The sequence below is a fragment of the Eupeodes corollae genome, chromosome 2 (genome assembly GCF_945859685.1).
Source record: "Eupeodes corollae chromosome 2, idEupCoro1.1, whole genome shotgun sequence".
Lineage (NCBI taxonomy): Eukaryota > Metazoa > Arthropoda > Insecta > Diptera > Syrphidae > Eupeodes > Eupeodes corollae.
Window position 1 is genome coordinate 98,682,218 of NC_079148.1, and position 135,163 is coordinate 98,817,380.

At 33.9% G+C, this 135,163-nt stretch overlaps 10 protein-coding genes across 15 annotated transcripts in view; 4 read left to right on the forward strand and 6 right to left on the reverse strand.

Moving 5' to 3' along the window:
• Positions 1-369: 369 nt before the first annotated feature.
• Positions 370-39,189, reverse strand: LOC129944688 (homeobox protein 2). The gene is made up of 3 exons (XM_056054295.1): positions 38,959-39,189; positions 23,081-23,369; positions 370-4,008 (listed from the first exon to the last, which is right to left on the reverse strand). The coding sequence occupies exons 2-3, from the start codon at positions 23,221-23,223 to the stop codon at positions 618-620; spliced, it is 3,534 nt and encodes a 1,177-aa protein (XP_055910270.1). The 5' UTR covers positions 23,224-23,369; positions 38,959-39,189; the 3' UTR covers positions 370-617.
• Positions 31,055-32,481, forward strand: LOC129944689 (uncharacterized). The gene has a single exon (XM_056054296.1). It carries the CDS (start codon positions 31,128-31,130, stop codon positions 32,268-32,270), a length of 1,143 nt encoding a protein of 380 aa, XP_055910271.1. The 5' UTR covers positions 31,055-31,127; the 3' UTR covers positions 32,271-32,481.
• A 7,788-nt stretch (positions 39,190-46,977) lies between the features above and the next one.
• LOC129945142 (uncharacterized) lies at positions 46,978-47,670 on the forward strand. The gene has a single exon (XM_056054801.1). The coding sequence runs from the start codon at positions 46,978-46,980 to the stop codon at positions 47,668-47,670; it is 693 nt and encodes a 230-aa protein (XP_055910776.1).
• Positions 47,671-47,783: 113 nt separating this feature from the next.
• LOC129945889 (eukaryotic translation initiation factor 2 subunit 2) lies at positions 47,784-56,313 on the reverse strand. 2 transcript variants are annotated; one of them, XM_056055846.1, is made up of 4 exons: positions 56,153-56,313; positions 55,641-56,014; positions 55,494-55,528; positions 47,784-48,508 (listed from the first exon to the last, which is right to left on the reverse strand). In XM_056055846.1, exons 1-4 carry the CDS (start codon positions 56,168-56,170, stop codon positions 47,985-47,987), a joined length of 951 nt encoding a protein of 316 aa, XP_055911821.1. In that variant the 5' UTR covers positions 56,171-56,313; the 3' UTR covers positions 47,784-47,984. The 2 variants fall into 2 exon arrangements, with proteins under 2 accessions (XP_055911821.1, XP_055911822.1); XM_056055847.1 differs by lacking the exon at positions 55,494-55,528 and having other exon boundaries at positions 55,642-56,014.
• Positions 56,314-62,430: 6,117 nt separating this feature from the next.
• Positions 62,431-64,489, reverse strand: LOC129944710 (regulator of chromosome condensation). The gene is made up of 2 exons (XM_056054346.1): positions 64,299-64,489; positions 62,431-64,223 (listed from the first exon to the last, which is right to left on the reverse strand). Exon 2 carries the CDS (start codon positions 64,214-64,216, stop codon positions 62,717-62,719), a length of 1,500 nt encoding a protein of 499 aa, XP_055910321.1. The 5' UTR covers positions 64,217-64,223; positions 64,299-64,489; the 3' UTR covers positions 62,431-62,716.
• A 3,506-nt stretch (positions 64,490-67,995) lies between these two features.
• Positions 67,996-72,920, forward strand: LOC129944709 (transcriptional repressor CTCFL). Of its 4 annotated transcripts, none has more exons than XM_056054342.1 (4): positions 67,996-68,378; positions 70,372-72,427; positions 72,494-72,573; positions 72,639-72,920. In XM_056054342.1, the coding sequence occupies exons 2-4, from the start codon at positions 70,381-70,383 to the stop codon at positions 72,732-72,734; spliced, it is 2,223 nt and encodes a 740-aa protein (XP_055910317.1). In that variant the 5' UTR covers positions 67,996-68,378; positions 70,372-70,380; the 3' UTR covers positions 72,735-72,920. The 4 variants fall into 4 exon arrangements, with proteins under 4 accessions (XP_055910317.1, XP_055910319.1, XP_055910318.1 ...); XM_056054344.1 differs by lacking the exon at positions 67,996-68,378 and adding an exon at positions 68,531-68,713; XM_056054343.1 differs by lacking the exon at positions 67,996-68,378 and adding an exon at positions 68,749-69,010.
• A 5,916-nt stretch (positions 72,921-78,836) lies between these two features.
• On the forward strand, positions 78,837-89,954 carry LOC129946381 (peptidoglycan-recognition protein SC2). The gene is made up of 5 exons (XM_056056538.1): positions 78,837-79,293; positions 84,221-84,475; positions 84,549-84,730; positions 89,216-89,360; positions 89,613-89,954. Exons 1-5 carry the CDS (start codon positions 79,287-79,289, stop codon positions 89,816-89,818), a joined length of 795 nt encoding a protein of 264 aa, XP_055912513.1. The 5' UTR covers positions 78,837-79,286; the 3' UTR covers positions 89,819-89,954.
• LOC129946380 (alpha-tocopherol transfer protein-like) lies at positions 89,855-105,756 on the reverse strand. Of its 2 annotated transcripts, none has more exons than XM_056056536.1 (2): positions 105,491-105,756; positions 89,855-91,090 (listed from the first exon to the last, which is right to left on the reverse strand). In XM_056056536.1, the coding sequence occupies exon 2, from the start codon at positions 91,079-91,081 to the stop codon at positions 90,056-90,058; it is 1,026 nt and encodes a 341-aa protein (XP_055912511.1). In that variant the 5' UTR covers positions 91,082-91,090; positions 105,491-105,756; the 3' UTR covers positions 89,855-90,055. The 2 variants fall into 2 exon arrangements, with proteins under 2 accessions (XP_055912511.1, XP_055912512.1); XM_056056537.1 differs by lacking the exon at positions 105,491-105,756 and adding an exon at positions 91,246-91,441.
• A 15,546-nt stretch (positions 105,757-121,302) lies between these two features.
• LOC129947808 (transmembrane protein 11 homolog, mitochondrial) lies at positions 121,303-123,116 on the reverse strand. Its single transcript, XM_056058509.1, has 3 exons — positions 122,966-123,116; positions 122,062-122,401; positions 121,303-121,957 (listed from the first exon to the last, which is right to left on the reverse strand). The coding sequence occupies exons 1-3, from the start codon at positions 122,986-122,988 to the stop codon at positions 121,793-121,795; spliced, it is 528 nt and encodes a 175-aa protein (XP_055914484.1). The 5' UTR covers positions 122,989-123,116; the 3' UTR covers positions 121,303-121,792.
• Positions 123,117-128,039: 4,923 nt separating this feature from the next.
• Positions 128,040-135,163, reverse strand: part of LOC129946959 (rab5 GDP/GTP exchange factor) — a 9,088-nt gene continuing 1,964 nt past the window's right edge. Inside the window, exons 5-7 of the mRNA XM_056057343.1 lie at positions 131,492-131,748; positions 131,152-131,394; positions 128,040-129,157 (exon numbers count right to left, since the gene is read on the reverse strand). Coding sequence (XP_055913318.1) covers positions 128,207-129,157; positions 131,152-131,394; positions 131,492-131,748 — 1,451 coding nt within the window. The 3' untranslated portion in view covers positions 128,040-128,206. The remainder of the gene's footprint in view (positions 129,158-131,151; positions 131,395-131,491; positions 131,749-135,163) is intronic.

The window sequence follows — 135,163 nt, forward strand, 5'->3', positions numbered from 1 at the left end:
TGCTTACTTTTCATTTTTCTTCTCATTATTTCCAAATAAATCAACGGCGTCAACAACTAATGACTTTCCGGCGTGATGTTTTAGTTTTTGCGCATCAGTTTCTGTATCGTTAAAATTGTGAAAAGTTGACGTAAAAAGTGATGCCAAATTTCCTTTTAATTTTGAACGTTTTGTCATCGTTGCTGCAGTGATGCTTTTATGAATTTACACGCATGAGTAAATTAAGAATTTTTGATGCGTTTTCCTCGAGAATGGACTTTATTCCGTAATTAGAACATCAACACTCTTTATACTTACGCGCAGCATTCTCAACTCAGTCAACCAACTACCAATTAAAGTAAATCAAAAAAAGTAACAACTACTTACGTATTTGGTTTATTATTTTTATTATTTATTCTTCAAATTTTATGATAGTTATATTTTTTTTATTCACAAACTATCTTACCAGACCCGAAGTGCAATTGTGACTATATTCAACTACCTACATCATTAGGTACGTGTAATGTACTTCCAGCCTAACTCAATAATATTATTGTAATATTTTATTTAAAATAAACTTATAAACTAGAATATATTTACAAACTCTCAAGAGGGAGTTCCCGATCTATGTACTAGGTCTATAAAACATTCAGGAAAATCGTTCGGTTTAATATGGTCTTTTGTCGCTTGGTTTCGAAAGCAGATTTAGCTTCTTCCGCGGAGTTAAATGCGACCCGAGCATCGCCGGTTGGTGATCCATCGTCATTGTAACGGCGAATAATGTCTTCAACTTTCACATTGTAACCATCGAAGAAATCAATAATGTCATTTAAACCAACCCTGTAAGGTACATTTTCCATTTCTACAACACATCCTGGCCGACTGAATTTTTCTGGAATGCCATCATTCCCTCCGCCACCGCCACCACTACCGCCGACGCCAACGCCACCACTAGCACCAGCGTTATCGTTTATGTCGTCGTTAACATCATCTGTGCCAGTCGAGTCACAGTCGAGGTCAACAATTTCATTGTTTGGGGGATTTGTGTCATCGTACATATTGGCATTGGAAAAAGGGTTGATCCTAGCGTTTGACATACCCATAGGGCCCTGGAATCCACGAGGCCCCATTCCGTTGTTGTTGTTGTTGTTGCCTCCTCGGAACTGATTTTGATTAAAATTTTGATTGTTGTCAGGTGTGTACATGTTATTTCTGTCGTTTGGATATCCATGGCCGTTACGATTATTATTGTAGTTACCGCCGCCCATATTATTGAAGTTTTGTCTGGGACCTTGGTTCTGCATCATCATCATCATGTTGTTGTTGGGCTGCTGTTGATTGCCTCCTGGGAAGAAATTCATAAAAGGCTTGTTCAGTCTATCGGCAATTTGTTGAGGGGTTATCAGGGATACTCTAATAGGACGGCTATTAAGGCGATTATTATTCAGACAAAGCGCTTGTTCGGCGTCTTGGCCGGACCGAAGTTCAATAATAAATTCGCCGCAGGGCTGGTTGCGATGATTTCGGAGCATTTCTACATGATTTGGCATAAAGTTATGTGCCACGAAGTATTCGCCAACAGTTTGAATGGAAGTTTTGTACTCGCAGTTCTTTATTAAGATAAAATTAGTGTTCCTAGGACTTATTTGTTCATTGGTGTTCGGATTATCGAAACGAGAGGGTCGACCTTGACGGAGTCGTGGGTCAGAATTTTTCTCAGGCTCTTTGTTTTTGTTTTTTGAAGGACCTGGTATATCTAGCAAACTCGGAATGCCACTAAAGGGATTCAGAGGATTGACTGGGCCTTGTTGTTGTGAGCCATTAGAATAATTGTCTCCGTCGTTATTGAAGTCCTCGCCATTCTCATCACGTTGATTGAAATCGGCATTTTCATCGCCGTCATCGTCGTCGATAGTGTAGTGTGGCGAATCTTCATTTTCATCGTTTCCGCTGCGTTCTTGGTTTTGGTTCTCCTCTTCACCATCACCACGATCGTCTTGGTCCTGTTCGCTCTTTTTGGATGTTTCAGCCTTTTCTTTCTCTTCGGCCTCGGCTCTTTTTCTGTTTTCTATTTCCTCTTGTTCCTTTTGTTCTTTGAGTTGTCTCTCAGTATCTATACGCTCCCTTTCCTTTGCGTCTTCATATTCTTCTTCAGTAGCTATGTGTACCCGTACCGGTCTCTGGTTTATTCTGTGGATTACTTTCTCTTCAAATGCTGCTTGCGCATCTTCGGTCCTGTGGAATTTGACGTATGCAACAATATCCCTGCGGTTTTCCGGTTTATGGGTCAGGAGAATATCAAAAATTGTGTATGAGGAAAACATCTTCATGACGTCTTGCTGAGTCGAATAAGGCGGGATGTCTTTCACGTATAGTATGGAAAATGGTTTATCATGAGCTCTACCACGATATTTGTCATCTCTAAACGAGGAATTATCTCTATCGTCTTTGTTGATTTCATTGTACCTCGGAGGATCGTAGTTAGGTCTACCGTTGTTGTCATTGGGACCGAAACGATTATTTCGTGAAGGTTTAAAGGAATCAACAGCTTCGGCGAAATCGGCATCGTTCACAGCTTCCAAGGAGATTTTTTTATTCTTGAACATTGTACCGTCACGAACTAGAGCCTTTGGAACATTAAGGGCGCGTACAAATCTTATGTATGCTGTTCCCACACGCAGACCATGTTGATCGTTGATCATCTTAATGCCATTATTGGGAATATAAAGCCCCGAGAAAAATCTCCGAATATCGCTGTAGCTTGTACTTTGACACATGTTGGATATTTTAACGCAGCTATTTTCTTCCTCCGCATCTTTCTTGTCATTTTTTCTTTGGAACTCGAATCGTTTATTACCAACTTCTCCTTTTGGAATGTTTCTTCCAAAAGCGTCTGGCCAAGTTTCTTGGTTATTAGAACCACCGTCTTTGTTATATTGATTTGACTGTTGGAACCTATAGTTATTTTGGTCCTTCATAGTTGATCCTTGCGATGAGTCATTTTTCATATTAGATGAAGCCTGGGTGTAAGGGTTTTGAAAAGCAAACGTGGGCCTGTTCTCAAGTTGGCTGACCTTCAAAAATGATAGAGCCGATACATCTTGAACTGGTTTAACTCCTGAGGCCTTGTTTGCATTGTCTTTCGCAGAATGAAAGCCTACATTACCAGTATTCAGAGACGGACTGGATATTAAATGAGAACTCATATCGGAATCTATAACACCAGCGGCAGCGGCACTTTGCAATGCCTGAGCAGCATAATTCGAGACAAAGTTTGTAGTTGTATAGGCGTTGGTCGGCATAACATTCCACACATTCATAGGTAGTTGAACCTTTGGCTGATCGTTTTCAAATGGTTTTTCCGGAGATTTTTTCCTATCAACGTTGCGATCTTGACTATTGAATCCACTATCAAAATCTCTGCTATTCTTGCGCGATCCCCTATTACCATTACGATCTCTATTTGATCTATCCCGGCTTCTGTCGCGACTCCTTTCGTGACTTCTGTCACGACTCCTTGAGCGCCTCGATCCTCTGCGAAGCTTTCGATCACGACTGCGAGTTCGGCTTCGATCACGTCGACGACGATTGCTTCCGCGATCGTTGGAACGAGATCGTCTCCTTTCCTTCGAATCAGAACGACGCCGGTCACGCGATGTTTCACGACTTGTCCTATTAACATCAACATTTCCAGCATAACCAACTTTTTGCTGTTGCTGAGAAACAGAAGTGTATGCTTGGATAGGATTGAAGCTGTTGACTTGAAGGGACTGGTTTGAGAGGATCGTATGAAGTGAGTTCGAAGTTATTACTGGGGGCTGGGGAGTAGGCATCGCTTGAATATTATTTTGCGGGATAACAGGCTTAGCTGCTGAAGCGGTTAACTTCAATTGCATTGCCAAAGATTGTTGTCGTGCTGTTTCGATGACCTTCTGCATTTCCGCCCGGGATGATAAAAGCAATCTTATTTGAACTTCGTTTATTTTCCCACGATCGTGCATCATTGCTTGTCGAGCGTCTTCATCAGTGCTAAATTACGAAAACGAACAGAAATAGGTGTTTTTGTTAAGATTTTATTAATAAGATATAAATGTTTGAGACCATGATTCTAACTACATTAGTATAATGCCCTTAGTGAAAAGACTCCAAATAAATACTTGAAGTCTCAAATAAATGCAAATAATTAATTACAATCAAATAAATGTAATCTTTAAATGAAAGTCATGCAAGATTGCATTCACTAAAGATTGCGTTCTCTTACAAGCCTGCTCTCAAGTACCCTTCTATGGGGAATAAGAAAATGAAAGTAAGTTTTAAAGTAGTTAAGTAAGGGGGAACATGAGTGTTACAAGTGTGCTCTGCAAAATAGTCATTTATACATATTTAGCAATCTATTCTTTGACTTATTTTATGAATGAATAAGATACAAATATACACAAATCTGAATGAAGTAAACTTGACACAGAAATCCACACCCAAATCGTTTCTTCGGTTGGCAACCCTAAAGAAACACAGTTGGGATTGGTAAAAATGTTGCCTTGTCACATTGAGTGAAATTTTTACGGAAGTAAATCGGAAACGAAGAAAGATGCCGTCCTAAGCAATTAGCAAAAGTTCCTTAAAATGTCTCTATTGGTGTTTTGTAGAACAACTTTTTAAGGGGGGTTGATAGGGGGAATTGTAGATAAAACAAACTAAAACATGCACTTCAAGACACCCTGCGATCCTATCTTTCCAAAACTGTGTATGTTAGTTTCTTTTCTTTAAAATGAAACATATAACACTGTAATGCTAGAGTTCAGGGTTCAAATCTCTGTGCCTGTTCCACATAAAAGTTTTCTTTTGTCCGGTTAACCCTCTAGTTAAGAATTGACAGTTCCTCTAGGAGTTATTCTTGACATAAAAAATCATTATCAAATGATCTGTTTTGGTCCATTCTGTTCCTGTTATTCATCCTGTTATTGATCTGTGGCACCACTAAATGTAAATATTTACTAAAAGGAAACACCATTTTGATTTTATTAGACGGAGACCCGAAAAAAATGTTAGTATTATCAATTTGCACCTTTAAGCAGGAAAATTCCGGGGATTATGGACACGCGGTAGAGATTTAAACGCAGAGTCAATTACAATCATAATACTGAATCTGGCGCCAGTTATAGCTATTATTGAAATCCACCCGGACAAATTTTTGAATCGAAATTTGACGGTGTTTCTTTTTGATTAGAAATGAAAATAATATACCGATCGATTGGAAATTACACAAAGATTTTTTTTTTGAGAAAAAAAAGGTAAGTTGCACATTTACTTTTCTCTAAAATTGTATTTTTCTATTTCCCGGACGGAAATTCATTTTTCTGAACACCTGATACATTTATGTTCAAAAGTGAAATGAATCGTTCCACTGATTTGTGTTCCATTTTCACACAAATTCCAATGAAAGATTTCTGTCAGTACGAATTTTTAATGATAGCTAAAAACGACTTGTCAAAAAAATTCCAATGTTTGTTTTCAATAATGAAAACCAATAATAGCTATAACTGGCGCCTTAATGTCTAAATTGAACCTTAGACCCTATTTCTCTGAGCCTATATGGAATGTTTTAATTCTACAAAGTTTCGACCTCTGGAATGGATGACTTGGTAAAGTTTTTAAGAGATTTCAGGAAGATATGGGTACAAATTGAGTTCTTTGTTATTTTCCTACAAAACTATTAAAAAAGATTGTATTCGTCATTTCTAGCAAATCACCTAAGCCGATATATGATTGAACAGGTTTAAAACACATAAAAGATTTGAAGGCAAGAAAAGTTTCTAGGATCTGATTTTCTAGCTGAAAAAAATTATCTTCCTTTTAACTAAGTGGAAAGTTGGCTAGAAAGTTAATGAAGAACAATCACCCTAACTATAAAGTCAAGTCTACGTATATCAATTTGACAGCTGATCATGTTTCTTCATATAAGTGTAAAGAGATTTGGTTGTTAAAAAAAAACAAATAAGTAATATTTACAATACAAAATACAACTCATTTGGTACTTTTTGCAACTGAAGGTGTGTTATTACACTTAGACTTTCTGTATGCTGCGTGTTTCGCATATTTTCTTTTGAACACTCATCCCGTCAATCACGCATTATTAAGGCCCAACTATAATAGGCATAAGCTAGCATATGCGCGCATAAGTAAACGTGGGAATACAAAGAATCTCAATACGAGTGAATATAATGGAGTCTAGCTGCGTTTCGTTCAATTCTTCTCAGTTTCGTTAACTTAAGACAACTAAAGCAAGAGTGACCCCAGTCGCTCGCCGCATAAGTAAAATCTGACATGTAGATACGTGAGCAAAATTGCATTATGGCTATGCTATCCGCGTAATTTCACAAACTGAAGTGAATTTTCGTTGGGTTTTTGACATAAGCTTATGTTTGCTTATGCCTATTATAGTTAGTTTGATGATTTTCGATTGCGCGTTTTTGACACTTCACTTCGATTTGTTGTTTTCATCTCATCCGATGAAGAAATGTTGTTAGACCTTTATAAGGATGCTTTAAAAATATCCAAGCAAAAGAAAAAAAAGGAATTAAATTAAAATCTGGAGAGAAAATGGATCTGACTTCGGATCCTTCACTTTTTTGACAAAAGAACTAAAATCGAATGATAAACCATTTGTTTTTAAATTATATAAGGATGAATGAAAAAAAACTTTTAACCTGCTTTTGTCGTTCATTGAAAACGACATAAAAAAAAATAAAGGTTTGAGAGACGCAATATCGCCAGGTAATAAGTTTCAACGGGTGAACGGGTAGTTTGGAATGCAAAGGTTAAACTATCGAGCTAGACTCTCTCAACCATTCCTTTATTTTAATTAATTCGCTTATAAGGTCTTTCTTCGGGAAAGAAAGAAAAACTAGAAAGAATAATAAAGCAACACCAAAAAACAAAGAAAGGCAAGAAAAACAAACGTCAAAAACCATCCAAGACTTTTTAAAGTATTTCTATTTTACCTACTTTCTCTTTCGCACTTATTTGCGTCTTTCTAAAAACGTCTGAGTGTAATAAAACACTAAAGGTCAGTAAAGGTTGCTTTGGACTAAGTTTGCGTCCAAAGGCTGCAGTTGGCTGCAGTTGAAGTCTTTCATATTGTCTAAGCCTGACATTGTTCAATGTTATTTGACTATGACCCAATTCAATTCGAATTGAACAATTTTCAATAATTTTTCTTATTTTCAAAAAAATGGTTGCCAAGGTAAAATTGTCAAATTGATAACAAAAGATAACCGAGAAAATATTTCAAACCGTTTTTGTAAAAGCTCCTGGTCTTATCCCATTCCATTTGTAGAATATAATCCTACATGTATATAGCCTTAGCATCTTTATTAAAAAAAATGAGGTCCCTGCTGTTGTTTACAAATATAAAAAATTAAGTTTTGTATTGTTAAATTTCAAAAACTTGCTGGTTAAATTCTTAGTAAAGATTACATCTGTTTTGAATGTTTAGAAGTGTCCGTTATTTCTTCAATAAACTACTTTTTGAGAGCAGGAGAACCCTAGATGCAAAATATATTGACCAAACGAAAGTTGTCTAAGGTAATCAACTTGTGCCCTTGAAAACATGTTTTGTCTACAATATTTTGAGGAAAACCCAACACCCTGATGTTTGCCACAAAAAAAGAAAAAACTTGTTTTAAACTCACTGGTGGAATCGGCTTTGATAATATTTGATAAACGACAATTAAAATAAACACGTTTCATTTATGCAAGGTCAAAGTCAAAATAATAGCTACAAATCTTTCACAACAAAAACGCGTAAATCATTTTCCCACACATATATCGTTTCTGAATAGAGTTACCAGACGTTTACAAAAACGACTGGAATATTTTCTCAGTTACCTTTTTGTTTAAAAAAAAAAAACACTCTTGTGGCGGACAAATAATACGACATTTGAAAATATAAAATGCACATCTGGGTCGCACGAAAAATATTTTCCGTATTTAAAGATTTACAAATTTACCTGCAAAATAAGTTTTTCTTCAAAAATTTAAATGCTATTTAAATAAACAAAAAATCCTTGATTTATTAATTTTTTTTCTAAAAAAATAAATTAATTGTGTATATGTATATAAAATGATTGAAATCGGTTTATTACTCCTTTAGAAAACTTAAATAAAAGGTTCTATGTGGAATAACCTTTTGTTTTTTTTCGTGTTGAAAGAATCCAAGTCAAGGCAAACATTAAAAAAAATGAATACAAATCTATAGGTTCGTCTCAAAAAAGTAAAAAAAATACTAACGCGAATCAGCAAACATTATAAGGGGATTTCCGGGAGATTTTAAATGCAAGCATTCTATGTTCAGGCTTCAGTGAATATAATTGAAAATGTCTCGAAGTCGAATTTCTCTTAAGAAAAAGTTGTTGATAATTAATAAAGTTGAAGAAAGATTGACTAAAAAAAACAGATATTGCTATTGACGTGCTTCGAACCTTTCTGGATATGAAGAGTAAAGTACCGACTTATTTATTTGAATCCCTTTATTTATTAGACGATTTTGTTGAAAAATGGAATAATGTTATCCAAACTAAAATCACTGACTTCTTTAAATAAGTGTAAAAAAAAGCCTGTATAACCAATTTTCTTGAAGTTTAAATGTATGTATAGTTACTATGTGTCGCAAGCAAAACCAAGAAAAGGAAGAATGTTATTAAAACACAGCCATTTCGATGATTTCATTTAGATATTTTATAGGAGTAGTACCCGTGGCATGATGGTTAGTGCGTTGGACTGTCATGCAGGAGGTCTTGGGTTCAATCCCTGCCTGTGCCATCTTAATTTAAAAAGAAATTAATTTTCGCGGGTAATGCCTCTTGCGAGGAATTGACAAATTCTCCAAAAGTAATTCTTGTCATGAAAAGTGCTTTCTCAAATTTGCCGTTCGGATTCGGCTTAAAACTGTAGGTCCCTTCCATCCCTGACAACAGTACTCGCACATAGGAATGGTTGAGGTTGGTTCACAACGGACTGTTGCGCCACCCATTTTTTTTTTATTTGACAATTCTAATCTGAAATTGAATTGATTTCAATGCAATTGATTTATGAGTTAAATTATATTATACAGACGAAAAGCTTGGCGATAGTCAATATGACTATCAAAAATATGATAGTCACTTATCATCTTAGCCATGCGGATGCGGATTTTAGAATTTATTACATAAAAACAATTTTAAGTCCGTAAATAAAGGAAATTCGTATTGATTATCTTTGCGTTGAATAATTAAATTTAAAAATGGGTGAGTTATATTTAATAAAAAGCAAGATTGCAGCCTTCTCAGACTGTAATCTGTTTCTTAGTGGATCGTATATTAATCCAGCTTCGCTAAATAGTTGTTCGATGGGAACACTGGCTGGTGGAAGTGATAAATACCTCAGTGCAACTTTGGAGAGCCTTTTAAAGTCTGTTTGATGGACTTTCCACCAATCAAGTGGATTATTATCCAATTCTAGTCTTTTTTTATTTCGGTAACATGCTTACTCCCTTCGAAGAAGTGCTTCGTGACTAGCGTTATCAGATTCTCCTTCACCTTCGTCTTCAGTTGATGAATCTAGCATCGTTTCCATATCGCTTCTGAAGCAAGCCTTTGTTTTATGTTTATAAAAAAATATCATACCTGCATCTTTTTTCTTTTTAAGATTTCATTGTTGGCGCTCTCAAATAAAACAAACTCTTCTGGGTGCTTTAACTTCAAGTGGTTTTTCAACGCAGAAGTCGTGCGTCCTTTTCGTGAGTATGTTTTACGACATATTTTGGATTCGGACTTTTTTATTTAAATCATTTTTATTTAAATTAAAATAGATCCAGATGCTGTTCTGTATTTGTATTACTTTTTCACTTACTATATAAAAATAAACTGTGTCCTCTGTGTCCTGTCTCTTTATATCCTCAAATCTGTGACCATTGCATATAATTTGTTGTTGCTTTTGTCGTCGCCTACTTGGGTCCGAGATTTTTTATTTAAAAAATTTTACTAAGGATGGAAGGGTCGTTTTTATTGAGCATGCTATAGTATGCCGTGCTGTTGCTATTTTTCGAATTTGAAAAAAGCTTTACAAAACATCCGCATCAACAAACTCCGCATCAGTTTTTGCGGATGCGGATGCTGATGTTGGAATTATTGCGAATAATCCGCAATTGCGGATGCGAGTATTCACAACATACCTAGTCCGTACTACCGCTCTGGTGATAGTACTTTATATAGAATCTATAGAAATTTAAAAATTAAGTAAGTACACCTTTAAGCTTTGTTGATTGAGACCACATAAAAGATCAAGGCTATTCCAAAAGATGGAATTAGTGAAGATATCGAAAAAAAAAGCCCATCGATCATGAAAAATTCATGGCCATGCGGTCATTTGGCTCAATCTTTTTAAATTTTTAATATCATAAATTATTTACAATGAAATAAAACCTAAAAAACAGATTGTTTAAAAAAGTTTTGCACGTAACTGTATGTCTTTTTTAAATTAACCTTCACAAATTGCAATTACCTCATACTTGAACCTACTTAATGTATACGTCATTAGTTTCCTTAAAGTTTTTCATACATGAATGTCATAAATGTTTTTTCGTTGATAAACCAGCTCAAACGCAGACCTTAAGATAATATATATAATGAGCCAACAGAATGGAATTTAACACTTGCCGCATTCAAACCTTCAGTGTAAGTGTTTTTTTGTGTTGTGTCTTCAAGCTGTAAATAATATAATATCCGGAAGATATCTAACTAATTTGACTGTTTTTAAAATTAATTAGTACCGGTCTGAGGGGGCTAGTTAGTCGGCCTTTTTTCTTGCTTTTTTGCTCAGTTAACCAGTTTTCACTTTCCATTTGTATTCGAAATTGAATGAAAAATAAATCCCATCACGAACCTATTTATAGATATTTCTGTTTTTGCAGATCGTTTACAGAATCTATTAAATTTTGATAAGTTTTCCTAGTTAATCTTTTCTTTCAGGCCTTATGGTATTTTTTTGTTGTTGGTAAATCTGAGTTTTAATGGAAAAAAAATGATTCAATTAATGGTGAATAGAACACGAATGTATCCTTCCAGTTTGTGCAAACAAATGTGTGAATATGAAAATAATTTTATTTTTGCAGTTATTAAGTGTCCTGAATGGCAGGCCTTAGCAGAAGCTTTGACGTACATTTAAATATTTTGAATACAGCAAAAGTTGTATTCATAAATTGAACAAATCATAAAACAAATTCATCTAACTCTCAAAAGAAAATTAAAAGTTAACCATGAAAAAATTGTATCCTCAGGTTGAATTTAAAGAAAAAACAAATTTTTTTTCCATATGTTGAATGCAGTAAAGGGGAAAATCGATTAACTAATTGACTAACGGTATGTTAACGTGCCAGCTCGGCCAACAGTGGACAGGTTTAGGCGACAGGCAAGTTTCTAGTATCTGATTGGCCAGCTGCCAAAAAATTGCCTTCCAATTAAGGCATTTTTATTGGAAATTTGACTGGAAAATTAGTCAAGAAAAATTTCCATAACTATCAAGTCAAGTTAAATTATGTCAGAATGACAATCGATCATGTTTTTCTTAATTAACTGCAGGTTGAACTTCCTCTACGATTTATTTATTTTTGGCACATTTTCATTTAATATTTTGTGTAAAAGTGTTTCTCGTCAAATTGGCAAAGAAATAAGTAATATTTCTTTACAATACGAAATGAAAATGGTATGGACTTGTAGTTTGCCTGAGGACTGTTTTGTAGACAATAATGTTTGTGGTAGTTTTTGTACGGTAAACTGAAGGTAGAAGTTAAGGAAGTAGGGAGTTTGAAGTTTATGACACTTGAAAAAGTAACTAGTTGACTTGGTCAAAATGTACGTTCAAGGAATGCAGTTGACTCCAAATGAAGTCCCTTATGTTGTCTGAACCTGCCCAGTCTACACGATTTACTTTTAACTTGTAATATGGGTATTAACATTTTCAAAATCGTCATGGAAAAATTAAAGGTATTTTTATAAGTTTTAAAACAAAAAATCATATATTCTTCTATATGGTGCAAAGGTGTTCGGATCTTAGTTCTTGAAAAAGGTTTGTTTTTGTGCTGACTTTGGATGCAAAAATCTTTTTAAAAAAATCAGTGATTACTTATGATTTTTGCCACCAAAATAAATCTTATTTGAAGGCCTTAAAATTGATACAAATTTCAAGTAAATATCTTGTAATAATCATAGGAAGTTGCAAAGTACACCTAATATTTTAATAGACTTGGGAAGATGTAAATCATAGCGTACAAAAATGTATAAAGTTTTGAATTTAACACACAACAAAATTTGTAACATTGTTTTGACTCTTTGAAGTTGCTGAGCATTATTATATAAATAAATTGTAACAGTGAATGCATGTGCGCCCTCAAAAAGTAAACAAAATAATTAAGACTTCAAATTCAATCGTAAATAATACGATCGAATCATAATAAAGATTGATTGTGCACCCTAAAAAAAAAACAAACAAAATAATTTAGACTTAAAATTCAATCGTAAATAATACGATAAAATTACACACAGAAATTAAAGACAAAGAATTGTAAATCTGCTGTGTAAACATTAAAATATTATAAAGCAGTTTGCTTGACAAAAGAAATATCTGAAGATTTCCCCCCACCAACGGTAAGGGATCTATATTATCTGATGCGTAATAAAGATACATTTTAATAACTAAAAACTGATATTTTATTAAACTCTGTTCGAAAGAAAAGGAAGTGTGTATTTTTTTACGGTTTTGCTTAAACTCAAATATAAATAATACATACATATGTGTACTTTGTAGACAAATATACTAAAAAGCTCAATTCAAATACCTTAGAAGGAACTTAGTAAAACAAAATAAAGAGCCTTACCGCGACAAACATCACAATAGGAATCTTTTAAGAACACAGAAAAAGCTATCACCAAATAAGTTTGTAGCTGAAGATCTCATACAATTTTGGATAAATGGATTTAATGATAGTTTTTTTCGGTATTTTTAAAATTTTCCGTTTACGATGGACAGAATATGTGATAGTGCTGAATAAACCTTAATCTCAAAAATTCGCTATGATAAAAAGTTGTATTATGCGTTACTAGATTTTGTTTGTCACTTTGTATTTAAGTTTTCGTTTTTTTTTCAAGTTACGAATATTCAGGACAATAATTTTTTAATTGTTATAACATTTTTAATAAATGTGAATACTTAACTTTAAAATTAAAATACATACATACATACATACTAATAAATAGTCTTGTTGATAAGATGATGATTTAAAGAATCAAAATGATTAAAGTTAAAAAACTACATTCAAATGATTAACTGACTTTAATAATTCAAAAAACTTCTAATAACTTAGTGATTTTCAAAATTGACTTGTCTTTTAAATGACTCACACTTTAAAAAGTCAAAAAGACTGGAATCCAATTGACTTTAAGTCAATTGGCTTTTTAAATTAACTTCAAGTCATGACTTAAATTTTATGTTAAACGTCAAAATTATTTTGGAAATTAAAAACTTTAAAAAATGTCAGAGTTATGACTTTACTGATACCTCTCTAAAAGAATAAATTTTGAGTATTTCTAAAATAACTAATGTTCAGAGTCCTCAGTTGCAAAATACGGCACTGGTCGGGGATGATTATAAATATAAGACTCATGATTTACTAAAATCAACACGATCCGACCGTTGGAACGTTTTAATTTTTTGGTCCAAGGTGTAAAAAAAAAACAACTTAATATTCTAACTTGAAATACATTTTTAGGCATTTCTTTGAAAAAGGACTATAACTTTTTGGAAGAAGAGCACATCGTAAAGATGGTTGAGTCACATAGTTCATCAAGAAAAGACTTCAAATAATGTGCCTTTTATACCTATCTTAGTTAATTCACAATAAGTACTTCAATTTATAATAAATAGGGCAACCAAAAATATGTTCTAAATTCGCAGAGTATTCGTTCTTTTTTGGAAAAATATACCGAGCAAGAAAATTCCTTCAGGAACGACCCTTCGCTAAAAATATGTACACGATTTGTATGGGTTTCAATGGACGAGACAACAGACGCAGCAAACAGATATGTTGCAAATGTTGTCATTGGAATTTTGGATCCAGATGAGACTTTCGTTAAAGAGACATTTGTATTAAATGTAGCTCAACTGAAAATGACAAATCACACAACCATCATCGCCTGGCTCTTCCCTGATTCGGTTAGAATTTTTGGTGAAGATCTTAGTTTTTTAATCAGTTGCTGCTCCGTATATGGTTAAAGCGAAACAAGCCATTCAAGTTTTCTACCGAAAAATAATGCATGTTACATGCCTCGCACATGGACTTCACCGAGTATGTGAACAAATTAGAAGTGAATATGCTGACATTGCCCGCTTTATAGCAAATGGAAAAAGAGTGTTTTTAAAAGCTTCATCCAGAGTGAAAACCCTAAGAGACATAGAACCTGGACTGAAACTTTCTCCACAACCAATCATAACGCGATGGGGGACATGGCTCGAAGCGGTGAACTACTTCGCCAAGCATTTTTAAAAGATTGTTAAGATTTTGTATGCTTTTTTTTGGCATCAAGCTATGGGTTTCAAGTAACATCAATTTTAAAAATTGAATCAAATTATAAGTGACGCAGTGGCTGCGAAATCAGTGAAGAAAATAATAGAACATGTAATAGACAAAAAATGCTGGCTTCGAAAAACTAAAAATAATTGCAATGGCTTTTTCGGGAGAGAAATCCATAGCAGGTTTAAGATATACAATTGCTGAAGTTTAAGCGTTCAAATACATTCCGATCACTTCTGTTACATTGAACGGAGCTTTTCCATGTACAAAAGTGGTTTTCGATCAAACAGCCAAAGCTTAATTTTTAAAAAATGTTAAGTTATTTACAGCATTCAAAAATGAATTTGCTTTAATTTTTTTTTAAATAATAAATATATGCGTGCGAAGTTAAACTATTCGACATTAAACAAATTTGTTGGATGTTTTATTTATCTTCAAAAAGTTGGATTGAAGAAGAGTTTTGATTTTTCTTTTTTTGATTGGTATTGTTCTTATTAAATAATTTCCTAAAGCAAATAAAGCTTCTTATAAACATCTTCTACATTTATTGAGCATATTTTTGAGGGTATATATTATAAGCGATTAAAACTAGTTTTTTAAGTTGGCCTAATAATAAAATGTTCTCTCTTTCTGTGTTTGTTTTAAGGAATTATTGGTTGTTGTAGACTTGGAGGATGAAAGTATATATTACTTCAGTCGGATAAAATATTATGTCCTTTTGTATTGGACTATTATGTGAATTTTGAAACAAGATATTGTTATTGTTTTAAAAGTGGATTTAAATAACACGTCAATTGGAAGGTCTTGGAAATGAAAAATAGTAGTTATATGCCATCACTGGCATTTTTAAAAGATATTTGCCTACAAAAGGCAGTACAAAAAAATTAATGAGTTTTTAAAGAACTTAAATTGAAATATCTCGAAATCTGTACAATGGAGAACAATAATCAAGCTTAAGTATAATGTAAAGCTTTCAAAAAACATTTCATTAGATTTCAAAATTATTTTCTTACCTTTTTTTATCAAGATATAAACAGCTTCTACTTCGGCAAAAATAAGAAATTCTCTTTTTAATACTCCTTGTTCTTGTTTCAAGTTCAAATCTCTCAGCTTACCATGACCGATTTTGAACATTTTGCTACCATTATTGCAAGCTCTGTACACGAGTAATTGTATTGACGCACTTCTTATTTATAATTTCAATATTATACATTTGATAATTATTTGGCTTAGATCTTTTTTCATTAAATTTCGATTTAGTCATTGTTGTTGTGTTGTTTAAATAATTTACCACTGAATAAAACTAAAATAATTGATTGGTAAATAATTAAGAAGTTTTAAACGAATTTTCTAGAAAGTGCACAAGTCATTTTCAAATTTAAGGTTTACATTATTAAAAATTATATTAAGACGTATTCTCAAAATATTTTTTTCCGTTTCAAATAAAATACCTTCTGTGGAATTATTTGCAATCATTGGACATACATATTTTATCTTTCTTAAAGTTAATATTATCACTTCAAAAAAATCTCACCTGGTATAAATTTCATTTCACAAATTTTCCCCAGCTGAGTTAAATTACGCTTGATGATGTTCATATTGTTCAAATGTTAGCTCTATTGAAGACTAGAATGTTTTCTCACTTGTTTTTTTTTTTGTTATCGATTCCAAATCTTATATCTCATTCGAAGTGCTTGATTTGAGCCTTATAAAGACCCGGTAAGGCATACCTTGTGGGGAGCAGTATTTTCGTGTAATGGAGTATGAACTGGGTAAAAGAGTATCAAGAGATTTAGTTTATACCTTTCTATACGTTAAGTTCAATACTAAACTACTGAGACGTATACTTATTATAACGTGTGCCGTGTCCAGGGCCGGACAAAGCTTCTGTGCAACTGCACAGGGCGCACAATTCTGGGGCCGCATTACCGGAGAAAGAAAATGTAATCTGATCTTGCGAAAACAAATAATATGTACTAATATTTGCCATTTTTTCAACCACAAACATTCTTAAAATAATCTCAAAAAAACATTCATCACAACTCTGCTAAGTTATCTCTTGCGCACAAATTAACATCACTTTCATTGTTGCTTTCAATGAAAGTTTCTTGCTGTGTGCTATGGGTAGAGCGTGCAGTTTTTCTTATTGCACACTGTATCTTTGTAAGAGTTAAGTGCCTGCTTAAAGGAGATGAAATATTTAATAGAATGGAAAAGGAGCAGAGTGTAAAAATTAAAGAGGGATGATTCTATTTGGAGTCGAATCGTTCTCGCGCAGGCAGTTTTTTTTTTTTAAAGTTAATGACTGTTGTAAAGGCTACTTGTAATGTCTGGCGCAGAATGCAGGGGTGGAATGGGCTAAGGTTGATTCTTATAAAATATCTAAATAAAAGTTTCAAATTGGCTGATTTTTCTTACTGTTCTTGCTTTTTTTCCAATGTCGTAAGGTTTGTCGGTCACAGGAATGTGTTTTTTAAAAGAAACAAAGTGAACTAAGAAAATTTTCCAGTCGTTTAAGCGTCTGGTAGCTCTATTCGGAATAAACAAATTTGTTTGAAAACTACTATCACATTTTTTTGTGATACTTTTTAGGTATCATTTTGACTATCACCTTATGTAGATCAAATTCGATCATTTGTCATTTATCACCAATCACCTTAACCGATTCCACCCCAGATTGTTTCAATTGTTTTTTCCCTTTGTTGGTTAAATAAGATTAAATAAATAGCTATCAGTTGTTAATAGAAGTCACGTATTTTGTGACAAGATAAGACCGGAATGTGACTGACTCAATTGATTTTAGACAAGCTTCAATTACATGGAAGTTAATAAGTAACCGTCAAAGCCAGTTATGATAATGGTTCGAATATGAAAGGAAAAGCAGCATTTTTCGTTCCATGTTGCTCGCATTCCTTAAATTTAGTGGTTAATGATGGTGCTCGGTGCTCATTATATGCAGTCAATTTTTTCGATACATTTCAATGTTTATATAACTTTTTTTCAAGTTCCGTAACGAGGTGGGATATTTATATGAACAAAATTCCAAGTCTTACTTTGAAACGCTTTTCTGAGACTAGATGGGAGAGCAGGTTAGAAGTATTAAGGCCTTTCAAAACAAATTTAGAAGAAACACGTGAAGCCCTTATAGAAATAGGAAATCAAGAGACAAAAAATATTGTAGAATCGTTAGGAAATAAAATGTTTGATTTTTCATTTATTTGCTGCCTGAAAATTTGGTTTGATGTTTTAGCAAATATAAATAAAATTAGTAATATTTGCAAAGTCTGTCCGTTAATCTGTCAACAGGCATAAAAGTTTTAGAAAATACAAAAAGAAAAACAGTTTAATTTTAATGCGTTCCGATGAAAAATTTAATGGGTAGGTTTTCGTAGGTTCAATTAACCGAGCGTATTGCTAGTTCCCTAGAAATACTATATATTTTTTCTGAAGCTTCATCATTGCGATTTCAACGGAGGAAAAATGCTGATGAATGTCCTGAAACTATATTAGACCCGAAACAAAGATTTAAAATAGATTTTTTTTAAATTCTTAATGAAGCCATTCAATCAATTATAGAAACGTTTGATAAGCTTGATACATATAACATCAATTTTTATTTTTATGTAACATAAGCGAATGGTTAAAAAATAAAAATGTACGTGCCTTATGCCTTAATTTGCAGAATTAGGTAGTTTTAAAGATTTAGATGGAGAATTGTTTCATGAGTTAACCGTAATATCCCTTGTTGCACCACAAAGCTCAAGTTTAGATTAAATTTTATTTTTAGTTTAAACCTTGAAGATTTTGCTCCGAATTTAGTAATTGCCAAATCCAAATCCCTAAAATAATCTCCGTCACGGTAGCTTCAGGAAAAGGTAGTTTTTCTAAACTTAAAATTATTAAAAATTATCGTAGGACAACCATGACTTAAGAGAGATTGGTAGGCTTATCTATAATGTCCATTGAAAAGGAATTATTAAATTCTTTAGACTTTGATGATCTCGTTTCAGAATTTGCAAAATGTTAGACCAGAAAAGTAAGTTTCCAAGTTTAAACGTTTCCCCTCTGCTCATTTCATCGCTGCGTTTTAGTTTATGGTTTTGAATTACTAAGTCTACCTCCTGGGTGCTTTCTACTAATCTTGCACAGGGCGCAAGATTGCCTGGGGTCGGGGCTGGCCATGTCAGCTTGCATTGTGACATCAGAAACGAATTTAAGACATTTAATAAATAATAGACGTATTTTTATACAATGTATGTTTACCTAACCATTGAACATCTAATGTCCCAAGGTTCTTATTCCTCATACACGTATTGGACGTCAGTTTTGTCGTTTTTTTTTTGTTACAAAATTTCGATATATTTTCAACTTTATGTCTAAAAAAGTTCAAGTTCATTGTATTTGCAGTTGAGTAAATACTGTTCTGGACATATATATATGTACATCACAGAAAGATAAAAATTAAGAAACAGTTCCTAATATAGCAGAATCTGTAAGCCTTGCACAAAAGTATATCTTATAATAAACAATTATTCTTTAGGGGGATCTGTTTCAAACTTTTGTCAAATAACTCATATCACATAAATGAGAACCTCCGAATCTTGTAGAATTATGAAGTTTGCTAGAATAGTATGAGTTGAAGTGTATATTTAAAAATATCCATTAGGGTTTTGTATTGACTTTGAGAAATCAAATGATTGAAGGACTATTTAAGAATTTTTAAAGTTTATTGCTTTTTTGATACAAAATCACTCAGATATTTTTAGCAGATTAACAGTTGAGTTAAAAAAAGGCTTATTTTTTCAGTTATTTAGGAAACAAATGGTGTTTCAAGTTATTTTGAGTTCAAACATTTAGGATAATTTAATGCAGGAAAATGTAACCTAAGCATCTGCTTCTATTTTCAATTAGCAGTGGAATTAAACATAATTATTTAAATACATATATTAGGACATGTTATTTTTCAGTAAACTCATACCTCGTGACTTACCTCTGGTTAAAAGCTGGAAGGAAGAGTAGATCGTTGAAGTAAACTTTGTTAAGAATCACAAATGTTTTATAACTCTCCAAGAACATTGCAAGTCAAAATTATCTTCCATCTTTTAGAAATCCACATCTTTCTTATGTTGCCAACTTCATACTTATTTATTATTAAAACAGACATAAAAATTATGGGCTCGTTTTACTAAGACCTTAACTATCTTTAGCTTCCTGATTTTGTTCAGAAATTAGAACATGTAGCTGTTTGAATATAATCTTGCGCCAAAGTAGTTAATCAAGCAATTATTAAACAATAAAACAAAAACCTCTACGATTTTTACCCTTAGATTTCAATTATTTTCAAACCTCAAGATGTATGTAAAATATCGATTTTCAATAATCAACATTTTACTTGATTATAAAATCTTAGAGGCATCCATAGAGCAACTATTGTTTCACTGAATTTACTTTCATTTCGTTTCATGATATTGAAAAAATATGCTGATTTACAAGTGTGAATGAGTTTCAAAAATAAGGTTCTTGCTTTTTGAACTGTCGAAAATGTTCCTTTTTATTCTATTGCTATTTGAAATACTGCTATAAGTTTTTCAAAATTCCAGAAAACCCCGTAGGTAAGATAAGCATACAACTTTGCAAAACAAAATAGTCTTTATTTTGTTCTTCTGTTTCGTTAAAACTCCATGTTAGAAACTTACCTTTTACTCATTTTACCAAAATCAAAGCCGTCTTCTAATTTTTACATTTATGTATAATTTGAGTTACTCTTTACGTGGAAATGCCTTTAAAATTGAAAAACGTGATCTAAGGGTTATACAAGCATAATTTTTCTAAGAAGTTCCAAAACACATTTTACCAAAACATTCTAATTTTTAAATCCTTAGATTTATGCACCTGCTAAGATTTGATTCTTTAAATAATTCAATACTCACTTATGTTATTAAAAGACAACTAATAGAAAAATATGTTCTTGCTTAAGACTTCAGACCATCAGTTACAAGAACGATGTTGGTTAATTTTGTGTATATCCCTCATTTTAATAGAACAAAAATCAGATATAGGTAGGCTCTGCTTTCAAATATGTACGAGGTAGATGTGTTCAAAAAATACCCGGGATTTTTAAATTTCGCGGGTCTGAATATCAAGAGTGCTTCGAAGATTGGAATAAACGCTGGCATATTGTGTATACATACAGTGTATTATATCTGGGGAGGACTGCTTTGAAGAGGAACACATTGATGTAAACAAATAAATAAATATTTTTTTGAAAAAAACGAAAATTCTGGGTACTTTTTGAACACAGCTCGTATATTTACTTTGTGAGTTACGAATTCAAAATCAAAACGATATAGATATCTAGGAATATGAACGAATAAGGTCTAAAGCTACTATTAGACGGTCAACGGTATGAATCTCTGATTTAAAAATGATTTAAGAATTTGTCCAAAAGTGTCACATCGTGTGATCGTCAACGAAAAACTCTGTCAACGCGACTAGCACATTATCGTTGACCCTATATTGTGAGTCAAGGCTATTGGGACACTCGTTTTTGGGACTGTCATTGGGACTATCGCAATGATGACCTTATGTGGAAATAATATTTTAAATAAAAAAAAAAACATTTTACTGGAAAAGTTAGAAAACACTAAGTCATAGTAATCGGGTTTTCCATGGGTAGATTCAGATTTCTTTCAGATTTTAATTTTTTTTCTTGGTGCATGGAACACAATTAGATTTTTTGTATGTCATTGTACTTCTGTAACCTTGTGTACGTGCTATGGAGTGTGGTAGAGGTGTCAAATTCCAAGCTAAACATTATTTAAAAATTGTATTAGTTGTTTGTGCAAAGATGGATAAATCTGTAGATTTGATCTTAAATCAATTTATTTTGCCCCATAAAATGCAAAAAGAATGAAAGTTTATGTTTTGATAAATCTGTAGATTGTAGACCAAGAATAAATTGATTTATTTTGCACATTGAAACCCCCATGAATTCATATTTTAATATCATGAAGCATACAAATTCAACTTTAAATATTTGACTTATAAAAGGGATTTGATACACACCATACAATTTCAGGCAGATATTCCTAACAAGTAGTTATTTCGGATTAATAAATAATGTTTGCCTAAAAAAATAGTTAAGATTTTTTAGATTAGATAGATTTTTATTGCTCGTCTTAAATAATTGACATTGTTTACCAAAATCAAAAATATATACTCAATACCAAAAAAGAACAGACCTTTGGTGGAAAATGCATGATTCCCCAAAATAGGTAGGTATAACGTAAGTTGTGCTAAAGCCGCTTTTAGTTTAATTGTGTTCACCTCTATCAAGTAAATCTCAAATTTTGTGAAATAGAACTGATTTAACTTCAGTGTTGACTTTTTTGACACCGGAAATTACTTCAATTATTTTATCTATCATACGACCAATTTAATAAATAAGATTATTGATGAATACATTTCGCTGTAAGGATAGGCCAAATATTTTTGTTTATAATAAAAATCAATTTCAAAAATGGTCAGTGTCTTTTTTTGAAGCTGTGCGTTTTATTTTCAATACTTATTACAATCATGATCATCTCGGCCTGATACATCTGTTTCTTTTTTCAAACTGTGCGTTTTATTTTCAAGACATATTAGAATAGTGTTCATAATACGTTACGTTATTCAGCCTTATTAAGCATTTCAACCAGAAGATCGAAAACCAATCATATTATCTTACAGAAGGGGAACTAAAACTAGCGGAAAAGTGAAATTAATTTTTTTCGGGTGAAACTCATAATAGGGCTAATACATGCTATAAGGTTGCTGAAGGGGCTATAAAAGGCGCATTTCATTTGTGACAACAATTACTCAAACTAAAAAAAAAACATGTGGAAAATCTAACCTGCGCTGTTATATAGGTAGTAACTTATAAGTCTTTTCATCAATGGGTCTTAATGGAGTACATTCAAAAGCAAAAGATTAAGACCACACACTGTGCAATTGGTAACAGAGGGATGGAAAAAAATTTAACTACAAAATATTTAAAAAAATGTATAAAATGTACAGCAACTTTGGGCCACTTCAGAAATTCTTCTTAATTTTAATTCATTTCCTAAGCTTCCCTTGAATTAAAAAGAAGAAGATGCAAATGAAGATTAAACTCATAAATTCGTTGAGCTTTTACTTGGAACTTCCGCTAAAATGTGTTTTTGGCAACTGAAATATGATAATTTCATATTCATATGTATATAATTCTTGTCTACAGAATGACTTACCTCCATCGAAATATTACCTTGGTTTTAAACTTTCTCATATTTGTGTACCTAATTTTTGTTTTTTTTTTTTTTTTGTTTCCTTTTACTTAACGTTGATTTACATCAACTCATATGATCGAAATAGGCTTATTACTATAAGTATGCCTATTATTGGACATTAACAGCAATAGAAAACATGATCTCGTCTCAACTTATAAATTAAACAAAATACTTAAACTTAGTGACATATAGATACCTGAAAGCAATAAACGCGTCTCCATTTTCACCACCAACAATATGTACTCCACCGTCTGGTATGGCTAGTCCTCTGAAGAAACCACGAATGTCCAAGGCATTTGCCGACCATGGCAAGTTTTGCAACCGAATAATAACGCTCATTTTGTGTTATTATATTTTTTTATTTGCAAACAACATTAATACGAACGAAGGTGAAGATTTTGGATCCCGTCGTCGTCGTTGATGTGTTGGGTAAGTTGTTGATTAATAATTAAGATCACCTGGGAGAAAGATATGCTTTTTTTCTCCTACAAAATAAAAATGAAAAGAAAAAAATTGACAAAACGACAAAATTTTAAATTATTTTTACTTCAAAGTGCCTACATGAAGAAGAAAAGTGTTTTTGTTATTTTATTTATTTTACATGAACAGAGTTCAATAAAACTTTTTTATAAATTCATAGATTTGGGAGAAGAAATAAAGGTTATTGCGATGCGATATATTATCAAAAACAAGAATTAAGTATGTTTTCTATAGATGAAGGGCTCGACAACAATTTAAGATATGTGTGAGCAGTTTTGGCATAGAGTACAGAAGTGAGATTTAAATACCTAAACTAAATTTTAATATAAGTTTAACTTTTATTTTTATCGCTTCTTGGATTTGATGTAATCCATGAAGCGATATCCAGGCCCTGCCTCTGCTAGTAACGTTTAAAAACATATCATCTATAAAATAAGCATACACTTTCGATGTAAGGGTCTTTAACGTTTTGTTTTTGCTTAATTGATGATAAATTGAACCCTAATACTTTTAAATCAAGACGACATTGTTTTCAAGAATATATAAGGCTATTTTATATTTTTAAAGCCTCTACATATTCCCTTTACAACTATTTTACTTACCAAAAACATGTGTACACCTTAATAAACATGTTCAACAAATCTATAACAAAGCATTTTTTCCAGAAGTATGTAAGTTTTTGAAGGGGGTAACAGTTCTTTTAGAGATTTTAAAATAGTGATTTTTTTTTGAAAAATTACATTGTATAATTGCAAAATTTTCTATGATAAGAGTTAAAAGCTGTTTCAGGAACTCGGAGGTAGAAATCTTGCAGTTCTTTTACTACCTATTTTATAGTTATTTTTTTATTCTAAACACATTTAAATCCCTTTAGCCAAAATAATCAACATAGAAAAAATAATATTATTTATAGAGTCAAAATTAGAATGGAAAAATGAAAACTTGAGTAGTTTATACATAAAGTACTCGATATAGAATGTAAAATTGTATGTTCCTTTTATTCATTTTATCAGGGCAATTATAATAAACTTAAAAATTTCAATGAAAGAAAATAAAAAAAGTAAGGTTTTAATTTGTTTTTAAAATGAGAATAACAACAAGTCTCTTCATTTCATTTGGCAGAAAATCAGAAATTGTGATAAATTCACAAATTCAAGTCGAAAAAACAGGTACACTGTGTTGATGCGTCAATTTAATTCCAAAAAAAAAAAAACAATGATAAGAATATAGGCACTACATAAAATCTGATTAAATTATTTTTATAAGAAAAACACAAACAGTGGTGGACAAGAATTTAGCACATTGAAAAGAGTACAAGTATTTTTCTACTTTCAATTCTTTATTACTTGCAAGTACCGGTTTATTTTTATGTTGCTACTATGACTACCTTATATGGTAATAAAATTGTGTAAATGATTGAAAAGTAAAATACCGATTTGCGAGAAATGAAGATTGTTTGTGATTTGCGTTGATTTTAGCTGGACATAAATTTAGCCCGTTTTGCAATCAAAGAGTATATTTTTAATTTTTGTGCTTTTTTAAAAAGTAAATAATATTTTAGGTAATTAAATATTCCTTTAATGATCTTATTTTTAAAAAAATGTTTAAAATAATTATTCATGGCAAAAGGAAAATGGTGTTCAAAGGAAAACAGAAGCCTGATCTTGAAAATGAAGTGAAAAGGGCGGACGGTAAAAGACATTTCTTAGTTGTTAGATTGCTCCAGGAAGCTGATTTATAATGCCCTTAGTCATTTCAAAAAGTTTGGAGTGGCTGAAAATAGAATTATTTATAGGTTATCGACCAAGGATCCGTTTAAGACCTCCAGTGCCACGAACTATGGAGTTAATGTTTCCTCAAGGACCATAAGGCGCCGATTAAATGAAAACAATCTACGTGGGTGCGTTGCTCAGAGAAAACCGCTCGTATAAAAAAAATCTGAAATCTAGGTTACAGTTTGCCAAAGCTCACCTAGACAAACTAATTTTTTAAAAAAAAAAGGGTTCTGAACCAATGAATCTAAATTCTGCCGGTTCGGATCGAATGGAAAAAAATATGTATGGCGTCCAAAAAACAGCGAATATGATCCAAGGTACACCATTAAGACGGTGAAACATGGTGGAGGCGACGTTATGATCTGGGCTTTTTTATGGCATGGCGTTGGCCCCATCGTAAAAATTGACATCAAAATGGACCAGAAAGTGTACAGAGATATCCTGTTGGATCATAAGATACCCTACGCAGAAGACAATTTGCCGATATTATACACTTAAAAGTTAGTGAAGTGTGCCTTAGAGGTGAATAAAATCGACTTTTTGAAGTGGCCAGCTCAATCACCCGATCTTAACCCGATAGAGAATTTATGGAATGATGTTGAACATCACATTGAGCAAGAAAAACAAACCAATTCAATACAATTGTGGCAGGAGATTCAAAATGCTTGGTATGCAATTCCAAAGTCACGATGTGAGGCTTTGGTTGAAAGTTGGCCAAGAAGAATTGCTTCTGTACTACAAAATGAAGGGTTCCCCATCAAATACTAATAAAAACTTAGAATTGATAACGGTAAGTAAAATTTTAACAATAAACTGTGGGATGTGCTAAATTCGTGTCCAGGCGAAAAATTGATGTTTTACATTCGGTACTTTCTTCTTACAGATGTTTAACATATTTGATGAAGTACTAAGAAAACATATTGCCTATGTATACGTTATGTAAATAAAATATAGCTAATTTCATAATTAGAAAACAAATAGAAAAATAAATGGTTTTTATTTTCTTTAACAAGTGTGCTAATTTCTTGTCCACCACTATGCATACATATTTTTCGAAAACGAGTGTCTGATTACACTGGTGAACAAGGTTTTGTAACTGGTAATATAATATATTTTCCCTTAAGCTTTGGACAAATCAATCTCCCAAGCCAGTTTTTTGTAATATAAAGTTTAAATTCGAAAAAAAACTCATAGCTATTTAAATTCTTCTAGTAGTCGGGACTGTAACGAATACCACTGTGATCGGAGACATTGACGAATTCCGAAAACCGGATCACGAAATCCGTTTGTAATGTAAAATTATTTAAAATCCACTACGAACTTTTTTTGCGTATTCGTAAAAGTTTCCGATTACGAGGGAATTCGTAATAGGTCGGAATATTCTTCTTTAAATAAATTCATAATTATTTTTCAAATACTTTTTATTTAACTTTCAAAGAACACAACTTTTAACATGTCCTACATGAACATTAAAGTAACGCCAATTTTGTTCATCCTAAACCTGGTTTTGTCAAAAAAAAAACGCAAAATTGAATAAAAATAATTCGTCAAATATAATCATCACATAAAGGTTTTCAACAGTACCCGTGGCATGATGGTTAGTGCGTTGGACTGTCATGCAAGGGGTCTTGGGTTCAATCCCTGCCTGTGCCACCTTAATTTAAAAAAAAATTAATTTTCGCGGGTACTACCTCTTGCGAGGAATTGACAAATCCTTCAAGAGTAATTCTTGTCATGAAAAAGTGCTTTCTCAAATTGACCGTTCGGATTCGGCAACCCAATAAATAATATAAAGGTTTTTAACAATGTCGAAAAAATATACATACATACAAATAATAATGCATGTATTTTTAAATTTGAGCATATAATTAGTCGAGGTTCGAATTTAGAACCAGCGACAAAAATTAACTCTTAAACGTATTTCTTTATAATGAAAGCAAAAGGTTGAAGGTTTTTTTTTCAAAACCTCATTTAGTCTAATAACTTATGAACATTTTCGAAAATAAATTAAGATATTTAAATGATATAAATTGAATCTAGAAGATAAGGTTTTGTACTTTGCTAAATTATCATACAATTTTTTGTTAAGAGGATTATGTTCTGCTTGACCTGAGCCTTAAAACCACCGTCTAATTTTTGTTTGCATTTTCAAGGTGTTAATTTTAAAAAAAAAAACCTATCACAAGATTCATATTATTGTTAGATAGAAATAATAAAATGATAGGTACATTTTGCATCGTATTGAGAATAATATCAAAGCAACAACGACATTTTTAAATACTTATGGTTACTTTTAAAAGCTGTAGAGCAAAAAATACTCCTAAATAACGTTTTATATTTATGTTATAATTATACTATCCATTATATGTTCGAAGAAAGTGATTTATATTCAATCTTACAACCTATTAATTACCCTCCCTATGCAGACAATTTGGTGTACATTCATACGTATTTCAAAAACTTACCATAAGACTTGTCTTTCCATTCATATAATACATTTTTATATCCGCTAAGCACACAGGGAAGACGATTCATCGCCACAAATGTCTTTTCGTTAAATTTTTTCAATGTATTCAGCAATGTTCCAATTAATTAATTGCAAATTATTTGGAAAATATTTAATTTTTGAAAATTTTAAGAAAAACTGACATATTCTGAATTTATTTAAAAATTTATATTTTCAAAAGGTAATAAAGTTGATTTGTAACTCATCCCTATTCTTTCGCCATGTGTTGAACGTTTAACTTAATTATTAGAAATTCGAAATACGAGGAAGATATAATGTATAGTAAAAAGTATCTCATCCAAGGCAGGTTTTTAACATTGCTTTAACTGAATCCATCTATGGATATCCATCTTCCGGCCATTTAAATTAAATCATACAAAGTGTAGCATGTTTACATTAATCTTTTAAAGAAAATGCAGGTTATTATGTTACACAATACACCAAAAAATGTCGTTGCAAGTCACATTTAAATTATGTCCACAGCATATTTGCTAACCATATTACAACCAATTAACTCTTATCTTCTTCCACATCTCAGACGAAAAAAAAAACAAATCTCATTAATCCTTATAATTGTGTCAGCTCATTCAAAGCATGAAAGATTTTCTGTTTATGGTAGTAACTTGATACAGAGACAGCAGCACAATCCCCAATGACTATGTCCGGCGCACGTTTATTATAAAAACTTAACATATAATGAGCTAGGCTATCCATCCGAGTTCGTTCAACAAACAAAAAGAAATGGAAATACTTGTTCCTCTTAAGAAAATTTAAATCCAAAGTATTCATTTCTTTTAAGATGTATGTATGTGAGATAGTGATTAGTTTCACAGCCCAAAAAGGGTTCCTTCACACATGATCTTGCTTTTTGCACAGCATAGACATTTTCACGCAAACAAGTATCTTTTCAAAGCGTATCGTCAGATCTTTGACATTCTATAGTGTGGCTATAAGCACCGGCTCGGCTGTACCCCTAACCTCATCATCAACTTCCAAGGCTCGGCTCCTACACTCTGGTCACTTTGACTTTCTTTGATGTTTTTTTTTCTTTCTTTTTTTTTATATTTTGTTTTTCCTTATTTCCTTGTTAAGCAACACAATAGTACCGTTTTGACAAGTTTTCTGATTTAAACAGACAGGTTTCGATTCGCTTTTGCTTACATAAGTCATAGTCTTAATTAGATTGAATATATATAATTGAAGAAAACTCTTTATAAGTGGCTAATAAGATGTCCAAGAGGAGGGAAAGTCTTAAAGTCATATAAAAGACCTTGGCTTGTGTTGCGAAATGCTACTCAGTAATAATTGTTTCGATATTAAGGAGCTGTTCGCGCGGCCTTTTTTATATAAATTATGAATTTGTTAACAGTAAGTGAATTGCAATTCTATAATTAAAAGTAAAACCTAAAAACTATATAAAGTGAAATAAGAGACAATAAAGTGAGATCAATAAACTTTAAAAATTCTTAAAAAAAATAATCGTCTAAGTGTAACCAATTTTTTTCGGATTTTACTTAAAAATAATTGTATCTTCCAATGCCTACATATTGCTATGCCTACCTTGACTCTGTTATCGGTTTTCTGTTACAAAAAAAGAAAATAATCGAAGCCTGCCGAGGGTAAATGTTGCATAGAAGGAATACAAAGTGCTGTAAATTAAATTCAAGGATCAAACGAGAGCTATTTTTAGGGACAAAAATGTTTTGTGATGGAATTTTCAAAAAGACTATTTTGGTCCTATAGAACTTGGGGGATTAAAAAAGTGGTAAAAAGAGCGTTGTTTTGAGTGATAAGTGAATATATGCATGGATAAGTTTAAACAATTTTAAAGAAAACTATCTTTAAATAGTAACGGACCTACTCACCCTAACATCCTTGGACCTACAGACATTGAAGATTTCGTAACTCCCATGATAAAAAATCTTATCACTTTATCATTTCTGTGAATGTGAACTTTTCATGCACCAAAGAATGAAACACTTGGCACATCATCAAGTGGAAGAGAACAATCTGCCCTCGAATACCTCAAGTGTTTTAAACAAATTAACTTACAGGACGAATTTTAAAATTGAGTTCATCCCATTCTAGACAGGGATATAATAGATATATAGGCTGCAGAGCACGTACCCCAAACATTATTCAATCATTCATATTTTTTAATTAAAATATTTTCGAAAGATATTAAATTTGATTCCAGCAACTAAAATCACATTCCTAAATCGTAGTTAATTATGACCGTTTCTATTCGGAACTATAAATCCATACCTTTTGGTGTCAATTCTCAATTTAAGTTCTGCATTATGGGATTTTGTTGTGCACAGCATTAAATACATTCTTTCAAAGATCAAATATTATAAAATAAATATAAAAATGCTCAAAATTTTCTATTCTATTATAATGTTTACTTAGTGCACACAAACCTTATTAGTATTCAAAACAACTTTTTTAAATTTGTATTAGATTTAGAAATGGAATCTATGGAATTGATTGTTGTATGAAGTGTCGGTTTCCACTTTTAGAGCTGAATATGATAAAATTTGATCGTAAGAGGACTGAGGGTCAATACATTCAGCCTTCGATTTTTATTTGAAAAACTGATTGGAAAACCATACTGTGACAACATTTCAAAACAAATTCTAATGTATTTTTATCAATTTATTTTATTTTCCTGAGCTTCAATCAAAGAAAATTTAGAAATATTAGCGTTAGTTATTAGCAACAAACGAAATTATCTTTTAGTTTTCATCTTTCAATTTTGTAGATCCTTAAAATAGGTCAAAAATATATAATTATATCGTATCAGTCCGCTTTGACATATTTGATGGAAACACTTTTCACCCCATTCCCCAGTGTAATCCTATATTCATTTCTCAGGTTACATAAACGGGATTTTTAAAATGAAAGTTCAGCAACACCTTAGAATTCAAATTTCAAATATTTCCGTTGGCAAATTTAATCTTTTGGAACAGAATTTTAACTATTTTATTTGATTGTTCTGCACTGATGCTGTTTTCTGTTCCTATCGCTCTTCAGCAATTTAAATTTAAAAAAATCTTATTTTAATAAGAATGGTTTGTTTAAATTCATTACTCTCCCATGAGTAACCTCATTAGTGGTATCACAATGGACCCTTAAGGTCTACGTGTGTCAATGACATCTGGATCTCCAACCTAACCTAACCTAGAATGCTCGAAACGTAAAAAAGTAGCATTATCACTAATTAAGTAAACTTAAGGTCAGCTTTAAGAAGGCAGATGTAGTTTTAATTCAAAGACTAACAAAGGACGACCATGGTTCCCAGCAGTAAAAAGAGTCATAAAAATATAAAAATAACTTTTAGAAAACTGATCTTCATCTTATTAAAAACAAGAATATTCCTCTCAGAATTATATAACTTTCAAAACCTGTATAAACTTACCTTTTATTAATATTTACATTGTATCTTTATTTAATAACATTTATTTTCTTCACAATAGATTTCCATGGTATTTGGTTATTTATCAATATCCACTTCAATGCCAGCTAATGGCGGTTCAAAAGCAGCAGCAAATCTTGCAGATATTAGTAATCAGTTAAAAAGAGATTTAAGTCTTAGCTATGCAGCAACAGACATCGGTTCCAAGGACGGAACACGAGCAAAAACAATCACAGTTATAAAAAATGTCGCAGGTAAAAAAGATGAGCCAATTAAAGTTGATCCTAAATTGCATAAAAATGAAAACTGGGGATCTGAATTTCGAGATAATTTTGATTCATACGGAGCTATTCCTGATGTCCCTGATATTGATGAGCTATTCGAATTTGTGAACAAAAAAAAGGACGATAAAAAACCAAAAGAAAAGGATAATCCTGCGGGTAAGGAACCTGAAGGAAAGGAAGTGAAACCAAAAAAAGATAAGGAAGAACCTAAAGAAAAAGGCAATGAAGAAACAACACTGGCACCAGCACCCGTTGAAGAGGTTACTGAGGAGACCACTGATGGAAAAGTTGAAAAAATTGCCGGAGATGCAGAACTTATTCAACCTGCAGGCAAACAGGGAAAAGTTAAGTCCCAATCTCTAGATTTGGGTAAATATAGCGTTCGTGAGACGGTAAATGATGACAACAATTATCAAAATCTACAAAATTCAGGTCGTCAACATTTCTCTAATTCCGGTAAAACGAACGATAAGTACATTCAGCAATCGGTAGTTGGATACAACTATCCAGAGCCAAATCTTAAGGGATATCCTTCAGCCAATGGTTATTCTCAGCAAGCAGCCCAAGCCGGTCGGGGTAGTATAACAGTGACAACACCATCCGGAAAGTCATACGATGTTCCATTCGAAAATTCAACCTCGAATCCTCCTTATCTTGCTCCAAATTTCAGACGAAATCAGAACTTACAGCCGCCAACTCAGCAATATCCAACAAGTTCTCAGCGTCCATATGTTGCACCCAACCTGCGAAAACCCTATGAGGTGCAGTTGAATAACACCAGTCCACCTGCCAGAGATTGTGCTCCCAATATTGCAAATAATAATAGACAACCACCTATCTACAATGTGTATAGAAACGTCGCATCTAACATTAGACCAGATGCATTTGGTGGCTATAAGCCCAGGTCCAGAGGTCTGCGATATTAATTATATATTATGTTTACTTATATTTAAGTGTTAAGAACCTATTTTATGCATGTACATAGTTAGTACCATTTTTACAACAAAAAAAAAATAAAATAAAACAATTGATGTTTCTTATAGAAATTATTTGGTCTTAATTTACAATATAAAAATACTATAATTAGTTAGTTTTGATTTGGAATGTTTTCATAAACAAATATAATAATTTTGTACAAACCCGTACTTTAAGTAAGTTCTCAAGGTTTGTGGTCAAATTTTAATTAATAATATGCTATTCTCTTTGAAGTGCCAATTTATTCTTTAAATTTAATGTGACATAGAAAATGCATTAAGTCTAATGAACATTTATTTAAAATGTGTCAGAATAAAGGTGAGTGTAAGAACAATTATTACTTTTTGTAACATTAATATCTTGTTGTTATTGGCATAAGATTGCTGAGTTATTTCTTGAATTTGCCATAGCTTACCTAACAATGCCGATCAAAGACTAAGTTCTTTTATTTATAGTAATATTTCTAAAACAATCTACCATTAAAAACTTCACGCAGATGTTAATTGCTTTTAGTTCAATGGTTAGAAATAAGGAAAGAGAAGTACTTACGAACATAAATTAAATAATAACATACAATGTTCCTTTTTTTTAGTCTAAAAATGTTGTCGATTATTTTCCATAGTTTGAAATCAATACTGAATAGCATTAAAGTTTTATTTGTTCATAGCTAATGAAATAATAACTTTACCAGTATTTCCCTAAAGCTTTTTAAATGACCCAATCTTATTTGGCGGTAACCAATATGAGTCCAGGTGCCTTTGTCGTTGACTATGAGGTTAAGAGTCGTGGAATATATATTTGCAAAAGGTATTTGTTTGATTTACTCGGAAATAAAGCAAATAAAAAAATATGTTAATTATTTAATTTAATATAAAAATATATAAACAAGAGGGTTTAATATTCTATGGTTATTGTCAGTTAATTGTTATGCACTTAAAATTACAAAAAAAGATATACAGGCAGGCCTATTCTGCTATACGATTCGTTCGAATATTTCGATTCACGTGAATGATTCGTTACATTTACTTCAAAATATTTCTTGAAATCGTGCATCCTTTGAATGCAAAACTTTAACAATTTTTATTTTATTTGTTTTCTAAAGGCAATCTAATTGTTTAAATTTTATTATGCTATCAATTTATAAGCATTTTCAAGCAATTTCTTTTATCCTGGCGGATAGCAGAATACAAACATTCACGTGGACGTTTAGCAGAATAGGGCTGATAATGACTCGCAGTAGCCTACCTAAAACGTAAAATGCTCCTTCAAAAACAAACAGCATGTAGAATGTAGCTACTAGATTATTTTACTGTAATAAATCTTCCTAAAAACTTATTCTTTTTCTCGGAGGCATTGATTATAATTCTTGAACAATAAGAATAGAGAACAGCGAAATTACTAGGAAGCAAAGAGATGCAGATATTGATACAAATACAAGCTTGCTTCTTTCTTCTTAATTTGTTGCTTAATTTATTTCTATAAATCAGTTCCAACAATCAGAAATTGAAAAGGAAAAAATGTCTTGTTTATTATAATTTTCTTTTAAATAAAAAGGTATTTGTGAAGAGTGGGAAAATAAAAACTACACAGAGAGATTTTTAACAATTTATTGCTTAAATACAATAATTTTGTTGTTAATATACTATTAAGAAATAATGATAAAAAATAAACTTCTTTTTATTATGTAATAGTCTTTTTAAAGTGGGAAATTAACTTAAGGGCAAAAGTATTTCAAATTCTTTGAGTGGCACTCTTATTATTAATAACTGCCTCCACTGTTCCCCCCATCAAATTCACCAATTCGACACATGCTTCTACGGGTATGGAGTACCATTCCCTTTGAATTTTCGACCACAACTCGTCTTTCTTTTTGTTCACCAATCTCCAATCCTTCGCCGGGGGATTGTGATGGCCATTCCATTTAAAAATTAAATTAAATTGGGTGGCGCAACAGTCCGTTGTGAACCAGGGCCTAGTGACTAACAACTCTCAACCATTCCTGTGTGCGAGTACTGTTGTCAGGAATGGAAGGGACCTACAATTTAAGGCCGAATCCGAACGGCTAATTTAAGAAAGCACTTTTTCATGACAAGATTTACTCTTGGAGGATTTGTCAATTCCTCGCAAGAGGCAGTACCCGCGCAAATTATTTTTTTTTTTAAATTAAGGTGGCACAGGCAGGGATTGAACCCAAGACCCCTTGCATGACAGTCCAACGCATCATGCCACGGGTACTACCATTCCATAACATTGATTTTGTTTTGTTAAGTACTTGTACTTGCCAATTTTAAGGGGTGCTTTGGGTTATTATCCTCCCATTTGATTGGCACCTCCTCTTCAGTTAATGCTAGCATAACTGAATTTAATATGTGGACATAATAAACATCACACATCTTATCTTTGATACAAAATATTGGACCTACACCAGCTGCTGAAAAGTACCCTTAAATCATTATATTCCCACCACCGTGCTTCACTATCTTCTTTGTGTATTTTGAGTTAAACTTCTTGTCTTTTGGCCTTTTCCCATACATTTTTCCATCTGAAGTAATCAAATTGATCTTCGCTTCATTTAACTACAAAACGTTATTTCAATAAGAATGGTGTAAGTGTTTGTTTGCAAAGAAAATTCTTTATATAATGTTTTGCTTGGTTAAAAAATGCAACTTTTCGTGGACTTATACTAGGAAGACTTTCTTCTATAAGTTGGTTTCTTATTGTTCTAGCTGTCACTGAACCGTTTAATTCATTTTTTGAGTTCTCTTAAAGAAAGAAATGGTTTCTTCTTACTCGTACATATTCTTCTCTTCTCATATTCCAATAGTGTATCAAAACGCGAAGAAGTTTGTGTTTTTCTTCATCTTGCTTTTTCTTTAGGCGTGAATGTAAAGTTTTAAATACTTTTTAGTTCGGATAGTTTAAATTTTTTGCAATTTCAACCATCGTTTTTCCAACTTGTCTTAGTTTTTTCATCACTTCGAGTTCAAAGGGAGTATAATGTAATCCACGACTCATACTTATTAATATTATAGATGACTTATAAACAAACTCAAGACGCCTATTTGTATACAAAAAAATATATCCTAACGTTCGAATTAACAGTTAAAGTAGGTTGTTTCTATTTTTTTTGTCAGAGGAAATCGTCATTGGTCTCGAACTTTTTACTGTTAAGTGAAAACAAAAAGTTGTTTTCACAAAAAAATTTAAATATTTAGTTAAATCCTCTACATTCATTTTAAATATTAATTTGCTTCTTAAATTTGAGTAACTCTTACGCCTATATTATTGAGGTTTTTAAAACTATGTACAGTGAGTGCCATTAATATTCTTTTTTTTTGTTTCTTTCCATAAAAGCACTTTACTTTCAAAGAGTTAAAAAGCAGTTTTTCTTTAAAATATTTTGTATATAATAATTTCAAAATATACCTTTATATTTTTTAATTAAAATAGCAAATTAACAAAATAAAATAAATAAAGAATATGATAACTCAAAAAATAACACTTCATTAATATTCGTTTTTTTTACATACTTATATTAACTTTTAATTTAATCTTTCTTACCATTAATTTTAAAATTTTGTTGGATACCCTTGATTGGATAAAACTCCGTCCAGACGCCTGGGCATATTTTTTATAATTTTTTGAAGGTATTTAATGTCTATTTTGCTCCATTCTTCTTGAAGCCGTTGCTTTAGTGCACTTATTGACGAGACAATCCATCCCAAAAATTCTAGATTGGGTTAAGGTCTGGAGATTGTAGAGGTGTTTAGATTACATTTGGACAGTTATACAAAAGCCATTCCCTTACAACATGCTCCTTGTGCATCGGGTCGTTGTCCTGGAAAAATTTGAAATTCCTTAAAATGCCCATTTTCTGAGCACTTTGCTTCAAATTTTCTTTAAGGATTCTCAAATAGTATTCTTTATTCAATATACCGTCGATGAATACTTAATTTCCCAAATGCACCCCCAAACCATGATGTGACCGCTTCCATGCTTCACTGTTTGCTTTGTGTTTCTGCTTATAAGCTCTTCATTTAGCTTGCACCACACCATAACTCTTCCGATCCGAAGAGGTTGTACTTACACTCGTCAGCAAATATTACATCATCCCACCAAGTTGCATCCTTATTTTTGTGTTACCTCGCAATTTGCCTGTTGCGCATATTGATAATCGCTTTTTTTGGGCAAACCGACCATTGTATTTGTGGTTCGCCGTACCGTTGATGCAGATATTTTCTTTTTGCATTCCAATAACACTTCTTGCACAACGAGGATTTCCTTTAATTTTTCTTATTATAAGCCGTTCTTTTTTATTGTTAAGTTTTTTGGTTGACCCATCTGCTTCTTTGGTTCGATCCATCCTTCTCTTTTATACCTCCACATAATATCCCCGACAGTGTTTGGCTTCATGTCTAAAATATCAGCATTTTTTTTGTATGTTTCACCTTTATTTGGTGAAAAATTACAAGGTTTCTTTTTTCAAGGCTTGCATTTTTTCCTTTGATTAACGATCTTACACTAAATCGTCTTAAAAATGTATGCAAACGTCTAGCAAATGTCAAACTCAGCAAAGAAAACGAACCCCGAATATTAATGAAGAGCTTACTTGTGTTCTTTTTTGTTGTTTATCGTATATCTTAATACAGTTAAGTGATTGCAAATTTTTTTAATAAAATGTTAAGGAAATAATATACTAATTTATAAAATAACCAAATAATAAACCTAAATTCAACTTTTACTTCGAAAAAAAACATCAAAAGAATGATTAAGAATAAAAACCGAATATTAATGACACTCACTGTACATAGATAGAACGTAATTTCAAATTTTAAGTTTTTTTTTCCGGAATTTGATTTAAATGTGAATTATTAAATATACACAGTATTTTAATATGATTATCCAAAGTAAGTTTTTAAAAACCTTTAAACTAGAGATGAATTATCAAAAATTGAAAGAAATACGCTTAGTCCAAACAGTCTTCGTACAGAAACCTAAATTTAGTGTTTTTTTTTGTAGAAAAAGGACTAGAAGTAAATGTAGAAACCAAAGTGGTAACAAATTTAAAAAAAATGTAGTTTCCACCTTCACCTTTTTAACAACTTTAAAAAAAATTGTGTTGTGACTTTCAAAATTCCTGTTTTTAATAAATTTTTATACATAGTAAATACTTATCTCAGATAAAACAAAAAGAAAGCTGCTGTACGGATGACTTTTTGGACTATGTGTACATACATATGTATGTACTTTCAAAATGCTTAACTAGACTATGGAGATGCACATCAGGCAGGGCTATGCTTAACCGTCAAATGTTCCCATTGTAAATATAAATCCACAGATAGTTCATCACTAAAACCTAGAGTTTGTATGTTTATGAGTTTCTTATTTTTAATCTTAAAAAACACGCTTGCAATGTTTCGCCATTTTCCCTATAAGAAATAATGTTGAAAAGTTTTTTGGTACTAATTTCTATAAAAGTAACTATTCTACGAATTCAGTAGTCGCCTTGTTATGAAGAATTGATCTAAGAAGACACATTGAATCATTTCTAATATTTTTTTATACCATTCTTTTAATTTGGTTTTCAATTTTAAGTTTTGAGATAAGTATACCCAGGATAGTATTTATATTCAATAGAATCCGCGATGATCACAGGGTTCAATTCATGTATGTTTTCTTGGATACTACCTTTGTCTAATAATATAACTCTTGTGCTTCTCAAGTTAGCTTGTTGCATTAGCCATACAAACTTAGGACACTGTATTCCCCACATTAATCGCTAACAATTATTAACGTTTTTGTTTATTTGTTGTTGCCATGAAAGCACTCTTAGGGAAATTGTTATGCCCTATATAATCATTGTAGCTTCAAAAGCTAGTTCAACTTTCAAACCTAAATACATATTAACTAAAACAATTTAAGTGAAAAGCTTTAGTAAAACACGACAGTAGTCTATGAGTTTTATCGATTATACATAATTTATGTCTTGACAATATTAACAATATCCACGTTTTAACTTTTGCATACATATTAAATAAGATGCATTGAAGTCGGGCACAGGATAATTATATGAGTAGGAACTAAGGGAATGTCTAACCATGGAATATGTAGATACATTTTTTTCAGCGTTGTCATCTTTATTCGCGTTCCCATCCTTAAGACGGCTTTTCATAATCAAAACCAAAGATACTCTATATATATTGAGTGTCTTTGATCAAAACCTTTTATCTTCACTTTCTCCACTGTACTTGCCTTGATTTAATGTTCGAAATTTCATCAACTATTTTCCAGCAAAGAGAAAGAAAATCTGCCCACAAAATACATAAGACTAATCAGGATATCTTGTTGCTTTCTTCCTTTTAAATTTTATTTCCACAATAATTCCTTCAATTCCAAACCAAATTCACATAAAACCGAAAGCAACCACTCGTTATTTCTTTTGTTTATTATTTTTTCAATTCTCACTTATAAAATAATTACGAATCAATCAATAGACGATCTTAGGTATTTATTTTCTTTTTTCTTTAATAAATAAATAAAATAATCAAACGTAACAAAAGCACAAATTTACAATAATTTTCTTTTAACGATGTCGTTTATTTAATTGCAGTGTACACTACCCTCGTTCTCTTAACTTACCAAGGGACAATCAATTAACAAAATTTTCAAAAGTAGTTTTCTTGCTGAATCTAGAGTTATTCACAAATTAAGAAGTTATTTTATTGTTTATTTGCATTAATAGGGCAGGAGGAAATATCAATTTTAGCTAATTTCTTTTTCGCGAATTCATAAAACACTTTTTCTTGCGAACAAAATTTTCTTCAATGGATAATTGATAATCTGGGTTGCTGCTGTAAAAGAAAATGGCGATTTCTGGGTTCAATTTGATACGCGGCTGTCGTTCGGCCAGTTGCTCTCAAACCTTGGGAAATATCAAAAAAGTGATGCCAAGTTACTTTTTTAAAGTCAATTCAACCTTAAGTTATAATTAATTTTTTTTAAGTTAGCTATACCAAAATCCACTAGAGACTAAAAACATGAAAAGAAAACCTATTCTATGTAAATATTATTTGATTTTATGTTTTTTTACTAAATTTGTAATAAATGTACTCATCCAAATGTGTTCCATATTTAAGGAATACAAAAATTAAATTTCACTTCTGCCCATTGCCATAGTGATGATGAAATTTAACGGTTATTTGTGTATTTCAAACATTTTCTTTGAACACTTTTGGAGAGTTGTGTAGTAGTTGACAACAATTCAGTTGTCTAGAACATGCTAGTTAAGAAAAAAAATGGGGAGCTCAATACAAATTTTAATAATTTTAATGAACTTCTGATATTTTGTACAGTAAAAGGATTTTTACACCAAGTCCAAAACCAGGTTTTTGCGAAATTATCGGTTTTCGCCAAGAACCTACATCGAAATTTTATGTTTTCCCATACATTTTTAGTAAGCCATAAGTTTTCGTAAGCCACACGTTTTCGTAAGCCTCAAGTTTAATATAAAACCTCTCGAAAACTAGTAGCAATTCAAAGTTGAACTAAACAAACAAACCTTTCGAAACATTCAGCGATCAAATTAATGTTAACAAAACAGCTGATGGTAATATTATTTACAAAAAATATTTTACAAGAATTATTGCTTTTTATTTTTTATTTACAGAACATGGAAAAGAAAAAAAAAAACAAAAAAAGGAAAGTTAAGCGAGGAACCGGAATTCACTATGGCTACTGGCGTGATGATCCAAAGGACGAGGAAGACTTGCTTATAGTTCGTTATGATGTTTCCAAGGGATGCGTCTTCGAACTCGTAACCACAAATATGTTCGACGCTTTCGCTTACTACCTGGAGAAAAACTTTCTGGTAACTCCGTTCAATCATAAGGGTTTGAAAGATACGAGAAAGGCGATAAGTTAATTTGTGGAGTATGGAAGAAAAGATGGACAGCTATGCCAACATCATCCCAAGATCCTCAGTGCTTTGTCATAAGCTCAGTATTTTGGATTAAATGTGTTGTGAATGAAGAAGAAAATATTTTAAATAAAATGATTTTTTGTTGTAACAGTTTTGTTTGTTGTTGATTGTATGATATATTTTGTAGACAATTAGTGAATTGTTCGCACCGGCTTATAGTTCTTGTTGGTTCATGTCGTGAACCCATTCAACCGACCCCAAAAATTCAGTTCAAACTCTTCTTCGAGATGAGCTAGTATAACGGCTTTGTTTGCGCTGATATGGTGCTCTATCACAGCACAGAAGGGTGTCGACGGCAAAGACAAATCCGTGAAGGCAGGTGGTGATATACTGGGGTTTTTTTGTATGTTAGTATCGAAACGTTTGTTAAACCACTCAATGACGGGATCTTTTGGAGCTCGTATAAATCTTTATCTTCCTGAAAATCAACTTGATAAGTACCTACATAAAGCTTAATTGTGTATCTTGCATTTCCAGATCTTTTAGTACATTGCATTGCATTCTGCGGCTCATTCTGAAATGTTGTTTAAAATACTCATCATCGTTTACTAACATTTTATGTTCCCAAAAAGTGCTGGTACGTGCCTGCATTAAATATAAAAGCTTTTCTTTCAAGGCTCCAGGATTTGCAAAAGAAAACGACGTTTTTTTATGATAGATAATGAGAAAAAGTTTAACAAAATCTTCATATTTTGTTAAACCTTCTTTGTTTAAGATCAATTTGAATTGGTTAGAATTCATTTTATTTTCACAAATAATTTGAAAAAAAGAAAACTGACAAATTTTTTCAATACAAAGTTTGATTGTCAAATGAAAACATGTAAATGTGCGGTGTGAACGATTTTCGGGTTTTCGAAAACATTTTGCCGAAAACTCGGTTTTTGGTTTGGTGTGAAAAGGCAATAAGGTTAATCGCGCACATGCAACTAAATAGTTCCATCGTTAGTTGCCCAATTAGATCCAGTTTTATTTTGAGAAAAAAAACCGACAATTACTATTGGCTACCCATCAAGAGTTGCTGGTTTGTATGCATAATACAATGAATTAAAAAAGTAATGAAGAGGCTTAGCACTACCGCTTTTTACTGATTATGAAGTGCTGCAGAACAAGTTGGACCATTTTGTAGGACCCAAATGTCTTCAATGATTAGCTGATTATTTTTTAAAAACAACATTTCGGTCAGTATGGCTCGATACCACTCGCCATTCAACGCAAAATCCACTCTTTCCTCATTTCGAAAACAGATGATAACACCAATGTGAAGCCGTACCAAACTTCAAGGGATATTCGGAAAATCTGCTTATTGACTAAGTCAATTAACCATAGATGACATTCATAGACTAAACACCGTAAAATGTGTTGTAAATATGTGCGCAGAAAAGATTCTACAAACTTCCAGACTAATCGAATCGAATAAAAACACGTCCGTTTTGGATGATAACAAAATAGAGAGTGATTTATTACGTTACGTTATTTTATTAGTTAACAAAGAGTACTAAGAACATAGGGTGCATGTACATTAAATAGGTATTGTATATTCTATTTCAACACCCCCACTGAATGTACAATCTATTTGAATTTAAGTCCAATAGCTGAAGAGCAAAACAAATGTTTTTGGTGATTAACTGCCTTCGTCAGAAAATCGGCTGACATCTGTGATGTATTGATGTAATTGAGCTTGACTTCACCTTCGTTTATCTTGTCTCGTACAAAGTGGTGCCTGACGTCTATGTGCTTCGTCCGTGGGTGATAAGCAGTAGTCAACGCCAAACAAATAGCACCTTTGTTGTCACAATTAATCGTTGTTGATGTTGAAGTACATGGAACAAGTTCCTTTTCCAAACTCTTGAGCCATATAGCTTCCTGCACGGCTGAGGATACTGCCATATACTCAGCTTCCGTTGATGACAGGGCGACAGTCGGTTGTTTCTTCGTATTCCACGAAACTGCCGCTTTTCCAGAATAGAAAACGTAGCCTGTAGTTGATCGACGGTCATCACTATCGTTCGCCCAATCTGCATCGCAAAATCCAATTACTTCACGATCCTTGGATTTACAGAACTCTAGCTTAGCATCAGCTGTTCCCTTCAAGTAGCGTAGGATTCTTTTGACAGCGGTCCAGTGTGGCTTGCCATAATTGTTGCTGAAACGAGATACATTACTTACAGCAAAACTTACGTCGGGCCTTGACACCTGCGCAGCAAACATGATGCACCCAACCGCCTCTTGGTATGGAATATTGGACAATTCATTTCTTTCTTCTTCAGATTGAGGACACATAAGTTTTGTAAGCTTCTGGTTATGGTCCATCGGCGTGTTCACAGGATTGTAGTCTGACATTTCGAAACGTGCCAATATCTCCCTGATGTAATGTTCTTGGTCAATGCTGATAGATCCCTTCTCACGATTTCGTTTTATTTGAATTCCTAAAACAAAACGGGCCTCTCCCATGTCCTTCATGTGGAAAGAACTGTGAAGATACAATTTTAGTTTTTTCTTTGTTTCAAAATCTTTGGAGAAAATTAAAATGTCATCGACATATACAGCTACAATAATCGGACTTGCATTCTTGTGAGAAAAATATACACACGGGTCAACTTTTGATTTCTCCAATCCAAACTGTAGAAGTGCGGTGTCTAGCTTCTCATTCCAAAGCCTACTAGCCTGCTTTAGACCATATAGAGATTTCTTCAAGCGACATACTTTACCAGTTTTATCAGAAAACCCTTCAGGTTGTAGCATGTAAATCAAGTCCGGTAAATCTCCCTGCAAGAATGCAGTCACTGCATCCATCTGGTCTATATCGAGATCATACTGAGCGGCTAACGAAATCAAAAAACGTATTGTACTGTAGCGCACCACCGGAGAAAAGGTTTCCTCGTAGTCGATGCCTTTTCGTTGTGAACAACCTTTTACTACCAAGCGGGCTTTATAGCGACAAATTGCACCATCGGAATTGCGTTTAGTCTTGAAAACCCATTTACAGTTTATAGGTTTTTTATCAGATGGCAAATCGACAAGCTCCCAAGTATCATTCTTCTTCAATGAATCTAGCTCATCTGCCATTGCTTGTCGCCAACATTCCGAATCTGCTCTACTAAGAGCTTCATTTAAAGTAAAAGGGTCATGCAACTCACCTGTTTTTACTGCATACGATATGTAGTCGTCTCTCTTTATCGGTTTCGGTATTCGATTGCTTCTCCTCATCTGGTCTGGTGCTTCTATCGTGCTCGAAACTGAATGCGGTAGAATGTATTCGATTTCACTATTCTCACTTCTTTCAATGGTTGGCTCATCAATGGTTTCCGGAAATATCTCGTCTATGTTGTTGATCTCACTTGCAGCATCAGAATATTCATCAGAATCACACTCAGAGACCTCGCTGACAACGCCTGGAACTTCACCATCTTTACCTGAAGCTGAACCAATCTCGAAAAAATAGGAACTTAAATCATCATCCACTGGATATAGATGCTCATCTTCGAAAAATATAACGTCACGGCTAATCACTATCCTGTCTTTGTCTTGATTGTAGAGTCTATAATTTTTCGTGCCATCACAGTATCCAAGGAATACACATGCCTCTGACTTCGCATCCAACTTCTTCCTTTTCTGCTTCGGTATGTGCACCATCGCCTTGCAACCAAATGTTCGCAAGAAATTCATATCAGGCGCAACACCAGTCCACGCTTCCTCAGGGACTTTACATGTTGATGAACTACTCGGAGATCTATTGATAAGGAACACTGCTGTAGAGACTGCTTCTGCCCAAAAATGCTTTGGGAGATTAGCATCAAGGAGCATACATCGTGCCTTTTCGATGATAGTTCTATTCATCCTTTCAATTAGACCGTTGTGTTCGGGTGTGTAAGGTGCTGTTGTAAGATGCTGAATTCCTGACTTCCGAAGTAAACTCTGAAATTCTTTTCCACAGTATTCAGATCCATTGTCTGTTCTCAGTGCCTTTATATTCTTGTTGCATTCGTTTTCCACACGGGCCTTAAATTCTCTAAAACGATTCAACGTTTCTGACTTCGCACGCAAAAAATACACAAACGTTTTCCTTGTGAAATCATCCACAAACGTCAAAATATAACGTGCACCACCCATGCTCGCAACATTGATCGGCCCACACAAGTCGGAGTGTATTAACTGCAACACATCACTTGCCCTGGCACCTGGTTTCTTAAATGGCCTACGGCACTGTTTGCCCTTGGCACAGACCTCACAATTTACATTTTCCTGAGTACTTTCTAAATTTGAATAACCAAAACCATTTAGAATGCTTCGAACGCTACTAAAATTTAAATGACCCATTCTTCTATGCCATAAATTTATAGCATGATCTACACGATTTGCTGTAAAAGCAAAATCTTTATCTGTACAATCCAGCTTGAAAAGCTCTCCATCAAGAGAAGCTGAGGCCAATAAATTATTATCTGGATCATAGATTTTACAACCTTTAGAGTCAAAAATCACTTTATTTCTTTTGCGTACGATCTGACTCACAGAAAGAAGGTTAGCACAGAGGTCAGGTATGCATAACACATTTTCCACCTTGACCTTGCAATCATCAATTGGTAAATACACATTTCCAGTACTCTCTACATTCAATCGCATATTGTTAGCCACTACCACCTCGCTGTTCACCTTCACACCTTGATTGACATCCGACAAAAGCCTTGGGTCTGAGCACATATGTGCGGATGCACCGGAATCAACATACCATGCACCTGGTTGCACGGATGAAACAGAAAACGATGTGTATAAAGACGTCGGTTTGACTACCTGTTTGTTGGATTGCTTCGAAGGACAATTTCGTGCAAAATGTCCAAAATTGTTGCACTGGTAACATCTAGGACCACTGCTACCACTAACGCCACCACCGCCGGTACTACTGCCAACAGTAGAGACAACATCACGACCACTTGAACCACCACCAGCACCATTGTATCTCTTCTTCTGAAAGCGACGTTTGCCACCATAAAAAGCAACTGCATCCGACTCATTCAACTTCACATCCTGAAGTATCTTTGTCTTGACTGAATCGCCAGTGATTTTCATGCCGCAGCTCTCAATACCCATAATCATAGGCTTGTAATTGTCACTTAATCCAGCCAATAACAAAGTACCTACCCATTCCTCCGTAACCTTTAGACCGATGCCATTCAGTTTGTGTGCTGTCGAGATAATGTCGTTCACGTACACCTCCACGGATGAACAGTCTTCTAGCTTTGTGCTAATGAGTTTGCGCAACAAACCCACTCTCCGAGACAGCCCGTTGTCTTCAAAAGCAGACTGCAATCTATCCCAACATTCCTTTGCAGTTGTTGTGTCCTGGACATGGACATAGTTGATGGGTTCTAAGAGAAGGATTATTCTCGACCTCGCCATGGTGATTCTCTTGATGTCTTCTTCCTCATCGCTCACAACGCAGGACCACAAATCCTCAAGCTCGAGATATGCCTGAACTGCGAAGCGCCACGTGTCGTAGTTTTCTCGCCCTTTGAGTTTCTGAATAGATGGGAGGCTGTTAGCCATTATTATAAATTTCGTCTGTTATTGAAAATATAATAATATAAATGAATAATATAAATGCTTTATCTATTTAGGAGCTTCTGGGCCCATAACCTGTTGTAAATATGTGCGCAGAAAAGATTCTACAAACTTCCAGACTAATCGAATCGAATAAAAACACGTCCGTTTTGGATGAGAACAAAATAGAGAGTGATTTATTACGTTACGTTATTTTATTAGTTAACAAAGAGTACTAAGAACATAGGGTGCATGTACATTAAATAGGTATTGTATATTCTATTTCAACAAAATGGATGATGTGTTTTAAGATTTACATAAACAGATTTATATTTCAAAGCAAATGTTCACAATTTAAACGCATTTTTACTGACGTTGAACAATTCATGATAAATTGTCTTACCGAACGAAAACGTCAAAAGCGTTTGACATTCACAGCTGTCAAACAAAAGACAACACTGTACAGGATATTTTGTTAGGCTTTTTTGGTCTTTTTGTTTTTGGATTATAATCAAAAAAGTACCCGCGAACATTCTGTGATATAAGTGTCAATTCTGTTTAATTTGATAGTTTTTTTTTGTTTATGTTTATTATTTATTTCATATTCTTTTTGTTACTTAATTTCCGATTTTGTGTCAGTGCCGTCGTTGGAAGGATGCAGTAATGGGACTAAAATTATTAAAATGAATGTGATTTAATACAAATTATTGAATAAAGACACCCCTGAAGAAATAAGCAACACTTACAAAACGTTGGGAAAATAATGAAATAAGTTTTTTATTTGCATCCCAAAAACAAAAAGACCAACAGAGACTAACAAAATATCTTATATATAAATAAAATAATTGGTCAAATACACATAACAAAGACAACACTTATCATGAATCTTAAAAATTAAATGTTCAAACTTTTGTTAGTTGCGATCGTCACATCATATCGCATCAGTTTGTTCAAGCTTTGAAACTGTGTCTCCTTGTGTTTCCCACTTTCACTATTTTGATTCAATTGTAAACGCAGTAAATCGGAATCAGCTGTTTTTCGCGTTGCCAAAAACATCACAAACTGTTGACAATTCGAATTCCAATTCACATTTTATTCAAAAACATGTTCTTTTGCTTATGAATTAAAATAAATCTAAGAACTTTATGGAGAAAAATACAATTGAATTGAATTCCCCTGAAATCCTCGACTTCGAGGAACAACTAGAAAAATTTACGATACGCTCTGGTAAACTGCAAGCAACCACCGACCGACCATCCTCATCAAGAAACTTCAAAGAAGAAACCGATGTCATTCCACTGTTGATAAAAGACATTCATCAGCTTAAACTACCTGATCGCAGCTTTGCTGAAAGTATTTCCGCATATGGCGTTCTCTTCGGATCGGTCTTGATATATGGAAGGATCACATCCACTGGCGCGGGCGCAAACGGAAAGATTCGCTATTGCCTCGACGATGGAACCGGAATTATCCAAGTGAGGCTTATAAAAAACAACGCTCTCAAAGAACTACATCGCCTTGAAATGCAATGCTACCGCACCTTTGGTAACAACAAGGATCTCTACACCTGTGTCCAGAACATCATCAAAACAACCCGCAAACAGTTACTGGACGTTGGCCAACTCAAATACGGAACAAAAGCGTTGCTCATCGGTCGGCCACATCGACTCTTCGACGAGGTTGTCTTCAGCTTGTTTGAAATTATTATCGACACCGAAAAATCCAACGATTTGGAGATTTCCGTGAAGAACTTTATCGTCGATTGGTACACCAAGCGCTATAAATCTCATCGACTTGATGATCGACCCACACCGCAGCCGCCAACCACCGTCTCATGAATAAAACAAAGTGTTTTATTTTCATGCGAGTAATACACTCTATTTATTTATATTTTGCTTCACTGTAAATAATTAATACCAAATAAAAAAAAAAACATTTCATAGACCGTTAGTTGTTTTGTTCATTTATATATATATATAAGTTGCATTTCATTTCTTTTCTAAAATTTGTAAATTTCGTTTCAAAATTTACATACATTTTGTTTAAAGTATATATATATGTATAATGTAGTTGTAGTTATCTGTCAATTGAAACAATTGCTTCATCTCTTCCAACGCACGGTTAAAAAAATGACGATGAAGGAGTTTATTGTTTAAGTGGTTTTCGCTCTGATAGCAGCACGTTTTCCAGTTACAGCCTGGAAACCAGATTTGATGCTAGCCACCGAACACCTTGATCCACAAGATTCGCATTGAAGAAAGAATAAACGTGTATCCTTTTGGAGGATTGTTTCGGCTGAACGACATGTGTGGCACGTAACATATTCTTTGATATATCGACGGAGTACGTTTTCGATTTGTTTAGGTTGGAAACGACCCTTGATGATCAATTGATTGTTACCATCCAATGAACCACTGGTACCCAATTCCGCTAGTAAAAAGTCAAGTAAATGCTTCGGTTGTCTGTGCAGGGTCTTGCTGATGTCCAAAAAGTTTGCAAATGAAGTTTTCTTTGTGCCGACACGAAGAACTTGTGGTGGTCTCATAACAAATTTGGGCTTACGTCCAGCCGCCATATCCGGATTTTTGTCCAAAATAATTTCGAAAACCCTTTTCAGCAATTCATCGTATGTATAATCACGATCGGATCCAGCCCACGATGAGCTATTTTCATCGACTGTAATTTTGTGGAAGAAAAAAAGAAAAAACAGGGTTTATATTAATAAGTAGTTTTTTTGTTTTAAACCCGTTTATGATGTCTTAGAAAAGTTTCGAAAGATTCAATTACAAACTTTTATAAAACAGTTGCAACGGGCATTGTATTATTGTTTAAATTCTAAAAATAATAATTTGTCTAATTAATATTTGCTTCGAGTGGGTTTTCTGTCCTAAACAACTTAAAATGCTACGCATATCAAACTTGCTACTTTTTTATAGTTTACCGAAATTCTTTCTGGAAATGGAATTTACTCAATGGAAATAATGTCATAAATGTTGAAACCAGATCCTATGTCCATGATTTTGAAAGTATGCAGTAGTCGACTGTTCTTGAGTTCTTCTCTCAAAACAAAATGCCTTGAACAGACTAATACTTTGGGCTGCGGTGTGGACTGGGTGTTAACCCACATAAAACCGATTTAGTCTTATTTTCGAGGAGATACAAAATTCCATTTGTCAACCCTCCTTATATTAATGGAATCCAATTAAAATTCTCAGAAGAGGCTACATACCTTGGTGTTATTTTATATAACAATCTAAATTGGAAACGTAATGTACAGGAAAGAGTCAAAAAAGCTACTGTAGCTTTCTTTTCTTGCAAAACAGCCAGAATCACACATTGGCTATACACATCTGTAATTAGACCGATTTTAATGTACGGTGTGGCAGTATGGTGAACTGTTTTAGAGAAAGCTATAAGCTACAGTCCAACGTTCAGCTTGTTTATGTACGAGGGCGGGTGGTCAATAAGTCCGTGACTTTGTGAATTTCTGACCTCTTTACTGAAACAGCAAGGATAGCACTGCTCCTGTCAACAGGCATCTGTCAGTTGACTCCTGTCAAAATTTAAACTTGCTTCGTCAGTTAGTTTGTGTTTGATTTTTATCAGACTACTCACTAATTTGAATTTCGTGTAACAACTTCACAGGAAGGTTTGGCGTTGTTTAATCGCAATATGGAGGAGTTTTTGACGAATGGCGGATCCATCACATCACACCAAAGACCAAACAACAGTCAAAACAGTGGGTTTCTAAGGGTGAATCGGCGCCAAAGAGGGCCAAGGTGGGTTTGTCAGCCAATAAAGTTATGGCGACTGTTTTTTGGGATGCACGAGGGATAATCCACCTTCAAAATGGAAGAACAATCAATGGGGAATATTATGCCAACTTATTGGACCGATTCAATGACGATTTGAAAAAAAAGACCGACCTCATTTGACCAAGAAAAAAGTTCTTTTCCACCAAGACAATGCAAGGGTGCACACATGTGCAGTTGCATTGAATTGAGCTATGCAATGCTCCATCATCCAAACTATTCTCCAGATTTGGCTCCGAGCGACCACTTCTTGTTCCCAAACCTGAAGAAATGGCTTGGTGGAAAAAGATTTGACTCCATGATGAAGTCATCTCGCAAAGAAAGGCCTATTTCGAGGACCCCGACAAATCATTTCTTTGGAAGGGATACAAAAATTGGAGAAGCGGACTTATTGACCTGCCCTCGTATAATCGGATCGCTTGGCCTGACCCATCTGCGCCACTGGACACCTTACTCTACTTAACACTTCTGAAATATTTAGCAAACAAATGACTGCCAGCTCTGCTATTCGCCTCAAAGCTTCGTCGCAGTGGATTAACAACAACATTGGTACTCCGTAATTCTTAGGTATTTAGAATCAGTTCCAAAGCACACAGACTACACCATCCCCCAACTGCAATACGACAGAAACTCCCACATTTCCAGATCTTTCTGGGAGGATAGGGCATTCCTGGAAGACGAGTCAATCCATTTTTATATAGATGGTTCAAAAACAAAAGAAGCGGTGTGTACTCTGAACGAGTGAAATTAAGTCTCTCATTCCGCCTTCCCAATCATTGTAGCGTGTTCCAGGCGGAACTTTTGGCGATAAAAGAAGTCTTGACCTGGCTTAAGGAAAACGTGATATCAATAACTGATATCCGTATTTTCTCAGATAGTCATGCCGCTATCAAATCCCTGGACTCTGTCTCTTCAAACTCTATAACAGTCCATATCTGTCGATCATCTTTAATGGAGATGGCACAACAGTTTAATATTCACCTTTGCTGGGTGCCGGGCCATAGAGACATTCCAGGTAACTGTAAAGGCCCAACTATAATAGGCATAAGCAAACATAAGCTTATGTCAAAAACCCAACGATAATTCACTTAAGTTTGAGAAATTACTGCATAGCCATAATGCAATTTTGCTCACGTATCTAAATGTCATATTTTACTTATGCGGCGAGCGACTGGGATCGCTCTTGCTTAAGTGTGCTTAAGTTAACGAAACTGAGAAAAATTGAACGAAACGGAGCTAGACTCCATTATGTTCACTCGTATTGAGATTGTTTGTATTCGCACGTTTACTTATGCACACATATGCTAGCTTATGCCTATTATAGTTGGGCCTTAAGGTAGATGAACTCGCCAGGAACAGAACATTACAGCCCATTCTACCATGTTTGGCAAATGCTGGCAAACCAACCGCTACTTGTAAACTATTGCTAATGCAAGACTCTATGAAGTAGGCAAACACAAGATGCTTGCTATCTCCAAGCCTATAAGCTCGATAATAGGTGTCATAACCAGGCACTGCCTAATTCTACAGCACGCCACGTATTCTCAAATGAAGCTGTATGGACGAGAAAGAGGAGGAAACAGTTTTTCACCTTCTCTGTACATGCCCTGCTCTAGCTCAAAAACGACAGAATTACCTAGAATTCTTCTTTAACGATCTAAATCATATCAGCATAATCAGCCTCTCATGTTTCGTAAGGGACTCAAACTAGTTCCATTGAGCTTAGGAGGAAGCCTCAAAATTCATGTGGTATCACAATGGGCCATTAAACTGGCCTAAGTGTTTCCGATTCCATCATGGGCAGCCACTTTCAACTAACCTAACCTAGCAGTCGACTTAGGTATCAACACAAGTTATTCGCTCTCTAAACACTTCCAAAACATATGATCATCTATATCTTTGACGATATGGGACATGTGGTCATAGTAAACTTGAGAAATGTAGAACATTTGTCACGCTAGAAGCTGTCAATGATTTTAAAAATCATTTTAAGGGTCTTTCACGTGGGTAACAAAATTATTCGAAAAATTTGTGGAAACGCATGGAAAAATTTTGTTTTTGTTTTGGAGAACAATTAAACTATTTGAAATAGACTTATCGTTGTTAAGTTGGAAATACAGAGTAAAATACTCTGAGGTAAATAAAAAACAATGAATAAGTCACATCAAAAACTGATATCTTTTTACTCCAAAAATAATTTCAAACTGAAATTAAAAAAATATCACATAGTTTCTGTGACTACTATTACGTGTTTGTTGGACGAAACCGAGCTATTTGAATAGCTCCAAATTGTGAGGCTTCCGGCCAAGTCCAATCATATAATAACTTCACGGCTAAATGTATGTTATTTAAAAAAATGATCAAGGATTTTTTCCTAAGGGAAGCAATCACCTAGTGGTTAAATTTAAACCACACGAAAACAATACAAATAAAAGAATATAACGTCTTCTTGGAACATTTCATTTTTGAACCTTCTACTTTTCCACTCTTTAACATTTTAATAAAAGCTAAAGCGGAATTCAATGTGTTTAATGAAGTCAATAAGATTCTTGAAAGAAGACAAATGCCCAAAAGAGAAAGCATCGCAAATGAGGAAGTTACGGCGAGTTAGAACAAAGCAGAAGAGGTTTTCTATTATTCCGGGAGAAGGCTTCATTCAAAATCGAAAATTCCAGACAGCCACTGAACGAGAACAGCTGACGGACAATGAATTTATACATTTTAATGACTGGTGGAAGTTTAACCAATTTGATTTGACCCATCAAATGATATGTGCCGTCACGATTTTTAGCAGTTTCTATTTGCTATAAAGATTGAGGACCTCCAAATATTACCGAACATCAATGCTCTGGAGTCTGAAGCTGTTTTGCACAACTAACAACGTGATCAACGCGTATGCAATACGAGTTTCGCCAAATCAGAGCATCAAACCCAAATCGGTTTTTTTTTAGTTATAGAAATAAGCCATAAGCCGAAAATTTCCTTCGCGCTTCTGTCGCGCTCCCCTGCAAATTACTATTTTCCTGAGTGCTGAGCAAATTTGACCTATATGTTCTGATAAAACGATTAAAGAACTTTCTTAAAAAGTGACTCTTAACAGTCTTTGGAAGATGGAATTCCACAAACATATGCTAACGACTGACACCAAGCCCTGTAAATCACCCCAAAGTAGTAGTAGGAACTAAGAAAGTCAAAAATTGCCAGAACTTAGATGCGACAGAACAGACGAATCACTAATAAAGCTTCGGTTCCCATCGAGCAAAAGTAAAAAGCAAATCAAGCATCAGCAAGCGTGGTTAGTATCTAGATGAAGGACCGTCACGAAACCTACCGCATGCTGTTGTCATGTGTTCTTTCTATCTGTTGTTCTTTCTCTTCTGGCCTTCTGCCTTGTATTGATGTCTTGTGTTGTTATCACCTTACATAGTCTACTCGCTCAAGGTGCTGTGTTCTCTACTCTGTACAATTATGTGCTGAGTAGTGTGAAATGTAATGTAATTCCATCAATGACATCGAGTCAAACGAATTGTATGTAGTTTTACCAAACTTTGACTTTTATGAACTCAAGCATACTTTGAACATAGACACTTTTTGGTGTGATATAAACAATTGATTAAAATAAAAATACTTCGATCTCGTAACGATAAGTTTGTAAATAAATAAATTAGGTGGCGTAACAGTCTGTTGAGAACTAGGGACTAGTGAGACTACTCTCAAACATTCCTGTGTGCATGTAATGTTGTCAGTTTTAAAGCACTTTTCATGACAAGAATTACTCTTTCATCAATTCCTCGCAAGAGGCAGTACACGTAAAACTAAAACTTTAAATGGCACAGGCATGGACCGAACCCAAGACCTCTAGCATAACAGTCCAACGAACTAACCATCATGCCATGGGTACGATAAGATTAGGGTTTTATTAAAACAACAGCATACCATACAGTTTCGGAAGCGATAGTTATTATCCAAATCGATTTTCGCCCTTTTTCCAACTTTTTTTGTATATTATGCTCGCACTTAAGAAGATAGTTTAAGTTAGGTTAAAATGGCTGCGGATTCAGAATCCATACATTTAGGTCAAAAGAATAGGCCCATTGTGTTACCACATGAATCTAGAGAATTACTTCTTACTAGTTGAACCATTTTGAGGTTTTTATAAAGCGAAGAAGATATTTTTGATATCCTTTTTAGCTAGTTCAGTGGGATTATCAAAAGAGTAGTCTCCCAGGTGAAGTTTGCGTCTTAGTGAAAGAGCAGGGCAAGTGCAGAGAAGATGAGAGATTGTTTCATCTTCTTCCTCGTCCATACAGCTCCTGCAGAAGTCATTTGAGGCTACACCAAGTCGTATTACTAGTCTACCTATAAGACAGTGTCCCGTAAGAACACCTATTAGGGAGCTAATATGAAATCTGCTTTGAGATAACAAGTCTTTAGAGTGCTTTAGGTCCAGTGAAGGCCAAATGAGTTTTGTGACTGGGCATGTTGGAAGATAAGAATACCCTTATAATGATTAAAAAGTGCGAGCAATTTGAAAGGGAGGATAGAATTAGAAAGGAGATACCAATGCACATTGGGTTTGAATGTCTGCAAATTGCAATGATTGGGAATTATTGAGTCTGGTAAAGCAGTCCACATTCGACTAAAGAAAGAATCTCTGTACTTTACAGTATGTCCGAAATTGTACTGAAGGGTAAACTGATGAGCATTCCTACATAAAAGGGTATTACTGTTGAATTGTTTGAGGGGGGAGCATTTTTTATGAAAGTAGCGATAAAATAATGACAGGCATGAAACGACGGTGCTTAAGAGATACAAAAGTTTCAGTTAAAAAACGGTCACCAATCATTTTTAGAGCTCTCTTTTGAATTCTATCCAAGATACTCAAGTGGGTTATAGGAGCACATGCCCGGATATGGGAATTGTACTCGTATTTCAGACAAATATAGGCTTTATAGATTATAAACAGAAGGGTTAAAAAACTTCTTGTATCTTCGGAGAAAACCTAAACACTTAGCAGCATTTTTGGCGATGTCAAATATGTGATCACTCCACAACACGTGGTTTGTAATGCACATACATACTTTAGACTGAAAGCTGTTTAGTCTCCTCGATGCAAGTATCACTCATGGATAGTGGTATTGGGGAGAGTTACGCTTTTGTGACAGTAGACAGCATTGACTTTTCTACACGGTTTTGGAACCCCCATTGAACAATACTGTCAAGATCAGATTTCAATGAGCTTTTTATTGCGCCGTTGGTAATCTACATCCGGAGAACAAGGATGAGAATCAAAAAACGAATATGAGAATGTAAGGGAACTTTCATAAGCGAAACAATTTAGCGGGTTAGAAGTTTGGGACAAAAGATCATTTATAAAAATAAGGAAGAGCGTCGGAGACAAAACGGAGCCCTGGACCACACCAGCCTTAATTTTGTGAAATTTAAACCCGTCCAATACTAATTGAATTGAACGGTCCGAAAGGTAATTTCACTATGGTGAAAATCTTTATACTTAAAAGTTAACCTTCGACTCTCCAGAACTTTTAGTTTTGTATTTGTTTGGATACAAATCATAAACAATAGGTAAGAAGAATAGCTAAATCGTTTAAAAGGAATTAACTTGCTGACCACATGGTGTACTTGAATACGTGTGGATAAACGTGCTAAACGCATATTAGAGAAATGGGTGTGAAAAGACAACTTTCTTAAATTTAAAGATACTGAAAAAAAGTTATGATAGAAAATAATGCTCGGCAGTAAGGTGTTTCTAAAGAAGTGTTTAAAATGCAATACCTACAAAATATAATTAAGAAAAAAAAAAACTAAATTTATTTGTGAACATTAAATACCAGATTCACTGAAGCTCAAATCCGCATCGGTAAGGCATGTTGTGATTAAATAAAGAAAAACAAGAAATTGTTTGCTTTATAATTAACAAAAAACACACAAAACCAAAATTCTTGTCATTTAAAAATTTAGAAAAAAAAAAAATCTTACCATTTTCTTTGTCATCGCCCTTTTCTTCATTCTTATTTTCAGCAACCAATTCGTCAAGCTCAACCTTCTTCTTTTTCTTCTTCTTTGTGGTCTTTGAGAAGTCCATATCCAGATCGACAGTTTCTTGCGTTTCTGTTTCGGGCAGGGCCACATCGAGTTCTTCCAAATTGAAGGGCTTCTTCTTCTTTTTCTTTTTTTTGCCAAAAGTATCCAAGTCTAACAAATCTTCGGCGTCATTTGGCAACGCTTCTTCGGCTTCCTCTTCGACAGCACCCTCCGTGGTTTTTTTGTTAGTATCTTCAATACCTAGAGCTGCATCCAAATCGAAACCCTTCTTCTTTTTCTTCTTCTTCAACAAAGTGATATCGAAATTCTGTGGAATTTTCAGAATTTTCTTTTTATTAGTTCCGCGAGTATCATAACCTAATTCTTTTGATTTTTGCTTGGCATCAAATGTGGCTTTTGAATTTTAAATTTTTGGATTTATTTTGGGGATTTGTTTTTAACTTACCGCATCGTCGATATCCATATTGCAATTTATTTTTTATTTCTGATCAATAAATGATTGTGTAAATTAGTTTTTTGAATAATTAACACGGAATAAAATTATTGCATCAGAAAATTGTGTGAGAAAAGAAATTTGTGGTGACAGGGCAGGTCGATGCTAAAAAAAAGTGACATTATTTGAATTGTAGTAGACTAAAATTGTAATAGATTTTTGATCATATTAAACGAAAGAACAGATGGGCGAATTTGGTAAGTATACTAAGGGCGTTATACAACGATTGCACAAATAACAACTTAACGCAGAGTACACACGGGGGAGCAATTGACATTGCAGTGGGTTACTCTACTTTTGATTTTCCGCAGGTCTAAATTGAAAAACAGCAAAATAAGATACTAAAAATTAACTGACCCATAATATGTGAGCACACAGTGGGTTAAGTTTTTAACAATCCTTTTAAATTTTCTACGATATCGATACTGATCAATTGAATGTAGATAATACATTTTAAGGTAATTTCAACACCACCAGCTATTTTTCGTCAAAAATCTTGACAGAAAGTCAGTTTCATACCTCCGTGGAACAAAAATGGGTTGAGCACAAAGCGAAATCGCTGGAAAATGGACCTACAATACTGTTTTTGCAAACATTTCGTGAGTAATAGCCTTTTAACACCAAACCCAACACCGGGTATTCGCCAAAAAGTTTTCAAACCGAACATTTACACGTTTTCATTTGACATTTAAATTTATTTAACTCCGGCTGCCAAATTGTATTAATGAAATAATGTATGAGTAAAAGGTTTTGTTCTTCTCAAATTATTTGGGAAAATAAAATGAATTTTAACCAATTTAAATTGATTTTAACTTAACACTAACTCGTCTCGAAGAAGAGTTTCAACTTAAGTTCTAGGGACGGGTGGAATGGGCTCACGACATGAACCAACAAGAAATACAAGCTCACTTGGCTGCAGCTTTCCTTTTTGTTTATTTCAACTGGTCCGAACAATTCACTAAGAAGACGCTAATTGTCCAGAAAAAATATCATAGAATCGACAACAAACAAAACTTTTATAATCCAAATTAATTTTATTTAAAATATTTTCTTTTCTTTCACAACAAATTCAATTCAAGATACTGAGCTTGTGATTATTGCTTCTGTTGGCCAAATGTCCCTTCAGAATCGCCATATATTGTGGCCGTCCGAGCAACTTATAGGCGGATTTGAGAAGAGCCGAACCAGAAAAGGTCAATTCCTAGTTCCACATTCGTACCAAAATCACACTCATCCAGAGTGATCACTGAAGATGTTATGATGGGCTGCAATTTCTCCATGACTATCTCTTTGGTTTCTTCCTTTAAGAACTCACCTGGATTGTCTAAAGGACTGAGTATCTTCTTGATGTTGGCATTGCTGTCCATCAAGGGGCGGTAGCCCACTGTTGTGTTTTTATTCACGGGAACAACGATTCCCACATTGTGGAATGTTTTGGCGAAAATTTTCTTAGCCCGCTGCGATAAGTCTACACCAGAGATTTTTTTCATACTTTACTTATTCTCCTCCACAAATGAACTTATCGCCTTTATTATATCTTCCACACCCTTATATTTGAACGGAGTTATCGGAAAGTCTTTCTCCAGATAGTAAGCGAAAGCGTCGAACATATTTATGGTGACGATTTCGAAGCCGGGGTTTTATTCCTGACGTTTTTCGTTGCCACGCAGCTCTCCCAAAATTTACTTTTTCTTCCCTTCCATATTCTGTAAATAAAAAAAGCAATAATTCTTATTTTGTAAGGAAAGTGCATAAGTAATATGATTTATCACGACGAAATTTATTTGAAAATGATATATTTGTTTTGACAGCAACCATCAGCTGTTTTGTTTACATTAATTTGAGCGCTGAATGTTTCGAAAGGTTTGTTTGTTTAGTTCAACTTTGAATTGCTACTTGTTTTCGAGAGGTTTTATATACCAAATAATTATGACAAAAACTTGAGTTTGCGATGTAGGTTTTCGGGAAAAACCGGGTTTTGGACTTCGTGTGAAAAGCCTATGAGGCTAATATAACAACATAATTAATTATACCTGAAATTTGTTAACACTAGAGATTTGCAATGAATTTTTCATTAATTTTGACTGAAAGAAATGTGGTATTATAATAGTTTTAAACAAACGATCTTACAATATATACAATATTACAATATATACTCGTAAATCCGTTTTCCTACTCTCTGACGGTTTTTTTCCGTACTTGAAAGAGTGGGTCAGGCCACGTTGTCGAGTCCCAATTAGATCTTTCGTATAAATAAACTAAATTTAAAGTAAGCCTATTATCTTAAACCATGCCAAAATTTTAACATTTCATATTTAAACATAAATTCGCGCAACATTCAAGACTGAATAAACCTACATTTATATTGGGAAGATTCCGAAGGCATAAGAGACTTGAATGTAAGGCAAGCCTCTAGCATCTGATTGGCCAGCTGCCAAAAAAATTACCTTCCAACTAAGGCAACTTTGTTGGAAAGTTGACTGAAAAGATAGTCAAGAAAAATTTCAAGACGAGTCTGCTTATGTCAAAAGGACATTTGATCATGTTTTTTTCATTTAATGGAACGCTGAATTTTATTATTCTATGATTTATTTATTTTCTGCACTTTAAAGTTTCTTGGAAAAGAGTTCCTTGTCAGTTTGAAAAAGAGTGTTTTTAAGCAATACTGTTTTTAGTAGTTTTTGTACTGTGGACTGAAGGCAGAGGTTTGTGAAGTAAGGTCCTGGATTTGAAATTGTGCCTTGGAATCCGGAACTGTCATGTTAATGACAAATACAAATACAGGGTCCGCCAAAAAAAACCTCCCGTATTTCTAGACGTTTATATTTAAAGCTATTTACACATAAAATGGTGATGTTTAAAACCAAGAAATTATTTAATTTTATGTAATGGCATAGTATTTAATTTAAAAAATCAATACAATTTGTCTGTTAAATTGTTTATTTATTTGTCATTGCCTTTTAAAATATGGGACATCTTTTTGACGGACCCATCTTTTTGCCGTACTCTGTATATAAAATAAGAAACATTTGTGTTTCAGAACTTTAAATATTTGTTTTTCTTTTTAAATTCAATAAAACCAAATAGAAGATATAACATGATTAATTTATATATGTATTTAAATACCGAAAGATTCATTTCATTTTGAATTCTTGTGTCGGGGGGGAAATTTCAACTGCTTTTGTTGTTAGATTTAGCCAATCAGAATCCCCTGACTACGTAGCTTCCAGCTTTGAAAATACGACCAATGAAGTTTACTGCAAATAAAGTCCCTTATGGTTTCTTAAACCTGTGCATTCCAAAGATGGCTAAAGTGGTATAAAACGTCAAAATTCACTGTATTCAAAAGGTGAAGTAAGAAACTGTTCGATTTAATGTCGCCTTATAGTCTTGTGATGATAGTAGGTATTTATTTTTTCATTATCAATGAATGTACAAAATCTGTGGAAAGGAAGTATTTATGGGTTCATTTTGTCCATAGTTCGTCATGTTATATCAAAGAAACGTCCCTGTCTCTTAGATTTCTATCAAAAACATAAAAAGTCATAAGGGTTAATAAATCGGTAGATTTTATTTTGGCAATTTCCTTCATAAAAGAACACTGTTTTTTTCAGAAAGTTCTAATCTGTTAATGCGCACCTAAAAGTAAAGGTCAGAAAACCTTCCGACATTTTCAATCCTCTCGGATTAGTTTTGATAATATGGTGACCAAACACACGCTGTAATATTTTAATATCAGTATTATTAACAACGAATTCCCTTTAGGTCTTATGAAATTAACGTGTTGCAAAAAGGACTCTGAAAGACTTTCATATACAAGACTTCAATTGAAAACGCTCTAAATATTTTAAACTAATAGATTTTTAGCTCTTACTTACTTACTTACTTAAGGTGGCGCTACCGTCCTGCGAAAACTAGGGCCTCAACCAACAATCTTCTCCATCTAGCTCGGTCCCTAGATAGTTGTCTCCACTTTCGCGCTCCAAGTTGTGTGAGTCAGTCGATGGATTTTTACCTTTCTGGCTAAGTCTAATCGCTATACAGCCTGTACAGCTCGTCGTTCCATCTTCTCCTCCACTCCCCTTCGATGCATACGGGACCGTAGATCACACGAAGAACTTTTCTCTCGAACCGACCCAAGGTGCTTTCATCCACTTTTGTCATAAACCGTGCTTCTGCACCGTATAGCAGGACGGGGATGATAAGGGTCTTATATAGCAACACTTTGGTCCCTCGAGAGAGGACATTACCACTCAATTGCTTTCTTAGTCCAAAGAAACAGCGGTTAGCAAGAGTTATTCTGCGTTTGATCTCAGCGCTGGTGTTGTTTTCTGCGTTTACAGCGGAGCCTAGGTAGCCGAAGTCCTTGACTACCTCAAAGTTACGTCCGTCGATGGTGACGTTTTGACCAAGACGTCGGTGTTGTATGTCCTTTCTTGACGACAGAATGTTCTTTGTTTTGCCTTCATTAACCGTTAAGCCTCAATACTAGTTCTTCAGATCAATTCAATGTCATCAGCATATGCTAATAATTAAACGGTCCTTCAAAATATAGTACCTGTAGTGATGACGTGGAGCTCTGCACTATTCTACGATGTTAAAAAAATCACATGACAGCGCATCACCTTGTCTAAACCTTTTTTTGACATCGAAAGGTTCTGTTTAGTTGTTTCCAACTTTTATGGAGCAGCGTGAATTCTCCATGGTCATCCATGGACTAAACATGGCTCTATGCAGCTCGTCCCTGTTGATGTTGTCATATGCGGCCTTGAAATCGATGAAAAGATAGTGGGTGTCGATTTGGTGTTATTGGGTTTCTTTCAGGATCTGCCGTAATGTGAATATTTGATCGACTATGGACTTTGCTGGTCTAAAACCACACTAATAAGGACCTATCAGGTTGTTGACGATGGGCTTTAGACGTTCACATATTACGGCAGAGAAGATTTTATAGGGGATGTAAACTTAACTCGGCAAATTAAAGAAAAGCAGTTTGTCTTTATTTAAATTAAGTTTATTTTAGCTCGTTTAAAAATTTGTAATTTACAAGTGTTGCGACCGCTGCCTTCTACATATCTTCCTTTCTCGATCTCGACTCAAATCAATCGCTCATTCCCGTGTCTGTTTCAAGAATTTAAAATAAAAGGTCTCTTGCCATTGGCTAGCCAATGAAATTAAGTCTTTCATTTTAAATTTGACGATTGCCTTTACGCGTTCGGCGACTAGATTGACGACGACAGGCAAGAGACCTTTCACCTCATTTTTTATATTCGTTCGGCGACGAGGTTAGCGACAACAGCCGATGTTAAGTAGACTGATTCCTCTATAGTTGGTGCAGTTTAGAGCGTCTCCTTTTTCAGGATCGGGCAAACAATACTGAGGTTCCATTCATGGGGACTGCTTTCTTCCGATAATATCTTACAGATAAGTTGCTGCATGATCCTAACCAACTTATCTCCAGCTGCTTTTAAGATCTCGGCCTTCAAGACTATGTATGTCCTTTTGGAACTTAAGACGCTAATCAATTGAAGACACTAGAAAACATAATTTCTTATCGTCTGCGAACATTAGACAATTTGAACATTTTAAACAATCTGGAATGTTATTGATTATAAGGTTGAAAGTATTGTCATAAATACACTCTGAAGCTCTTTTTGTGTGAAAGAACTTCATAACCGAATAACGAAGGTTGTCAAGATTAACGGTACTTCATGGGCCTTCCAAAACGGGTTTCAGTTTAAACAAAATATTTGTATCCACTGAATTCTACCTATTCAGTTCAAATTCATAACAAAGTTTTTCTTAAAAGAGAAAAAGGTTTTTAAGGGACCTGCGGCAATAACACGCCTGCCAGGTTTACTACTCTGCCCTGCATTCTCTTGATATTTCTCCTGTACGATTACCGATCAAAAACAAGATAAGTTAATGTTTCAACCTTTAAGTTGACAAATTATGCATATTTTAATCTTTTGCGACTGAAAGCGATATTTTTTCAAAAACAGTAGTCTAGCATCTCAAGATAATTACTTAAAACTCTCCTTGAAAAACATGTAATTTTCGAATAATTTCCAGTCTTATCTTGTAGGAATGACTACGAGGAATTTTTAAATTTTTATTTCCTTAATTTTTTCGAATGAAAAGAAATTTAAGAATAAATAAGGAGCAATGCCCAAACAAAAGATGTAAAATAAAACCCCAGCACCATTCTACCATAAAAGAAAAATATGCCATTAAAACTCATATTAGGAAAAATCTTTTTATTTATTTAAGAAACAATTTGATCCAAGACAACAGTATTTTTCTTTTTTTTAACTACACATTTAATGGTGTAAACAAAATTCTTTAATACATAAACAATATTACTTGGAACATTTTTAACAAGAAAGTTATTTGAGGAAAATAAACTAAAAAAAAAGAAATCAAAGACAAAAAAGTGTGATCTTCAAGTTAAATAAATAGAAAATTAAGTCGAAGTTAAGTCCAGGATAGTTAACAAGATGTTAACCCGAGAGTATTCTACTTTTTCTTTCTACCTTTTTTGGCGGCTGGTGCAGATGCTTCTTCGGGTGCAGCTGTTTCCACAGGTTTTGCTTCTCCGTTTGTTACGATCTTACTTTCATCTTTTTCCTCCACAGTTGTTGCTGCTGCTGCTGGCGCCGCTGCTACCGGCTTTGATTCCTTTTTCTCAGCTGCCTTCGCTACCTGGTTCTTTTTAGGAGCCGGCTCTTTGACCTCTGCGGATGGACTGTCATCGGCTACCAAAAAAATACTATGCTGTCCTCCGCCATACGCTTGGATGATCTTCTTGTCTTTCGTTTGTTTGCTTTCGATAAGCGTTGGCACGAGTGCGTCGTCTTCCTCGCCTGTGCCTAGTTGTAGGCTGGAGCCCATTCCCCAAGCGTACAGTTGTCCGTCTTCTGTGATTGCGAATGATTGGGCCTCTCCGCGCGAAATATTCACGATCTTTTTGTCGCTCAACGCTTTGATGAGTTGTAGCTCTGTGACGTCTTCGGGGGTATTTCCAAGCCCCAAACGTCCGTAGTCCTTGCGTCCGATTGCGTAGCAGGAGCCGTCGTTTTTGAGCAACAAAGTGTGATGTTGACCTCCCGCTATTATTTTTACATCCTCAAAGTGTGTGTTGATGGGATTTATGATGACTGAAACGTCCTTCGGGTAGCCTAGTTGCTTGTAGTTGTTCAATCCGAATGCCCAGATAATGGAAGTTCCGGATTCTCTGAGGAATGTGCAATATGTGGCAGCCCATATGGCGTCTATGGGTTTATTTCTCTTGGTTATGACGAGACCAGGACGAAGAAGTTCTGTCTTTCCACGGCGACTTTCGCCTGAGGCTGAACGAAGAGAAACCCGTCCCAATTGACCCTGTTCTGCACATCCCATCGTGTAGACTTTTCCACTGCATGTGAGGATGACTAGATGGTCTGCGCCCGATGCGATATCGCACGACACAATTCCCGGCAACACTTCGACGGGAAGTCGCTTGTTGCCTTCAAGTGTGAGGCCCATGTTTCCATGTGAATCCCGGAAGGATCCCCACGCGTACACTTTGCCATCGTCCAATAAACAAGCTGAATGCGAGTCTCCCGCCGAGATTTTGAGGCACTTTCCGGGCAAGTCTACCTTCTTGGGAAAGAACTCAGAACCCTCCTCCGAACTGTCTCGACCAAGCGCGCCCTCGTCGTTGCATCCGAACGAGAAGACTTGTCCGTTTTTGTCCAAGCACAAGTTGTGCATTCCACCCGCTCGCACATCCACAATATCTGTGAGATTTGGAACGAGGGCTGGTCTTTTGCGCTCCATGTCTTTGTCATCGTCTCCAAGTCCCAATTGTCCCATATCTCCTTGCCCACACGCAAGTACTTTCCCAGTAATCGTGTTAATTTGTGGGAGAGGCAGAGAAAATAATATTCGTTGGATTTTCTTTGTGGGTCCTTCCTCATTGTTGTTTAAGGGAGCTGCTGCCTTTCGTCTAACTGCAGTTTTAGCTGGTCGCGACATTTTGAGACTGCGCGGGTAAGATTGCAATTTGCGATTAAAATTTTGAAGTGAGGTTATAATTTGTATTTTCCGAAGTACTTACTCGATTGTTCAAATTAAAAGCAGTTTTAAAAATTAATATAAAGCGCTTAATTTGGTTTGCGCTGATGAACTAAACTATTTCAATTTTTCAATGCGATTGCTATTGCTACAATATTTTAAAACGCGGGAAACTTAAGAATTGTAGAATGCAGCAGATGTTTTTGTGCTAAATGTCACGTAAAAATGGAGTTGTCTCTTGTTTGTCAATGCCGATGAAAGCGTTCAAGTAGCATCAGAACAAACAAAAATTCCCACTATTATCAAAACAACAAGCTTAAGGGTAGTATTACATATGGCCGTAACTGATATCGGTGATTTATAATTTGTTAAGAGGATAGTATGACTATCAAAGAATTCGTTTGAAAATATTAAAAAGAAAATATTTTTTTAGATCTAATTAAAGTATGCAAAATTATTTACACTTTATATGTTTTTGAAATGTCTATGCAAAAGTCAATATGGTTGTAAGACATTATACAAACATATGTTTGGATCAACTGGCAACGATTTTTTAAGTTTTGATGTAAAAGAGATGTTGGCAATGTGGCGAGGTGATTCAGTTGATTCTTATTTAAAACTGAAAAGTGTATTACCAAAAAAATATGCTTGAAAGATCTAATTGGATAATGGTCAGATTATGACTCAACCATACGTCATCGGTAACTTTCAGTTGATCAAATTTTGCTACCGACAATATATTTTTCATTGACAAAAAAAAAACGAAAATATAGCCCTTAATAGTGAAACATACTGTTTTATCTATAATATATCTTTACAAAAAGTAGCCTGGTAAGCGATATAAATTAATTCAGTTGTCGATAAAAAAGTTGTCTAATGGCTGCCAGGCCTTGTAGTAATCTAGTGTAAACTCCGTCTTAATACTTAAACAAATTTGAAATGCTTTAAAAATATACAACAGTGATCAATACAAAAATAAAGCTAGAAACAAAATGCTTGTAAAACGTGAAAAGTTTAAATACTTACAATCAAATGTGTTGAACATTGAAATACATACTACATATGGACTGGTACTTGATGCATATTCCCGTAGAAAATCCCCCTAAAAAGTGAATACACCTTTGTATATAAAATCTCTAGTTAAAGTAAGGAACTATGTTTTAACGTTTGCCGTAGCCTCAAGATGGCGTTAGAAATTTTATATAAAAAAGTTAAGAAAAAACTGCAATTGCTTATGACATTAAAGCCACTAGGTTTGGCCCACACCATATAACCCTACGATAAAAGTACTATAGTCCTTATATACAAAGATTCCACCTATCAAGCAACACTTTCCCTCTTGTAGGTTCGATGGCAAAATCAATCATACATTTTGAAACGCGATCTCTTGTTTATAGGCATCAACAAACCTTTTTTCAAAGAAACTAAGGACATTTATCATTAGATATTGACAACATTAAATTAGTCTTCGAATCCGCACCCACAGGACAGTGCAGTAGACGAAGACCGCGGATCAGGTAGCGCGCACAAGTGGAAGGTGACCTCACCCAACTTGGAGCGCGAAACTGGAGACATCTAGCTAGGGACCGAGCTAGATGGAGAAGTTTGTTGGGTGAGGCCCTAGTTCACACAGGACTGTAGCGCCACCTTAAGTAAGTAAGTAAGTAAGTATTGACAACATTAATAAAATACAAAAATTAACTTCCAAAAGATTCTCCATACTTCTAAGGCTATAAATGTTCTTTATCGCCTTTTCGCACCAAACACAAAACCGAGTTTTCGGCAAAAAGTTTTCGAAAACCCGAAAACCGTTCACACCGAACATTTACATGTTTTCATTTGACCTTTAAATTTGTTTAACACCGACTGTCAAATTTTGTATTGAAAAAATGTGTGAAAATACCATACCATACCATATATTAAACATCAATGACAATACATCTATGATGTTTCATATCGCTTAAGTAATAAAAGTACAGTTTTCGGCAAAAAGTTTTCGAAAACCGTTCACACCGAACATTTACATGTTTTCGTTTGACCTTTAAATTTGTTTAACACCGACTGTCAAATTTTGTATTGAAAAAACGTGTGAGTTTTGTTCTTTTTAAAGTATTTGTGAAAATAAATTGAATTCTAACCAATTCAAATTGATTTTAATACGAAAAAAGAAAGTTGAACAAAATATGAAGATTTTGATAAACTTTTTTTCATTATCTTAAGCCTCTATCATCAAAAAATATCTTTTTATTTTGCTAATCCTGGAATTTCGAAAGAAAAGAAAAGCTTTAACTGTCGTAAGGGAAAGCGTCAAATATATTTGTGGTTACGAGTTCAAAGACGCATCCTTTCGAAACGTCATTACGAACTACGAACAAAGAACCGCATTTATTTCGAAATGAAATATTTGTTTTGACAGCAGCCATCAGCTGTTTTGTTTACATTAATTTGAGCGCAGAATGTTTCAAAAGGTTTGTTTGTTTACTTCAAATTTGAATTTCTACTAGTTTTCGAGAGGTTTTACATAAAACTTGTGGTTTACAAAAAATGTATGGGAAAACTTGAATTTTCGATGTAGGTTTTCGACGAAAACCGATAATTTTGCGAAAACCGGGTTTTGAAAAGCCTATACGATTTTCTTAGTCGTGTTTCTAATGTTTTCTTACGATGAAGTTGTTTTTGAAATCCAATAGTGTCTTCAAACTTATAAAAAGTTTTAAGTTTATTTTTCATTTCTTTGATATATATTTATTTTTTATAATTTTTCCAAAAAGTTTTGAAATTACTTAAGCCCATTTTCCATACAAAAATTTCTCCAAAATTTAATCAAGCTAAAATGTAGCCAATGAATCCGTGGCATGATGGTAAGTGCGTTGGACTGTCATGCCAGGGGACTTGAGTTCAATCCCTAATTGTGCCACCTTAATTTAAAAAATTAATTTTCGCGGGTACTGCCTCTTGCGAGGAATTGACAATTCCTTCAAGAGTAATTCTTATCATGAAAAAGTGCTTTCTCAAATTAGTCGTTCGAATTCGGCCTAAAATTGTAGGTCCCTTCAATTCCTGACAACAGTACTCGCACACAGGAATGGTTGCGAGTTGTAAGTCACTAGGCCCTGGTTCACAACGGACTGTTGCGCCACCCAATTTATTTATTTATTTAAAATGTAGCCAAACATTTAATTAGTAAGCAACTCTAGCTAAAATTTCACATTTTTTTTATAGTGTACATGAGCTATCAAAATTAAGCGGGCCGATAAAATGCTCGGTTCATTTATTTAGAGCCTAATTTTTGTTAGATAATAGAAAGTCGCAGCCAAAAAGGGGGAAGGCTGGGGTGAATTTCCTCAGATTTGTTTTAACATATACAAAATGATAATTTGCAATATCAAATGCAAATACATATTTAAAAAAATATATGTTAAATAGTGTTCTTTTACTAAAAATAGTTTTAAAATGGCCCCTTCTTTAAATTGCATATAGCTACGTTCAATTGAATTATTGAACAAACTGTATTTTTATTTCTGAAAGGGTTTTGTCATGAAATAAATTGCATTTTGTGCCATGCTTTAATAAAATGGAAATTTCGGAGTCGAAAGAAAAGAACGCAAAATAATAAAAAACTAATGTTTGTTTTAACGATTCAATATTTAACTTGAAAGATGGTTCCCATGCATTTTCAGTTCAATTTCATTTTCCTCACAAAATTCCTCTGTCAAAATTAAGCTCAGGTTGTACCTGAAGTTTGGAGAAAAAACATGAACTAAATTTTAACTCGAGCTGCGTAATACCCTTTAGCAACCATGCCTAACAGTCAACAGGGGGTGTAAGCATTTATTCAAATTTCAAATTTGACCCAACAGTTTGTCAGTAAAAATCCCAGTATTTCTCCTCCCGTATATGACGCCATCTTTTATTTAAACCACGCAGCTGCCATATGCACTGAAAAAAGCAAAGCACTACACACTCTGTCGGCAATATTCCGTATTATGGCTGGATTTTTTAGAAACGTGATTTTACTATTTTTCTAATTTCTTAAGCAAAACCTACTTAATTTAAATAAACTCCTTTAACCCGAGAAAAATCACAAAATTGTACATATTGCACATCAATACCAAATAATCAAGTAAGTATAGAACAATGGGTTAGCGAGAGAAAAATCAATGATCCGAAAAATTTAATGGCCGCCGCCAAACATCACAGCCAAACTACAGCGCCAATCGGTGATAAATTTGCAAAGTGCTTCTTTTAGTTAATTCAAGAGCCCCCTATCTTTCAATAAATATATAAAAATGTATCATTTGTTTACTTTTTTTTTATTTTCTTATTTATGTTAAAAATTCTAATGAAATATTTGTTTATATGTTTTGTGTTTTATAAAAAATACAAAAGAAAAAAAAAAACTCAAAGCTAAGAAATGGAAATGTGATTACGAAACAAGGCGTCGCGTCATATTTATTTGTAACAAAACCACACACAAGTTTTTCCCTTGCCTTTGCTTTTTTTATTATGAAAGACTTGGAATTTAAGCCTTCAACTTGGATTTTTTTAGTTTAAACCATTTGTTTGACGGGTTAGGCTAAAAAAACCATTTTTAGTGCTTTTGACTTCATAATATTCAAATCGGTCTTCAATAACAACTGAGGTCGCACTGACGTCCTTCAAAAGCCTTTTTATCGGATTCCGAACGCAAGCCGATGTCTTGAAAAAGGCGCCAAAAAAAGACTTTTCGTCCTTGTCTAAGTCATGGTTGTAATGGTATGACCTTGGACCTATTCTGCACTATTATGGTTGAATTTAAATATTTTAAAAAACTGGCAGGTAGTATCCGACCGAAGGTCGATTTTCAGCCGAAGCCGAATTATTAGGCTGAAAGAAAATCTTCGGCCGAAGCCGAAGCCGAAGCCTAAGGTTAAAAAAAGTCAAGAATTTTCCTTTCCAATTGGATACAAATATTATTTTTATTGAAATTTATTTACTACTGGCAGGAATAAAAGACTATCTTGAGCTGCTCGTATTTCTTCTTTCAGTGAAATTTGTATGGCGCAAGAATTGTAATAGCTATCACATTTACACTGGACAGATGTGACTCCTAGATTATTTTTTACCATGAAGAAGTAGTAATTGTTTCAAAATTGTTTGCATTTTTAAAAGCCATTAGGTACTATGCCTATTACATGGTGGAATGGTGTTTTTCTCATAGGTACCTATTTTCGGGATCATAAAACGAATAAATTGTGTGGTAGGTACATGTTAATTCTAGTGTACAGAAGAACAGGCTTTAATATCAAGAGAACCGTCTTATCAAGGTTGATGTCGTTGCCAGAGTTGATGGTTTTAAAATCTTAAGAATTAGTTTAGGTAAACCGTTGGCGTTTTGAAATATCTTTTCTAAAGCGATTGATAACAACACGCCAACTTGTCTAAGACCTCTTTCTTCATCGAAGCGAAATGTGAGTTCTTTTTTATTCTAAATAAACTGTCGTTTTCCAAGGATTGTAAAAAAGTAACCTTAGTTCAAATAACTCACAAAACCGTCACTTTCAGTACTTTAAAAAAGCCCTATAAGTTACAGTACAAAATTACAGACATGTGCCATGAAACTAAAATAAGCTTCGGTAGCTTAGAAAATACCATACCATATATTAAACATCAATGACAATACATCTAAGATGTTTCATATCGCTTAAGTAATAAAAGTACATTTAAATAACTGTAAGAAAATAAAAGGAAATTTACTTAAGTCTCTTGGACAGCAATCAAAGAAGAGCGTTCAAAACCATTTACGACAATAACGTCTGTGATTTGTTTACTTCGCTTGAACACCGTCCATCGTTAATTATTAAGCGTTCACATTGCTCGTGGTCATAAGTATACCCTCAAGCTCAAGTTTGGTCGAACTGCCAAATGATGTACTACGCAAATAATGGAATGCTATACCAAGCTCGGTCTTTCCCCGTCATTGCAATGTTCAGAAATTTAACACCAATGTGCATTGTACACCGCAACCACCTTTTAAAACCTTTCTCCCTTTCCTCATCCTAATGCTCGTAAGAAGAAACTAGACTAAATGAAAATTAATAAATGTTTAATCATATATTATTTTCTCTTTTTTACAGAATTGAATCATGTCTCGAATTGCAAATAATATTCAAATAAAAATCGAGACTAATGAGCTTCAAACATACCTCGATACTTTTAACAAAGAAATAGAAGAAGGGAGTCGAAGTTTGAGTAGTAGTTTTGTAGATGCTGCAGATTTATTAAATGCTCATTCCAAAAACGACGATGACGAAACCGGAACATACTTTGTTGATGAAGCCGGAAACTATTATTATCAGGCGACCAAAGATGCAGAACCAATACCAACGGATCCACCGGAAAATGCTCATATCGTTGCAGAGGACAGTGATATAGAGGAAATAACATTAGCGAAAATACCAAAAACCGCACAAACAAAACATCGCAAAAATGCATCATCATCCTTTAGTAGGAATGCGTCGAAAAGGGCAAAGATCAGCGATGATAACAATGATGGGGATGTTGATTATATTCAATTATCTTATGCACTTGGAGATGAGAACGATGTAGAAGTTGATGATATGAATGAGAATGAAGATGTTACCAATAACGGAGAAGAGGTTGAACAAGACGATGAAGAGAATGAGAACGAAGGTGAGGATGAAGATGAAGACGACGAAGATGGTGATGGAGATAGTGATGAGAAAGAAGAAGTTTTCGAATTTGATGAAAATGAAGAAAGCAGCGAGAAACGCTCAAACTTCCCAACAAAAGTTGTATGTCTAAAGCCGAAAAACTCCAAGTCCACATCACACCAGTGTCCCCATTCCAACTGTGAATATGTGTCCTCAAAACGATATTTATTAGCTCGTCATATGAAATGCCATTCGGACTATCGACCCTTTAAGTGTTCTGTTTGTGAGCGTGGATTCAAGACAAACGCTTCTCTTCAAAACCACGCCAACACGCACACCGGCAACAAACCATACCAATGTAAATTTTGTGCCAGCACTTTTACCACCTCTGGAGAACTAGTGCGGCATGTTCGCTACAAGCATACCCACGAAAAACCGCACAAATGCTTCGAATGTAACTATGCTAGTGTGGAACTTAGCAAACTTAAGCGCCATATTCGATGTCACACGGGTGAACGTCCTTTCCAATGCCCACACTGTACCTATGCGTCTCCGGACACTTTCAAACTGAAACGCCACATGCGGACGCATACTGGAGAGAAGCCATATGAATGTGATATTTGCCATTCCAAATTCACTCAGTCCAATTCCCTCAAACAGCACAAGCTAATTCATAGCGTTGGCGATAAACCTGTTTTTCAGTGCCACCTCTGCCCAACGACTTGCGGCCGAAAGACTGACTTAAGAATACACATCCAAAAGTTGCACACCTCTGATCGTCCGCTGACTTGTAAGCGATGTAATAAGTCCTGTCCAGATCGGTATTCATACAAGGTGCATTGTAAGACCCACGACGGGGAAAAGTGCTTCAAATGCGATCTATGTCCCTACGCTTCTATATCTCAGCGGCATTTGGACTCTCATCTGCTGATTCACACCGATCAAAAGCCGTTTGAGTGTAAGCTTTGTGGTCAGTGTTTTAGACAAAAACAGCTCCTTAGACGTCACCAAAATCTCTACCACAATAAGGACTACGTTCCGCCACCACCTCAGGAAAAAACCCACTCATGTCCTGACTGTAAGCGTGCATTTAGTAGAAAAGGAAACCTCATGAGACACATGGCTACTCATGATCCCGACTCAGTGGTACATGAAGTTAAAGTAGAGAAGCAGGTTAATGCAGGGAAACAGATGGAAAACGATGATGGGACATTTGAAGCTCTGAGCTATGTTGAGGAGGAAGAGGAGGACTATGAAGTCGAAGAGGAAGAAGAACAAATGGAAGGAGATGAAGAGGCAATGGAGACTTATATAGAAACTGCAGCATCAGATATAACAAATTTCGAGGAGGTGATGATTAAGAAGGAGGATGAAAGGGAACTTGTTACGCTGGAAGGCATCGACGATCAGCAGTACATGGTGGTGGAAATAATTCAAAGCGATGATGAAAACGATGATCTAGGCTTCGAAGAAGACAAAGCAATAAAACATGAGTTGGATGAAGAGTTTGTTATTTCAGGTAATATTTTCGTCTCTTTATTTATTTTAAAGAAGATCGATAGTTTAAACTTGTATCTCATTATAGAACTTACTGAAGGAGGAATCAATATTATCAAGGGAACAAAAAATCAAGCCGTTGAAATGGATGACTGTTTTGGATTCAGTGTAAGAATAAACTCTCTTTTAGATTTAAAATGTTTTGAAATTGTATTTTTCTTTCTTTTTTTTAGGAATCTGAAGAATTGTTAGACGAATCCATACGAAGTGATTCAGATGTGCAAGACGATTGCAAAAACGATATTAAGTTGTTGGAAATCTTACAATAATCATACATTATTGTGTAAATATGTATTTAATTTTCTCAGGTTCATAGTGTTTTGAATTTAATCTTAGCTTTATTTTAAATTATTTCATACAAAATAATAAACACGTAAGGAATTCGCTGTAAGAAAAAAAAAAACAACTAGGCGAAATTATATTGAAATAAACCATATATAATGATTATATGTTAATTAGTGTCTAACTTGAACTGTCTAAAAGAAACGAAAAGATAGGGAATGCAATCCTAGACATAAATCTTGCTTTTGAAAGCTGCAAAAATTGTAATATCAATTTTCATCCATGATTTTTCACATGAGTTATTAAAATTATTTCTATCCAAAAATTCAATACGAAATTAAAAATATTAAGTAAGTAAGTTAGTAATTAATACCTTATACAATTTTAATTACAAAGTATGAGTTACATGTTTTGAATTTTAAGCTAAGCCGTCAGCTTGATTGACAAAATATTTATTTTTACTTCTTAAAAATACTAAACGGCATAAAAGCAAAACTATTCTATTTAAACAAAATGGTTCTCAGTTCTTGACACCGTTAACATAAATTAGTTTCTGTAAATTTTTAAATTTCGGAATTTATTAGTTTTTGTTTTCGAGAACCATTAAATAATTAAAAATAGAAGGGGTAATCGGTCAGCACAGCGAAGCTATTTTTTATTATTGGCCAATAGAAATAATTGTACCCAGTAACAGTAATTCTTGTAATGAAAAGTGCTTTCTCAAATTAGCCGTTCAGATAAGTCATAGGTTACCTGGGGGGGGGGGGTTGTTATGAAAAACGATAATCGTTTTTAATACGGAGTATTTGTGAAATTGCGATTACGAAAAACGATACTTGTATTTTTATTTGCGGTGCCTTCAAGCACTCGTATTTTTGCTAGAGTGACCGATAAAGTTGGTTGTGCCATAACAAGGAAATCCTGCCCGGTTCCTCTTTGATATCCACCCTCTGCCAGAAAGCGAAGTGTTGCAGCTAATTTCAATACATTTCAATCTCATCCAATACATATTTAAACGTTTCCTTGTTCAGACGAAAAAGGTGCTTGAACCTTGAAAATATTTTAGGAATTTACTTAAATACAGGAAGTTACTTACGTGGAACTTGAAAGGCTTATTGGGTAGGATAAATCTCTTAAGAGTGCCCTTCTTACACGCATTTCTCCTCCGGATTCAGATTCATCTTCGCTTTCAAGAAAGTAATCGCAATGAAAAAACATTTTACCGAACCGAATGCAAATCAAATTTAAACTTAAAACTTTAACAACATTCACATTTTACATTTGTGAATAGGCGTGAAGTTAGTTGCGTTTAAAAAAATGCTATTTTTCATTTTTGGCTAACAACATTTTCTTGATTCCATTTTTGTTTCTCATAATCGCTCTACGCCATGAGTTTCGTTTTATCTAGATAGATTGTACGGTTTCCTATTATTTGTAATGACTAATGAGGGTCCAAAAATATACATAGACTAAAAATAGGAACAATACAAAAATAAATTGTTTGTAATTGAGGATAGTTTATGTTTGTTTTAAGATTTAATATTTTTAACAATAAACGAATATATTAGCTCTTAAAAATATAGTACCTTAGCTGTATTTATTTCTGAACAAATATTATGATAAGAGTACACTTAGGCGTGTGCGTACTTTTTTATTTATGATTGATTGTCTCATATTTTGTCTGATTGTAGAAGAAAAGTCGGTTAATATGTGGATTATCCCCAAGTGAGAGCAAGACAGTATCTAAAAGACTTAGTACACCTTTAATTGAAATAAAGTAGGCATGATGTATATTTTTAATTAACTCTGTTTTTGGAGTTGTATAATATGGTTTTAAAATTGACTTTTACCTTAATCGAATCAATTGACATTAAAAAGTTTGTTTCTAAATATTTTAAGTGTTAGTAATAGAGTCTGTTAACAAAAGAATTATGTTTTAGGAGGAAAATGTAAAGATTTAGTCCGTCTCGGTGTGACAGCCCAATACGTATTTCCAACTCGAAGATTTTCGACTTGTCTAAAATTGAAAAAAAAAAAAAAAATTAATATTACCAATATGTGTTTTTATTTTAAGCAGGAGTGTACATATAACCACATTTATGCACGGTAAGTTTGATATTTCACATAATTTGTATAGATCTGCGAGGGTAAGGAAACAGAGAGAGATCAGAAAGTTGACAAGAGAAGAATCCCACGCATAAGTGTTGATATAATGTTGATAGTGGTATCATGAGCAGTTAATTATTATTATACATTACATAAATAAGTAAATTCAATATATTGGTACATAAACTAAATAATCATTTGTCATATCTTATCGAATTATAGTAAGCATGTACTTAAAGAGTGTCTACTCTACATGCTCTGAAATCACCATCGTTTGGCCAAGGGCGGATACAGACTTTTGATCAGGGGGGGGGGGTCACACACTTAGATGAGTTTTTACTATCAGAAAGGTATGGTCTAACTATTTAATTTGTATGACTCGCTACATATGAAAACATTCCCAGATTCCAAAAGGTTTTTTAAATATTAAATATTTAAGAGTTAAAACACAATAGTTTAGAGGGTTTTTGCTAGATTTCACGCAGAAATGTAAGAAATTGTTTTGAAACGTAGTTTTTTTTTTCCAAAAATAAAATATACAGCTGTGTTCAAAATAATAGGAGTGCTTTTACAAAATTTGCTCAAGAGTTTTTTTTACCATGTGTATACGGGTAATCAGCCCATTTCTCTACCGGTAAGTATAACGGGACATTAAAGATGATAAAACAATGAACTGGTTTGCAATTCATAACCGTTTACATTTGTAACCAGAGATCAAATGATTTTTACTCTCAATCAGGCTATTCAAAATAATAGGAGTGTGAGTTAAATTGTACGTAAAAAAAATCAAAAACTTAAAAAAAATAAACAGTAAGTAACTAAATTAAAATAGGAATATTAAATAGTTGGAATATCGAATATATAAACAAGTTTGGTTATTTAGTGGGCCGAGGAAAGCACTGCACCGACGAAAAACGGGAAATCATAAAAAAGTTACGAAATGAAGGAAAAACTTATAAGGCTATAAAGTTGATGTTGGGGTGCTATGACCAAATGATCGCCAATGCTGTAAAATATGAAAAAAAAGTCGAAACCCGGGGACGGAAACGAGAAACGAGTGAAAATGACGATCGTCGTATTGTTCGCTACAGCCGAAAGGATCCTTTTGCGTCCTCTAAGATGATCCAGGAAGATCTAGGACTGGCAGTAATTAGCGTAACAATAAGAAGGCGATTGTTGGAACACAATCTTTCCGCTGGCAGTCCACGAAAAGTGCCGATGCTTACGAAAAAACATGTAGCCGCTCGTTTGAAATTTGGAAGAAGCCATGCTAATTGGCCTGCAGAGAAATGGCGAATCATTTTGTGGACTGACGAGACCAAAATTGTGTTATTCGGTGGAACTGGCTCTAGGCAATACGTCCGACGTCCAGAAAATACCGAGTTTAAGCCTCGGTACACCATTAAAACGGTAAAGCATGGAGCTACTAAAGTGATGGTATGGGGCTGTTTCTCATATGCTGGTGTTGGCCCCATACATCAAATCATTGGCACGATGGACCAGCGCGTTTATGTGGATATAATGTCCAGTGTGATGCTGCCTTATGCGAGTTGGAATATGCCGGCTAAATGGGTATTTCAACAAGACAACGACCCGAAACACACCAGTAAGTCTGCCAAGGAATGGTTTCGGGTCAATGAGGTTGAGGTCATGAACTGGCCAGCTCAGTCGCCTGACCTCAATCATATGGAAAATGTATGGGCAGATGTGAAAAAGGGTGTTTCTCGACGAAGACCCTTGAGTTCGAGACAGTTGTGGGACGCAGTCGAGGAAACATGGAACCAAATTCCAGTTGAGAGTTATCAGGCCCTTGTAAACTCTATGCCACGTAGATGTGCAGCAATTATAAAAAACAAAGGATTTTTCACAAAATACTGACAAAAAAATCTTAATATTGAATATTTTTTTTTAGTTTTTTATACTTTATTTTGTTTACTCCTATTATTTTGAACAATTCGTTTTGGCTTTATTTTGATAAAATTCATGTTTTTACTACCTTATTTGTTTTAAACAAAGTAGTCTTTAAGCATAATAATAAAAGACTGGATTACTTATTTTGTACAAAAGAAAAAATAAATTTAAAAAAATTATACAATTTTAGAGTCACGATTTAATCTAAAAAGAACAGGCACTCCTATTTTTTTGAACACAACTGTATGTACGTTTCTTGTATCCATTTCTATTTTCGCTAAGAACGCTAAAAAAATCAAAAATTCAGAAAATGAGATAGGATCTGATATGAAAAAATGTCGGGCTTTTTTTTCAACAAAACTTTAAAATTTTAGAGTGAAAAATGTTTGATTCTTGAATTCAAGTAAATAGGTGCTTTTTAGTATATAATTTCTCTAAACAATTAAATTTAAACGAATTAAGGTAAACAAATAAGTTGGGAAGAAACGTTTGCGTGGCACTCACAAATTACACTTTTCAGAATCTCTTTTCACTTCAAATCCCAAGAGATTGTATATCAATAGATATGACCCGATTATTATGTTTTTCAATTAGCCATTAGTTTAACATAAGTGTCACTTTTGCTGTTTTTGGGCCATTTATATTATTGAAATTTGTGTTTAAATATTAGTTCTAGAGCATCCAAAGCAAATTTACTTCAAAAGTAGATTTATTTAATTTTTAAAATCTTTTAAGATATTTTGTGTTCAACAGAAAACCAATTTTGAAATAAATAAAATGCACGACTGGGTCGCTAGAACTTCTTCCAAAAAGTCTGTTTACAAATATTTCCAAAATATTTTAAGATTTAAAAATGTACCTACAAAATAAGTTTTTCTCAAAAATTTAAATGCCATTTCATTTATCAAAAAATATATATTAACTTATTTTTTTTTCGAAAATCATTTCACTTTTTTAATTTTGTCTTAAAAATATTTTTGGTAAGCACTAAATAAAGCGCTTATAAATACATGTACAGTTTACATTTAAATTTCGTCAAACAAAATTAATATTTGTTTTTTAAATAAAAAAAAATACATTTTTGATCATAAAAAATCATCATATATTTGATCATTTGATTATCAAAAAGAGCTTGTACAGAAAGAGAAGATTATTGAAATCGGTCCATTAGTTCTCGAGAAAACTTAAAAACAAAATAAAGATTTTTGAGGGGTACCCTTCTGAAGCAATACCAAAATATGTTTTTCTTGTAGAAAGAAGCCAAATTTAGAGAAAGTTTTAGAAAAATCACACGTTTTAACTAAAAAATTTGTATGGGGACTGCTGTTATTTTTCGTATTAATAAAATAAAAAAAAAAACGCCCTATGCTAATCGGATGAAAACCTTAATTTCAATCAACAAAATTTTTTGGACTGTAGGAGCCAGGAAAGACAGACAGACGGACGGAATCGGGGTACCCACTTTTTTCGACTTCTCTAGCGTCGTAATGTCGTATTTGATTAAAAGCTCTAGTTCGAAATTGTTTACTAATACAAAACATACCAATATAGTTCCTATATGTTACACTTCACTATTTATGTGTGTCAAACAAATTTAATAATAAAATTGAAGGCTAGTTTAAGGTATTTAAAGGCAAATTAATATAAAATTTCTTCTAAAGAACCTGAATATTTGCTCTTTTTCTTAGAAACCATTTTCATAAAAATAATTTAAAGCATTACTAAAATTCTAAATTGAGTGAAAACAAAAATTTTAGTTGTTTTTGACAGCAAACCACTTTTTGGTGAATGTCGTTAAATTACTAATAAATCTTAAGATGAAATCTTTTTTTATACAAGTTAACTGTATAAGCTTTATGGCTCATATGTCGCCCCCCCCCCCCCGGATCGTCAGTTGGTCAAAAGTTGATGAATTTTGTGCTGCGTTTTTGGATCTTTATGACCCCTACGACTCCTACGACTCCCCTCCTCTGGATCCTGGCGTGTCAAGTTAGCTAAAGATGAGAGGTTTGAAGCGGGAGAAGTAATTGCACTTGTCTTATGTATTGCTTGCAAGCAGAACATATTAGTTTCTTTGCTTTAGTCGATTAACTGAAACGAAACTTTGTGCACGTTGTCCTTTTTACAAGAAAAAGTGTGTGTCTTGTTTTAAACAGTTTAAAAAAAAAAATATTTTATTTTAACGTTTTTGAATTTCGTTTCAAAATTAAAATTATGAGTATCTCTTTCATTGGCTTTGCCGATCACAATTATATTGTAAGTGTGTGAAGTGTGAAGATTGATGTGTGGATAGAAACGGGTCCGGGTCCAGATTAGAGATTCCCAAACTACTAGCTGCAACTTTATGATCATCGTCTTGGTTGCCTTAGCAGGCAATCCATAACCAAAGTCAGCCACAAATAGATGGAGAAAATTAATACAACATTTTAAGACCGAAGTATACCAGCAAAAGCCAATATTCAAAAAGGGAGCAGTATCAACTCTAACAACGGTTTCTAAACTTCCAATAGAATACTGCAAACATGATAGGTACATAAATAAATTGATGCACAAATAAAAAATCTTTGTATATGTCTTGTTCAAAATTCTAGACAAATTTGTATTGCAAATTCTCAAGTCTTAAGTAAAATAGGGTTTTTATGTACATACATATATTAGATATTATGTTTTTATATAAAGTAGTCAGTGTAAATTGAATTAAAACCATTCAAAAGTAGACAAACATTTCTACAGTCTTATCTCAGTAAATCTACCAGCGTTCTGAAAAGGTTTCTTTTTTCAATACGTACTAAAAACAAGGAATATGTCGTTTTTGGCGTTTACTTTTGATACTTCACCTCAAGTTTCTCAAGTTAAAAAACCTTAAGAGTATGGAAGTTTCATGCAAGAACGGATCTCGAATTTTAATCAGGGAGGGGAGGGTCGGTTCACGCACTTACTAAAGACGAGTTTTTGAAAATCACTTAAAAATGTTAAAGGAGACTGGTAAAATTAAAACAACATAACGTGTATCTTAACCATACATTAACATATTTTAAGGGCTGAAATGACAACTTAAGTATTAGTTTATTTAACAATACTGCTGTCCAGCAAGATACGGACTAACTATTTAATTTGGACGACTCCCTACATATAAAAGCATTCCAAGATTCCAACAGGATTTTTGTGCGTTTTACCAAAAATGTTAGAAATTGTGTTAAAAGGTAGCTTTTTTCATAAAATTATACAGTCCTTTACGAAACGTAAGATGCTGATTATGCTCATATGTTTTAGATCGTTAAAGAAAAATTCTCCTAGGTGATTCTTGCGTTTTTGAGCTAGAACATGCTATGTACAGAGAAGGTGAAGAACTGTTTCCTCCTCTTCCTCGTACATACAGCTTCTGTAAAAGTCATTTGAGGATACGCCTAGTCTCGTGGGCGTCCTTTCCTATAAGACAGTGTCCGGTTATGACACCTATTATCGAGCTTATATGCGATCTGCTTAGAGAGCACCTTGATCGCCTTTAATCTAGTGTTGGCCAGATGTTTGTTGTGACCTGACACGTGGTGATGTTGTCCCACCTGGTGTTTGCCTTCTTCATAGCGTCTTGCATTAGCAACAGTTTACAAGTAGCGATTATTATGCCAGCATTTTCCAAACGTGGTAGGATGGGCTGTACTGTACTATTCCTGGCGAGTTCATCTGCCTTATAGTTACCTTTAATGTCTCTATGGCCCGGCACCAAGCAAAGGTGAATATTAAACTGTTGTGCCATCTCCATTAGAGATGATCGACAGTTATGGACTGATATACAGTTTGTAGGGACAGAGTCCAGAGATTTGATAGAGGACTGACTATCTGAGAAAATACGGATATCAGATGTTGATATCAAGTTTTCTTTAAGCCAGGACAAGACTTCTTCTTATCGCCAAAAGTTCAGACTGGAACACGCTACAATGATTAAGAAGGCGAAATGAGAGACTTAATTTCAGTCGTTCAGAGTACACAGCTCCACCAACCCCTTCTTTTGTTTTTGAACCATATATATAAAAATGGATTGACTCGTCTTCCAGGAATGGCCTAAAAGAGTCAATAATACTTAAAAATTGTTTAGAGAAAAATTGTTGATTTCTTGACTCTATAAGGAAATAAATGCATTTAAGTACATTTTTTTTCTAAAAATTAAATAAAAACAATTTAAGGTAAACAAATAAGTTAAGTGCGTCACTCACAAATAACACGTTGTAAAATTTCGTTTTCATTTAAGTTTTCAAAGCTTTTATATTAAATAAGTAGATATGAAACGTTAATTATGTTTTTCAGTAAGCCCAATTACTTTAACGAGAGCTCAGCAACTTATCTTATTTAATACAAATTAGCTGTATAATATTTTTGGCTCAAATAACCCCCCCCCCCCCCTGGATCTGCGCGATTGGAATAGATCTGGATTTCTGAACTATGTTATGTACGATAAGTTTTGAATTGAAGGGAATTTATACGAAAATTAAGTAATATTTTCTCACAAGGGAAGGTTATTGACTTCATTCGACCCCAATCTTAATTTATGTTATGATGTATTCATAAAATATTAACATTTTATAAAAAAAGATACATTTTGCTGTTTCTTAGAAGACTTTTAAGATGTGATCATCACTGAGATTATTTTTCTTTCTAACAGCAGAGCTAATCGACTTAGTCTTCTTTCCGTCAAAATTGTTTTAAAGAAAAATAGCGACTACGGGATAATTACTTCGAAAAGTGTCGACAAGTTTTTAATATACGCTTTTTTAAAATGTTAAAGAAAGCTAAAAGGGGTTATTTTGGAAACACAAAGCTTTGTCTTCTATTTATGTACATAGATACGATCCTTTCAAGTCTCTTACTTAGTTTCTGACAACTCTAATTATTTATGCGTTTTCATTTGAATCTATATGAAGAAACCGTGAGGAACCTTGAATTTAATGGCTCCATAAATATAAAAATAAATTGGGTGGCGCAATAGTCCATTTGGGAACTAGGGCCTAGTGACTGACAACTCTCAACAATTCCTGTGTGCGAGTACTGTTGTGAGGGATGGAAGGGACCTACAGTTTTAAGCCTAATCCGAACGGCAAATTTGAGAAAGCACTTTTCTTGACAAGAAATACTCTTGGAGAATTTGTCAATTCTTCGCAAGGTGCAGTACCCGTGAAAAGAAAAAGGCAGGGATCGAACCCATGACAGTCCAACGCACTAACCATCATGCCACGGGTACTACTATTTTAATTCAATGGCTCCGAAATTAACTATTGATTTTAACTATCTACAAATATTTTTAAAATACCTGTTTTATAATTTTTCAATGTAGTTCAGAAACTCGATTTGACAGCCTTTTTTAAGTTAATTTGTTGTAAAAACAAAACCGTGCATAAATATTTATTTTTCGAAGACTATGTAATGCCAGGGTATCGATCGCCCCATTATTAGTCAGCCATGTTATGAATTTCACATTAATTTTTTTTGGTATCGTGAATTTTGCCTGAACGAAATTTTAGAATGAATAAGATTAGAAAGAATAAGATTTCTTAAAGCCCAAAGATGAACTTAGCAAATATTTAAACTTTGAATAGAGTTAGGTTTTGGAAGATATATTAGCTCATGAGGGAAAATCTTTATAAAAACAATTATCGTTCATGTGAAACTCTAAGAAAAGCTGTATAGAAACAGGTACATATGAAAACTAAATATGGTAGGGTTATTGAAAATTGAGCCTTTGCTGTAGCTAAAGTTAGAACTTTACATCTTGTTTTTTTTTTTCAATCAATCTAAACCTTTTTTATTTTTTAAATTAGAATTTGCATACGCGTACATTTTAGAAGTGAAATCCATATATTTTGACAAGCAATTGGGTCTGCAGTGTTATGATCTTTACTTTTTTAATGGTGGGACAGAAAATTCAAGAAATTGCAGAGGAGGAACAGAATTACATATGTGAAAAAATGCATTTTGTGTTGAATCTTTTATTCATATAAAAACATTGAGCCCAATATTATATTTTACATATTTTCTGAGTGTTAGAAATCATCTTTGGGAATTCAGCTTTTGGTAGTGCTCTATAAAAATCTAATTTCGTGGAATTTAAGAACAGCTGTTTTAAATTTTTTTCAACGCCTGACCGAATTCTTTAAGTTTGTTCTCACTCACTGGTGACATGGATTTTAAAGGCGGAAAGTGAGTCAAATCGTTCTTAGTCATATAGTTGTAAAACAGTTGTTTTTTAATGATTTTAGATAACCCCAAGTCTCATTCATAAATTGGTCCTTTCCTTGCAATTCTGTATAGTATAATTCTGCTTTCGAGTGCGTGAACTATAAATTTAAAAAAATTTATTACGGGATATGTCTTTGTAGCTAAAAAATTTTATAAGATAGTGGTAAGTAGGAAGAAGGCAAATATAATTATCACGAGCCATATACCTACTCTTCATTTAGAATCACCGTTGGGGCCGAATTAAATGCTTTCGCGGACCGAAGCTGGCCCGCCGCCGTCGGCCATAATTGCCCATCACTGGGTTAGAACATTTTTAATTTTGTAATTAAATTATCAATCATCCAATAAACACGTTTGTTGATTTATTTTAGAGAAAAAAATCAACACATATTATATTTCAATTTAAAAAATAAAATATAAATAAAAATAAACAATAAGGCCATTGAACTTAAAACTTGCTCATATGTAAATCTATAGCTGTCGGGCCAAAAGTTGTTTAATCTTTTTTTATGTAGCATAGCAAATTTAATGAAAACAAAATATTTCTAAAATTAAAAAAAGAAATACATTTCTGGAGAATACTTCCTTGTTGTGCCACCCCAGCTAATATACCTTATATGTACATGAATTAAAGATTGTCTTTTGCAGCCTTATCTAAATTTGTTGGGAGCACTCACCTGATAAAAATTTGGCATAATGCACCTTACATAATAGTAACCTTCATACAGTATTTTATCTATAATTTCATTTGTTATTTAGATAGGTACCTACCTACTTGTTTTATTTTATTTGTCGTAGGTTCAAATTGAGATTGAGACACAAGTACATAAAGCACTTCAGACAACAGAACACAAAGTCTAAACAATGATATTTAACCTACATATAAAAATGCAAAATGAAGAAGACGTGAAAAGATAAGCCCATATTTCAGAAGAGAATGTGAAGAAAGCAAATATTTATTAGATGTAATTAACGATAAGAACAGTACAATTTTTTTTCTGCAATTCTACTTTTCAATCTTTAAAGAATTTAGTGTGATACGAAACACTTACAGAAAGTTTCTGCAATGCAATGCCGTTTTTAACAAATAGAAATGTTACTGAATTAGTATCATTTTTCACGAAACACGATCTGAATCTCAATATCTTCTCACCAATATCGCTTATTTTTAAATTTAGTCTTGGTTTAAATTTATTTAAAAACCTAAAACTTTGTCATTTTAAAGCGGCTCAAATTCAAGGCTCAACTCCGAATAACGATAGTGAGGCCAGCAGCACAATTGTCATTACAATCGAGGCAAATGAAAAAACTCCACTTTTGGGTGGGCCCTGGAAGCAAAATTCATCTTCAGGAAATTACCCACAAAAACTTAATGGCAGTGGGCTGGAAGACTTAAAATTTTGTGATCTCCGAGTGCTTGGTATAGCTGTATTATTGGCTGGGGGTTTTACGATTGCAACCTATCTTCTGGTTACGGAATGTAAGTACCATACAAGAAATCTATCCACATATTTCCACAGAGATAGAAAATGATCTTGAATGATTCTTTTTAGCTCGTCTACCAACAGCACGTTTCGCGTTGGATCTGGTTAACCGCGATGTTTGGAGTGAAGCAGTTATTCCTTTGGGTAGGCTCCTTAACGATTCGAAAGTTTTGCATATTCTAATGGTACAAACTGGTGGGCAAATATGTTTGGAACTCGAAACCTGCATGGATATCCTCAGAAATATGCAGGTATTTTAATGTTTGTGTGTGCACTGAAAAAAATAACGTGATGTTATTGAAATATTTTTACGAGTGTTCACCATATAATATCTTCCCACTTTCATACATTCTAAATATTATGTTTGTGACAAAGTTTTAAGTAAGCTAGAAAAATAATCTAATGATCAGCGAATTGCATATTTATATTTTTTAATTTACTATCCGAGGAATCAATAACAAGTCAAAACAAATTAGACAATCAAATTTTATTTTTTTTTCTTATTATTTTCCAACAAGACTCTTAATTTCAAAACATAATCTTATGGTTTCAAAACATAATCTAGGTGTAAGGACTGAGGAATTGATCTCCAAATTTTTACAAAAATGTCAAATTTATGTTTTTTTTTTAAATTTTTTTACTTTTGTATTTTGAAATGGAATTGACCAGGAATGCTCGTTGGTACATACTCCAACTCAATTTCACTTGTATTGTCAACTACAGAGTTCTTTTATCCGAAAAAAGATTTTTTAATTCAGACATTTATACAGGGAACCAGGGTCTAGAGACTCACAACTCTCAACCTGTGTGCAAGAAATTTCAGGAATGGAAGTGCCCTACAGTTTTTATGCCGAATCCGAAATACTATTTTAAAAAAGGCACTTTTCATGACAAGAACTACTTTTGGAGGATTTGTCAATTCCTTTCAAGAAGCAGTACCCTTAAAAAAATATGTAGGTCACAAAGGCAGGGATTGAACCCAAGACGTCATTATTATTATTATTGATTTTCTATCTAGTTTTTCTAGTTTTTAGAAGCTCAATTATGAGTTTATATGCGTCCTTAAGGCTTTGCAAAATACGTTTTAGAGACGATTCTGTGTTTAGTGGGATTTAGGGTTAAGCCATCATGAGTTTATATTTTTTGTATATACATCACGATAAATTCTAAAAATGTTATAGCTTTATCAAGCCTTATTAAGTATAAGCCTCAAAAATCAGTAGAACTATTTCTTTCTTTTATTTTATAAGTCTTGCACACACTAAATGAATATTTTGAAACCCAGATTTCTTGTTACTTATGTTAATAAGAAACCAAGGTGTGTTTTTTTTTGTTTATTTTGTAACCCAGGTTATTTTGTAACCCAAGTTAAATTGCAGCCCAGCTTAAGACCAAGTTATTTTTTTCAACGCAGGTTATTTTTTAACGAAGGATATTTTTAAGACATGACAATTTTGACCCTGGTAATTTTTAACCCAAGTGATTTTATAACCACTATTATATTTTACCCTTTTGATTTTTATTGGAAAATTTAAACGAGAATTAATAAATAAATAAGCTACACTTTCATCCAGGCTGACGAAGCATTCAATTTATTCAATTCATATTACTCTTATCAACAGAAACTAAATGATTGTCCAAATGATCGTCCTTTTTCAATTTTTCAAAGCTTTTGGGGCTTAAAGCTTAAAACAGTCTTTTTAATTTTATTTGTTCCACGTTTTCTCAAGAAGTTTAATTTTAGTAATATTATATTCATTAAAAAAAAGCAGTAATACATTATGTTTCTTACAAATTTTCTATGGAAAAATCACCCCAAAGTTAAAAAGTTTGCTCTGGCAGAATAAAATGGGAAATTTTACAATTTAGATATCTTGAGACTGGCCAAAGACATCAAATGTATTTAAATGCAATTACAATTTCTAGTGTTTCTTTAAAAATTAAGACCCGACCGAAGTTTATGTCATTATATGCACTAAACACGAAATTAACGTAAAAATGGACCTTTTCTTAATTCATTGACAACTGTAACTAGGTAGGACCAGGGTCGGAGAGGGGCCCCCACAATAGAGACTTCGGAAAATTTGTGTTTCAAATTCCAACTAGTAAACACCAGTAAACATCTTTTCCTTTGCTATGTATTTTTTTAGCTGGGAAAGGCAGATGGTAAGTCTTGTTCATCTGCTGTTCAATTCTTTGATTTCGTGCAGAATTTGCACACAGCCAGTACAGTGCGGCACCGAATTCTGATTGAGATAATATCGGAGAAGAAAAGCGGTAATTTTTTAGTCTTGAAAAACCTCAGCGACACTCGTTGGTCTTGTCGATCTGAAGTTACGAAAGCCTTAGTCAAGGGCTATTCGGAAATTGAATAAGCTCTAACTAGCATATCTTCCAATAAAGTGAAAAAAGACATCGTGAGGAATGAAGGAACGCACTTTCTAAAGAAGATAAGTAGTCTCGAAACCGCTTTGTTTGGAACATTTTGGAACGATATCTTGGAGCGATTCAACACTACAAACAAGATGTTGCAAGATCGGAAAATGATTCTTGAATCGACAATGCGTGCACTAGAATCATTGAAATCATTCGTGGAATCCAAACGAAATGATTTTGATAAAAACGGGGAAGCAGCCGCATAAGAACGATAGAGGTTGCATCCGCTCGATTACGGGAAAGCACAAGACGCAAATCTGTCACCTAAGGAAAAATACAAATTATAAGCCTTCATCCCATAATATTAGCCTTTGACCAGCTATCCGTTTCTCTTAAGATTGCATGCCTATGAAGCTGTACGTTCGAAATTTGGATTCCTGAATCACATCGAGAAGATGGATGCTAAAAATCTGAACCCAGCAGCAGAGACATTGGTGAAAGTGTACCCGGATGACTTAGAGCCTAGTCCTGGTAATGAGTTGGTTCATTCATTAACTAATACAAAAAGGAAAAGAACTATGGAATAGATCAATCGCCGGAACTATTTTACTACCAAATTCTCGAAAATCAAAATTTCAGAGCTACATTTCCAAAACTCGAAAATGCATTGAGAATGTGTTTGGTTTCAATGGTAACAAATTGCACTGGAGAGCGCTCATTATCAAAAATGAAAATTATGAAAAATAGGCTTCGAACCACGATGGGACAAACCCCTATATTGAAGCTTTCTCTCCTGAGAATTGAAAGCGATTTACTCCAAGAACTGGATTTCAACGAAATCACCAACGATATTTCGGCGAAAAAAGCTCAAAAGGTTCCGTTTGTTAACCCTAAAATTTAATTTCAGATAATTCGTTTTTTTTTTTAAATTGAAAAACACGAGTGAAAAAAGTGGTTTACTTTATTTTGAAAATAATTTGGGGCGAGGGAGCCTCTGCTCCTTTATTGCCACGAGGCCTCTGGACTTCTTAATCCGGCCCTGGGTAGGACTATATTGTTAAAAAAATTCTTTTAATAAAAACCTACAAATCTCATACAAACTTGCAGATAAAAGTACATACATATGTCTCAAAATTTGTCCTTGAAACATTTGTTTGACCGGTATAACTACCTGCTTTATAACTTTTAAAACAAATATAAAACAAACATTTTGACAGTTCCTCGTCCTATTTGAAAAATTCTTTTCCATTAAAAAACGTTAAAGTGAAAAAAATCCTTGAATTATAAGGTAAAAGTTAGGTTTATTATCTTTTTAAATGTGTACAAAATAAAAGATTTATCTATTAATTGAGAAACCAAACTCAACTTTCTATGACTTTGAAAATTTGAAGTTTTTAATGAAACAAATTTAAATTTAAGGTAGGTGATCAACTTTTTAAGTTTATTAAGCTAGCTGCCTTTTATTAAATAAGAATGAAATATTTATATGTTTACTTGCCCATAATATATCGAAAAACATGAAATTAACTTAATAACACAGTTCAAACTTTTTAAAAAGTTTAACATAAAAAAACGTTGTTTTAAAATCAAATAAAATAAAATTACTAACATATGAATTTAAGCAACACAAATTTTAAATTTCGTTTTGTGATGAATGATGTTTTTTGAGTTACATACATAAGTCAGTCTTAGTTTTAATGAGCGAAATGTGTTTTTCTTATTCACTCAGACTCTCGTTTATCCATCATAACCTTTTCCTTCTTTCTTCTATTTGGAATGATCACAATCGTAAGTCTCCCGGCTAAAAATTTAATTTCTAGTCTAGATGTTCCTCAAAAAATAATTAGATGACACCTTATTCGAATTCCATGAAAGTACTATGGTTTTCACAAACTATTTTTTATATACAAAGATCGTACACAAATAAGAGTAGACTTATGAATGTAAATTAAAAAAAATTGGTAAAAATTCCTTAAGATCAGATGCACGAATGTAAGCACTTCTTTCACCCCATTTTCAATAATGAAGTGGATTAATATAAAAACAAAATTCATTTTTGCTGGTACATTTATTTATTTCTACTAGCTGCTTATGGAAATGAAAATAACATTTTGCTCTCATTTCCGTGAATCTGTCAAACTTCACGACGCTAACGCCAATAATGCGGCATGTTGTTGCCCTAAAAGTTTCTACTCCTGAGAGTGCTATGGTTTTATATACAAACATTTATGATCATAAAAAAGTGAAGTTTTTCAACACATTATAAACAAAATTACAATTCGCATTGCTTCAGAAAATTTTAATTTTTTTGAAAACATATTTGCTAAAATTGTGTATTAACGTTTACTTTGCGTTTCCAGAAGTCCCAAGGAAATGTGCACAGTGAAATACCTTACAATTTCCTCATTGGCGGTGATGGTCAAACTTACGAAGTGAGGGGATGGAATCATGAGAGTGGACTGAGTATCTTGCCACAACAGTCATCTTTGGTAATTGGCTTCATTGGTAAGTTTATTTTTTATTATTTTATTTGCAGCAAAATCATTTCATAGCTTAAGAGTAACCATAACCGCCAGCATAAGACGCAAATGACTCTGTTTGATGTGTAATCATATTGTTACACAACTTGAAACAATAAAATAAAAAATGACTTTCGTCTGAGGTCTGAGACTAATGCTTGACAGCTTCCTTATTTGCAACTCACAATAATTCACAGTTCAAATGAATTAAAACTGATTACGAGTTTTTTGTTTACAGGTAATTACACTTTCGTTCCACCGACTGACACCCAGTGCACCAGTGCTTTGTCTATTGTTAATGAATCTATGCAAAGGAAGAAACTTCACAACTCCTATCAAGTTTTCGGACTGAGGAATCTATCAATCTCACACTTTGACGGCGAAGCGCTCTTCAATCGTATATCGAAGTGGCAGCGTTTTGTTACTCTATTGAATGTTTTGTAAACTTTTTTTATCGATGTCTTTTGTGAAATAAATGTTGTTTTGATTTCAATAATAGAATATTTATTTTATTAGTTTATTAAATTAATTTCTAAAACAATACACATTATATTTTATGAAGATTCAGGATAGTATGTTCATGAAAATGGTTGATTGGTACAATCTTAATTTAGCTAGTGAACTGGCTGAAATACTTTTTTTTAATTTAATTTAAATTCTTATGGTAGGGTTAATATTATTTTAATCAATTTCTAATTTACGGAAGCTCCCAGCAAGGGATTCAAAGTGGGCTACAAAATTGGTGCCATTTTGGTTTGCTTTGTCTGGATTTCGGCTCGTAGTTATTCCTTGGTCACTTAGCAATTTCATTTCGTCCAATCGCAGCAAACAATCTCTTTTCTTGGCAAGCTCTAGCTTCCAGGATTCTATCATTTCACTCATGGGTATCTTTCCTCCTAGTTCGAGGGGTAGACAATCTACGTCCATATGCTTTGGCAAGTCTTTTTCGCTTACGTAGCAATTGAGTCGGTTCTTGATTTTGGTACTCACTCGAGTCTTGACAAAGTCAATTAGCCATTTGAGAGATGCAGGAACATTGACTAAGTGAATTTCCTTGTGACGCATTGGCAGCGACTGTTCACCCCATTTGAAAACTCTGGCGAATTCTGTTGGATTCCAATTGGTCACATGTCCAGTAGTGATGCCTGAAAAGTCTCCAACGTGCGTCAAACCGAGTATCTGGTTTTCGTGGTCTTCCATCAAAGTTTCATAGGTTATGAAATGCGCCTTCGCTTGTTCTACGCTCGAATAGATTTTTGGATTGAAATGTCTAGCATTAATTATCACAACACGACGTCCTTGTTTATCACGAATTGGCGAGGTAAAAATATATCCAGCCGAAATGATTTCATTTAGTCTAGGTCCTAGAAAATCCAGGTCATTTGTCATGTGAGGAAATGTTCTGCGTAGATTCATGTATTTGAGCAAAACTTGCTGAGCCATGGGGACGCTGAATTTTTTCACACGTAGGAATCGTAGCAGAAAAAGGTCATCGAAACGGGTGTCTTGAATATCTTCGTTTTTTTCCATCCAACTCCTCAATTGCTGAAGACATTGTTCTCGCGATAATTTGTCTTCACGCAATTCCTTTTTGGCAATCTGCAAAAGTACTTCTGATAATTGGGAATCATTGAATTCTCCCTCAGGTGGGTTGAGTATTTCCGATCCAATCAGTTGTTCACCGGAAGTAGCACGGGTTGAACCCATGGTGAAATTCTGAAAAAAATAAAACAAAAATAATATATGAATAATTTTTGCACAGACAATTTAAATTATTGTTATATTGAAATGTTGTGTTCAACAAATGAACTGTAGAAGTAAAAGTTAAAACTTCACACAAAGAAAGTGCACGTAAAAAAAAGAAATATTACACGAAAAATCAAGTTGGAATTCTTGTTAATCTTTCTGCAAGACAAACAAATGTTGAAATTGAAGAGTTAAGAAGGTTAAAGAAGTTGCGTTCTAAAGCGAAGCCGTCAACTGCGATCCTGTGGGGTACTCGCAAAAGATTGATACGATTAAGTTCAAGTTTGACCGAGAGACAGAATAATTTAAGCACACCAAATTCTGTATTTACTAAAATAGAATTTTACTGAATAATAATTTGACTTAAAATATTGAAATAAAATGAAAAGAAAAACTATAAAAATGTAAATAAATGTTTGAAGATACAATAAAACCTACTTTTAACCTAGCTACAGAATACGGTCCAATAAAACAAAATTCTAATTTGTATTTATTTATCAAAATGGTTTAAAATTATAAAATGTGGGTCAAACTTAAAGAAAAAGTTTAAGGAAAAAAATTCTAAATTATTCAAATAACTTAAACAAACAAAAAATATCCCTAAACAAAAAGTATCATGAAATGTAAATTAGGCTAGGTTTTTCTGCTTGTGAAACTTAATAATTGTTTCTTTTTAAGCAGGTTAAAAAAGAATAGATTATTTAAAAAATTAACAAATACTATAGAGGCCGTTGAGAGGAAATACTCACTTAGTGAACACAAAGTGATTAGGCAAAATTAAGATTAAAATTAATTAAATTTAATCCAAAAAGTTGTATTTTAAAATCCTTCATTAACGTAGTTTTCTAGTAAGTAAGTTTTAATTTTTAAATCAACAATTGGCGTATAGTAAAATCTATTATTATATCGTTGGGAATGATTATTATTTTATTTTGTAATTTAAATTTATTTGTTAGTTATAAAAATCTGCATTTTTAGTATCAAATTATTCATCTCTATTGACCCTAAAAAAATCACTAAACAAGTTTGCGGCATAATTTTTGTGTTTAATGTTAAAATTACCATAATATTGGTACAGCTACATACATTTGTATTTTGTTGTTATATTTTGGAAACAACAACATTTAACAATTAATTAGTGTTTTTTTTTCGAATATAATATTAAAAAGGTTATTGAACGAATATATTTTCCTGAAAAATAAATGTCATGCATTATATCCTTAATTCATTCATTTATTTATTATTGCTTAGCTATGAATATGGAACAGCATGTTTTTTAAATATTTGGTCACCAAAATATTTGTATGAGTCAATCTATTTAATAATTCAATGCGTGCATTTACACATAATGTTTAACTTAGATAAATATGAGTCATCAAAATTTTATTTTGGGTTGATAACAGAAGGCAAGCTAAATATTAATGAATGCATTCATTATGGACGAATGATTTGATTCATATTTCATTCATATTTAAGCTGTCTTAAGATTGCAAAAATCAATTCGTTCGGAGTATATAAAATTAAGTTTGTAGGAGGCAGTTAAATGGTACGTTAAGGGGATCATCTCATGTGATGGGTTCAAAATACGGTAGTAAAGGGATTTTTCACAATTCGAAGTCGTTTTAAAGATAGGACTTCGGGGTACTAGAAAAGATAAAACAAATAAAGGAATCGTTGGAAAAGAACCAGGTAAACTTACTGATAAGGTTATTCATTAAATTTGTAATGTAGGTTTTGAAGGTAATTTGAAAATAATATCGATTATGGGATGCCCTAAAGGCCGCGAAGCCCATACTTATGTTGAGAAACGTCATGAAAAGCGAATCTCACGATCTGAGCGGCGCGTAAGTGATGCCGTTAACAAGCGAGAATTGATTCAAAAGCTGAGCAATATGCTTTGAAAGAGTTTCAAGAAGAAGAGGAAAGAACACTCTATGGACCAAGTATCGCCGATTGAAAGGTAAGTTGATATTTTCATAGTTAAGTTAAGAAATTGAATGGAATGGATTCAGCACATGTAAACTCATGAAATGAACTATCGACAAACAAAAATATCAATTTTTTGTAGCAAAAAAAACGAAACATTTTTTGTTTTGTGGAGGAAGTGCGAGCCCATTTTTTTTAGGTGGAGTTGTTCACACCGGTGTAACTTGTGTTCTTTAAAATATTTTTAATTCAAATTTTATATTTATACTGTCGAACTAAGTTAATGAATGATAACAAACTTAATAAAGTTGTAAACCCTAAAAATTCCTTAAAATACAGGCCGTCACATAGGATGACCCCCTTAAGTATACATACGTGGTGTGGGCAGACTTAAGTTTCTTCTATTAATATTCCTAAATGTATGTAACTCAAAAAGTCTAAATTTTTACCTTGTCTATATTTTAATCGATTATTCTATAAATTAAAAAAAACTACACGTCGACCTAACAATTTCCGTTTAAATGAACGAAAAACGAAACTTATAAACAGACTCCTGCAACATAAGTTCAAAATATTACAATTTAGGTATAGTGGGTAGGTTCAGTCAACTGCATTCTTTGAACGTACATTTTGACCAAATCAGCTAGTTAGTTTTTCAAGTGTCATAACTTTCAAACCTCTAACTAAAGTTTATCATATAAAATCTATCAAAAACATAATTGTCCCCAAAACACTCTTCAAACATGGTTAGGTTAGATAAGGTTAAAGTGGCTGCGGATTCAGAATCCATACACTTAGGCCAAAAGAAAAGGCTCATTGTGATACCACATGAATCTAGAGAATTACTTCTTACTAGTAGAACCATTTTGAGCTTATTATAAAGCGAAGAAGATATTTGATATCCTTTTAAGTTCACTAGTTCACTGGGATTATCTAAAGACTTTGCGTCTTAGTGAAAGAGTAGGGCAAGTGCCGTACAGCATACAGCTCCTGCAGAAGTCATTTGAGTCTACACCAAGTCGTATTGCTTGTCTGCCTATAAGACAGTGTCCCGTAAGGAGACCTATTAGGGAGCTAATATGAAGTCTGCTTTGGCACAGAAAGTCTTTAGAGCGCTTTAGGTCCAGTGAAGGCTATGTGAGTTTTGAGGCTGCGCATGTTGGTAAATTGTGCCATCTAGTGTTTTTTGTCGCAAAAGCTGTGTCTTTTAGCAGAAGTTTACATGTAGCTATCGGTATACCTATCTTCTCCCTTTCAGGTGAAATAGGTATGACGTTTCCATTTTTAGCGAGTTCATCGGCTCTTCAATTTCCTGTGATGTCTCTGTGGCCTGGCACCCAACAGAGGTGAATGTTAAATTGCTGAGCCATCTCCATGAGAGACGATCGACAATCGAGGGCCGTTTGAGATTTGGTTGAGACACCATCAAGAGACTTCATAGCAGCCTCTTGATAGTTGACATCACGTTTCTCTTAGCCAGGAGAGAACCTCTTTGATAGCTAAAATTTCCGCTTGGAAAACGCTACAATGATTAGGGAGGCGGAATGAGATGCTTATCTGAGTACACACCACTACCAACTCCCTCATTTGTTTTGGATTCATCTGTATAAAAATGGATGCAATTGTCATCCAGGAGTTTTTATCTTCTCATTCATCTCTGGATGGAATGGATACCTGGAAGTTTTTTTCACAAATTGGGGTTTAGTAATAGTGTAGTCTATGTACTTTGGTATAGAACCAAAGAGGTTCAAAATGATGGAGTGCCTTACATTGTTGTTGGTCCATTGAGATGAGGCGTTCAGTCTTATAGCTGTACTCTCTGCCACTTGTTTGCTGAATATTTCGAGGGGTGTCAGATGGAGGAGAGTGACTAACGCTGCTGAGGGTGTGGTTCTCAAAGCCCTGCTTATGCAGAGACATGCAGTGCGTTGTAGTATGTTACTTTCTCCAGTGCAGTCCACCATACTGCAACCCCGTACATAAGTATTGGTCGAATGACCGATGTGTATAGCCAATAGGTTATGCGAGGTTGAAAACCCCATTGGCTTCCTATGGCTTTCTTGCAAAGGAAAAGAGCTACTGTAGCTTTTTAACTCTTTCATGAATATTAGATTTCCAACTTAATTGTTTGATCAATATCAGACCAAGATATTTGGCTTCATTGGTAAAAATTAGTGTTACACCTTTTATTGAAGGAGGTACAATTACTGGGATCTTGTATTTCCGTTTAAAAAGGACGTGGTCTGTTTTTTGAGGATTAATACTAAGTCCGCAGTTATCAGCCTATCTAGTGAGCACATTGAGTGCGTTTTGGAGGAGGTCTCTCAGTGTATTAGGATGGTCTCCTGTGACGGCGATAGCAACATCATCGGCATACGTAACAACTCTGTAGCCTTCCCTCTCAAGAGTTATAAGTAGTTCGTTAACTACTATGTTTCACAAGAGAGGAGACAGAACACCACCTTGCGGAATCCCTCTACCGACAGACCTTTTCGTACAAAAAGTCCCCTGATGATCTTGCCTTTTAGCATTAGATTAATCGATTATTCGACGTTTAGGGTCGTCATAGCAGAAGTGATATTGGATGTTTCAACGTTGTTGAAAGCTGTTTCTACCGATTTCCCTTTGCAGTAAGCATGCGGAGGCATCGATAGTCTCTTATCAATGCTATTACGTACATTTATATCAATCAATTGTTCAAGAGTTTTGAGAATGAATGATGATAAGCTAATTGGTCTTAGATGTTTAGGGTTGACATGCGAGCATTTGCCCGCCTTGGAAATGAAAACTACCTTTACTTCTCTCCATCATCCCTGAGGTATATAGACCAGATCTAGACAACTTTTGAAGATCATCTCAATGATGGGCAAAGTTATATCAATGGTAAGTTGTAGCTCAGCTTGTACGATTTGATCTGGAGCTGGAGATTTATAAGGTTCGAAACTATTCAGAGCCCATGTCAATTTTCAAGCATGCTACAAGTCGATTACGATTTGTATTTTGTATTTAAAAAAAATATATGTAACTTATTTCTTTTGAATGAAAAATTATGATTAATTGTTATTTTAACATAAGTAGACTTGGGAGATTTTACTTGACTAAGTTTCCAGTCAACTTTTTAAGAAATTGGTCTCAATTGGAATGCCGTTTTTTGGCGGCTGTCGATACTAGAAACTTGCCTTAACTTTAAGTCTGAACCTGCCCAATATCATGCTTCGGTGTTTGCAACAACAACACATTTAAAGTGAGTAAAATGAATATACAATTTTGTTGGTACTTGTATTACCAATGAAACATGTCTTGAGATGCAAAGAATATAATTTTGCTATGGACTAAATTTAAAGTATACTCTTACAAAACCTTCTTAATTCAAGAATGGGCAGGGAACTTGAAAGTAAGCCAAGCTTCTAGTATCTGGTTGGCCAGCTGCCAAAAAAAACCTTCCAATTTAGGCAACTTTATTGGAAAGTTAGTCAAGAAAAATCTCCCTAACAATAAAGTCAAGTCATCTTTCATTCAAGTGGAAGCTGAGCCTTACTACTCTATAATTTATTTATTTTCCAAACATTTTCATTTAATATTTTGTGTAAAAGTGTTTCTTTTTAAATTGGAAAAGAAATAAGTAATATTTCTCTACAATACAAAAGATAAATCGTAATGGACTTGTAGACTTGTATGGGGGGTGTTTTGTAGACAATAATGTGTTTGGTAGTTCTTTTACTATGAACTTAAAGTAGAGGTTTGTGAAGTAATTTCTGAATTGGAAATTCATGACACTTGAAAAACTAACTAAAAAGATGAAGTTGACTGCAAATAAAGTCCCTTATGTTGTCAGAACCTGCCCAATCACGCAGATTATACAAAATTCTATTCTATTCGTAGAAATCAAAAGTCAATATTGACATTTCTACAAAAAAAAAAATTAAAAACTCCTTCTTCATGTTATATAATCAGCATAAATAGTATTTTAAAACAAAAAACCTAATTTACAATTGTTGAGTGTTTAAACCACGTTTTATGTGATTGTTAAAAAACATGAAGTTGCCTATCGTAGATTTGTCATCGATTTCTACTGCTATCTTAAAACTATTACAAAAACAATCCATGATCTTTTTCTAAATTTGTAAGGATTTTACCAGCTATCACAATTTAATTTTAGTGAAATTTTGTTATATTTCAAGTCAATACAACTTTTTTGAAAGTTTTGTTTGGCTATGCATCTGATGTCCATACTTTGAGTAGCCGCTTGAAGAATGTATGAAAAAGTATCAATTGCATTCCATTGCAAATATAGTTCAGGATATGTCTCTTTAACTCCTAAAACTTCTTTTTCTTATCCTAAACTGTCAATGGTACAGTTTCTTAACCAAAACAAGAAAATGTTCAACTTGCTAATTGACAAAGTGTTCTTGCAAAACAAATTTATAAGCTAAAATTGTAAACAAACATTAAGCACAATTATATGCATAAAACCGTTACTTTTTTAAATCTAAATTACCTCCCTGACCTTGAAATATGACTAAATGATAACATACTGTTTCAATGACAAACAAAATACATAAATTTACTACAAATATGAACATACAAGAGCCGCAATGATTTCAAAACTTTACATTTAATAGAAAACTCAACAAAAAAAATTAAACTTCTCAGAAACCGACTCTAAGCAGCATACATAGCTTTATTTTTGATTCATCAAGGTCAAATAGGTTAAGCATCACAGTATGAATCAAGCCCTAGAGTAGGAATTACATATTTGAATACCCACAAAATAGATTTAGTTTCTTTCAGCAAGTGTATACAAATGTGATGGCTCCAACTAAAAAGCCACACAAAAAGCCACCAATCTTTTCGTTCGTCATACCAAACCAAAATCTATTCCAAAAGTATGTTTGCGCGTGTTGCTTTTGAAAGCCAAATTGCCTAATTTACCTCGTAAAATTCATATAAAGCTTCAGATGAAGACAAGACTCTAGCCTAAACCCGTTTGGACCAAATTGAGTTATGCCTGCGATGCGGAGCATAACATAACAAAATAATTGCATAACTTTCTTCTTGTTATAAGTTTGTTTGTTTTTTTCGTTGTTATATTTCCCATCGCCATCGTTTAGCCTTGTATGATCTCTTCTTCGAATTCGACTTAGACATTGCAATGATATGATGGAGCCATGTCGAGCGGTTTAGGTTTAAGTAAGAGGAGAAAAAGCCTTGCGAAAAATCATATTACAACTTTTCATGCTTTATTACTCATATGATACAAACGAAACTTTATAATGGGCGTACTAATGGATTTCCTTCAAGCAAACAATGAAAAACGAAATAGCTGAATTGCATCTATACTTATTTGGAGTAGATACAAACATACTCTTATGTATCTACTCGTATATCTATTCGATGAGCAATATATAATAAATGTATCTTTTCTGCAAAATATAATAAAAGTTTGTCCATCGAGTGAGCTCTGTATATTTTGCAAATTGCAGAAATCATGGTCTTGAACTTATTTGAACGCCCGTTTTTAGCATTTTTTTGTCTGGTTTATTATGACTACATAACGACAACAAATGTATTTACGTACTTATTAAAATTTCTTTATTTAAATTGTATTTTTGTTTTTTGTGCTTTAATTTTAATTTCGTAAATTAGCAATTATGGTGGTCAATGAGAAAAATGTTCATTGTCACGAACAGCTCTATTTTATTTTCACTGCTTTTCCAGAGTAAGGTCGCAAAAGTGGTCAATTTTCTTTTCAGTTTTATTTTTCAAATAGGTCAGCTGATGTAAAAGGGAAAACAAAAAAGTAAAGCTTTCAATGTCAAGACAGTCTATATGTATGTATGTTTGACATTTAATACGTCTATTCAAACTTTAAAAATTTTAAAGGGATTTAAACTATAATCTTGTTCACGTCACGGTGTATTGAGCTTTTTCAATTGAATTTATTTTATTGCAACCAATATGAAATAATGCTAACGTAAATAAAATCTTAAATTGCAGTAGATTTGGTAGAAGAGTTTTTAATGAAGGTGTCTAAGGGCTTTGAAATGTCATATGTTTTTAATAGACAATGAAATATGAACATTTTGCCCTATAATATGGAAAACTTTGGCAAGCTATTGGTTAAGTTGCATTTATGTGTGACAATTTTAATGGAGACATTCACATAGAAATTCTACTTTCATAACATCCATTCTTTAATGTCTTGAAATAAGGCTTCATTTTCATTAGCCTGTTATGAGATATCTGTCATTTTTGAAGGTTTATTTATTTAATTTATTTGAAGTTCAATCAAATTTGACACTCTTTACAAATCAGCCCAAAGAAATTTCTTGGGCTAAAATTCGTAGGTTGGGGAAATTGAGTATGCGAATAGGATTTAGTTGAATTTCGTAATTTTTTGTAAAATTAGACTGTTTTAGGAAGGTACGCGAACGGACTTAATATTGTGTTAAAATTAGTTAAGTTTTTTTTTGCTTGGCTCTTGGCCTACTGTTAAGAATATTTTTTAATGTAACAATGATCATGAAAAACATTTCCAAAATGAATAAAAAGTTTGAAAGTATTTCCATGTAAAGTAACTTAGTTATCGCTAAAAAATCATCGTGATATTTCGTTTTGCATTCTTTTATTTTGTAAGTTAATTTTTTCTTACACAATGAGAAATAGCACAGGGCCCTTATTATGAAATACGAAACGAACGGCAGAAAAAACGAAACCCAGAAAACTCATGGAGTAGAGCTTTATGAGAAAGAAAATGGAATCAGGAAAAGTTACCAGCCAAAAATGAAAAATGGTATTGTTTTTTAAACGCAACTAACTTCACACCTATTTACAAATGTCAAAATGTGATTATTGGAAAAGTTTTAAGTTTTAATTTGATTTGCATTCGGTTTCTGGTAGAGGGTGAATATCAAAGAGGAACCGGACAGGATTTCCTTGTTAGTATGGCATAGTAAATAAAAATACGAGTATTATGTTTTTACGACTCTTGTTTCTCAAAGTCGCAATTTTACAAATACGCGCTTCTGCAATCGTTTTTCGTAATCGCAATTTCACAAATACTCCGTATTAAAAACGATTATCGTTTTTCATAATAACTTCCCAGTAGAAAATGTATTAATTTTGACAAGCGTTTGTAACTATTGTGACGAGTAACTTCCGTTATGGGGATTTCCATGGTCAAATTCAGATTTCCTTCGAAAATTGATTTTTTTGTGGGGACACGATTGGAATTGTTTTTTTGTATGTCATTGTATTAGTTTAACGTCATGTGCATGTTACCGAGTAAGGTATAACTGTCAAATTCCCAGATAAACAAAATTGGTATAAAGAGGGGCAAACCTGCCGAAAAATCCAGATCTCGAGACAGATCTGGAATAATTGATTTATTTTACTAAATTCCAATAAAAAAAATATGTGCAACTTGAAACCGCCGACGAGGAAACATATGAATCCGAGTTTTCATCCTACAGTAAATTTTCTAGTCAAATCTATTTATATTACAAACACTGTAACCAAAGTATAAAACTAAAGCTTCTGTACTTCTTCAGCTTTAAAAAACAAAGTTCACAACTCTAATTCGCTAAAAATTGATTCTTTTGGAATAGTTAAGAAAGTAACGATGAAAAATTAATCAAATCAAATGATTTATTGACTCAAAATTGTTTTAAAAGTATACAGATTTGAGATAATAAATTCCAAGAAAATATCAACCAAGCCTTAATTCATTTTGCATTTATAATCTTTTCCTTAGTTACTAAAGTAACACTCTCTTATTAACAATAAGCTGAAATCGTTAATGTTCCTTAAATAAGCATATAAAATGCATTATGTACACTATATTTCTAATTAAACATCAGCCATAAATATCATCTAAAACAAAAAACTTCGAAAAAAGTGTAATGACAAATAAAATAAATGATGTTTGCACTTTTGAAATGTTACATGGAAGATTTTTTACTCATTAAGTGGAAAATATTGTATAAATGTTTGTTAATTAAAGGCGTCTATTTTATTTGGAAACATTAACACTTATGTGTACTTTCATTCATACAGCAATTAATCGAATGTCAATAATCGATCTTACTAGTAATTTGATTTTATTTGCAGTTGTTATACAATTTTTGTAGTTCTACAGTTTAAGAAAAGTCGCTGGAGTGAAAATTAAAGTAAATGTTTATTTGTTTGTTCCTTGAGATAGTCAAACATTTTTGTATCGAAAATTCCCCTGAAAATGACATACGACTTTTATACCAATAATGCACATTGCATTTTATGTTCTCATCTTCTTGTGAAATGACATTAGAAATGAGAATTAAAAAGAAAACTTCGATGGATTTGAGTTGGTTTTTATAATTATTTCAACCACAGAGATTGTTTTAGACGATTTGTGTAATATATTCACTATTTGTCTTAGCGTAATATATACACTGTATGTTCAAAAAATTACAACGCAAACATTTGTTAAAGTGAATTTGAATTAAGCCTTTTAATTGCTCTGTCATATTAGCTTTTTTTTTCAAAAATACATACCGTTTTAAACAGACTCGTTAACATTTTCAGAAATAGGTCTTTAAACGTGGTATTCCGTTTAAACTAAAAACCGTTCTATTTATTTCATTAGGTCGTTATTTTATGTAACCCTTTTGCACAGATTTGTTTTAGATTTAGAAATTTGAAGTTTGTCACGATAATTGGACTGAAAACTGAAAAAACTGGAAGACCCAAATTTATTTTTTTTAGCTTTATTTGCAAATAAGAAAATCAACAAACATCAAAACAACATATGTAATGAATGCATATTCACAAAGTTAACAAAATAGAAAGGTTTAACTTCAAGTCCTGACTAACTTTAAATAAAACAGTGAGTCAGATGAGGTATTTCCCAGGTAAATTAATTAAAATTTATACATACATACATACATATGTATTTAGGTGCCTTTCTGGGTCATTGATATAATGCTATAAAATGCCTGAAAGCTGAGAAATAAATAATATGTAAATAAATACACGATAATTTTGATATCTGGTGGGTCAGCAAGAGCTAATTAGTAAAAGCTACTTATGTAGATTAATGAAAATACACGTTAATATGCGCCAAAAAAGTCTGGCCCTACGATTGAATTGAATTAGAAAATAATGCTAACTTTAAATTTAACTAGTTTTGATCTTTTTTCTTTTAAATTCTAACAAGAATAAAAGTAGCTTAAGGAAAATAGTTTGTTTTTATCTGTGAGAAGTTTCATTTTGAAAAAAAGAGGCTAGGATGCAACCCTCACTGATAACTTCCCTGTCTGTCTATTTGTCTTGCTTAAAAGTTTGTTGGTTTTCGTGTTGGGTTAATGAAGTTGTCAGTTAAATTATTTAAAAAAAATTTAAAATGACCAACAATATTTTTCATAGTTTAGTTTGAAAATCTAGTTTTGTTAAATAGATTTTTAGTCGAAATCAAATTTTTACCAATTTTAGTAGCATTTCTCAAATTTTTACAAAGTGGATGAATAAAATTAATTTGAGAGATATCAAGAACCGAACATCAAATTTTACCAAATTTGCGTAATATTTTTTGAAGATTTAATTTTTTTTTATGAAAAAACGGACTTTTGGATTTTTATAAAAAAAAGCTACTGAATATTAAAACAATATTTACTGTGAAATAAAAAAGGTTTGAAGACAATTTTTAATTTTTGAAAAGCCATTTGAGTCGAAAGTAAATTTTTACCAAGTTTTAGTGTTGTTTTTTTAGGTTTTTATTTTTTGTAAAAAAATTGTGAATTATATTTTTCTCAAAATTTTACTTAATGTTGACACCAATATTTTTTCAAAGATACAAGTAGTTTAAAGCCAATTTCTCAAAGTTTTGAAAAGATGTTTGAGTCGAAAATTAATTTTTACCAACTTTTATAAATATTTTTTTATAATTTTATTTGTTGTAGAATAACTGTCAATTCGATTTTTCTTAAAATTTGTTCTAATATCAAAAATAATAATTCTTATAAGTTTAAATTAGTTGAAAGCCATAATCTCAAATTTTTAAAAAGATATTTGAGTCGACAATCAGTTTTTACCAACTTTGAATTTCTTTTTTTAATTAGGTCTTTCTCAAAATTTTATCGGGTTTCTAAAACATTATTCTTCGTTGCACCAAATTATTTTGGAGATGAAATAATATTTTAGTCGTAAAATTTTGGAAGTGACACATTTTTTTTAGTTTTTTTGATTTATAAAAAAAAACCATTAACTGGATTTTTTTCTAAAAATATAATTGCTTTGTATCACGCTACAATACATAATATAAAATTTAATTCAAGTCTTTAGCGGCATTGGTTTGGTTCATGCGGTATTAAGGTTTAACCAAAATGTTCATCATTTTTTTAGACTGCTATGGTAAAAAAACCACCCACGCAATTTTCTTGAGAGACCTTTCTGGATGTTTTTTTCTTATTATATGTATACCAACATTTATTTGAAGTCGATATCTCTTCTGGTTCTTGAGCTATGGACGGCGAACGTAACGACGTAAAGACACGCACAGACATCTTCCTAAAAATCTTTAATTCCGACTCTAGGGACCTTAAAACGTCAAGAAATGTAAAAATTTTGAATATAACAAATCGGACCCATTACAATAACTTCCTATGGGAAGTTAAAAATACGGAAATTTTCAACAATAAATGTTTATTTTATTGTAAAGCAGAAAGTATGCCATCGGAAAGAATATATTACGTGAATAATTCGCACATTTGCGGGTTCCTCGATTACTTCACTAATTTAATTTATATGACCTTTAATGAATTAAGGAGCATCGGGCTTCAAAAAACAAGATCTCGGTGGCCAATTATAATCACCTCTTCGAGAAATAACTCTGCCAGAAGCTTTTGTTTCTACTACGAAACTCAAACTGACATCAAAATATTCACCATTTTTGACGAACAATTTATTTGTCAAATGTCAAATTGCTGGCTATTCGAAACTGAACCTCTTTTACATACGTCTTATAGGTTGGAAAAACCTTGATTATGTTATTAGTCTCACGAAATATTCTAATATAATTTTTGTAGAATAAACTTGCTAAATTTGTATGTAAATATTACCTTCAAACTTTTAAATATTATTTTTTTTAAATAATTAAACTTTTTTAAACTACATAAATAATAAAAGCAACGTTTTCATAATTTATGTCTTATCTTATTCTAAAGTATTTTGAACTTAAGTTTTTCATACACAAAACATTTATTTCTATTAAATAAAAATATATTTACACATACTATTCACATTATTTAATTTTAAAATATCATTAAAGCGAACTTTCAAGCTAAAAGTGATATAAAATTTAAACTACAACATATATTTTATTGGTTGTAACTGTTAGACCTATTTCCTTGATACGTAGTGTATCGTATATTTAAATAATTTTAAAGAAAGTTTAAAAAATCATCTTACACTATTGATGATTGTGAGTCAGCAAAATAACGCAGAGTTAAATAATCAAAGTTATAAAGTTAAAAAGGAAGTGCTGATACTTTCATAACATGCTAATGTTAAATTTATTAATTACTATTTTCGTATATGTACCTATAGCTACCTTTTTTACATTATGTGGTAGGGGCGATGGTGGTGCCTTAAAATATCGCCTGATTGATCTAAGTAATTGCATATTATTTTCAAATCAGGGTAGGTACATATATACCCACTAATTTGTAGGTAGTTGAGTGACTTGTTGCAAATCAAAATAACAGGATATTATTTACGTCACGTAAGTTAGAAATAAATTATATGAATATCGAGTTAATTATTTTTGCAAATGCAAATGACAATTTAATCAAAACTTGAAATATTTTTTTTGTGAATTTCAGTATCCTTTGTTTGTTCACTAAGTACGTTTTTTCAAACGAATATTCCAACTTTACTAAATGCTCTTCGAACATATCTACAACATAGATACAAAAATAAGATAGATGATCATAGATTCATTTTTAAGTATTTTTTTAAGTCTTGCTTCTTGCTCTTATACATACACAAACAACACCAATCTCAAAGAAAGCACAAAAAAAATAATTAATGAATGGTTATGAAAACTTGTAAATTTGATTTGATTATTATGATTCCCTCTTTTGATCTCCAATCTTAGATCCCACATAATTTTATCCAATTGAGTGTGATGAGCGATGTTTATAGGTAGGTATGTAGTATACCCTTTTTCACTTTCTATCCACATTTTTAAGTTTTCATTTCATTTCACTTATGTAACAATTATTGCAAACTTAATTAAATTGACCGTTAATTTTAATTCTGTAAAATGTTGAAATCAATTGAAGGCTCTTTTCTTTTTTAATGCGAAGGAGTTTCATCACGTTTTTTTAATAAGTTTTTAAAAGTTTGTGTATGATTTTTTAACGATAATAGAATTTAAGCACTTTTTTAAATTTTAATAACGGTACCTACCTTGTATGAAGTTTTGTTTTTAACTTAAAGTCGTGGCACAACTAGCCGAAGCGTACAATTTATGTTTTTATTTTTGGTCTAGGTTTATATTTGGTGTCGGTATGGTTTTATCAGCGTCGTCGTCGCGCAGTTAATGAAGCTGTCCAACAAAGATGCGAGCTGCTGGAGAAAGATTGATTTTTTGAATTTTATATGAACTTGTCTTTATATCTGGACGAGGAAGCTGCGGTAAATGTAGCTCTGATGCCGGATTGACAATAACCGTACGACTCGACGAATGAATTTAAAATGAATCTGTAAGCATTAAAATGCCACCTAATGTACAGCGAGTCTTTTGCTGCTGCTGTTGCTGTTCGAAATGGCTAAGACAGAGAGCTAAAAGAAGAGGTATATGGTTGTTTGTATAGTATCTCTTGTAAGAAACTTGTACTTAAGTAAGGTCCAACAAACTTTTTAGGTATACTTTGAGTGCATTCTACGCTTTTTCCCACCTCATATTAAGTTAACTTTAGTTAAGTTAAGATACGTAGATTTAAACGGTCAATAGAATAAAAAGCATTAATTATTTTTTTTCTTTTTCGTTTTAGATACCTACAACGAATATGCGTCAAAAGTAAAACAAATAACTGTATAGTATTGTTATATATGTAGCTTAACAGACAAATTTAGGTATAGTTTAAAACAAAACTTAATTGCAAGTTGAAAGGTTGATTATATTACGTTATGTATAAGCGTTATCTTTATTTTTAATATTTGGCATTGAATTTATAACGAAGAAATTGCAAAGAAAAAAAAAGAATCTTATTTTGAGTTAATATATAAGGTGTGTCTTGAAATTCATTAACTTACAATTTACAAATTAAAAATTGTATCATTTTTGAAGGCTGATGGTCAGTTTTTTTGTTGTTACATTAGGAAATTTAAACTATACATATTTTATTAATTACTCTCTATTAGATGTGAGTTTTCTACGATATGTTCGTCCTTGATTATAAAAGTCAAAATTTCTAAGTTCATTTTAGAAAGGATGAAACTTAGAGTCTTAGATTGACTTAACATTTTTTGACAATAATGATAAATGATGAGAACTTTGATAAATTGTTTTAGTATGTTCTAGACATCTATTGTGTCTCTCTACAGTACATTCCCCACGTTAGTTCAATCGAAAATATTTAAAATATTTTGTTTACCCTTTCGATAAGCAAACAATATTTAATATTAACGTACCTCTCGCTTCTCGTTTTTACTATAGCAGTTTAAAAAAAACTGTGAACATTTTGGTTAACCCTTAGTATCTTACGAACCAAAAATATTGTAACGTGACCCAAAAAAAGTATATTTTTTTTGAAAAAAATGAAAAAAAATGTTTATATATAAAAAAATTTGTCACCTCGAAACTTTTACGAATACAAAATGATTTTATCTACAAACCAATTTTGTGCAACGAAAAATAACTTTTGTAACATCTGGTAAAATTTTGAGAAAAATCGAAGTGACAGTTTTTTCAATAAAAAATTAAAAACTTTACTCAAAGTTTTTAAAAATATATTTTCAAAAATTTGAGATAATGGTTAGGTTAGGTTATAGTAGCTGTCCAAGATGGAAACGGACACACTTAGGCCAGTTTAATGGCCCATTGTGATACCACATGAATCTTGAGGCTTCCTCCTAAGCTCAATGGAACCAGTTAGAGTCCCTTACGAAACGTGAGAGGCTGATTATATCGATATTATTTAGATCGTTTAGATCGTTAAAGAAGAATTCTCCTAGGTAATTCTTGCGTTTTCGAGCTAGAGCAGGGCATGTGCAGAGGATGAAGAACCGTTTCTTCCGATGATGCACCAGAGGCCTTCAAGATTTTCGCCGCTTGCCGCCTTTGTCTATAAAGACCTTTAGAGAGTTTTCCATTTCTGGAAGTATTCTCAGTAGTATTGGTAGGGCCATTTTTCACAACCCTGCCACTACTGAAATAAGGTATACCTTTTTATTCTCGTTGCTACCAGCAGCAGAGGAGGGTCCATGGATAGCCACTACTCCCTTCCCTGTGTTGGCCGCAAGAGATACGACAGCAGGCTTTGACACCAAGCTGCCGCCCGGTCCTGAAGAGATACCGGTCTCACTTATGTTTTTATTTTTGTTTTTGTTATTTGTTTTGTTCATTTGTTGGTTCCACGAGACGCGAAGAAAAAAGGTCCATCTGCACAGAAATTCGCATGTACAGATAAGGCTAGTTAATCCGGAGGTCGCCAGGTATCCGGATACTCCGTTAGAGACTGGGCTATTTTTGAATTGAGCCCCCAGCCAGGCTGATCATCGGCACGGTTCGTTTAACACCTTACATCCAGCCCAATAATGATGAGAGGTGGTTGGGGAGGAAGAGAAAGGGTGAGGAGTCAGTTGACGTTAATTTATCATTCTGACTTGTAAGGAAAAGATTGGGATTCGGTAACAGCAATTCAGCTAGGTTACCTAGAGTGAGAAGGAGTATAGGAGATAGGGCCGTTGCTAGCTTTTTCGCCATTACAAACGTGGGAGGTGGGATGGGAGTTGGTGACATAAGCGTAGGCTGGTATGCCTTGTTTATGTGGGAATGGATGATGATTTTGGGAAGGTAGAGGGATAAGAACGTCCTTTAGTTTCAGGACTCATCTGGAGAAAATTCTCGAGAATCATTGACCTTACTCAGCTTCTACAACTTGACAAGTTCGACGTTCAGAGATAATGGCTTCCAACTAATTTTATCGTATATGAAATATTGTTTTCAACAATCGGACAAATTTTGAGAAAACTAGAAAATAAAAATCTAAACAACAAAAAAATTAATAAAAGTTGGTAAAAATTGATTTTCGACTCAAACATCTTTTCAAAAATTTGAGATTATGGCATCCAACTAATTTTAACTTATAAAAAATATAGTTGCCAACTCTTAGGAAAATTTTGAGAAAAATCAATTTTTTTACAATAAAATAGAATAAAAAGCTAACAAAAAAACAACACTAAAACTTGGTAGACATTTACTCACGACTCAAAAATCTTTAAAAATTAAAAAATATTGTCTTCAAACTCTTTTTATTTCACAGAAAATATTGTTTTCGATATTCAGTAGTTTTTTTTTTACAAAAATCCAACAGTCCGAAAAAAATTAAATTTACAAAAAAAAAATAGTACGCAAATTTGGTAGGAATTGATGTTCGGTTCTTGATATCTCGCAAATTAATTTTATTCATCCAATATTTGTAAAAATTTAAGATATGGTACTAAAATTGGTAAACATTTTTTTCGACTAAAAATTCTATTTAACAAAACTAGATTTTCAAACTAAACTATTTCTTGATAGAAAAATATTGTTGGTAATTTTAAAATTTGTAAGAATAATTCAACTAACAACTTTTTTAACACAACACGAAAACCTACAAACTTTTAAGCAAAACAAATAGACAGACGGGATGGCAAGTTATCAGTGTGAGTCGCATCCCAGCCTTTTTTTTTCAATAAAGCATCAGGGCAACAAGTCCATAAGTGATGCCGTCTTTTAGAATACATAAGTTTAATTACAAAAAACTTTAATACAGTGATTTTTGAAAGTAACGTCTTTCATTTATAGTTAAAAACAGAAATATTTACATTAGATTTCAATTAATTTATTGTGGATATCTAAAGCAGTTTTAATTCTTTGCATTGTATTTTGATCGGCTGGGTAAAGGATGGTAGATATTTTTTTTTTAATTTGAACATGCTTTCAATTGAAGGATCGATTTGCCGTGATAAATCTTACGTAACAAAAATATACTACAAGTTCATAATACAAAACCTACTAAAAATATAACTGTCTACAAAACACTCCTCAAGCAATCTAAAAGTAAGCCACTATTTGGATCACTAGACTATGTAAGGTGATAACAACAGAAGACATGAATGCAAGACAGAAGGACAGAAGAGGTAGAACAACAGAAAGAAAGAACACATGACAACAGCACGCGGTACTACTACTAACCACGCTCACTGATGCTTGATTTCGGAACCGAAGCTTTTTATTTTTAATTCATTTTTATTAATTCATTCTTAAACCTATCTTAAAGCTAGACGAAAATTCATAAAACTAGCCTAATTATCCATAACTTGCAACTTAATGGCCCCATACGGACACTCTAAGTTATACTATAACACTAACTACTAATGCCTTTCGGTCCTAAGATCTATTTTACTTCAATTTAAATTTCATTTAATTTTGCATTTATTAGAAAATTTTGAAAAAAAAACTAATATCAAGATCCTTTTTTATTTTTACTTAAAAACTACTTAAAATAAGGTCCTTAATATAAAACTTAAAGCTAACTTAAACTACCTATTCTGCCTACAAACTACTTAAAACTAGAACAACCACAGCAGCAAATCTAACGTTTTTTGTTTTAATAATTTATTGTCTTTTTTTTTTTTTTATATTCCATGTTTTTTTGTTTTTTTTTGTTTTTTTTTTTATTTTTTCGTTTTTGTTTGTATTTTTTTTGTGCCACCATGCCTATTCTACTTAAAACTTAACCCTTAAACTATAAAACAAGTATGTAAGCCGGCCAGGCTTAAAACCCCATCCCGACTACCCACTATCAAGTGCCGATTGAAGCCACCAAAACTGGTTCTCCTGCTTCACCCTATCAGTTCGTCCCGTTCGGACACTGCCCTACTGAACCGAAGGAGCTCTACTCCGCCGTCCCGATTGTATAGGAGTCGCTTATCCACGGTTCTTTGTCTGACGTGGTAGATTAACGGAACTGCCAATCTATCCTGTATCAGACCGAATTTGTCTAAAAAGAGGAATGCCTCTGGTGAAATGAAGCCCCTCAAGCGTGCACTTTCAAAATACTCATCGTTCGGAACGCCCCGAAAATTAAATTGTTAGTCGAAGAAATAGCTCTTGCAATGTGACCTCGAACGAGTTTTATCACGAAATTGTCAATTCTGCTGATTCGAGCCCCATTGTATAGGACCTCGTTCGAATAGTAATGCACATAAGAAGATTCGGCTGTTCGATGTAAACCGGTACAGCGTCGTAAACACTGCCACTCGAACACCCGAAACTTCTCCATCTGGAAAGAGGCAACGTTGAACCACACAGGACAACCATAAACGATCATTGGCAATGTAGCAAATTACCTTCACTCTGGGGTCAAGCCGACTGCTAAAAAACAGCTGTTTCGTCAGAGCGAAGGCTCCTCTGGCCCTGGTCAGAGCAGCATTTATATGTCTGTCGAAATATAAATACTGATCTAACCAGATACCGAGGTACGTCACTACACTTTTGCTCGCTAATGGCTGCCCATGAAGATCAACGATGACCATCTTGCGCCAATTCTTGCTCGTATCGAACAGAATTGTCTCCGACTTCTGGAAATTTATTTTCAGTTTCCAGTCGTCGCAATATCGCTGAATCTTGTCGAAATCACGCAGCAAAAGAATTCTAATAACCTCAAACTTTCGGGCCGTTCTGTACGCAATTAGATCGTCGGCGTACGCAATTGCCTTTGTAAAACTACCTATCAGATCGCTGGTGTAAATGCTGAAGAGAGTCGGCGAATTCAGCGCTCCCTGTTGAGGACCATTTTTAATTGTGAATGTTGTGGTAGAAGTTATATTGCCACTTTTGACAACAAACTTTCTACCGTTAAGCATATCATAAAATATATACAACAATGGCTTCATATTATAAAGTACATACAACAGTTTAAGGTAAAGACCCTCTAACCGTACGGTGTCAAAGGCCTTTTCCAAATCAACCAGAATAGCACCTGTGCATTGTTGTTTTGATTTATTTCATTGGATATCAGAAACGAGTTTAGACGCAGCATAAATTGTGTCATGACCCGCCTTGAACCCGAACTGTTTATCCGGAATTATTAAAAGTGATTAAGTAGGGCTCTGTTTTCCAGGTCGTGGTTGGGCGAATGCTAAAATTCACCTTGTACACTTGCTGGAAAGCAGCTCCCACCGCCTCCACTTTTTCCTTCGAATCTTCAATTATATAAAAGTCATCGTCAAAGATGGCTTCTTGTGGATCTATTTGCGCTATCCTGAGTACGTCTCTGTTCTCTTCGGTTCTTTGGAGTTTAAGACACGGAAGGTCATTATCGTTTTTTTTCCTGAATATCTTATTGATTTTGGGGAATTAACTGACCGGATCTTACGGTCCCAGTACTTGTTAATTGATAACCTGTAGTTCTCCTTAATCAACAGATTGACATTTTTTATTGACGACTTCAGTGTCCTAACCTCTAAGTCATGTGAGTCTGTAAGTCGTCTGTACAAGTTTTTGAGTCAAGTTTTTGCCTTCACAGTGCGTCAACAGTCGCGTTTCTGTAAGCGTCTATTTGGTCCCGTTCTTTGTACTTTGGTATTATCTGTTCCATCGTTCGTTTTATTGCTTCGTCCATCTGTTGTAAATGTTGGTCAATTTCTGTATTTGTCAGGTTTCTATTATTTGGTGCGGCTATGTCACTCGATCGAAGTTCTCTCGCTAGGGCGTTGGTGAAGCGAGCCCAACGCATCTTACTGTAATTGTAAGAGTACGTTGTAACGTATTCCTCCAACTCCACGCGATCGTTCGGAATCCGCACTAAAGCAGCCAGTCCGCAGTGATCGCTGTCGTACTCGACTGTCTGTAAGCAGTGATTACCTACTTTGTCTGTTACTGTCAGTCTGGTGTCGTACAGCAAAAGATCCAGAAAGGAGCCGCTTCTTGGATACGATGGCTTTTCGGTAGCCAGCAGGTCGACGCCATATTCAACGCTGTACAGATTCATCAAATTAAAAAGATGATTACCTCTGGGATTAATATATTGATTTCCTCAATCTTCATGTTCTGCGTTTAAATCACCGGCCAAGATGAAATAGTTTTCTTCCAGGCTCAGTTTAAGTTCTCTAAAAACAACCTCGAGTTCTGATGCAAAGTAAGTGACCTGCGGAGCTCCAGCCGCATAAGCCGCAATCATATACATCCGCTTCCCTTGAGTGAGAGAGATGCACACAACGCAAACTTCTAGCGTCTTGAGCTTTCGCAATTCATTGTTGTATATGACTTTATAATTAATGCCTTTTCGTATAAAGAGAGTGACAGCGCCCCCTTGAGTGGAGTCGGGCCGGTCTCTTCTTACGATATTGTAATTTTTATGAGTCAATTTGTGTTTGTGGTTTAGCTTAGTTTCGCTAGCCATAAACACATCGGGACTGTAGTCTTTCAACAATTGGAACATATTGGCTCTTCGTTCAATCCTAATCAGTGAATTTACATTCACAGCTAGGACTTTTAGGCGCGTCTCCGGCAGCGTGCCCATTATGGTCTAAATTGCGCCAAGCCAGGCAACAAAGAGTAGAGATGATCTACCCTTTTGCCTTGCTCCTTTATCTGAATTTGCAGTCCTGTTAGTTGACCTTGAATGCTCAACAACAAGGCTACAATGTCAGGCTGCACCTCTGGTGCCTTAGGCACATAGGGCCTTGGGGGCAACCGTTGGTGGAGCCTGTGGAAGTTTTATCAGTGACTAGGCCGTTGCCCATTGTTGCCTTTTCCAAATTGACAAGGAAACCTTTTACAGAAAGCATATTAAATGAAGTTTTGCAGAAAATAAATAAATAATAAAGTTCAGCCTTGTGTTCAATGAAAAAACATGATAAACTTTCATTTTGACAAAAAATAGACTAGACCTGATAGTTAGGGACAAACTAACTTTTCAGTCAACTTTCCATTAAACTAACTTTCAAGTCCCTTATGTCACCTGAACCTGCTCAATTTGTTTTTTTCTAAAAATATATTTTTGTTGTGATTTTCCTTTGGTAAGCCAAAATTTCGTTAACATTTGTGATATAATTTTTAGTTTTCATGGTTTTAAAAAATTTTCTAGCAGAGGTACTACCAACATGTATTTGTCTTGGAACTATTTTTTTTATGATCAGGGGATCATGTCAAAATTATTTTTTTTAAATTAAGGTGGCACAGGCAGGGATTGAACCCAAGACCCCTTGCATGACAGCCCAACGCACTAACCATCAAGGTCTTTCCCATAGCCCTACACACAAAAGTACAGCTGTGTCAAATCGCATAATCTTAGGGGCCAGTTGAAATCGCCACGACGACCATATATTTCATATTCGCTCGAGTTGCGTGCCATGTGGAACCATCTTCTTGAAACCACATATTCTGCAAGTCATATTCTTTAAAAGCAGGCAAAAAAAGTCGGTTATCATATGACCATAACGCTCCGAATCGGCGATGACAGTCATTTCATTGTCGATTACGAAGAAGTAACGTTCAATCACACCTCTGGACCAAAAAGCGCACCAAAACGTGAATTTTTGGGTTCTCAGAACTCCAAATATGACAATTTTGTTTATTAATATACCCACTAAGTGAAATTGTGCTTCTTCGCTAGAGAAAATTATGTTCGAAAAATCGCCGTCCACATTTCCCTATTTGTTTGAGCACTCATTGGAGGTATCTACGAAGTTGTGAATGGTCAGCTGACTTCAGTTGTTATGTGAGCTGGACTTTATATGGATGTAGGTGTAGATAGTAGATCGACATGTAAAATACGCCATAATGTGCCGTAAGACAGTCCTAATTACTGAGAACGACTAGAAATAGACACATTCGGTGTTTGGCAAGCCTTTCACTTACAGCAACTATATTTTCAGTGGTACGAGTGAAACGATGATTCACAAGCCTTACAATATCTGTAACCACTCCAGAGTGGAATCGGCTAAGGTGATAGTTGACTATCATTTTTTCATAGTAAAAATGACCGTCATTTTCATTCCGTCTGTTTAAGATGATTCAACTCAATTCAATTCGATTGAACAATTTCAGATTTAAATTGTCAAAATTTGTTGTTGCCTTGGTGAAATTTTGAATTGATTCTTATAAAATATCTAAAAAAAAATTTGGCAGGTTCAGGCGACATAAGAGACATTAAAGTAAGCCAAGTTTCTAGCATCTGATTGGCCAGCTGCCAAAAAATTGACTTTCAATTAAGGCACTTTTATTGGGAACTTGGCTGGAAAGTTAATCAAGAAAAATCTCCCAAACTATCAAGTCAAGTTAACTTATGTCAGAATGACAATCGATCATGTTTTTTTTAATTAACTGAAAGTTATTTCTCTACGAGGACTGTTTTGTAGACAATAATGTTTGTGGTAGTTTTTGTAAACGGTAAACTGAAGTTAGAAGTTAGGGAAGTAGGGAGTTTGAAGTTAATGACTAACTAGTTGACTTGGTCAAATGTACGTTCAAGGAATGCAAATAAAGTCCCTTATGTTGTTTGAACCCATTGTTTTAACAACTTAGTTTGACAGATGTCGATTTACAGCCCTATACTTTTGAAACCGCAAAATGGATAACCCGTTATAAAAATTAACACATTACTTACTTTAATATAAAGTCTGAGTAAGGTGTTATCCGCATACAAAAGTTGTAGGCCAAGTTTGAAGAACTTAATTTCTTTGTTCACAAAAAAACGACAAATCAAGAATCTATCAAACTTTGCAGAGTTATAAGCAGCTTAAGATTAGTTGATTGAAAATCATAACAAGTCAGAAAAGAAGCGAATACGGAAAAATTACCTTTTTTAAAGTCTGTCCCTGCAATTATACCTCAAAATTAAAATTTCGTGAGCATTATCTGTAAGGGTTGGACAGTCATACTCCAAATACCAAAACATTAAATTATTCACATGTGAGTATTGAGTTGTGAGGCATTGAAGTTTAATTTTTTCGATGCAAGTTTAACTCGTGGTTTTCGTTGATAATGATGTTTAAATCTGCCCTTCACAGTTTTACATCCTAAAGGAAGTGAGTTTAAAATTAAAAAAGGTTAATGGCAGTGTGACTATTTCAAAGAATGAAATACATCCTGATATGTTAAGGAGTCTGAACGAGATTTGCCATTTTAATAACCCTCAATCCTTATTTAATAGTTGAACAAAACTTAAAAAAAGTACTGTTTTGAAGCACGTGCTTATATGTGCAATACATATAAATTGCTTTTGGGCACACATGGCGAATACTTGTACTTTTTTTCGTAAAATTCGACAGTGTTTTTAATACCTTTACCTTTTTCAGTTCATATTTAAAAACACAAAATATGTCGTAAGAAGTCTATTAAGGATATATTATTTTGTAAGAATCGTTATTATTTAATTTAATTAACATTGTATGTCAGATAAAGTTACCTTTCAAGTGTTGCTTTATTTTTTTTTTCTAAAGTTAAAATAGTGTTGAACTTTGTTGATCAGTTCCATTATGACGAACTGCACTTGATGTAGGTTACTTGCCTTTAGGTCATGAAAGAAACTATAGCTGTTTCAATGCCAACAGTCATCGTATTATGATGGAAAAGCTACAAAGTTTCACAATAGATATTGTGAATGAGGGTATAATTAAATAATTTGGCATTATAATGGTCTTCATAAGAGTGTTACATTATAGAAACCTGAGGAAATCGTTTTTGTTATTATTTGGAAATTGTAACATATTAAAATACCTAGAAGTTGCAGATATTTTCTTCCCAATGAAAACACTTCTATTGCTTAGATTTTATAAATCATCCCAACAATTTAATTATTTTTGTTTATTTTACTTACTTTTTTCGATCCATCATCCATTGTTTTTTTTATAATAAGAGCACATTCATAGGGATAATATTCTACCCTTATTATATGGACACAGTGTGAGCACTAGGAAAGTGCGAGTGAGGTTGAAAGGAGGTGTCGGTGCACATTCGTTTTGAATTCCTGAATATTGCAATGGCTGGGAAAGACAGAGTGTGGCAAGGCATTACACATTCACGTAGTACGGCTAAAGAACGAATCTCTGTATTTGACAGAACGACCGAAGTTGGGATCGAGGGTATATTGATGAGCATTCCTAGAAGCGCGAATATTACGGTTGAACTGTTTGAGGGGAGGAATGCAGCTGGCTTTTTCTTTAGAGCATAAACCGTTAAAATAAAGGTAAAACAGGTAAAACATTTCAAAGATACTCAAGCGATCTAAAGGATCTTATAATGGTAATATCACCAATGAATCTAAATGCTCTACGTTCAATACTGTCCAAGAGGCTCAAATAAGTTACAGGAGCACCAGCCCAGATATAGAAGTTATACTCAAGCTTTGGACGTATATAAGTCTTTTAGATAACAGCCAGATTAGAGGTTGAGAAAAGCTTCTTATATTTCCTTAGAAAACACAAATATCTTACGGCATTTTTGGTGACATCTCGTATGTGATAGTTCCACAAAAGGTGGTTGCTGATACACATACCGAGAATATCGACAAAAAACTTAAACTAGACTGTTGAAATATTAATTTGCAATTTATACCTTTTATATTATCATTTGGTGAATTAATATAAGAGTAAAATTTATTATAGATGTCAATTAATTGATTTAAGGAGCTACATATGTATTCCATAGTTTGATCTGCTTAAATTAGTATTCAATGGTTTCTGGAGTCTTATACTTAAACGACTAAAACTAAAGTAATAAACAAAACTGCAAGTACATAAATCCATATGAATTGTCTAAGAAGGAAGATTTATGAGAGAAAGACTTTGTGAAAAAGGCGGTAATGTATGAATATCATGAAACCACGGAAACAATTGTAGACAAAAACCCAAATGGCTTCGATTCTTGTGACATGTACGGCGTAGAAAGGTGAACATATAATATATACAAGCCGGCCAAATCTCTTAATAAAACCCAGAACTCTAATTTGCTTTTTTAACTATAAAGTTCATTAAATGTTAGTTTGGGATCTAAGACAACACCCTAGTCAGAAAACTCTACTTAAAGCACAAGAATCAAATAGGTAACTAAAAACGATTGGAACTTTTTTGCGTGTAAAACTAATGGTTTTACATTTAAATAAATAACTTGGGTGGCGCAACAGTGCGATGAGAACTAGGGCCTAGTGACTTACAACTCTCAACCATTCCTGTGTGCGAGTAATTTTGTCAGGAATGAAGGGGCGTACAGTTTATATGCCGAATCCGAACGGATTACTCTTTGGAGAATTTGTCAATTCCTCGAGGCAGTACCTGTGAAAAAACTTAAGATGGCATAGGCAGGGATCGAACCCAAGACCTCTGGTTTTACATTTGTGAACATTCAAAACAAAGCGATTATTATTGCACCATTCCCTGAATAAAATTAAGTTTGCTTGCAAGAGAAGACAGTCAGATAGTTAATTTTTTTTTTAGGACAGGCGAATTTAGTATGATCGAAACCAAGCCATTTATAAATAAAACAAATAGAATAGGACCAAGGTGACTACCCTGGGGGACACCAAAATTCACAACAAATGAACTTGAACACCCATTACTAAATTTAACACTATAACGTATATCTAAATGAGGAGATCCAACTTATGAAACTGTCGTTAAAACCTTGCCGTGATAGTTTTAAAAGTAATGTTTTATGACACAATTTAACTAAGGTCTTGCTGAAATCAGCAAAGATACTTGTCCACGTTTTTCAAAAACATCTAAACAAAAGGAAAGGCGGATGTGAATCTAAAAACGAATATAAAAAGCTAAGTGTACTATCGTCAGCGAAACAATGTATTGGATTAGAAGTTGCAGACAGGAGGTCATTTAAATAAAAATGAGAAAGAGTGTTGGAGCTTGAACAGTCCAATGAAGGAGGGATTCATGAAAACCGAAAGCACGCATTTTCGATAAGAGAGCTTGATGCCAAACCCTATCAAATTTGGGAAGAAGGGACGTAGATGCAATCGGTCGATAATTAGAGGAGTGGTGAGGAAGATTTGCCTGCTCTGGGAATAAGCTGGACAAACGCAGTTTTCCATCCGCTCGGAACGAGACCTGAGGAGTAGGACAGATGAAAAGGCAGTGGTTTTGCCAGCGTTGAAAAACACCTCTTCAGAACAATAGCGGGGATACCATCCGGACCGGAAGATCCATTTAGGACTTTCGCCACAATACGAGTGCGAAAAAAGATTGGCCCATATAATCATTAACGTGCTTGATGACAGGCGGAGTTAAAACACTAACTGGCAGCGTTGAATTGGTGGCGAACTGCCTAACACAGAGATTAGCTTTCTTGAAAGAGCTAACAAATGGAGTGTCATTGAAAACGAGCGTAGTGACCGAGGAAGAGGAATAATTCCTCATATTTTTTACAAATGACCAAACATTTTTACTGCCTTTGTAATATCATAAAAAAGAAACATAATTAAAATTTATTAAAACGATTTATGGAGATCCTCTTCTTACCTCTCAATCTCAGTCAACCGACAACTACCTATTGGAAACACAAAAAAACGAGCTGACTCGAAATTTACTCAGGGAAACGCTTCGGCTGCCTACTCGGAATATCTTCTCTGCTTGCAAGTCTTCGGCATCACTCTACCTCTCTCTTAAATGGAAACCTTTAGCTTGATCTTTTGGCAATTTATTTGGTTCTTCTTCCATCGCATTTGGATTGGACGTTGGTTGTCTCGTAAATCGGGTGGACTCTTTTGTACCGATTCGACTCGTAAAGAAGCATTGACTTCAGCTCGTGTGTTGTCATTGATCGCTAAGTGTATTTGATTCAATCTTTTCGCCACCAAGGACATTTCATCACCATCGTCACCGTGTGACAGCAGCAATGGTAGTGTTAGGGATGAGGAAGTTATTCCGTCGCGTCGGTGCGAGGAATGGGATCACATTCTCGACTCACTCTGTGTATGTTTATGTTTGCTGTGCTGGCAGTGAATCCATTCAGATCGTTGCTTGGCAATGGTTCATTCGATGGTGCTGAAGAAGACGATTTGAGTGACGTTTGAAGGAATATTCTCTCTGTGGAAGATGGTTTTGTTGGCAAATTTTTTTCATATCATGTTTGGATGTTTGATTAAGCTTCACTGCTATGGAGTTCCTCTTCTTAGCCCTTAATGTCAGGCAGCCGACAAGTATTGGAAACACAAAAAAGTTGTCCTTATCCAAACACTAGCTACACCACAAGGTTATCACAATGGTGAGGCTAACATTAATAAATTGAAAAACGAAGTCAAATCAGCCAAAGAAGAACCTGAACGCTCAGAAAAATGGGGTAAAGAATGTGCTGATGTTTGTAGCATTCTTACTGCACGTATGGAAGAACTAGCCGGATTTTTAGACTCACTGCTTAAGCACAAAGATTACTGGGATGCTTTGGATGCTGATAGACGTGCTGTTGATCGTAGCTTAGACTTGTCAAAGAGTCTGAATAATATGCCGCTCTCCATCACAGACATGTTAATGATGGATCACAGTTTGGCACAGATCAGCAATCTGTCCGAACTTCAAGTGGGTAAAGCAACTGAATTAGACGTCGGAACTGCTTTCCATCAGGTAAACGAATTTGACAAGATCTAACCTTCGAGTCTCTTCCTTGGAATGCTTGTTCTATGATGGCCATCTTCCAGTTGATTGGTGGAGATGCTTGGTCGAAGACAAGAACAACGTCTCCTTCTTTTAGGTTGTATTCAGACCCCTTCTTAGGCGAGTTGTTTTAAGAGCGTAAAAGTTGCAGATACTGCGTTTGCCATCTTTTTCTCAACTTTTGTGTATACCGCATCCGATGCTTCCAGGCACTTCGTAGTAAGTCGGCATTAGGCTCTCAATGGGTCGGTGCTTATATACGTCAGGGTTCGATTGTTGAAGATTTCTTCAGTTTCTGTAACAATTGTTCGAAGCTGTTCAAAATTAAGTTTTGCCTTACCAATAGTGACTTTCATCAGGTTCTTCATAGTCCGGATGAGCCTCTCCCAGAACCCACCCCACCAAGGGGCACGTTCCACTATGAATTGCCAGCGTATCTTTCTTCTTGAAAGAAACCCTTGAATGACTTCCTCATCCCAAAAACAGTCGGGGCTACGGAGTCCTAGTGCAGCTCGTCGGAAGGAAAGGCTATTGTCCGAAGGTATCATCGAAGATATTCCACGTCTGCCGATGAAACGCCGCAGAGCCATCAAAAAGTTTTCTGTAGATGAGCCTCTCGTCACTTCAAGGTCCACCGGACGTAAAGCAGAACAGGTAAAGATTGCTATGTAAACTTTGGTTGGATTTGAATCGTCATCACATCAGTAGAGTGGCCGTTCTTAATTCGTTTTTTGGTGATCTGGCGTCCTCTAACTATCCAGAATCGCTTTCGAAGTTTCGTTATGACCTCCTGCATGCATAGTCGGTTCGTGGTAGTCATGGATTAAAAGATCGAGGAGTGGAGACTGCGATGGAAGTATAATTAGATGCTTTGTATCCATTGGTTCGTTCAGTGTTTGCAGACGCCCTCCCAACTCAGTAAATCGTGGTCGTCTAAGAATGATGACAGCTCATAGATCTTTGAAGTCGTGGTTAAGGCCTTTTTTCTTCTGCAAGAGACTTATTTCATTAGAAAAATGTTGACCTTGTACATACCTCAACCAATGATTTTCAGCTTGGTGGATTTCAGTAGAACATAAAGGTGGTACATCAGCAAACTGCAACATCTTATCGGGTTTTGCCTTCTTTTTAAAGATCTTATTGAGCGGAGGACAAAAGCCGTCACTCTGATGAAACGATTCCAGGTACTATAGTTGTCGTAGCACAGAAGTGGATCTTCGGTGAAATCTGTCGATGGAAGCGATTCTGTCAACAGGATAGGAGTGACATCAGGAACTTTGATTTGTGTATCGTCGTTGTCTTCAAGCTGTGTACTGTCGCTGTCTTCAAGCTAGATGGGACCTTTAGCCCACAACTCAGATTTTTGCAAAATTTTAGACCTCTTAAAAATAAAACGCTATTCAATATAAATTTTAAAAATACTTTATTATGGAGCATCTACAATTTTGATTAATTAACAATTAACATGGAACAAAGAGAGGACTTACGATCAATGTTGTCAAACATTCTTCTTTTTATTTTTGTATTTTATTAAATGTAAACATCGACAAAACAAAAGAAAAACAAAACAACACCTTTTAACATAAGAAAATTAATTAAAATGTATTGCTTCTAAGATGTGCCATAATCCCACAGTTAACTTTTTTTCGGCAGTAGGAATTTAAGAACAGTTTTGTTTTTTTTAATTGCAATGCGTTTTTTTAAGAAATTAACATTAAATCGTGGTTTGCACAAAATCATAAATAAAAACAAAAACAATTCTTTTAAACTATTCTATACGTGTTCCTTCTCTTATCTTACAAATGACAAATATGAAGACAAAAATGTTTTTGTTCTTTTTTTCTTTCATTTAATAAAATATGTGTTTTTGTTTTTTTTTTTGTTGTTGAGCTACTACTACTTGTAGGCCTTATAAATCTGCCATGCACAAAATGCTGCCGATAGTAATGTGACTCCGCGATGGAAGTATTTGGTTTTAGAGTTATCTGAATATCCTAAAACTACTGGTGAGGACACATCTGCCAGGGGTAAGCTTTTCAGTTTCGTAATATCGCGCTCCACCTGAAGAAGACAAAAAATATTGTTTATTATTTTTGTTAAATAATTCATAGATCTATATTTAGATATTTTGTCATTGAATTGTCTTGTCTATTGTTTAGTCATACCTGGTACTGACAACATGGATCATAGTTCCATGAAACTGTGTATAAGCCCGTGCAGAAGACCGACACAGCGCACAGTGGTGCACTGAAGATGGGTCTTTCTTGCCATAGGACCCCTGAGATGATCGATGCTAGGCCGGACACAACGGCCGTCTTGTGCAAGCAATTGCCAACAGTAATCCAACGGCTCGTCTCATCTCCGAGTCGAGTCGGCTCGATTATTATGTAATCGACTTTGGCCTCGAGTCCTTTGTCCAGTTCCGCCTCGAACGATTCGTGTGCATTTCCACTGTCGTAGACTTCCCGGATAATATGAAATGTTGGTTTTTTGGCTGCTGCTATACTGAAACCAAAATATCAAAAAATAAAATATACTTTAAAGAAAAAACTAATTCTCAAAATGTTCATTGACTTTTTGTTGTGTTTGAGGAAGAACACAAGGAGGTTAGCCCAACAAAGAAACGCGATTAATTTTCTTATTGGAATGTGAACGACTGACTGCAACACAAAACTTAGTACCTATCAGCAGCAATGCCGCAGGCAGCATTGCATTCCACACAGGGTTCAAGGTTAAGGACTGAAAAATAAGCTTTGATTCGCCAATTAAAATCACTTGATCTTGATAAACTTTTCCCAAACTAAATAATTTTACGAAATTATAATTACCTTGTAAAATGAATGAAAGCAAAATTGATTTATCAAATTTATTAATACGAATACGAAAAAAAAAAACAAATAAAGAAAATATCTTCGTAAATGTGTTTTTCACAATTTCATTTAATGGTCACTGAGATTTGTGTAGCTATGTATTTGTTTTGTTAGTCGATTAGGTCTTAAGATGAAATTGCAAAAATAGAATTTATCTTGAGCAAAGTCAAATTGTTATTTAATAAATAAATAAACATACCTGTCATCGGAATTATTAACCATTTTTGATTTATTTTACATTTGGAATACGACTGGCTTATAACCAATTCGATAAGCAGAAGCACTTTTTTTTAATATTTGCAAATTGTGAATGGGCCTGAGAGAAATGTCAGCTGGAGAGGTTAGTATTGCCAGATAAATGTATCTTGTAAATGTTAAGCAGTACACAGAAGGAACTTATGACAAACTCATCTGCAGTTCTTATAAGATACTGAAATAAAAAGATTTTTGAATAAGAGGTTTTATGTTGAAGATTGCCATTTGGGAAGCTGAACGATACACGCATTTAATTGTTTTACAAAAATAGGTGCATAAAACAATAGGTTATAGATATTGCCAAGAATAGGCAATAAAACAATAGTGTTATAGAGGTCCACTGAGCTCTTGTGGTTAAACATAATTGGACTATTTTATCCACAAGCAATTCAGGAACTTAAAGATGGAACTCATGAAGTTATCGATTAGTTAAAGTTTTAACTGTGGGAATTGGTTATGGACATTTCCATGAAAAGAATATGGTGCTGTGATGTACGCACTGTGTCGGCCATTTATTTGATATTATTTATCATGGCAAAACTTTCTTTAAAACCCATAGCATTATCATTTTTGTTTATCTTAGCCGAAATTTGTTTTTATAAACAAATCTTAAGTAGTGCTAGGGCGGATCGAGACTTTTAATCGAGGGGGGGGGGGGTGGGGGCAATGAATGTGAGGTCACATACTTACATGAGTTTTTATTCACCGCTTTAAAATGTTCTATCATGATTTGTAAAGGAGGCAAACAAAATTTATATAACATAATGTGGATCTTAACCTTACATTTACATATTTTAATTGCTAAAGTGGCAACTTTAGTTATCAAATTATTTTAGAAAACTGTTGTCCCGCAAGGTATGATCTAACTATTTAATTTGGATGACTCCCTACATATGAAATAATTCCAAGATTTCAACAGTTTTTAAAATACGCCATATTTAAGAGCTTGAACACAATTGTTTCACGCAGAAATGTAAGAAATTGTTTCGAAACATAGTTTTTTTTCGAAAAATAAAATGTACTTTTCTTGTTTCCATTTCTATTAATACAAAGAAATCTACAAACATTCAAGAGAGAGGAACTGTCGGGCTTTTTTGACGCAGTTTTTTCGAACTTAATTTTCGGGAGTCTATTATATCTATCGCTATCAGTCTAGTTACTCGTATTTTGATCTTAAAGTAGTCAACAAAACTTACAAATTGTAAAGAGAAAAATGCTTGGGTTCTGAATTTCATTTAAGAACATAATTTCTCTAAAAAATTAAATTAAAACAAAATAAGGTAAACAAATAAGTTGGGAAGAAACGTTTGTTTGGCACTCACAAATTACACGTTTCAGAATCTCTTTGCACTTCAAATCTCAAGAGATTCAAAGCTTTTATATCAATAAATATAAAACGTTTATTATGTTTTTCAATTAGCCATTAGTTTAACATAAGTGTCACTTTTGCTGTTTTTGGGACATTTATATTATTGAAATTCGTGTTCAAATCTCAGTTCTAAGTCATCCAAAGCAAATTAAATTCAAAAGTAGATTTATTTAATTTCTTAAGATCTTTTGTATTCAACAGAAAATCAATTTTGAAAGAAATTAAATGCAAGACTGGGTCGCTAGAATATTCTAATAAATTAAATTAAATTAAATTAAATTGGGTGGCGCAACAGTCCGTTGTGAACCAGGGCCTAGTGACTTACAACTCTCAACCATTACTGTGTGCGAGTACTGTTGTCAAAAATGGAAGAGACCTACAATTTAAGTCCGAATCCGAACGGCTAGTTTGAGAAAACACTTTTTCATGACAAGAATTACTCTTGAAGGATTTGTCAATTCCTCACAAGAAGCAGTACCCGCGAAAATTAATTTTTTAAATTAAGGTGGCACAGGCAGTGATTGAACCCAAGACCCCTTGCATGACAGTCCAACGCACTAACCATCATGCCACGGTACTAAAACTAATATTCTAATGTCTTCCAAAAAGTCTGGAATGGAATTTAAACAATATAAACCTCAAAATAAAGCGAGCAAAATAATAGCAGTGATTTTCCTTTTCTATTAAATTAAAATAAAACAAGGGCAAACAAATTTCTTTTCAATGGTATTTTATTTAATAAAAGCAAGTATTTGGTAGCATGACCATTATTTGTTAATACTGCTTCACAGTGACGTTTCATTGACTCCACAAGTCCCTGACACCTTGATGGTGTTATTGATTGCCAAGCCTGCTCAGCAACGCTCTATACCTCCCTGTTATTTATTGGTTTTGCCTTGAATACTTCTTTTTTAATATCTGCCCAAAGACTCTCGATGGGATTTAGGTCAGGAGACTGTGGAGGCCACTCTATGACCTCAATCCTATTACGTTGGAACTATTGCCTGGCTGCTCTGCTGGTATGCTTTGAGTCGTTAACCTGCTGGAAGACCCATTTGAGCGGCATTTCGTATTCGGAATATGGTAGCATGGTTTTTTAAGGATATCGACGTAAGAGTGTTGATTCATAATGCTTTTGATCCAGTATATTGGGCCAACTCCATAATAAAAGAATTATCCTCAAACCATTATACTGGATCCGCATGCTTAATTGTTTTTGTGGTGTGTTTTGGGGTTATATTCCATGTTCGGGGGTCTTCTCACAAACTGCCGACATCCTTTACCACCATAGAGCACCACTTTGCTCTCATCGGTCCAGAGAATGTTTCGCCACTTTTCAGGAGCCCATCCTAAATGCTCGCTCGCAAACTTCATCCTTTTAACTATTTGGTTCTTCTTTAAAAGTGGGACCTTTATTGGACTGCGAGCATTTAGGTTATGCTCCCTTAGTATTCTCCTCGCCGTATGAACACCGCAAGAAACCTCAAGCTCGAAGTAAGAGAAAGGTTATCACACAAAGCGCTTACTACATAAAGCGCTATTCACACAAAGCAATGAGAATTTATCTTTAAATTATCACTTGCACCTGTAAACATTAATTACTGTGAGTACCAAAATACAGTAGAGTTGCAAAAAAGTGGCTGTGTTATTGATTTATGATAAATTATAGGTTCTTGCCTATTACACTGCTATTGTCTTGCTCACCACTATAGATATAAATTTTACATTTAAATTTCGTTATCGAGTTTTGTAAACAAATTTTTTTAAATATAAAAATGACATTTTTAATCATAATCAATATGATCATTTGTTCATCGACCCCCTGGATCATCCATTGGTCAAAAGTTGATGAATTTTTGCTGTTTTTGGAATAGGGCTGAATATCCGATTCATATCATGATTTTGGCCTAGTCTTCAGTTAAAAGTTTAAGGAAGTAAAATACAAATTTTGTTTTCATATACAAGAAATGAATAATTCGAAATATAATCGGGGTCACGTCCTTTGACGCAATACGATTAGTTTTGAATTAAAGGGAATTCCTTCGAAAAAACCAACAAATTGTCTCGTAGGGGTCATGACGCTCGGATCCTTAGTTGGAGTAGTTGCTATGGCGACAATAGCTATTGCAGTTTATTTATATAAAACTATAACGCCACCTTGAGTCTGCTTCATGATAAAGCTACGGATTTTATATTAAAAGCCTTAGGTTCTATATATTATATATCATTGAGTTTTATAAAAAAAATAACTGCTTAGGTTTTTTTCAACGATGTAAAAAGTTATCTTTAAACTAGCTATAAACAAAAAATGTTTTTATTTGTCGAAAACTCGAGTATAATTCTCATACTTGGTCTTGTGCCCCAAGAGTTTTTAATATCCATACTTCTGGAAATGCTCATCAGTTAACCCTTGCGCACAATTTCCAATTTCCCAATGGAATTCCTTTTGTAGCCACACTACACGAATGTGGAAAGCTTTAACAGGCTCAATATTTCCCACTCCTTACATTCAAAACTAATGTGCATCGATATCTCCTTCTTAATCCTATACTCCTTTCCCAATTGCTCGCACTGTGTTTAATCATTATAAAGGTATCCATAACCACTGAGTGTGCACACAATAATTCATGACTTGAAAAAGTCGTTCATTAATTAGTCCTTTAGATTAAGCAGAATAACTGTAGGTCCCCCCATTCCTGTGACTAGCAGATCCATAAAAATGCATTGTCAGACTTTGAACTGTGTAACTATATTTGTTGCAGGGGATCCTTGTCCCTTATATGTGAATAAATGTTGAAAAATGTCGGTATAACAAAAAATAACCAAGACATTTATCAATTTCCGGTTGTCGTTTTGGCAAAACGAATGACAAAGCTTTGAAAGCTATGGTTTTCTTCTGATTTAACCGATTTTCACTATAAAGGCAAGAAGCGTGAAAAGCAAAAAGAACGACGAAAGTTTTAAATCAGGTTAACACCACCATTCGTTTCTAGGAGCCTGATTATGGGATTCACAGCGAATCGTTTTGCTAGCAAATTTCATAAATTCAATTAAAACAAAACTAAATTTGCGGAAAGCTGTCAAACCAAAAGTGTCAAATCACTGGAATATAGGAAGCACTATTGAGCAGGTTCAGACAACATAACGGACTTCATTTGCAGTCAACTTCATTCTTTGAACGTAAATTTTGACCAAGGCAACTAGTTAGTTGTTCAAGTGTCATGAATTTCAAATTCAGAACCCGTGGCATGATAGTTAGTGCGTTGGACTGTCATGCAAGGGGTCTGGGGTTCAATCCCTGCCTGTGCCACCTTGATTTAATTAATTTTCGCGGGTACTGCCTCTTGCGAGGAATTGACAAATCCTTCAAGAGTAATTCTTGTCATGAAAAAGTGCTTTCTCAAACTAGCCGTTCGGATTCGGCCTAAAATTGTAGGTCCCTTCCATTCCTGACAACAGTACTCGCACACAGGAATGGTTGAGAGTTGTAAGTCACTAGGCCCTGGTTCACAACGGACTGTTGCGCCACCCCATTTGATTTGAATGAAGTTGACTGCAAATGAATTCCCTTATGTTGGCTGAACCTACCCTCTCTCTATAACTTTTTTTAACGTGTCAAGATAACCGTGTCACTAAAACCTGTTAAATCAAACATTTTTGCAGCAGTTGAAACAGCTTTATTTTGAATTCATTTCAGGATAAATATTTTAATTTCGACAGAGAAAAAAGAAAACAATTTTTTAATTTATGTAATTCTAAGTAAAAATAACACAGAAACAATTCTTTCCCACTTATTTTGTTGTAACAAATTTTAATTTAGCCCCCACCACTACCGCCACGTCCCCGACCACTTGTCAACACATCCTCAGATTTATTGGAATTATTTATAGAACTAAAATCTCCTGTGTTGCACGATATCGACGGAATATTAATATTAGAAAATCCCTTATAATCGGTTACAGTAGTTGGTTTGATTGGTGAGGGTAAATGAACTCCATTGGGCGGAGAATCACTTTCGAGCAAACTCTTTGGCTGCTTTGATTCTGAGTCTTTATTGGGTATGCTGATACCCTGGTCTGTACTTCCAGTCAAATTGTCGACGACGGCGGCGGAGGAGGTTTGAACTAGGTCGTTGTCTTTTTTCATAAGTGGATCGAATTCTTCCAAATCGAATTTAGTTTCTTCGGCAACACTATTCTCTCCGCTTAGATCCGATAAATCAAAGTCATAGTTGATATTTGTTAGGCCTCCTTTAAACTCCGATGTGGTGGTAGTTAGCAAATCGTCGGGGGTTTCAACACCATCCAAAGACGCAGTATCAAAAGGCGTGTAGTTGAAAATAGGTGAGGCGAATAACAAATCTGTGGTATTGTTGGATAACATAGATGAACCAGCAGTCGCTGCCGTCCCTGGTGACAGTCGATCTTTGGTTGTATCTTTGAGAGCTAACGTTGACATAATAGGAATTGCATTGTCGTCTTCTTTTGTTAAATCCACTAAATTATCGTTTGTCATCGGAACAATTGAAACTGGGATTAGTTTATTTTTAAATATGGCTGCAGATTGGTCATTGTCAATTGACGCAAGGATATTTGTTTGAAAATGTCCAGACGGTTCGGATTCGACTTTATTAGATGTTGAACTCAAATCTGCACTGTTGTTGTTGTGGGAGCGAATTTGGCTAATTAGGAAAGTTGGTGTCTTTATGGGTAAAACAGTTAATGGAGCGCGACTTAATGTAGCTTCAACTTTTTGAATCACATCATTCTGAAAAGAAAAACAAAAATTTAATTAACAAAAATTTGTTTACATTTAATTGCATTTTTTTTTATTGAACCAAGCGCTCTCTGCCGACAACACAACGTATCGAAAACCAGTGGTAACATTGCCAAGATGCAATCAGAGAAGCCGCCTCTGATGTGCTGGGTTTCAAGAAACCACCAACAAGGAAACCCTGGTTTGACGAGGAATGTCAGCAGGCAAATGCAGCCAAAACAACAGGCACGCAAAGCGGCGCTGCATAAAAGGACGAGATCTCCTCATGAGCTCTATGAGCAGAAGAGGCGAGAGGAACACCGACTTCGCAGAAGGAAAAGGAGAGGGCATGAGAAGCGTGCGGTCGAAGATTTTCAGAGGTTTAAAAGCAGGAACGCAGTTTGAAAGTTTTATGAATAGGGGAAACGAAATTCCCAGGTACATATACCTAGAACCGAAGGCTGCAAAGATGAAAGTGGAAACATCATAGTGGAACCGCAGTCAATGCTGAGGATATGGAAGGATCACTTCTGCAGATCCGCTGCCAGGCAGAATGCTCCATTCAACATAAACCACGAAAGCCAAAAATTTCCGACTTAGACGAAGTAAAGATTGCCATATCTAAGCTGGAACCTCAGTATTGTTTGCCCGATCCTGAAAAAGGAGACCCTCTAAACTGTACCATGAATAGAGGAATCAGTCTACTTAACATCGCCTATAAAATCTTCTCTGCCGTAATATGTGAACGTCTAAAGCCCATCGTCAACAACCTGATAGGTCCTTATGAGTGTGGTTTTAGACCAGGAAAGTCCACAGTTGATCGAATATTCACCAAATCGACAGCCATCATCTTTTCATCGATTTCAAGGCCGCATATGACAGCATCTACAGGGACGAGCTGTTTAGAGCCATGTCTAGTTTTAGCATCCCTGCCAAACTCGTCCGTTTGTGCAGGATGTCCATGGAGAATTCACGCTACACCATAAAAGTTGGAAAAAACTTAACAGAACCTTTCGATGTAAAAAAAGGTTTTAGACAAGGTGATGCGCTGTCATGCGATTTTTTTAACATCGAGCTTGAAAGATAGTGCAGAGCTCACACGTCAACACTAGAGGTACTATCTTTCAAAAGTTTGTCCAATTACTAGCATATGCTGATGACATTGGCATAATCGGAAGAACTCAGCGTGACGTTAATGGGGCTTTCGTGAGTATTGAGGCAGAGGCGGCAAAAATTGGTCTTACGGTTAATGGTGGCAAAACAAAGTACATGCTGTCGTCAAGAAAGGACATACAACACCGACGTCTTGGTCAAAACGTCAACATCGACAGTTGTAACTATGAGGTAATCAAGGACTTTGTCTACCGGGTTAATTATTATCTAAAATATCATCATTGTAAAGGGCAAACAAGATTGGGCTGAGGATACATCCTTGCGGAACACCTGCAGTCGTTTGAAACCAATTTGAAATCACGGCCCCATCCCAAACTGTGGCATAAGTTTTAACTAAACATTTTTCGTAGATATTTCGAAATTTTTTAGATATACCAAGTGAGGCTATTTTGTAAATGAGATCTTGTCGATTGTGGGTATCAAATGCAGGTTTTAAGTCGATAAAGCAAGGATACATCTTCTTTTTCTTTTTTACAAATTTGTAAGCAACTGATAAGTCTTTTGCATAGGATTCTAGCAAATACTTTTCTAATGGAATTTAATATTGAAATACCTTTGTAAAAATTAATATGTTTAAATGGTGAGGTTGAAATGATAGTTGACGATATCATTGGATCAGGTTTAACGCGATCTTCATACTTGGTAGATGAAATTGGAGATTGTGAGCTAGAAATCAAATTGTTTCGAATGTAATAACAACTGGAGTCCAGGAAACCGACGCTTAAAGATGTAACAATAAGTGTTACCTTAAAAATGGTATCGTGTTTATAGGTACTTTCTATTTCTCTGCTGCCAATACTATATCGAAATAATATGAATTAACTAAAACTCACCTTAAAATCATTCATCTCCTTTGAAAGGTTTGTGATTCCATTGAGAATATTGGAATTCCTTTTCTTTAGCAATTCCATTCGTTTCATATTCTCCGATATAAGATGCAGACTCTCACACGCCAACAAAGCACTTTCCCACGGTGTGCTATACGCCTTTTCACCAGACATCAGCGAATTGAAATCATCAATGGACATTTCTAAACTTTCTGCATTTAGTTTTTCAATAAATGAAATTGCACAACACTAAAAAAAAAACAAACACAAACAGAAAGTATTTACATATAGAAATAAGACTTATAATCTGCAATTCGTGATAAGACTAAATGTATTTTTAACTTACAAGATTGGTAAAGTAATAACCACCTTCACCACTCATCAGCCTCGAGGCATTACTAAAACGTGTTATAAAGTTTATATTACTATGTAATCGTACTGGATTTGCTTTGAGAACGACAAAAATCAAAGCAGGTAAAAATTCATCAGCACTTGCTGGACCACCTGATGCATGTTTTAATAGGGCAAATATGTGTCGACAACAGCGCACCGTGCATTCGAGTTTTTCCTGTGGTGAATAGTAAGAGTCTATTCCGACTAGTTCTGAAAAAAAAGAAGGAAAAAAGGAATTTAAATTGATTTATTGCAATACAATAAACACATGCAAGTTTTAAGGACAAGCATTTTATACTTCAATAACAGATTAATACAATTACATAATTATCCAACTGAAGGGCCCGTCAGAGCATATATGCAAGATGTGCAAATGCAAAGGGCGCAAAATTCTGGAGGCGCATTACCAGGAGCAAGAAAATGTGATTTGATCTTGCGCAAACAAACATGTACTACTATTTGACATTTTTTAAACTACAAACATTCTTAAAATAATCTCAAAAAAACATTCATCACAACTGTCCTAAGCTATCTCTTCCGCACTAACTAAATTTCATTGTTACATTCAATGAAAATTTAACTCAAAATATCGCAAAACTAAAAATCCTACCGACCTTAAAAATAAGAAAAAATCTAACACAAAAAAGTGCCACCTCATATGTGCAAGATTTATTTCATGCACACTGCGTCCCAAAAGTAACAGAGAGAGTGTTGACATCAATAAACACTTATTTTATTATTATGATTATTTAAAATATGTAATGCCTACTGTTAAGGGTGACTATTAAACGTAACGTAAATTTTCTTAATTCTTAATTTAGACAATAATGAAGTTGAGAATTTTAAAATATTATCACTAAGTTTATGGTTTTCACCACCAAGCTAGTCGGTTTGACTAAGTCACATTCTTGTCTTAGAAATAAATTTTTTCAAGTTCCACAGCGAGTGGATATTTATAAGAATTAAATTCAAAGTCTTACTTTGAAACCCCTTTCTGAGACTAGATGTATCGAGGCTTTTAAAAACAAATTTAGAAGAAATATATGAAGAGCTTATAGAAATAGGAAATCTAGAGGCAGAAAACATTGCAGAATCGTTCGGAAATAACATTTATGATTTTACATTTATTTGCTGCCTGCTAATTTCGTTTGATGTTTTAGAAAATATAGATAAAACTAGCAAATATTTGCAAAGTCCGTCCGTTAATCTTTCAACTGACATATAAGTTTTAGAAAATTCCAAAAACTGTTTGATTTTAATGCGTTCCGATGAAAAATTTAATGAGCGCATTGCTAGTTTCCTAGGAATTCCAAATATGTTTTCTGAAGCTTCATCATTGCGATCTCAACGTAGAAAAAGACTTTATGCTGATGAATGTCCTGAAACTGTATTTGACCCGGAACTAAGATTTAAAGTAGATTTTTTTTTTCAAAATACTTGATCAAGCCATTCAATCAATTACAGAAAGGTTTGAACAGCTTGATACATATAAGATCAATTTTTCCTTTTTAAATAACATAAGCGACTATTAAAAAAATAAATTTAATTTGCAGAATGTTTAAACATTAAGTAGTTTTAAAAATTTAGATGGAGAAAAAGCTCAAGTTTAGATGTGTTAAATTTTATTTTTAGTTCAAACGTTGAAGATTTGTTTCGAATTTAGTAATTTCTCTCTAAATTCTTAGTACAATCTCGGTCACGGTAGCTTCAGGAGAACGTAGTTTTTCTAGACTAACAATTATTAAAAATTATTTTAGGACAACTATGAATCAAGAGAGATTGGTAGGCTTATAATGTCCATTGAAAAGGAAATAAACATTTTAATATTTAAAGTCTTAAGTATTTGTAACATACTAGCATATAAAAAAATAATAAATATTAGCTCAAAAATAAACAATGGGATGGTCAAGACACTGCACCGAAGAAATTCGAAAACTTATTAGAAAACTGCGTTTTGAGGGGAAAACCTACCAAAATGTTCAAGGCAAAAATGGTCAGTATCGCCTTAAAATGGCTAAATTAACCGAAAACGCTAGGCGCACAAAAAAGATGACTACTAAAAGAACTTGTTCAGTTAGCAAAACAGAAACCTTCCATAGGCTCTAGGAAAATAAGAAATGTACTTCAACTGTCTGTTAACGCTGTCACAACACAAAGACGTCTTTTATAAGCGAAGTTACCAGCCCGAAGTCTACGCAAGGTACCATTCTTGACGAAAAGGCATGTGGCAAAGAGAATTGAGTTTGTTAAAGCGTATAGAGATTGGGCAAAAGAGAAATTGAGGAATGTTCTGTGGAACGCTGAAAGCAAAGTCGTCCTTTTTGGGTCCAAGGGTCGTCGAGAATATGTGAGAAGAACCTAAAATGCAGCAATCGATCCAGGGTACACTATAAAAACAGTTATAAGGGATGCAACCGACTATATGAAAATTCTCGAGGAGGTTATGTTACCCTATGATGAAGAGCAAATGACGTTGGTCGTACGTCAAAAAATGCAAAAATCATGGTTTGCGCAGAAGAAGTTATCCGTTATGGAGTGTCCCGCTCAATCCCCCGACCTTAACTCCATCCAAAATTTGTGGGGGAAAGCAAAACTCAAGAATTGTGGGAAGCAGTGCTTGATTCGTGGAACGCAATACCAGTCGAGAGGTGTCAGGTTTTAGTGGACTCGATGCCACGTAGATGCGAGGCGATCATAAAAAACAATGGTTATGCAACAAAGTACTAATTGTAGCTAACATTATTTGTATACTTTCATATAATTGATTACAGTTTTTCTTACTTCTTACGTAATAGATCCAGTACTTTGTCATGCACTGATATTTTTATGAACACCCATATATTTAAAAAAAACGGTTTTTACTGTGACAAAGCTAACGGTAAAAACGCGATACTACCTATTTTCTGTTAATATGAATATAGTATTTTAGTTTGTTATTAGAAGGTTAATGAAATTTATTATAACGTTGATATTAAAGGCCTTGTTATTTTCTTTGGAGAGCACTGCTATTTTTATGAACACAACTGTAGATCTACAAATTAGAGGCGCTCCTCTATATATTATAATATATCGAAGGCTACGGTAGTAGGCAGAACTTTTTAATTCAACGCTTAGAAAATCGTGAACTGCTGTTACAATGAATATATTGCGCCACTAAGCTATTTTCTACAAGACGAGGCTACATTTTGGCCACCAACATTTTCTAATTTATAGCCTTTTAAATTTTAGATAAATTAATCTATACAGTGAAATTAATCAAACCTCTTATTCTAACTGTGACAAGAAAACTATTGGACAAACTTGGAGATCTGGAGAGGTCACGTTTAATGAGCACCTTCGATCAGTAAAAAAGATCGACCACGCCATAGCAGCACACTTATTTCATCCAAGTAATGCTTATCTACGTTCAATGACTTCTTCCTAACACAACTTCAGAATTGTAAAAGATATAAACAAACCACAAAAACTTGACACTTGTAGATCCATATAATTTTCTTTCATTAGGAGTCTCTCAAGGTAGTCACCAGGGACCCTTACTTTTTCTTATTTTAATTAATGACATGCCAAATATTTTTCATAATTCTGTTAGACTTTTATTTGCTGACGATCTTGAGTTTTATAAATG

Bases quoted from the DNA above. Each gene is read 5' to 3' on its own strand.
- LOC129946381 (XM_056056538.1), top strand. The intron at 84,476-84,548 runs GTAAGTACCATA...GATTCTTTTTAG, and splicing joins CTATCTTCTGGTTACGGAAT to CTCGTCTACCAACAGCACGT. The intron at 84,731-89,215 runs GTATTTTAATGT...TTGCGTTTCCAG, and splicing joins ATATCCTCAGAAATATGCAG to AAGTCCCAAGGAAATGTGCA.
- LOC129944710 (XM_056054346.1), bottom strand. From the start codon at position 64,216: ATGTCGCGACCAGCTAAAACTGCAGTTAGACGAAAGGCAGCAGCTCCC.
- LOC129944689 (XM_056054296.1), top strand. From the start codon at position 31,128: ATGGTATTTGGTTATTTATCAATATCCACTTCAATGCCAGCTAATGGC.
- LOC129945889 (XM_056055846.1), bottom strand. The intron at 55,529-55,640 runs TAAGATTTTTTT...AATCACAACATG, and splicing joins GGCGATGACAAAGAAAATGG to CCTTACCGATGCGGATTTGA. The intron at 48,509-55,493 runs GTATTTAATGTT...ACAAAATTACAG, and splicing joins TTTGAGCTTCAGTGAATCTG to TCGATGAAAATAGCTCATCG.
- LOC129947808 (XM_056058509.1), bottom strand. From the start codon at position 122,988: ATGGTTAATAATTCCGATGACAG. The intron at 122,402-122,965 runs GTATGTTTATTT...TTTTGGTTTCAG, and splicing joins GTTAATAATTCCGATGACAG to TATAGCAGCAGCCAAAAAAC. The intron at 121,958-122,061 runs GTATGACTAAAC...TGTCTTCTTCAG, and splicing joins ATCCATGTTGTCAGTACCAG to GTGGAGCGCGATATTACGAA.
- LOC129944709 (XM_056054342.1), top strand. From the start codon at position 70,381: ATGTCTCGAATTGCAAATAATATTCAAATAAAAATCGAGACTAATGAG. The intron at 72,428-72,493 runs GTAATATTTTCG...ATCTCATTATAG, and splicing joins TGAAGAGTTTGTTATTTCAG to AACTTACTGAAGGAGGAATC. The intron at 72,574-72,638 runs GTAAGAATAAAC...TCTTTTTTTTAG, and splicing joins ATGACTGTTTTGGATTCAGT to GAATCTGAAGAATTGTTAGA.
- LOC129945142 (XM_056054801.1), top strand. From the start codon at position 46,978: ATGGAGAAAAATACAATTGAATTGAATTCCCCTGAAATCCTCGACTTC.
- LOC129944688 (XM_056054295.1), bottom strand. From the start codon at position 23,223: ATGAGCGTTATTATTCGGTTGCAAAACTTGCCATGGTCGGCAAATGCC. The intron at 4,009-23,080 runs GTATCTATATGT...TTCGTAATTTAG, and splicing joins GACGCGTTTATTGCTTTCAG to CACTGATGAAGACGCTCGAC.
- LOC129946380 (XM_056056536.1), bottom strand. From the start codon at position 91,081: ATGGGTTCAACCCGTGCTACTTCCGGTGAACAACTGATTGGATCGGAA.